This window comes from Gobius niger, assembly GCF_951799975.1.
Source record: "Gobius niger genome assembly, chromosome: 15".
In the NCBI taxonomy this organism is placed as follows: Eukaryota; Metazoa; Chordata; class Actinopteri; order Gobiiformes; family Gobiidae; genus Gobius; species Gobius niger.
Window position 1 is genome coordinate 6,193,794 of NC_136866.1, and position 117,172 is coordinate 6,310,965.

Sequence of the window (117,172 nt, forward strand, 5' to 3'; positions counted from 1 at the left end):
CAATTTCCCTTTTCAAAATCTTACTCTTGCTTTTTTTAATATGATCCCTTTTACCTTTTGCTCCCCTTTACAAATCACTCTCTCTCTCTCTCTCTCTCTGCTGTAAAACCCCACTTTGTTTACTCAGCCTTGTACGTAGAGACAAATGAGATGGGTGAAAACAGTATCAACATCACTGTGCTGCAAATGCCTGAGCTCATTCATGTGTCTTGTTTACCCGCCGTGTTGCTCCCGGCTGTGGATGAAAAAGCATAAAAATTGTTCATTGCTCTCTAACAAGCCTGGCCGTCTTTTCGTCATGTCTCCACTGTGAGAGGTTTGGATGGTACAGTATGGTTTGGAGATGATTTTGCTGTTTTAATGATAAACCAATACAGAAACCATAGATACACGCTCATGCACCGAAACACGCTTTGATTCCCAAATACAGTAGTCTTCATCTTTTCCGATCCACCGCAAAAACAGCTCTCGACAGAACACCCAACGTGGTAAACATCTCTGCGCTGTTCCCACCTGTTGCACCGTGTTAGACTAACAACATCCCACGCAAACCACCTGCTTCGCACATTGTCTCTCTCTCTCTCTCCCAGAGCACTTCACAAACATCCAATATTCATTCCAATAAAAGCTTCCGCCGATGCCGCGCTAACGGGGCGCCGGGCCATAACAAGCCTTTCCACGGCGGCGTCTTTTGGAAACATCACGACAGCTGCCTGTCACTGAGAGGAGAGTGAGCTGATTTAGGATTGCCGGATCTGTCCATGTCCTCGTCAAAATCCAGTTATACGTGCCGCCCTGATCCAATCCTGCCCCCACTGAGATGGCATCGATTCTCTCACAATACCTGTCTGAAGCCTAGGGTGGGCACAGTTAGGTCTGGGGTGTATCCAATCGGTAGAAACAGGTTAAAAACTGGCCACCCCTGGAATCTGATAGGTCATCCCATGTAGTGCCATCCCACTCAAAGGGGCTGGGGCTCAATAGCAAGTTCAGATCACTCTCCTGCAGCAATAACAATTCAGACTATAATATGTCTTATGTCTAAACTACAGAGTTATCGGGTTTTATAAAATGGGGATATTTCCCACGAGACTGTGCCTTTAAAGCAGTATTAAGCACATTGTTTACCTTAATAAATCCTTTTTGTATAGTCCCTATGGGGGTAATATAAGTGTTAAAGAGGGGGTATTATGTTTTTTTCAGTCACATAGCACCAGTCTAAATCACACTACAATGATGATGAAACCTTCTGAATAACTGCCTTGTATAAAATGGCTCTCTCAAAATGGCTGTAGTGAATGTCTTGAAATAGGCCTCTGTCCCTTTAAGAACCTCTGACCCTTTCCGACACGCCCCCTCCACACGCTGTCTGTGGCATCAGTGGGGAGGGGGTTCTGCTGAGGAGCAGTGGTTGGTTACTCGGCTGGTGACGAAAGCTCGGAGGCGTCTCCAGGAGGTGGGGGCGTTCCTAGGAGGACTCGGGCAAAGCTATCCCTAAAATGGCCGCCATCAGAGTTTTTACAGATTACTCCAAAATACGTGAATGTGCCAAGGCAACACTTCAGGCATGTTTTTAATGAGGGAGTGACATAATAACATGATGTAAAGCTTGAAAAAGTCGATTTTGCATAATACCCCCCCTTTAATAAATCCTTTTTGTCGTCCCTATGGGGGTAATACAAGTGTTAAGGGGATGGTGTCTCTGGCCAGAAAACCACAATTGCAACTTTCCCTGCACCGGGTCGGAGGAGCAATACACAGAATCACAAAGAAGAAGCAAACAGGCTAACGGGCAAAGCTAACTGCGGGCTAGCACCACTTAAACAGTATTTACAGTCAAGTTTGAATGATTTTTTTTTAATCTCCATTGTGTAATTGTATGTACAATATCCCTCTCTCCATTTGTCTTTTCTGTCAGCATCGTATTTATGCTCATGGACAATTAACGAGTAAAAAAAACACAATATTAAAGGAATAGGCCACTGTTTTTACATATTGAGATATATTCTTACCTTAGCTTATACGGGTTGATGCGTATCTGTCTGGTCTTTGTGTGTGCGCTCAGTCACGCAAATGTTGTTAGCATTTAGCTGCTCCCAGTGAAGGTATAGCTCAAACTGGGGTGAGCTAGAAGCTTCCAAGCTGGAGTACTTTGACGACATTACAGCGCGGATGTCTAAGTACTCCAGGTCTTATTACGCCTCACAATATAGTGCCCCTTTATATCCTCTAAGAAAATCGACATGTTTAATTTTGTGTAACTAGACTTGGATCATGTAAAGGCTCACGTAACTGTATTTAAATAGGGAGAACGTGGAACAGCTTGGTAGCTTCTAACGTCACCCCAGTTTGGAGCTATACCTTTACTGGGAGAGGAAAACTTCTGACAACACGGCACAAAGACCAAACAGGTACACATCAACTCGTGTAAACCAAGGTAAGAACATATCTCGATGTGTAATAAACAGTGGCCTATTCAAGGGGCATGAGCTACTTAGTTCTGCTTTAAATATATGATATATTTGCATGTTGGCAGGAAGCACTTTCATGCAAATTTTCCATCATAATGTTAAACGATGAATCACACTCTGTAACTAATAATAAAGCAGCCGTGTGCAAATGAGTTGATATATTTTGATTTGCCGGTGTTTACATACAGTAGGCGCTAATTGTTTCTAATGCGCTGCTTTTAGCAATGTGCTGAGTCATTCTGTTCATTTGTGAATAACCGGTTTTGAATATATGGATGGATAATACTTTTTTCTTTATAGCCTGTGAGTGACATTTATGCCTCGCAGCAACGATCTATCCACAAAACCCTCTTCTCCAACTGCCTGTCACCTTCCTTCTACATTTATAACATACTTTTACTAGGCCACTTGACAGGCAAAAGCGTGGGAGTAAAGTGATTATTCAGCCGTCATTTTGTTTGGGTTTCTCAACTGGAAATCCAAGAAAACACATAGTCATTTCTTCGCAAGCAAAGTGACACAATATGACTTTTTTTTTTAAAAGTTATTCTAGGCTATAGCGTAGTTACTGTGCTATATACTGTCATTTCACAGTTGATGCAGGACAAGTGGTTACAATACAGGCACTGGAACACAACACACGAATTGGAGTCGACCTCTGGAACACCTTAGAAGAGGATTTAAAAATGCATTCAACTGTAGTATTTAAAATAATGTACAGAAAGCAAAAACTGGAAAATGAATCATCTGTTCCGGAACTATGAATTGTCTTTGTTATTTTGATCCGATAATGAGAAGTATGTTATGAATCCGGATTTATTATGTGATGTCCAGAATGTGCACCTTCAACCTTTTGCAAGAGCAACACAAGAATGTTATGAACTAATGACTTTACTGTTTGGGATTTGCTAAGAGGAGCCGTTTGTTGATTTAATTCGCTACTAAGGCAATTCCTCAGACTGGAATTGCCGCATAGATCTCATGGTTAAAGCCTAAATATACATTAAAAATGATTGTGCCGTGAGCAGTAGTTTAAGTTGTGTAAGTCTGAAAGGAGGGGTAGGGCCTTATAAGTTAGAACTAACTTCTTCCTACTCCCTTTGAGCAGCACTAATACCTCTTATATTGTGAAAAAACTCTGTATGTTATATGTATACTATACCTCTAGCATCTGTTGCTCAAATAAACTAAACTAAACTAAACAATGAATGTCGTCATATTCTACTTTTGTTGCTGCAATAGCCTATTATGTATTGACTGTTATGGGTTTTAACATATTTACTCTCCTTCCAGTCTCTACTTTGCACAAATAGTGAGTTTTTACACCAAAAAACTTGCAGCTAGAGAGTAGGTTAAAGGAGTGAGGTGGAGAAACACTTCAGAAACAAAACAACTGCATCGTCTGTTAGCTTTAGACGAGCACACACTCAAATATAACATTTCCTTGTCTGATGTTTACTCCGGTTGTCCACATCTTAGAGCCTCTGCTTCTCACAAATGTCGTCAGCGTTCACACTGAGAACATACTGTACAGCTACCACAGGAGAGGTGATTACAAGGGTTTAGTGTGGTATAAAAATCTTGACAGAGAGAGAGAGAGAGAGAGAGATGGTGTAGCTACAGCTCGAGGCGATTGGTTTGATCATTGAGGTGTTTTCATCAAAGGAAAGTGGGGATCCTGAATAAAAAAAAACAAACCAGAGCAAATATCACACTTCAAAGAGGTTTGTTCTTCCTTTAACAATGTTTTACACCGAGGAGCTGCAGCAGAACAATGTCAAAATGCTGCAACGACGGCGCACCGGCAACGTCACATTAAACAAGTTCGGAACATTGAGAGTAAACGTGCGTTTCTTCTGTTTTATGGATTGATTTGATCTGCTTTCTTGTAATTTTTTGCAACTGTGAAGCACTTTGGATTGCCTTGTGTATGAATCGTGCTCTTGCACTAAACATAAAGTCATATACTCTCTAAATCAATCCGCTTTACTCACTTTATACAACACAATAACTATACCGTATTTAACTTACTGTGTGGAAATTTGGGGCTCAACCTGTAAAACGTATATACAGCCGCTGTTCATTCTACAAAAACGGGCTCTGAATGACAATACATAATGTTAGATATAGAGATCCATTGAATCCACTCTTTATTAAATGTAAGTTACTAAAATTTGAGGATATAGTTGACTATAATATCCTCCAGGTTTTGTATAAAGCAAATAGAAAAATATTGCCAGTGAACACCCAAGAAATGTTTGAGAAAAGAGAAAGTCACGATAATCTAAAAGGAACAGACGTCTTTAACAAACCCAGGTTCAATTCTAAAGCAATGGAACGAACTGTTACAGTGACAGGAATCAGTTTATGGAGTAAACTCCAGAAAGAAGTAAAAAAGTCAGAAACTCTCCTGGAGTTTAAAATACACATAAAAGCTACAATGTTAAAGAAGTATGAAGTACTTGGACATGAATAATGTGGGATATTTAATTTGAACAAACATGAATACGATGGTTTGTTTCTTTTTGACCATTTGTAAACATTCAAGAATACGAATATATATATATATATATATATATATATACATAAGACTGTAAATATATGTATGTAGACATAAATACATACCATTTTCCAAAGGACAACAGTGTGAAGTGTAAAGTGTGAAGTAACAAAAGGATATTAAGACTTGTTCTTCTCCTCTGCTCCGTTTCATTCATACTGTGTTGGCGGTTTTATTGTGATTGCATAACATCACTTTTGAATGAAATAAATAAAGAAAATGAAATGAAATGAAAAACTTGCCTGTCTTATTGGAAATGCATGTTATTATAAAGGACTGTGTCTTGTTTCTAAAATGTGTGTGTGTGGCTTGTTACTTCATATTATTTTATTACCATTATGTTTGTGCCTAACATAATAAAGTCAGTAGGTCGGTTGCCATGAGTGATGTCACGCTTAACAACTCTCAGGAGGGGGCATAGCATGTCTGTGGGGCAATGTGAACGATGTCACAACTTTTAACAGAGGTCTCACTCTGTTTGTGTTTCGTGAACCAAGAATAAACCAAACTTTTGAGTGTCTTTTTTAGTACCAATAGGCCTATAAGAATTGCTGGGTTGCAGGTTCTAGAATGTGATGATGTCACCGGACCCAGCGGGGGGCACGAGCCAGTTTTTCTTATTAACAGCATTACACTTTCACAAGCCGTAGCCAAAAAGAAATTGTATGAATTAAAAAAAAAATGTCATTAATATCAGTCACTGGGTCCATGATCTCTCTGTACAAGAGCAAAAATGTCCTCAAAAAACAAATATTTTTTCCTCTATATAATAGTATAGGCCTTTAGAACATTGTACTGTAGCCAAGATCCAATTGAAAAATGGACGGTGAATCTCCAAATCTTATAAATAAACAATTAACCTCTTATCTCCCACCTGAACATGTTTTCTCCTGTTCTCCAAGTTCTCCAAATCTGAAAGCTTCTTCAAAACAGCGATAAAAAAAGAAAAAAAGAAAATGAGGATGTAAACACAACAAAAAAGCGCTAAAAAGTGACCCAAAAAAGCGACAAAAATGACAAAAACTCGACAAAAAGGTGACAAAAGAGCAGCAAAAAAATGACAAAAATCCAGCAAAAAAGACAAAAAAATGACAAAAAAAATGACAAAAATCCAGCAAAAAAAAGACAAAAATCCAGCAGAAAAATGACAAAAATCCAGTAGAAAAGTGACAAAAATCCAGTAGAAAAAAAGACAAAAATCCAGTAGAAAAAAGACAAAAATCCAGCAAAAAAGTGACAAAAATCCAGCAAAAAAATGCAAAAAATCCAGCAAAAAAAAGACAAAAATCCAGTAGAAAAAATGACAAAAATCCAGTAGAAAAAAGACAAAAATCCAGTAGAAAAAAGACAAAAATCCAGTAGAAAAAAGACAAAAATCCAGCAAAAAAGTGACAAAATTCCAGCAAAAAAATGACAAAAATCCAGTAGAAAAAATGACAAAAATCCAGTAGAAAAAAGACAAAAATCCAGTAGAAAAAAAGACAAAAATCCAGCAAAAAAGTGACAAAAATCCAGCAAAAAAAGTGACAAAAACACATAAGGGAAATAAAAAGTGACGACAATGGAAAAGAGGAGAGAATGCATTTGGTTTTGGCGGGTGTTAAGAGGTTAAATAAATAAATAAATAAATACACCTTTTACGCCAAAGCATGATATAGCCAAGGCTGGAACTATTATGTATTTGGTTAAAATGCTAACCGGTTGTTGCAACAGCGTCACAGACAGGCCTATCTGTCTGGCCATTGCTATGCCCAATCCCGTCAGACCTTGGAAGCTAAGCAGGGAAGGGCCTGGTCGGTACTTGGATGGGAGACCGTTTAGTAACACCAGGAAGCCTAGCGAATGTAGTGAGTGAGTGAGTGGTTGGTGGTGGTCGGAGGGACCGATGGCGCAGACTGGTTGCCTCGCTTCCGTCAGTCTACCCCAGGGCAGCTGTGGCTACAATAGTAGCTTACCACCACCGAGTATGGAGTGAATGAATAATGCAATGTAAAGCGTCTTTGAGTGTCCAGAAAAGCGCTATATAAAACCGATGCATTATTATTATTATTATTATTATCTCATTCATAAGGTACACAATAATTGCACTAATTGTAAATCACAGAGGGAATAATCACGTGATGCATTTCAGTCTGGGAGGATAATTCAAGTATAGTGAATGTGACTTGCACACATATCTTACCGGTTATTAGCAGATGGACTTTCCCTCCCGCTGCAGACAGAGTGAGCCCTCTTGTCCACAGACGCTCTCCGTCGTCCGCCCAGGTGCGCGCGGCTCGCAGGTGCGCTCGTGCCACTGCCTGGTAACAGCTTCCAGGAAGAAAGATTTCTACTAACGATGTTGAGCTGGAACCTTCAGCGCGCCTTGTGAAACATGCGCTGTCCTCCCATTATGCTCTGCTTTTCAAAACTATTTTAGACACTTTTTTTTCCAAAAGGAATCCTTGAACCCGGGGCGAGACATGGGTAAAAGACAGAGCAAGGCGTCCCCGGAGGAGTGTGCGGAGCACGGTGAGACTCATCCACCTGCGGGTCACGTTCACGACACTGATGCTGAGGTTTTAACCCGAAATGTTGCTTTATTCTGAGTGTGGGTATAGCGGATTACATATAGCCTTTAGCTTTTATCAAATATATTACACTACTGCAGTTCTGGTATTACTTCAATGTAGACACCGATTTTTGACATGGGTTTGCCTCTTTTTTGGTTTGTTATTCCATGTCTATAACTAACTTACTCCATCATGTCTTAGACCTGTGGCCCTAGTTCAGTCCTGGTGAAGCTACATGTTGGTAAGGACTGAAAACTTGGCTGCAATGTACAATTTTAACAAGTATAATCCTTTTTGATGAGTAAATAAGTGTAGTTCGATTAGTAAGTATCATGTTTTACCTCATGTACTCCATCCTGCATCCTTGTTTACTTTCTGTTATGTGATACATTGATACTTGTCATGTGCTTATTGACTTTGTGGGCAGCTTTAAAAAGACTAAGACAACCTTTTCTCTTCAAACAACTTGGAAAAACACACAAGTACCGGAGAACGATGGTAAAGAGAGAATAAGGATGTGTATGAAATTTCATGTTTCAGTTTCCTGGTTGGTCAATGTGTCTGTGCGGATCTGTCCTGGTTGAAACAGAAGGAACGGGTGGTTTTGGTTTTGAAAGGTGTTTGTAACCTCTTTAGTTATGAAAGTTGTTGTTGACAGGTTATGTTCTGCAATATATTAACTACCTAATGCAGGGGTAGGCAACGTCAGGCCCGGGGGCCAAATCCGGCCCTCCAGCACAGAACCTCTGGCCCTCAAGATGATTTTGAGAAACATTATGACACAAATTAGAAAGTACTTCAACATTTTTAGGGTTAAATGGGAGAAATACTGTTAATACACCCAATTAGGTCATACCATGTACAGCTCTGGTATTTGTAGAAAGTGCACTGGAAAAATAATAATAATCTTAAGGAAGAAATGACAGAATCCTGCTTGGATTAAGAGATTCATCTAAAGTAGATTTGGTCTGGTCTTAGATCAGATAAAACATCTTTTCACCAATGGAACAAGTCATTATTCTCTTAATTCAGATTATATTGTATAATTTCAAGTGAAAAACAAATGTTTTTAAAAGTAAAAGTTATTTTGTCTGATTTCAAAGTGGGTTTTATGCTCGTTCCATTGGCATCAGCATTTGTGTCTTTATCTTACATTAGTCCAAATAGACTCAAATTCAACATAAAGAACCTTTATTCAAGCAATTTTAAGTCATTTATCTCATTCAAGATGGTCATTTTTCTTTGCTTTGGCCTAAAATTGGCGGCTTTGGCCCTCGGTCTTTTTACAATGAAAAAAACTGGCCCTCCGTTAAGAAAACTTGCCTACCCCTGACCTAATGTATAATTCAGTCAGCTCAGCAGAATCACACGATAATACCAGCCACTCTTTTCTAAACAGAACCGTTTAAATAACATGATACACACTTTGGAAAGTTGTTGGTGGTAAATTATATTCACTTTCCTGTTTGTGGTAGAAATACATTTGAAGGATTTTGTCACCTCTCTGACCTTTGTGGAAAAGGAAAAGCTTCTTAAATGTTCGAAGTAGTACAAGAATGATAGTAGTATCAGTGTACAGGCGAAACTCGGAAAATTAGAATATCGTGAAAAAGTTCATTTATTTCTGTAATACAACTTAAGATGTGAAACTAATATATGAGTCATGACCTCATACAAAGTGACATTTGTCAAGCCTTTGTTTTAATTTGGATGATTTTGACTTACAGCTTATAAAAAACACATTTCTGAAAATTCGAATATTCCATGAAATCAATGATAAAATGATTTTAAACAGAGAAATCAGTCGGCCCTTTGAAAACGATAATCTTGCGTAAGTAATTAGTACTTGGTTTGGGCCCTTTTACTTGAATGACTTCCTGAATGCGGCGTGGCCTGGACGCTCTCAGCCTGTGGCACTGCTGAGGTGTTGTGGAATATGACGTCTGAAGCCCATGTCCAGGATCCGTCTGTGTCATTCAAAAGTGTGGGGGACCTTGAGTCAGTGCATCAAGAGCCGCCACACAGACGGATCCTGGACATGGACTTCAAATGTCGTAATGCTCTTGTTGAAACATCCTGGTCTTCCAAAACACCTCAGCAGTGCCACAGGCTGTTAATATATGTTTTTTTTTATTGATTTCATGTCTATTAGCTTCACATTTTACATTTTCACAATTTTCTAGTTTTCCGAGTTGTATGTAGTTGTTGCTTCGTGAAAGGCTTGGCTAGTACGTTTTACTAATGAATGAATGACTGAAGGTTTATCCGGTTACAAAACATAGAACAAAATGCATGTACCGCCACATCAAGGTCAACGACTGGCCTCCCCACCCGTTATATTGTATTTGTCTTTTGCAATTCTCCCAAGTCGTTAAAACACCGACACGTCCCGCTCTCCGCCTCAGGTTCAAAGTTTTTCTGACTTTTTCCTGGTGTTTTTTTTTTTTACGAGAACATAAAAAAACTGTGTCATAGTGTCATAGTCTCTGAGCTCTAAGACAAAGAGGCAGTCATTTGACACCACGACACTTCAGAACTGGTTTTTGTCCCCTAATCCGTCGAACAACAGCAGAAGCTTTGATGAGCAAAATGTTGGATCTGTAACAACTATACTCCCTAAATAACTTAGCTGACACACGTTTAATTTGTGTGTCAGATTCGATTGTCTTTAATTGTCCAAGATAAAGTGTCGCTGCTCCTGCTTCCGTAAACTGTCATTTTATTGAATCCGAGCCACGGTGTGTGTCCTGTCAAACCTGTTGCATGGAGACTGATGCATTAGGAGGGCAGACCTGTTTACCTGAGCCATGTGTGTGTTTGGCTTTGTATTCCGTGTTCTGACAGCACTAGTTTGATATACTAACACAAATGATCAGGATGCATCATTTCTTTGCGTGTGAAATGAGTTGTTGAGATAGTTTCCCCGGAGTCTCGCGTTGCTCCGAGACCAGTGTGTTGATGTTCTGACTCCAATGCCCTGGTTTAGTCTGAAACTCTTCGAGGAAATAAAAGTGCAGCTCAGAGAGATGACTTGCTCCTTCTATAAAAGCCCATAATAAAACAACTTCACATCCTGGAAACTCAAAGGATCACCGATTAAGTCTGACGTCAAAGATCGTAACGCAACAAGTCGTTTTATTGTTAACTCAAGCTGATCTGTTCGGACCGAGAATTGAAGAGTAATCTTTTCTAACTCCCATGTCCTCTTTCACCATGTCATATCATCCTGAAGCTGCAGTTTTGGTCTTTCTCTAGGCCTCCTGCTCCTTCACATCTCCAACACCGTCATCCTACTCTACTCGAGTCTCTGTAGGAGCTGGTTTCTCTCATATTTGACCAAAACCTTATTATTGGCTTCCAGCACTGACACCAGAACAGTGTTCATTTTGACATATTTCGATTTGGTTTAAGTCTTGTCAGGATTTACTCAAATAATTCTCTTCAATTTTTGTCCAGTTTCAGTCGATTTAATTGCATGATATTTATTATAATCATATTTAATCACAGTTTTCTGCTTCCTGGAGCTTCTCCCACACGAACAAAGCACAGACCTGTTCCTTTAGCAGTGAATTGAAATGATATGCGGCTTTTTTAAACTGTATTTGGAAGTTTGGATGATTTTAGTCTCTGCTTTTCAGTGTTATTTAACCTCTCAACTCCCGAGAGGATCTTTTTCCTCACGTCATCAGATTTTTTTTTCCATCATTTTTTTGTTGGGTGTTTAACTTATTTTTGTAACTTTATTTGTCCTTTTTTTTTTTCATTTTTTTTTTTTTCACATTTTTGTCATTTTTTTCGTCCATTTTTTTGTAAATTTTTGTCAATTTTTTTCACATTTTTGTAATTTTTTCATCAATTTTAAATCAAATTTTTGTCATTCTTTTGTCACATTTTGGTCATTTTTTGTCAATTTCTCGTGACATTTTTGTGACATTTTTGCCTCTTTTTCATCAATTTTTCGTCACTTTTTTGTCACATTTCCATCATTGTTTTCGTCTCAGTTTTGTTGCCATTTTCACAGCTTTTTTTCCAGAAGCTTTTGCATTGGGGTAAAGCCAAACTGGAGAAAAAGGTGCTCGGTTCAGGTGGGAGTTAAGGGCTTCATCATACTTTAGACGACGACAAGATCTGACCATTTTAGTCGTGACTTTGACCAAAATGACTAAAGTAACACCGCACCAGAACTCATTTTTCTGTTCCTATGATACAATATTTAACAGATTAGAACACAAATACAGAGTGATAATGTTTGCAAGCTGAACATAGGGGTTGGTGGCGTGACTCGATACTTCAGCCTGATGCATTGTTTTTGTAATGGCTGAGGTTAGAGCTTGTAAACCCTTCTATTCCTCCCTTCCAGTCGATTTGCCTCTGTCTAATTTGAATTGACCAAACACACACAGACGAGGCTTCTCTTTCCATTCCTGTGACTATACTCTGCGGTGCGAGAGAAACACGAGATCAGCGCTGATGCAAACTTATAATGGGACTTATTAAAACAGAGGAAGTTTGAAAAATGATGTTCCCTTTTGTTCATGTGAAAAGAGCGTGTGTGTGTAATGGCCATCGATGGATGAAACGAAATGAAGGAAATTTGGCTGATCTATTAACCCCTTAAATCCCACCTGAACTGAGCACATTTTCTCCAGTTTGGCTTTACCCCAATCCAAAAGCTTCTGGGAGAAAAGGTGTGAAAATAGCGACAGAACTGAGATTAAAACAATGATGAACATGTGACAAAAAAGTGAGAAAACTTGACGAAAAAATGACAAAAATGACACAAAGAAATGTCAAAAAATCTACAAAAAAACGACGAAAAAAAGACCAAAAAATGACAAAAAAATTGACAAAAATGTGACAAAAAAGTGATGAAAAAAGGACACAAAAAGACACAAAAATTACAAAGAAAAGACAAAAAAAATGACAACAAATTTGACAAAAAAGTGACGACAAATGACAAAAAAATGACAAAAACTTTATTTAAAAAAATGACAAAAAAGTTACAAAATGAAGATGGAAACAAATCTGATGACAGGAGGAAAAAGATCCATTTAGATGAGCTTTGTAGATCTTAGCTTTCAAATGAGGTGTTACACTGGCCTACAGGATTTGGGTAAAACTGAACTGGAGAAAATGCTCTCGGTTCAGGCGGAAGTTAAGAGGTTAAAGCACTGAGACCATCATGTAATACTGACATGTTACTAGTTTTGAACAATATTTAAAGTAATGGTCCTTTCCTCTTGATGTCCCTCATTGCTCAGGTCGAGCTGGCACTTTTTAAATCCGGTCCTCCCCGAATAATTGGCCTTGTCATTGTTGTTAATGTTTTGATTTTTACTGTAGTTCTTTGGCCATATTATGTTAAGACGTTAAACTTTGAGCACTGTGGCTTTAGTGAAATATATATCGTAATGGAGCTCGCTATAACACCTGCTGTGTCCTCATTTCGAAGCTGCCAGCGAGTATACAGTGACTATTGTTTTCTTCCAGGAAACATGTTGGTAATTTGGTTCTCATACCTGTTGGATAACGCAGATAATGCTCTTACACATACAGTACTGGTAGTTTACTTTGGATTATTTGTTTATTTAACAATATGCAAAAACATTTCTTAACCTCTTTTTCCTCACGTCATTTTTTTTCCATCATTTTTTTGTTGGGTATTCAACTCATTTTTGTAACTTTTTTGTCCTTTTTTTTTTGTCCTTTTTTGTCACATTTTTGTCATTTTTTGTCACATTTTTGTCATTTTTTTGTCGCATTTTTTGTCACATTTTTGTCATTTTTTTGTCACATTTTTGTCATTTTTTGTCGCATTTTTTGTTGCATTTTTTGTCACATTTTTGTCATTTTTTTGTCACATTTTTGTCATTTTTTTGTCACATTTTTGTCATTTTTTGTCATTTTTGTCATTTTTTTCTCATTTTTTTGTTATTTTTTTGTCACATTTTTGTAATTTTTTTGTTATTTTTTGTCACATTTTTGTCATTTTTTTTCTTGTCAATTTCTTGTGACATTTTTGCCACTTTTTCATCAATGTTTTCTCACTTTTTTGTCACGTTTCCATCATAGTTTTCGTCTCAGTTTTGTTGCAATGTTCACACCTTTTTTCCAGAAGCTTTTGGACTGGGGTAAAGCCAAACTGGAGAAAATGTGCTCGGTTCAGGTGGGAGTTAAGGGGTTAAATATGGTTTTCCAATGGCACAGTCCTTTTTATTGTCCAAGAGAAATCCTTCAGGTCAGAGGAACAGTTTCAGACTTCCAGACTGCCATTCTCTAATACCTTTAGAATGGGAAGGCAAGGATCGGACGCTGATGATATCTTTTCATGTGTCACCAAGGTGTTAGTCGAGAACATTTCCCAAAGCTTTTCCAAATACCAAGATAATAAGCCTTCACCACGTGTTTGACTTAAGAAATATTATGATCACAAGTTGTAATGTACTCAGGCTCCTGATAGCTTATCTGCTCTGTACACACTGACACACTTATCATTAATGCCCCTTTAAAGAATGGTGAGCTAATGGCCCATTGTTGGTTAGATATGAAAATAGCTTGAGGCAAAATCTAATGCTTTGTGGTTTTTCCAGGGGAACCGCGGCAGTTTGATCCCAACTTCAATGGGCCGATATCGAAGAGGTGAATGCAATTTTAATTTTCATTACCTACAAAAAACACCCTTTATTTCTACTCATCTTTTTAGCCACATTGAACTTTACTTTCAGTTCATTTTTAAAGGATAACGGATTAAGACAATAATCTCTCTCGCGCTTCTACTGCAAAAGGTCTTAATGAGTGTTAGGTTAGACAGAAGTAACAGAAATCATTTAAGACACATTTTTAAACCATACATTCCCATATTGTAAATTCATTTTTCACTTCTCCTCAATCAGGGGCTGCACAGATATCATTTGCTGCATCCTGTTCATCCTGGTGATCCTTGGGTATCTGGCAGTGGGGATTTTAGGTAAGAGCCGATAGCAATTCATCTAACCATTTGTTCTCTACTTTTTTAGCATCTTTTAAGCCCTTGTCGAGGTTTTGTGTGTTTTTTCATGTTTGATTTTACGATTTGCTGCACATACTCTCGTTATTTTCCTGCTTAAGATGATTAATCCCAACTGGAGGCACAAGAGAGTGTCATGTTTCAACCGGGAGGAAAACTGGAATCAAAAACGTGCCACATTTTCGATGGTTTCCTCGCACAGTCACAACAGCTACAAAGCCAAGTCACCTGAAGATATAAGAGAGAGATACATTTCTCCTTCTAACTCTCTTTGCACAAACCCGGGCTGTATCTGCGACGTGTCTCCTCTACTTAGCTGCAGTCCACTCAGAGGTCACTGAACAGGGGCCACTCGGAACCAGGAAGTACAAAGGGCTTTTGTTCACGGCTCAATGGAGAAAATGTCCCGTCGGGAAAATCATTCACCACCTTTAAGTGTTTCTCAAACTGTCACGAGGAAGTAGTGAAATTCAGACATTGGAAAAGGAGTTTAGAGTTTTATACTTTGGTTTTACTACTAAGGATTAAAGGAATAGACCACCGTTTTTACATACTGAGATATGTTCTTACATTAGCTTTGACGAGTTCTTTAGGACCTGTCTGATCTTCATCCGTGCCTTCAGTCACGTAAACACAGCGCAGACGGCGTTAGCATTTAGCCTCTCCCTCTCTCCACTATAGCTCCAAAACTGGTCAAGATAGAAGCTACCAAGCTCTTCCACGTTTTCCCTATTTAAATATGGTTACGTGAAGTGTTCCACTACAAAGTATAATTACACAAAATTAAACAATGTGGATTTTCTAAGCGGATAAAAGGGGGGACTATATTGTAAGGCGTAATAATACCAGGAGTAGTTTGGCATCCGCACAGTAAAGTGAAGATTACTGCGCGGATTTCAAACTACTCCTGGTATTATTACGCCTATTCCTTTTAATATAAAAGATACAACCTCATAGTTTTGGGGGATTCTAGTGTTGCCACGATTTGACTTTCTTTAGTGCCAGCTTTGTCTTATTACTAATGGTTCCTGTTTCAAATATTTGCTTTGCCACGTTACCAAATAAAAGTCTTTGGTAAATGTTTGTTTTCTCAGCCTGGCTCTATGGTGATCCCAGACATGCCCTTTATCCTAAAAACTCTACTGGATCTTTCTGCGGCACGGGGCTAAACAAGTAAATCTTTTATACACTAAGAACTACAGTGTTTTATGAACATATGAACATGCTTGTATTCCTGCTGTTCTCAGGGACCGTCCAAACCTGTTTTATTTTGACATGATCAAATGTGCCACTTCATCATTCAATATTCTGGCGAACCCTGCCAATGGGTTTCAGTGTCCAACCATGCAGGTCTGTCGGCCCTCGGGTTTAATTCATTTTTATGTTCGGGGATTTGTTTGTTTAAATCTTTATGGCTCATGTTTTCCTTCCTTCTTCAGGTGTGTGTGAAAGAATGTCCCAGTACTTTCTGGGGAGTGACGCCTTTCGACCTAGTGAAAAAACCATCAGAGGTTTTTAATTCTGATTTCTGCGTGCCATCTCTAAACCTACAAACTACTAGGAAGGTGAGAAACGTTTCAGTGCCATGTTTAAAAGATTGGAGGTGACTATAAAGGATATTTTATGATCAGGCGTTTTCTTTCAAATCTACAAAACAAAGGAACAATGCAAATACTGGGTAACACTTTACATTACAGGTACTTACTGTGGTAATTCTAGATACTTATCGTGGTTCTTACGGTGGTACTTAGAGTGATCCAGTGGTAATTCTAGGTACTTGTCGTTGTACTTACAGTGGTACTTACGGTGGTACTTATGGTGGTACTTACAGTGATATTTACAGTGGAAATTCTAGGTACTTACAGTGGTACTTACAATGATACTTACAGTGATACTTACAATGGTACTTACAGTGATACTTACAATGGTACTTATGGTGGTACTTAAAATGGTACTTATGGTGGTACTTGCAGTGGTAAATTCTAGTAATAATAGTGGTACTTCTAGGTACTTATTGTGGTACTTAAAGGATACTATAGTGAGAATTACAAGGTATGTACTTCTAGATACAGGGGTAACTCTTAGTAGTATGAAGGTTGTACTTCTTGTTTTCCCTCATGCTGATTTATATTGTTTTATAGTCACAAAATCCTAGCAATTACTTCTGTATGTAGAAGTACCACATTTACTATCTATGAATTGCTGCTGTAGTATCCTTGAATTACCAATAAGTACCATAGATATATCACTGTAACTACTAGAAACTGTCAATCAAGTATCAAAGTAAATAGAAGTACAACCTTCATTACTAAGAGCATTAGCACTGTATCTCTTAGTAACGAGAGATACAGTGGTAACTCTGTGTCTCCCTAATCCTGACCCCTAAGCCTAATTACTAGTAAGTACCACAATAAGTACCACTGTAAGTACCACGGACTTACCGTAATGCCCGTAATGTAAAGTGTTACCCAATAATCTAGACATACTTTTATTGCTTTGCTTCAGAGCGTAAAAGAAATCACAGACGAAGAGCTGTGCCCATTCTTCCACATACCGCTGATTTCTGGTAAGTGAATGCGGATGTTGCTATAGAATAAGTGTATGTTTGTGGACGTACAGCGAGTCTCCTTCTGTAACTGACCCGTGTCTGTTTCAGTGCTCGGCCGCTGTTTGCCCGACGCCACCAAACTCGGTGAAATCCCTAATTGGTTTGATAACATCCCGGGTCTGCCCTCCTCCGTCAATGACACCCTGGAACAGATCAGAAATGGCACTGGGTAAGACTCTTCCTCAGGTTTACAATAACGGCACTTAATCACCAATTTACTTGAATATAAAATTGCAGTTCTTTTCCTCCCACAGCACACGGTCAGTGGTCGTGAGTTGATAGTTTGTAGACGCTGCTGCTTTAGTCAAACAGTATTTGTGTAGTGGATAATATAGATCAGTGGTTCTCAAATAGTATTAGACACTTTTATTCCCCTTTCCCTGTTTGAGTTTGGTGATCGTTACTATAGTTTGTTCTGTGAAAGGCAAGTATTTTTTTGAAAGCTTTGAGATTGACTAGATGGCTTTTAGTTTCGCAGTAGGCTTCTCTAGCTTGTTGTAGATTTTGGCAAACCTCACACTTTGAGACCGTTTAAGCCTGATTCTGTCCCGTGTTTTCATCAGTGAGTTGGTGAGCGGCTTCAACGCCAAAGACATCGGCATCCGGATCTTTGAGGACTTCGCTTCAGCTTGGCCCTGGATTCTTTTGTAAGTACAATACGTTTGTTAAGTGGTGACGTCACAGCGCTACTTCCGGGTCCGCGGATGTGCGAGAAACTACAAGAAAACTCTTTAATACAAAATCAATCTTTCTGAAACTCAACAGAAAGTTACTGAACATACTTACCGTAAATGCTCTAATATAGGCCGGGGCCTTTATTTACTCAAGGGCATCTAGGACCAGGCCTTTATTGGAACCAGGCCACAGTTAGAGACAGGCCTTTATTTCTGTTTGAGCAAAACGGACGACCAGGAAAATGAAGAAAAACAACATTTGTGTCCATTTGCACCTAAAATATTAGGTTTATTAATTAACATTTCAAACCCTGTCCCAGCGGCTGGAACATTGATGCCTTTTATTTTGTCGGGACAACAGGAAGTGTTTCGTTGCTGTTAGCGGAACATTGACATCAATGTCACTGCAGGTTTCTGTTTCGTTTTTACCGCGGACAGGATTATTTGTTGTATCTTGTGTAAAAGGCGAGTTTAGACGGAGCGTTTGAGTTTGTGATCGATCATAAAAGACCCGAGAGAAGACGAGACGCTCGCGCTGATCAGAGGAGTTATTTTGAGGCGTGGGACTGACCTGCACACGGAGCAGCTGGACGTGCTTTGAAGACGCGATGGGGACTTTGTTAAAACCCTGGAGGGTCACACAACATTTGTTGCCCTGTTTCCAAATATAGTCACTGGAGGTTTGAAAAGTGGCTAAATCTGTGTCAAAGTTACGCTCGGATCAGCTCCTCCGCAGCGTCCCCCCTCGGCCCGGGTTCCCGTTTGTTACTTCCTGCACGTGAGTTTTCATTTACACCAGTATGAGACAAATTCCTGGGGAATATTTCTACCGTTTCTAATAAAAGCCCCGGCCTGTTTTAGAGACCCGGCTTCTGTTAGAGAGGCCAGTATTAGAGAATTTACGGTATTTATCAGGCCCATTAGACAAAAATGCTGTACCTACTGCTATAAAGGTAATTTACCAAAATCAGTACAAGTAGTGACTTTAGTAAATATTACTTTTTTAGCAGTAGGCACAGCATTTTTGGCTAGTGAGTCTGAGAAATAAGTAGGTTCAGTAACTCTCCGTTGAGTTTCAGAAATATCGATGATTATTTTTAAGAGTTTTTTTTTTTTTTTTTTTTTTTCGCATATTTGCCAGAACCTGGAAGTAAAAGTCGTCACACTTAACATACGTATATATGGCTGTTTTTCCACGATTTTCAGTGAATGAAAGCAATATGAATGGAATTTGTTGAATGTGTAGTGCAGTCCTAATACAAAGTCTCATCTCTCGCTCAGAGGGTTGCTCATAGCGATGGTGACCAGCCTGCTGTTTCTGCTGCTGCTGAGGTTTCTCGCTCCGGTCATGGTTTGGGTCCTGATCGTCGGACTCCTGGGCGCCGGAGCTTACGGTAAACCATAAATACACAAGAACACGACTATAAATAAGTGATTACATTCCAGGTCAAGGTCTTATCACATAAACAGGCCATAAACACAGGCTTAAGTGGTGTGTGTTTTCCTTCAGGCATCTGGCACTGCTACTGGGAATACGACAACTACAAGAAAAAGTCGGCCTACATCTCGAACGTCGGGTTCAGCACCGACTTCAGTGTTTATCTGGAAGTTCAGGAGACGTGGCTGGCTTTCTGTGAGTCGGAAATGAATTGTGGACAAAACGAATCCCTGCTATAAATAACTGTCCTAATCAAATATATCCGATACATTTTATAGCAGCCCTTGACCGCGACGTCATAAATAAAAAAAAAGAGACGAGGTGTACGTGTGTGTTTAGGCGATAACGTGGTTTGTTCATGTGCTTCACAGTGATTATAATTTCGATCGGGGAGGCGATTCTGCTTCTGATCCTCATCTTTTTAAGGAAGAGGATTCTCATTGCCATCGCCCTCATCCAGGAGGCCAGCAGGTATGTGCAGGTTATAGCATGTAGCTGTCTGTACGCTACAAAATCAAACTTGCACCCACATGTGACCGGATGTGTGTTATATCTGATGGTTGTGTATGTGAAGATTTGCTTTTACTATTATGAACTTGGTCAATGTAAATGCCATTATCCATGTATGCATGATGTTTTTATGTATTTTACTATAACATCAGCCTGCCCAGGGACTACAGGTGGAAATTAGCACTTGAGCTATAACCTGGTACAATGCATCTCTCCCCTTGAGGTTAATGTTTATTGTACACTGTCTCTGTTTTTCTAAATAAATAAACTAAACTAAACTACAAAAAGGAAACATCTCAGAACAAGTGAAATCATCCAGGTCAAAACATAACTCAAATTTGGATTATTATGCTCACATTGAGGTATTTAAACTAATCTAGTCTTTTTGCATGTGAGGGGAGGATCATGGTGGAATGTTTACCTTTCAAGACAAATCATTTATTTGTTTTTTTGGGAAAGATAATTAGTTGACAAATCGCTGTTTGAAACCACTTAACCCCGACCTGAACTGAGCACATTATCTCCAGTTTGTCATTAACCAAATCTTCTTGAAAAAAGCACTAGAATAGAGACGAAAACAAGGATGAAAGTGCAACAAAAAAAAACATTAGAAACATGACAAAAAAGCCTTGGAAAAAGGGGCAAGAAATGTGTCAAAAACGCAACAAAAAAGTGATAGAAAAGCGTCAAAAAAACGACACAAAACGATGGAAAAATTACCAAAAAAGTTTAAAAACAAAGTGACAAAAACACAGCGACAATGCAAGAAAAAAATATCCAATTAGATCAGTTTTGTTGGTCTTTGCTTTCAATGCTCTCGGTTAAAGGCATTTTATTTTTTCCTCAGATAATATGGGCATGTTTTAAAAAAGGTTTAGCTTATTCTGCTGTGAAAAGGACCTTGTTTTTAGGCTTAAGAATATTATTGTAGACATGTTTGAACCAGTGTCCTTGACCTTGTAGCTTTGAAAAGTCTTTAAATATACAAACAGCTCATGTGAGATGTTTTGGAGCTGACGTCGGAGCGTCCAGATTGGGAGGGTTTACACGGATCGCACCGTTACTCTAACAATAAACACAGATGCGTGTTTGTCTCCACAGAGCAGTGAGTCACATGATGTCCGCCCTGGTCTATCCGGTGATCACCTTCATCATGCTGATCATCTGTGTGGCCTACTGGGCAGCCACTGCACTGTATCCTTTATGTTATTTTCATAGCACTCTGGCCATTTAGATGGAACGAAGCATTCAGTTTCCATCTTAACAAACTTGGTCCAGGTATTTGGCCACTTCTGGAGCTCCCATCTATAAAGTGGTGGCTTTGAACTCGACCAACGAGGAGTGTAAGAAGATCGACGCCTCAGAGACATGTGATCCGCTGGTAAAACGACTTATATTGTTCATACTCAGTCGAATGGTTAACTTTGAAAATAAAGAATGTTCATGTGCTTGATTTGTTTTCGTTCCACAGAACTTCACCTCGTCCAGTTACCCAGGATGCCCGTCCGCCAGCTGCATTTTCATCAAGTACAACGAAGAGGGCCAGTTTCAGCAGTTCCTGTTCCACCTGCAGATCTACAACGTCATTGCCTTTCTGTGGTGCGTGAACTTTGTCATCGCCCTGGGACAGTGCACTCTGGCCGGCGCCTTCGCCTCGTACTACTGGGCCTTCCACAAACCGGCCGACATCCCCATGTTCCCCGTCTGCGGCTCCTTCCTGCGGGCCCTCAGGTGCAGTAGCAATATTCATTCTCTGTTTTATCGCATGAATCAATCATTGAGGTATTTAAACTAATCTAGTCAAGTGCTTTTTGCATACGAGGGGAGGATCATGGTGGAATTTTGACCTTTTAAGACAAATCATTTATTTGTTTTTTGGGAAAGATAATTAGTTGACAAATCGCTGTTTAACCCCTTAACTCCCACCTGAACCAAGCACATTTTCTCCAGTTTGGCTTTACCCCAGTCCAAAAGCTTCTGGAAAAAAGGTGTGAAAATAGCAACAAAACCGAGACTAAAACAATGACCAAAATGTGACAAAAAATGACAAAAATGTGACAAAAAATGACAAAAATGTGATAAAAAATTGACTAAAAAATGACAAAAATGTAACAAAAAATGACAAAAATTTGATTAAAAAAGACAACAAAAAAAAGACAAAAAATTGACAAAAAAATTACAAAAAAGTGACGAAAAATTGATGAAAAAGTGGAAAAAATGTCACAAGAAATTGACAAAAAAATTACAAAAATGTGACAAAAAATGAATCAATGAATCAAATCAAATGTTCATTATATTATAAACTTAATCCATTTCTCTAGGTATCATGTGGGCTCATTGGCATTTGGAGCTCTGATTCTGACGCTAATACAGATTATTCGAATGATCCTGGAATACATTGACCATAAAACCAGCGGTAAGGATATTTCTGTCAATGCACTTATTGAAAGAAAAAAAAAAACTCTCGACCTGGTCTCATCGAGTGGTGTGTTTTTGTAGCGGCCCAAAACCGATGTGCGCGGTTCCTCCTGTGCTGCCTGAAGTGCTGCTTCTGGTGCCTCGAGAAGTTCATCAAGTTCCTCAACAGAAACGCCTACATCATGGTGAAACACACGGCCTTTTCTATTCTTACATCAATATGCATGTAAAGGTTTTCCAATAATGGCAAGTAGAGGAGAGCAGCAGTAGTAGAGGAGTAATAATCAAATCGCTTTCTACATGTCTTTACTCTTTCAAAGGTTTCTTCAGTTTTAAAACCTGTCTATGTTTTGTTTGTTTTGTACAGATCGCCATATATGGTAAAAACTTCTGCGTCTCGGCCAAAAACGCCTTCAGCTTGTTGATGAGAAATATCCTAAGGTTTGTGTCTGAAGTCGGGTGACCAGTGAGTGTGATGACTTCAAATACGCTGTGATTTGGCTTAAATTTCCAAACTACAAAGCTCTCTAAAAGCTTTAAGCACTTTTTGAAGCATTCACTCCCTCTAGTGGCCAGTGCTGAGACGTCTCTGTTTGCAGGGTGGTGGTGCTGGATAAAGTCACAGATTTGCTGCTGTTCTTTGGGAAGCTCCTGGTTGTTGGTGGAGTGGGTGAGGATCAGTAACAGAAGTTCATACAGTTTTAAGTATAATTTGGTCAACAATTTCTAAACCCTGATTCTTTTTTTTTAGGTGTGTTGTCGTTCTTTTTCTTCTCTGGAAGGATCCTTTTACCCAACAGAACCTTTCAATCTGAAACACTCAACTATTATTGGATGCCCATCATTGTGAGTTTGTAATCAAATGCCCAGTGATATTTATATTTTTGTGTTTGGTTTTGGGAAAAATACTTCAAGATTTTTTTTGGGGGGGTCACATGTTTAGATTGCTTCATAATTGCCAATAACAGAATCACTTAAGCTTTGCAAATGGAGAGTGCTTCATCTTCTCTCTTTGTATTGTAATGACTTTGCCCTTCAAGCTTAAAAGATCATCTTTTTTCTCATTTCTCATTTTCATTGTTCGTCTAATTGGACGTCTTTCAATGCAACTGCTGTATATTTCTGATTTCAGAGTTTGACTTAAGACCTGTTTGAAGTGATTGAGAGTCATTTCTTGTTTGTTTTTTTCCTAGACTGTGATGTTCGGGAGCTACCTCATCGCTCACGGCTTCTTCAGCGTCTACAACATGGCCGTCGACACGCTCTTCCTCTGCTTCTGTGAGTCACTATCAGTCACTGATAAACCACAATCATAATCTGTATTAAGGATAGGAAAAACAAAGGCGTTTGGACACACGAACAAGGATCTTTTACAACTAACAAACAGAGATACCAAATGATTTGATGGAGAATCCAATGTATAAACCTAATGTTAAACCAAATCAGTGAAATCTGCATGGAGATGAGGGGGTAATGTCCCGCTCCAAGCGAAGTTCTGAATTATATCTGAGGAGAGCTGAGCCGACTCACAGTAAAGATGCATATTTCATTTCAGAATGAAAGAAATTCTATTTATCAATGCTACACCCGCTGGCTTTAAAGAAAAGAACACAGCTTGTATTATGGGTGCTGTTGTGTGCTGACCTTAATACACAGTTAGGCACCACACTCTGAATTTAAACAAAACACAAACCGTATTCTATCACTTGCTTCAACATCCAGCTCATATGTCATCCCATACGGACGTAATCTGATATCAATACATGACTGGTGCCAATTTTGGAGCATTGTTTTTAGTATAAAGCATCACATGGGGTTTCTTACATTTCTGCCTAAATTGCTCATAAAATGTGGTCAGATCTTTATTAAAATAATTTGACTAGTGCGTGTTTGTCTGTATAAACCTGTCTAATTAGCTCATTGGGAGGTGTACTCACTTATTCCAGGCTGTCCTGTGAATGTTTACAGGTTATGTTCAATAAAAATATGATAAAATGTAAATGTTTGGGTGGTATTAGTTTAAGCAGACACCGTTTACTAGTTCTTGTGATTTTAATAAAGATCGGACCACATTTTGTGAAATAAAAGAAATTCCAAAAGGTGTGCTCGCTTTTTCCTCCCACTGTATCTATGGGTTTCAAGTGATGAAATAAGATAATTGATCATTCAAAACTAAATTATTATAAATGCGCAAAAAATCCTCCAAATTTTGTCTAAGAAGAAATTCATGTGACTAAAACCACAGACAGAGCACATTCAAACAGCCACTACTGCCACACAAAGACGATAAAAGAAGAACCGTGGGTGAAATGATCTCACATCTCCACAATGTTCACATGAATGCATCTCCATCCATGCCTCTACTTTGTTTTTTTTTACCCCTGTGTATTTGTAATACAAGAAACGCATGAACAAAGTTATAAAACACTGAGCTCGTGGTAATTTCATATTTTTCTGATTTCCGCGATCCAGTGGAGGACCTCGAGAGGAACGACGGCTCGGTTCAGAAGCCGTACTTCATGTCCAAAAAGCTGATGAAAATCCTCAACAAGAAAAACAAGTGAAGTGTTTTTTCCAAAGAAGCACTGGGCCAAACGATTTCACTCTGACTCATTTTATTTTATTCAAAGGACTTTTACACTTTTCAAATGCGTTTACTGAAAATATGGTTTGCTGATTTTGCACTTTTACCGTTATATTTTTGTTCGATATGTAATGAATTATAATGAAATGTATGAAAATGTGAAGCGCCTTGCGTTAAGAAGAATAGAGCGAATCTTTTTACATAGTTCTGTTTTCATTTGAATTTTTTACAGGCAAATGCTAGAATGTGATTACTTTGAATGTTGTACAGTCTTAGGCGGGTTAACTCATATTTAACATCCATAAGTTACAATTTAGAGGCGCCAAGTCACTTGTAATGCATGCCCGATTCCCGCCATTCAATGGGGAAAGTGGGGATTTGTGTTTGGTTGTTTTTGCAGGAATCAAACCCAGCCTCAACACTTTGCACTCCAAATTTTATAAGATTTATTTTTATATGGAAGGATCTTTGAAAAATGAGAATGCATGCCGAAACAAATATTCACCGCAAATAAAAATCTTAAGCATCAACAGCTTGAAATGTTTACACTATGTCTCACTTTGTTTTAGTCTTAGAAATGACAAGGTTGTCGCCTCTCGCAAAGGTTCTGCTAATGCGATGATATAAAAAGAGTGAAGCAGTCAACAGAACAAGGCTTCTCAAAGAGGCAACTGTCTTTAAAGGTAACAATGTACAAAGTTATGTACAGTTATAGGTCCTGAGTCGCTGTAAATTGTTCATCATTGACTGACAGTGATCGAATGCCACAAATGCACCCGGATGACAGCGTTTGAAAACCCCAACACTCAGAAGAAAGTTCAGTCTGTCCTCATGTGTCTGCCGTTGACTCAGAGGTGCACCTGTGTCTGTTTATCTCCCCCAAAACACCTGCGCCTGAGACACAACCGAGTCACACACAGGAACGTCAGCCACTATATCTCTGTCTCAAGGTCCAGTTATTCAGTGAGTAATGTCATGGAAGTAGCTGTGTTTCTTATAACTAAAGGTTTTCAGTTTGATTGCATAGGACACTGCTACTGCCATAGTATTGTGTATCTTTGAGTGTGAGAGAACAAGCACATTAATGGAGACTCTCTCTTACAGTCAGAGCTGAAGATGAGTTTATTAGCACGTTTCGCAATGTAGAGCAAAATGGACCTTTACTGTCGATAAAGCTAACAACAGCTAACTTACTAATTCATAGTCAATAAAAAATGGTGTTCCTTTTCAGAAATGTCTACTTTTATAATATAAAAAAGTACGAAAGTCTATTTCATTCCGCAATTTAAAAAAATATAGGGGAGTGATGACTCTGTTGCTGGTCCAACATTTGTTTGGGAATGTGTGTTTGTCAGTCTAGCTTTTATTGTTACAACACGTGTCATTATGGTATTTCTAGAGTGGTTCACTTTACGCCGTTGATTTCTCTGTCTCAGTTTACCCCCTCCTGGAACCATCACCTTAACGTGGTGGAGGGGTTTGAGCACCCGAATGATCCTAGGGCCATGTTGTTGGGGGCTTCATGCCCCTGGTAGGGTCTCCCATGGCAAACTGGTCCTAGGTGACGGGTCAGACAAAGAGCGGTTCAGAAGCCCCTTATGAGAGACCAACAGGCCCGGTTAAAATCGTGAGGACGTCCTTCTGTGGACCCACCACCTGCAGGAGGAGCCATAAGGGGCAGGTGCAATGTGATTTGGGCAGCTCCAACAGCTGCCCCCACGACCCAGAAACGGACAAGTGGAAGAAAATGGATAGATTGATGTCTCAGTTTACCCTGAGGGTGGGGTAAAGTGAGACACATGACCACTTTTTTAAGAACAATCATATTTTCTTTGCCCTTTGTCCTGAAGACATGCTAATCATTTCCATAGATGGGCAACATCCTGAATTAATGGTAAATGTGTTAATTTTACTGATGTATCATTTTGGCTCAGCTCGTGGGGAGCAAATGTAAAACCTGTATCACAATACCCTATATGGGCGGCACGGTAGCGCAGCGGTTAGCGCCTCCGCTTCACAGCTAGAAGGTCCCGGGTTCGACTCCCACCAAGGACGGGGCCTTTCTGTGTGGAGTTTGCAGTTCTCCCCGTGTCTGCGTAGATTTCCTCCGGGTACTCCGGTTTCCCCTACCACTAAAAACATGTGCAATAGCCAGGTTATTCTGACCATCAGCCTGGGTCCACATCATGGAGATGGGTCCCCGGGCGCGGCACTGCCGTTGACCACTGCTCCTTACGGGTCGCCCCAGCGGCATCGAAGGATGGGTTAAATGCATCCTAATGGGTTAAATGGGTTAAATGCATCCTAACTTTATTGTCCCCTACGGGGACAATAAAGTTAACAAACAAACAAACAAACAAAATATCAGTGGTTCTCAACCTGGGGGTCGCGAGACAATTTGGGGGGTCGTCAGATCATTTAGATAAAATAGCCATATTTTCATTAGCACATAATCTGATATTTTATTGTAGCATGTGTGTGCTATTTTACCAGAGTGCCATTATTTGTTTGTAGTTTGATGAATTTCATTTTAGCCATTTGTTTTTTGTCCGTTTGTTTTTTAAGAATTATGTAGGCTACTATTTTTTATTTCTCACAGTGTGACCCGGGCGGGGGGTCACGAATCCCTTTTACTGTTAAAATGGGGGTTGCGGCACCAAAAGGTTGAGAACCACTGCCCTATATTACCCCCACATTATTTTCCCCTATATTAGTAAATTCATATTAAAGCCACAATGCGTAACATTTTGGATTATGCTGTTTTACATCAATATAAACATGCTCCTAATGAACAGCTCGACACAGAAAATGCTTTTTTTTTTGCAATGTGTAATCAAAGAATGGACTTGGATGAGGATCTAACCCATTTAAAGCCCGAATTCTGCTGCCTTTAGTCGACCTCTCCATGGAGACGAGCTGGAGACGTACCCACTCATGGTAAAGTTAGTCATGTCTTAGTAGAGGTGATGATGAAAATATCACTAAGAAAATAAATGCTTGTATTTAAATTGCATTTATTGGGTAAAATCTTGCGCGGTGTGGCTCTAAAGTTGCGTCCCTGACTTATTTTCTTCTGGCACCAGAGTATTCATTTGTAACACCGCCAGCACCAGCACCACCGCTTTAATCATTTTTAGTATTTTGTTGCTAAGATGTTTTGTCTCGACACATTCCCATCTTCTCATTTCCCCATAATCACTTCCTCATTCTTCCTAATAGACATTGTGCCTCTGTGTGCAAAAGGGTTGGTCTAGCCAGTTATTCCTGTCATGTTTGTGTTACAATAAAGCTCCGGCTCCCCACTGCAAGTCATTGTTCCCCTCCCTCTCACTCTGCCCCTTCAATTTTTAAACATATTATTGTGATAATTACCGTCTCTCAGCCCACACTCGCCGGCAATTTGCTACTATTTTTATTCAATCATTATAACTCCGATGTCCTGGCATGGAAATGGAAAAGAAGTCCTTGAAGTTTCCGACCAAAGCCAGACATGAGAATTGTGTTTATGAAAGCAGATGGAGGGGGGGAAAAGCAAAGATTAAAATAGAAAAAAGAAGATTTTATATAATGAGCCAGGGGGAAGAAGCTATGAAGACTATTGAGAACATGGCCAAGAGCAGATTGTGCTCAAAATAAGGATCACATGAGTGTATCGTGACTGTGAATTAGGCTTAAAGTGATCATTCAGGCTGATGACAAATAACATGGACTGAGATTACGCTGCTCCGTAGTTTGTATCATTTGCATTTACCATGATCTTTGTGACTTTGCATTGGCTTCCCCTATATATATTGTCCCACAACATGCGCACAAAAATATACCCTCTGTATAGCAGCTCTGACCTCAGTATTTTCCTTCTTTTCCATCTTTCTGCATCTACATGTAGTGGGGTGGTTTCTTTTTCCTCTAGTCTCCGAAGTGCTCCCCCTGGCTCCGCCCTTTAGCCCACCCCCTAGTTAGGAAGGTTATTTAAGACACCTGGTTCCAATATGGTGCCCTCTTTAGCTGCTACTAGCTGGGTGTCTTCTGTTTGTCCCCACTCCTGGCATTGACGTATCAAAGCCCCTTTGTTTTTTTTCTTTGAAAGTAAAATGCTAATGTTATGCTAAAACTATTTCTCCTTGGTGCTGGCTCTAGCTCACAATAGTGCCGAGTTTGCAACGTGGTTCGAGTGGTGGCCATGAGTTCCTAATGATGAGGTGTTGAAAAGTCCCTGTTTAATCTGTCTGTTAAAAACTTAAACTAAATTAAATGGGGTTTGATTTACCCTCAGGGTCCTGTGAACCGTCATGGGTGGTAAGTTAGGGCACCATGACAACACTTTGGTCTGCTGAGCCTTTCTAACAACTAATCTCCTTTTTTTTGTTCCTTTTGATGCAGCGTATGGCTTTGTTTTTCCTTTTTCTTGGGAATTAGTTTTGACAGTTTTGGTTATAACGCAACTAGTTCGGGTTCTTCTTCTTCTGTGACTGTTAAACGGCAGATGCGAACTACCCTAGCGCATTACCGCCACCCACCAGCAAGATTGTGTATGATCACCACCATGGCTTACAACCTAAAAAAAATAAATAAATAGATTCTACCAATAAGTCCAGTGTTCTTTTAAAAATTCAATCAAATAATGTATTATCCTATGCCCTGAATTCTGAGCCAACACATGTCTACTAGTAACATTTTCCCCACATCCCTCTATTTTCCTCCTAATTAAATCCCTCTCTCTATTATATTTGTCACACATCATAAGCAAACTAGTTCGGGTTTTTGGTCACTTTGTTATATATATGATTATTTTTGACTTGTCCTAGTTAATCTTTGTTTTATTTTTTTTTAAACTATAGGAATATTCAAATTTTTGGTCATCTTAAATAAAATGAATGTGTAATTAAGCTTAGTTTTTGTAGATTAATAAATTCTTATTTTTCCCAATTTAGTGTCCTGCCTTAACTTATGTTGCTACCAATTATGATGAAGATTCTACTATAAATCATTTTTTAAATAAACTGCTTCGAATTGGTTTTTACCTTGTGTTCCTATCTGGTCATTTGCCCTCTCGGTATACCACATACAGAAAACAGTCCTTTGACATCACAGGCTGGTATGATGAAAGGAGGTGTCGCCTCAGAAATGGTGACAACATGTTGACCCCACACAGAGGTGCCATTGCTTTGTTGCTGCAGAGTTTACAGCCACTCGTCCAAGACTTGTCAGCCGCCATAAACATCGCACTCTGAAGATGCTATAGGTCAAGGTCCAGGCATGGTCGTGTCGTAAACAGACATGAACAGGCACTGAGCAGGTGTTTCAGACCACATTTGGAGCATTTTTATCCAGCAAATCAGATTTTTTTTTAGGTTTTTGCACGCCGTCTCCCTCTTCCACAGTCAAAACGCCAGCCCACACCCCGATAAACGTCTCACGGAGAAATCCACAACAAAAAACGCACCGTCTCTTCTGTCATTAATCAAATATTCAGACGTGATTGGCACAAGTGACAGTTTTCAGTCAGAGGAACAAGAGTAGAGGAACAGTGCTGCTTCGCTCGTGCGGAATATTCATGAGCTCATGTGAGCTGTGTGTGCATATGTGATGAGCGTGAATGAGGGCCTCGCAGTCCCCCCCCCGTCCCCCCCGTGGCCCCACCTGGGCGCCCTCTCTGTAGTCACTCAAGGACAAGGATGAAGGATGCAGACGCAGGAATAAATTATCGCTCCAAAAACCGTCTTGACTGTTGATGTGAGAACGTGTGTGTTTATGTTTTGTCTATCATAAACGCGGATGTTACAAAGGCAGGTGTGAAATGATGCCATCTGTGATTGGTTTTGTTTGTGTTGGATACTTATATCTCCAAAATCCTCAGGGCTTTACAAGTATAGAAGATTTAGAAGCAAAAAGTGCGGCGTCACAGTGATTTCAGTTTCCGTCTATCTGTAGCCTACGCTTTTATATTTGTAATCTTATCTTTTGTAAAGTGTCCTTGTGAAGGTCTCATAGTTAAAACGAAAAGCTTTGGGCTGTGGGTGGACATTAGGGCTAGGACAAAAAATCAAATCAGTTCACAATACTTTTTGCTGCAATACCAAGTATCGATACCTTATCAAGTATCGCAATACTTTCAATACTTGTGTTTGGAGGTATTTTATCATGGGCTCCTTTGTTTTCCAATAACAAAACTTGTTAAATGGCATTTGGTTTATAAACTTTGGACACATGACTTATCATAATTACTTGTATCGCAACACCCACGTATCGGATTGGCCCCTGAGTATCGTGATATCGTGGACAGCCTACCACTGATCCACAAAACAAATCGGTGTGGTTAAAAACATACAGGTGTATCCACACCATGCGTCCCTGTAGAGCTCGGTCGATTTTAAATATCAGTGTAATAAAAAATAAAGTTGTACGGGTTGGATTTGCAAAATGCAGCTTCACTACCAGAGTTGTCAACACACTCATTACAGCATCTTTAAAATGCACTTTAATGCCTCCTCCTTAGACACTTTCATGCTTGAATTATTGCCAGATTGGCATTGTGGGTTTTGTCCCTTCCTGCATGTCAGAGTATTGTCTCAAAATGAATCCATCTTTCGATCCATCCATCCATTTTCTTCCGCTTTATCTGGGGCCGGGTCGTGGGGGCAGCAGTCTCAGCAGAGATGCCCAAACTTCCCGATCCACTCACACCTCCTCCAGCTGTTCTGGGGGGACCCCGAGGCGACACCAGGCCAGCTCGGAGACATAGTCCCACCAGCGTGTCCTGGGTCTTCCACGAGGCCTTGTCCCAATAGGACAAGCCTGGAACACCTCCCGAGGGAGGCGACCAGGAGGCTTCTGAAACACATGCCCGAGCCACCTCAGCTGCTCCTTTTGATGTGAAGGAGCAGCGACTCTACTCCGAGCTCCTCAGGGGTAACTGAGCTCCTCACCCGATCTCGAAGGGTGCGCCCAGCCACCCTGTGAAGGAAACTCATTTGGGCCGCTTGTATTCGTAGTCTTGTGCTTTTGGTCATTACCCAAATCTCACGACCATAGGTGAGGGTGGGAACGTAGATCGATCTGTAAATCGAGAGCTCACATCCCTCTCATTATGAATGAACCTACAGCTAAATGTCAACCTGAAAACTCAACATCACCCTTCTCAATAACCCACAATAGCAGATGTTTCCAACAGCATGTCCGGGACATAAAGCTGCTCGTGTGAGTAACAGAATGTGTTTGCTGGTGGTCGTCCATCATTGGTTGGTCAGTGCTGTGTGTCACTGGTGGCCAAACCTGGACTAATTGCTCATATGTAGCTTTTACACACGTGACTCAGCACATTATCACAAAGGCCTTGCAGCACTTACATGTTGATAACAGCCCTGTGACCTTGTCTTACAAAGCACAATATACCATTCATTTCCTCATGGAGGCTGTTTGAGGTAATCTTGTTAGCAGAATAGTGTTTCAAGAGCCTCTCGTAAATACATTTACTCAGACCATGAGATCATTTATAGTCTGCTGGAGACATGTAAAATGATGCCAAAATGCACGAGGGGAAAAGCCGAGCCATCGCCATTGATCATGTGTCTCCTCGTGCGGGTGTTGGGCTGGTGTTGTTGAATTCCTATTGATTTATTTGGCAAACATAATCCCCACTCTCTATCCTCACTCTGCCATCTACAGCAAGGACGCTCCCGCTGAGGCCTCCTAGTCCATAAATCCTTCTATAGGCTTTCTGTCGTCTGAGCTCCACAGTGAGTCCATTGGGAAATACCTTTGAAGCAGCTCCACACTTTGAAAATCCTGGCAGAATATTATCAACAATTTATCTTCTGTGGAGTGGGATTAATGCAGCGTTTCTCTTTCTAGTTGTCTCCCTTGGTAGCGCCATCGGAAAATGGATTTTGTATCCACACAGACCACATCTGTATATAGCATCTTGATTGTTACTTATACGTCAAGGGGGCGATAGTGAACATGTCTCTACTCCCACCAGGCCATTCTCCTTGACTTCCTGTTTGAACCGTTTTATTAGCCCTAATAAATGAGGGCGTCGCCAATGAGGGGTTAAAATCAACTCAAATTATGCTAAGAGTTCGGCGGGCGCGGCAGGACTCGTGGAGCCAATCAGCCAAAGTGAATCACCTTGGTGCATTGGGACTTTGGCATTTCAAGTCGTCAAAGTCCAGCGCTCCTGATAAAAATAAAAGCTGATTAAAGATTCCAGTGGCAGATAAGTGGGGTGCCAGTGCGGTTTAAAGCAGCGGGCCCACGCAGTCGTGACAGAGGTTTCCATGAGGAGAATGAAGTCACCGGCAGAAGTGGCTGAGCGTGGGGGACAGGGCAGGTGATTAGCATGTTTAACGCTCTCATGGGCCGCAGTAAGTGGTGCTTCTAATGCTGTAAAGATGATTATTTCAGGTTGTGTTAACGGTTTGTCTCGGATATGTCTCACTGACGGTGTTCACCTACGAATGTCAATATTAGTCACGTATTAACCTGTTATCTGCCAGCTTAGGGTTAGGTTAAAGGTTAGAGTTATATATGCGGGGTCAGCCCTATAGAGTTCGGGAAAATCCACAGTTACCATGAAGATCCGCCATCTTTGCAGCTGTTAGCATGCATTTTTCATAGACTAACAATGGATAAAAACAGTATAAAAAGTGAAGAAAAAAGGCATGGAACAGCTCCGGTAGCTGCTGAGTTACTGCTGGTAAATACATCTAACTCACTGTGGTGTCCAAGTGTTATAATGTGAACAATAACTACACTATTTTAACTTTTAAAATCTCCATTAGTTTACAATTGCTGATAATTCCATAATGCTTAGCGATATGACATCACATTCCCGAACTCGTTCCCCCGTCAGTAGAAGTGGGGGAACATACAGTAGATACAGACGGCATCTCATCTAGAAGGGGGCGTGGCCTCGCCAAAGGGGGAAAAATAAAATCATTTGGAAACTCAATTTTCCACTCTTTTTAGCCATTTTGTGGTGGAATATGAACTTCTTTATCACATACAAATAAAGTCAATTCTAAATCGGGCCCATATGGATATTAGTGAAAAAACGGCAGTTGTAGCTTGCGCTAGCTAACCGTTAGCATTAGCCCGATGCTAACATGTAGCATCATGTTAGCATTCTCCGTTTTTTTTTATGTATTTATGGGCTGTTGAACTACTTTGCTCCTCTCCATGTGAGAAAGTTTCGATTTTTTCAAAATTGTTTTCCCCCTTTACTGTTTTCAAACATGACCATATATGGGCGATTCCAGATGTACTAAGATTAGGCACCAGCCCACTATCCTTAGGCTTGGTGGCTATAGGGCAGGGTCAGTGTTAAGCTGATTGATGTGTGTATGACGTTTCTCTCTCGGGACTTATGATTGGTTGATGTATCAACTCACCTACAAAAAAAAAATCGCACCCGGGGAACGTTGGACTCGGGGAACATGGGTACGCACCCCAGTTATGCCCAAATCTCAAAGCGTATTGACGAGTTTAAAGCCTACATGCCAGTTTGATATCTCATTTGAAAGCCAAGGCCTTCTTGTTTCTAAAACTGTGTGTAAGATCTGTGTGAGTGTAACACAACTTGCATCACATTAGCTGTTACTAACCCGGATCAAAACCCTAACCCTGAATCTCTGATCCCCATGTCAGTTTTGCCCCCACATTAGCTTACTGTATGCTTCAGGGTCACTAGGCAAATTGTTGTTTTGTTATACTTTTAGTTATACAAGTTATATATACATAATTTGTGCGACACATATTAAATAGAGACTCCAACGGTATCACTTTAGATTAAGGTGTGCTCAATAAGTATTAATAAGCATTAGTAATGATTTCAGTCTTAGAGGCTATGAATAAGCGTATTATTAATGGCCTATTAGTTTGTTAACAGATAAAAGTATAAAAAGCAGAGTGTGAAAACTTTACAAGAATATTATTAATGCTTATTAATACCTTATTAATACTTAACAAGCACACCTTAACTGAAAGGAGTGTGCCTTCAATCTTTTTTTTGGATGTTATGTTTCAACAAACTCAAAAACCCTATCCATAACTCACTTTCACATTAAAAATTCATATTAAAACCCAAATTACAACAAAATCACCAAGGAACACCATAGTAACCACGGCAACCATGCTCACTTGGACAACATTACATAGTTTTCGATGTTTCGTTTTACACAATAGTGGTTAGAACGATATGGTTGGAATTGTGTCATCTGAATGTAAAGCAAGCATGTAACAGCTTTCAAATTGCCCCCTGCAATAAACTCCTGTGAGCTGTGAGTGAGACACACATGCAAAGTTCATCTCGCACAGACCTGAGGCAGATAAGGATATTGACTTGGAAACTCATATCCGGTTTTATTGTTCAAATATGGCAGATACAGCACAGTACTAACAGCACACCCAGCCGTCAGGGGATATACACACAGTACACGGGCCTAATGGAAACACAAACATTTGACAGACGCACGCCACGCAGCAGGTCCGAGCCGCTCTCAGGAACCTCCAGAGTGATCGGCGATCAAACAAGCCACGGGCAAACATTCACACCGACGTGGAAACAGGACGAACGGCGCGTATTAAAGGGGGTCTGGAGGAGCTTAAGGATCCGGTGACAATAAAAGAAAACGATAACAACTTAAAATAATCAAAGTCCACCTGAAGACAGCATCGCTCGCTATTTTATTTGACAAGTCTCCCAAGTGAATCGGAGGTGAGAATGGAGTGTGTTTTCAGTTTTATACGAGTTAATGCTGTTGGCAAAGAAATACATGGCTGAAATCTGGAAAAGTCTCAGCACAGATGTAGTGTTTGTGTACGAGTAACGGAAATGAGGTCAATTGACTGTGCATAACTTCAAATCACAACGATGTCGTCCAAGAAATGACTTCCTGTTTCGATCCAGCACGCCAAAATAAAAGCACACAGCTCGTCTCATTGATTAGTTCAGCAGGTACATTACAAGAACATAATTAAATGCACACATTTTAAGTGTTTTGTCTGTTAATAGGCTACAGGAAGTCATCAGAAGTTATGCACAGAGTCTGTTTTACGATGGATTGATTTCAAACAGACCATGCACAGTGTCAATCCAAACAGAATGTAATGTTTTGCAAATCTAAAAGCTAAGTTCCTCTTCTTATAAACTACTGAGGGGCTGCACAATGCATCACCAATTTACCGTTATTTTTTTTGTGGTAAGATCATACAAAATATAAGATTCGCAAACAATGACATTCTGTTTTTCTGATCAGTTTCCTGCGTCTCAACAGATTCGCACATCGTCTCCCATTCCTCCTAATGTCAGTTTTGCTTTTTTTAGAGACTGTGGCAAATATATGCGATTTTTTTTTTTTGCATCACACCATCACTCCAAACTGTGACAAAATCAAAAACAACAAATCAACAACATCTGTCTTTTCTTTTTTTTTTTTACAAATTCTGTGTGTATATCTTTAAGCGCTTCTTCCAAATCAACAAAACCGTGACTGCGTGAAGGCCACATTCTTTGAACAGAGGTGATTCAACGGCGTCTACGATTACCTGCTTTAAAACAAAACAAAAATTGAAATAAAAGGACAGTTATAAAACCAAACATTGTGCTTTTTCTCTCTCTCTATATATAATATTAGTAAAAACAAGTTAAAACATAAGCTTAATGTGAGGGTCGGCTGCACGATCCTCCTACTTTTTCTTCGGCGGATTTCGAAGCACTTAGCAGCCAAATACAAAACAGAAAGGATGAACTGGAAGGGCGACCCTGGAATGAAAAGCGCTCGGGGGTATCGTTTTGATTTAACCTCCGTAACATTAGCGTTCCCATGTGAATTGAACTGGCTCCTGCGCGCTTGGCATCCGCCCACGCGCCGCACCACTTAGATCCAGATGCATTATAAATTAATTTGCGAAAACAAAAGTGTGCGATTTTTAATTGACTTGCCCATAAATCATACGATACGAGGACTATTTTGTCTTATAGAAGGCCTTTGTTGGAGCAAAAAAACAAAAAAAAAAGCCTGCGAGGACTTGGCATAACGGCAACTTTCTTGGCAGCTCATAGTGTTTTGGAGGACGTGCTTAGTATCGCTTGCTGATTTAGTGTCTACCGCCTCCTTCGCTTTCGTCAAAATAGTAAGTGATATTTTTATCGAGAAAGTGGCCGCGGAAAGGGCCGTGAATCTCGCCGTGATTGTCAGATCGACGAGCGAAACTGCAAAGAGTTTCCATCGCGAGAGCGGAAAAAGATATCGTGAATGAACTTAACCTCTTAACTCCCGCCTGAACCGAGAGCATTTTCTCCAGCTTTACCAAAAACCCCGTAGGCCAGTGTAACACCTCATTTGAAAGCTAAGGCCTACAAAACTAAATTGATCTTTTTCCTCACATCAGCAGATTTTTTTTCATCACTTTTTTTGCTAGGCAGTCGTTTCATTTTTGTCAAATTTCGTGACTTTTTTGTCCCTTTTTCAGGAAATCATTTGCATTTTTTTTTGGTCAAATTCTTATCACTTTTTCATCAATTTTTTCTCACTTTTTCGTCAAATTTTTCTAACTTTTTTGTCAAATCTTTGTCCGTTTTTGTCATTTTTTGGTCACTTTTTCGTCAATTTTTGCCTCAATTTTTCGTCTCAATTTTTCGTCAATTTTTTCTCACTTTTTGTCATTTTTTTTCTCACTTTTTTGTCAAATTGTTGTCCATTTTTGTCAATTTTTTGTCAATTTTTTGTCAATTTTTTGTCAAATTTTTGTCAAATTTTTGTCAAATTTTTGTCCATTTTTTGTCAAATTTTTGTCCATTTTTGTCACATTTTCATCCTTGTTTTCGGCTCAGTTTTGTCGCTATTTTCACACCTTTTTTCCAGGAGCTTTTATGATTGGGGTAAAGCTGGAGAAAATGTGCTCGGTTCAGGTGGGAGTTAAGGGGTTAAATAAGCCAGCGCGGGTCTCGAAGTCTGAATCACAGTCACATCTTCCGTTCGTATCAAGTCATGAGCGGGGAAAAAAAAAAACAAGCGCGATGTTGAAAATATCCTTAGAAAGTCTTAGAAAGTTGTAGATTGTTTTTATTCTAGGAGGGCAGTGAGTGAGAGACGGGTCACAGTGAACCATTGACGGGCGTCGGGATCTTGGGAGTGCTTTGAGAGTCGCACGAGCCAAAGTGCACATAGTACTGGAGGGGAACATCTCGCTGTCAGACGTATGGGTTTGCCGTGTCACCTGGCGTTGATTTCAAGCTACACTTTGATTACTAGCGCTGTTTCAAGCTAGTGGTAGCGCCGTAGATTAGCCTTAGTGATGTGGCTATAGCTAGGTTATCCGGTCAGCGACGTGGAGCTGACGGTGTGAGAGCTGGCCCGAGGGCGTTTCTGCCTCGTCTCCAGCTGCGGTCGCGTCGGGGCGCGGCTGATCGCTCAGTCTCTGTCCCTCGATGCGCTGATGATGTCACTTCCTGTGATCGGCGGCGAAGTTCGGCGTAGTGTCCGTTTTTGTGTCCCCCCCCGCGTTCCCCGGGGGCTGCGCGGCGTTAGGTCCGCCCCCGTTCTGGAGCGTTTCCTGCTTGTACTGTTGCAAGGCGCGGTTGACGGCATCGTCCACCAGCCGCTTGCTGACCTTCAGGAGCTCCGCCTCGTCCGGCTCAGACCGGCGCCCGCCTGAAACAGACAGAAGCGCGTACGTTAGACGAATACGGTCCTTCCACATGGAACAATCGATTATCCGGATTTCCCTCCCAATAGATCACAAAAAAAAGGGAAAAAAAACAGCCAGAACAACCAGCACTTTTCACAATTTCCACAAAAGCAAAGCAGAACTTTATTGTCATGGTAACGCCAACAGCAACATCTCGCCTGCTAGTTTGCGATAGATAAAAATGCTTTACATTTAGACGCACAATCTATAGATACAGACGGCATCTCGTCATAGAAGGGGGCGTGGCTTCGCCGAGGGGGAAAATAGAATCTTCAGAGAAACACAATTTTTCACTCTTTTAAGCCATTTTCTGGTAGAACATGTACTTATTTATTACACATAAATAAAGTCAAGTGTAAATCGGGCCCATATGGATATTTTCTCACAGCACATTGTTCAGTAGAAGTGAAAAAAACGGCAGTTGTAGCTCGCTCTAGCTAACTGTTAGCACTAGCCCGATGCAGCATCAAGTTAGCATTATCCGTTTTTTAATGTATTTATGGGCTGTTGAACCACTGTGCTCCTCTCCATGTCTTTGCTTCTTTCTTTAGTAGAAAACTATATTTATAATTCAGCGTTTGTTAAAGCAGTTTTTGAATAATTAGAGAAAGTTTAGATTTTTCTCCAAATTGTTTTCCCCCTTAACTGTTTTCAAACCATATATGGGCTATTCCAGAGATGCCGTCTGTATCTATATTCAGAAAATGCTTTTACATAAAGGAAGACAGACGAAAAGACATCAATCAAAATGTATATAGATATTCCCTGCTAAGATTTGCTTCTTTATAGTATGAGCAAAGCAAATCCCTGGCATGTGCCTAGTCTAATTATCACTAGAAACAGCCGTGTATACTGTAGTCGCCTCAGTTTAAACTCCTAAAGCCTACATAAAAGGATTATGACAGCCCGCTAATGATGTTAACTCAACCTTTGTTCTTCTACACGCAGACATAGCATCAAAGATTAATCTGCAGCCTGCTGTGACAGAGCTGCATTACCATTAGTCAGTGTTGCTTCTTATGGCTATGCTCCGCTGCAGACAAGATGGCAGAAATCGAAGAAGATTTGACGGAGAAGGAGGAAAGAAAAGGGATGAAGATGCTCGTTGTGGATGCTTAATAATTCAGGGGTGAAAGAGGCGGCGGGGGGCGGGCGCTGAGATGGACAGAACTGTAATGCAGAATCATCGAAGCGTCCCTGTCTGTCTGTCTGCACATCAGAGGCGCGCCGCAGTCACCTCAGCCTTTGATTAGAAAGGCCACGCATTAAAAAGACTCCCTCACCACAGCAACCAATCCGCAGCCCTATTTAGGTTTGTTTGCTCCTATTTCTTAGAGCATCTAGCAGGGCTCGAAGAGCAATGAATCCTTCTCTCCATCTCCATTATTTATCAAAGAGGTTTTCAAGCTGCAAGTGCTGTTTCAGAAAATATTGGGCTTTCCAGGAGCTGCCTTATGCAACTTTTTTTTATGTGGAAAGCCAAATTGTATATTACAGTAGTGCGTATTTGACCTTGCAGGGACGCAGTGGCTGTGTGAGTGGTCAGCATGGTGCCTTTACTTTCCATCACTGTGGTCTGTAGGACGCGCCAGGATCAATTGTTTGGAAGGTTTTCACCGCTGATGGACCCTCTCACCAGAAAACCAACAAAACAATTGATCCCGGAGCGTTGCAGAGACCACCGTGATCGAAAGTAAACGCACAATGCTGACCACTCATACAGCTGCAGGGTCTTTTTTTTTTTTCCGCAGAAGAGGTTGCATAATGCACCTTTAAAAACAACAAGCACGAACTAGCCAAATGAAGGGAAACTGTGGCTCAGTGGCAATTAGCTTTCTTACCCCACAGTGATTAATACCTGGGCTCTAAATCCGGGCTGGATGGGGCTTGGGAGTTTGCATTCGTAACCTACCTCAAGCTCATCTCAGCACAGCAGTCAGCCACAAACCTAACCGCATGATTAACCCATAAACGCACAAAGACATTTTTATATTCCAAGATTCAAGAACACCACTGCTAGGAATGCACAAAAAAAGCAATTATTCTGCTTTCACACACAATAAGACCCCGTGGAGACAGCAGGGTACTTTGCTGTTTTCAAATATTGTGCGGTCTCAAATGGTCTAACTACTACAAAGCAAATTTAACACCGCAGGACTCCAGAAACCAGCCGTCGAGAGCTACTCTGTATTTCCCACCATCTCCACCCGCTATAAGCTGCCATATGGGTTTACGATGTGCAAATTACTCACACAGCAGTCTGACTGTTGGCACATGCTGTCAGTGGTAGTAACGCCTTAACTGAGTTCTGTCCCGCAGGTGTTTTGGCTGGTCCCACATGGCGGAGGAATGCATTAAACCCAATGAGAAACCCCAGGGCACACGCGCTACCCCCGACAGCCATTGTTGACACGCTGTATCCCAAGGATTTGGGTAATTTATGCCAATTATTCAGCAGGATGTGCCAAAGCTGCCAGCGGTACCAGGCAAGTCCCCTGGTCTCATTACAGCCTCTGTGTCCTTGAATGCTGCACCGACGGGCAAGATTTTCTTTGTGTCCAATTTGGTCATTTTTTCCGTCTCGATTTTCTACATCTAAGGTGAAGGCATCATTTTTTGTGACTTATTATTAACATGTCATGAACTTTTCTACACTGACATTTTTGACAAAAGGGCTATTAAAGGGGCTAGATGCAAGTTGGCCATTTTATACTCACTACTGCCACCTCAGGTCTTACACGTAACTGCACCTTCTATATTAAAGGGGGGGTATTATGCAAAATCGACTTTTTCAAGCTTTACATCATGTTATTATGTCATTCCCTCATTAAAAACATGCCTGAAGTGTTGCCTTGGCACTAGGGCTGTCACGGTATGAAAATCTTACCTCACGGTTATTGTGACCAAAATTATCACGTTTTTCGGTATTATCGCGGTATTTTTTTTAAATGTGTGTTAATATGTTCAGAAAGCATTGATAGTCCTACACAAACTGAAATCGTTTCAAATAGTTGTTGATCGTTTCGAGGGTATTACATGTACTATTTATAGCGTCAGAAACGAAGATAAACCGTCTTTATCAGGAACATTTTTGTTGTCCTTCCAGTGAGCTTTCGCTTTGCAGATTTGGGAAAATGCCATCATTATTAAATTCATAATACTGCGGCGAGAGTGAATCTATTGCAATTTGCCACCGGGAGCACAATGGTGCGGAGGTATCCGGACACGGCTTATGCTGGCAGTGGCGCTGCAGCCGCACTATGGGGCGACTCGTTACATTCTCCCGCAACCCAAAGTCCCACATCAGCATTTCAGCTAAAACGCTAACGTTAGCTTACTGCTATAGAGCTGTGGGGGACGGTCACGCAGGAGAGTCCTGAGGTTCGAAGTATTGCTGCTTTAGAGACACTTTTTCCTGCACGCTCCGTAAACAGGAAAACTGTCAACTGTCCCTCGGCTTTCTTAAAATACCCAAAATATGTCCAGACTTCAGGCTTGGTCTCTGAGGCTGATGGATCCTGCGTGCTGTTGTGTCTCATTTTGCCTAAACCGCGGGCGCGGTAATCCACTGCGGTACAATATTTTTTCAAAAACAAGACGGTAATTATTATTGTCAACATTTTTACCGGGGTTTATCGCTACACCGGTAACCGTGACATCCCTACTTGGCACATTCACGTATTTTTGAGTAATCTGTAAAAACTCTGATGGCAGCCATTTTAGGGATAGGTTTGCCTGAGTCCTCCTAGGAACGCCCCCAACCTTTTGAGAGACAGTGCAGTATTTTAGAGGCCGTTGTGGTGAATAGGTCTGAGCTCATTCTACTCATTAGGACATTACTGGAACATGTAGGGGGAGGAACATGCATAATTTTAACATAAACCCGTTTAAATATAGTGTAACCACACAAAAGGGAGGATTATCTAACACGCGCGGGGGTAAAGTTGGTTTGTAGCACTAAGAATAATGGCTAATTTTAAAGATTTGAGAGCATTGTCAGCGGGGTTGCCAGGTATCACAAAGCCGAGGAAACTCAATTCTGCAGGATTACGACGGACATGGCGAGGCAGGATCTGAGCCGCGGTGTTCCCGGTCTGCGGAACTCAATAATATCCGTGAAAATTGCTCCAGGAAAGGGACAGAGGTGAACCAGTGCACAAACACTCGCCTCACGCTGTGTCTGCTGCTGCGCTGATTTGAGATTGGCTGCGGTCTGCCTGTCACTTTGATTGACTCGCACCTTTGACTGGTCTTTGATAAGGTATTTTCACCCTCGGGATGGCAGCTCACTAAACGCGCCAACGACATGTCCCTCCTGTTTAACTGTACGCTCCACTTTCAATCCGTATAGTGTTAAGAACTTTATGTATTGTGACATGGAGCTGGACAGTTCGAAAGGCTGTCACTGTTATGGCAGCTCATGATAGATGGCAGTTGCCTGTAGTAAAAACAATGTTATAGCTGTCTCTAATGGCCCCACAGCTTAGCTTTTTATAGATTATAGTCAGGGCTCGACAACAACACCTTTAAACACCGGCAAACTTTTGCTTTGGCTAGTTACTCATTTACACTGATGAGCCACTTGGCCCCAGCGCTCATTGTGCCACGTGTGTCTTACTCATACTCATCATATGTTGTAGCAATTCATCATAATCACACACAAAAACAACAACCCCAAAAGGCACATACAAACCCTGATGTTATAGACATATAGGCACGTACAGGTTTGAGGTACGCAAAGACTGCAGTCCGGTTGACAATATAACGAGACTTATTCCAAATAGTTCACCAGACCAGACACTAATCATGAGCTAGTCTTGTAAATGAGACTTGCAAAATTAAGTTAATTGTGCTTTCTAGACATTTCAACCTTTCAAACAACTCGCCCTGGTCCCCTCACTCCTCCACTATGCAGAAGCGGAGGTTCCCCTAATGGAAAAATAATGGTATTGGAGTTTTCCATCTCAAATGTGTGTGCGTGTGAAGAAGAAATAAAGAATGGTAGCCTAAACAAAGCAAAAAGTCCATGTCTGTATGTGTGCCAGAAAAACAAAGAATAAATGCTGCCAGTGCTACATGACGGATTAGATATTAATTGATGAGGAGGCTGGTTATACTATTGCTTTACTTTTAATATATTTTATCTGTTTATTAGTTTATTTTTTGGGGAGCCCAATCTTGCCTCGGGCACCAAATTAGCCCTGTGTGAGAAATCCAATGAGCAGACTTTCATAAAAGAAACACATGTTCAGATCTGGTAAGATAAATATTGGTCACATCTTGTTCATAACAGTGACTCAATTGGATGGTATGTTTAGTTGGAAAAGTGTGTTTAAAGACTGTTTTAAAGGGGCTGGATGCAAGTTAGCCATTTTATGCTCACGACTGCCACCTCAGGTCATACGTGTAACTGCACCTTCTATATAAAGCTCACTTCGGACCCGAATTAACACCTTTTTGAGTGACAGTGCAGGATTTTAGTTGTGGTAAATATGTCTGGGCTCATTCTCTACCTTCGGACATTGTTGAAACATGTAGGGGGAGGAAAATATTTCATTTTAAAGGAATAGGCCACCGTTTTTACATACGGAGATATGTTCTTACCTCACTTTAGTCTAGTTAATATATCCCCGTCTGGTCTTTGTCCGTGCGCTCTGCCAGGCAAACGGAGCACATACGCAGCCTCTCCCACATGTCACATAGCTCCAAAAAAGCTCACGATAGAAGCTACCAAGCTCTTCCACGTGTTCCCTATTTAAATAAAGTTACGTGAAGTGTTTTCATGCGAAGTATATTTACACAGAAATGTAGCATGTCGATTTTATAAGCAAATAAAAAGGGGGACTATATTGTGAGGCGTAATGATACGAGGAGTAAAACGTCCGCGCAGTAACTCCTAAAGGTTATTGACGGAAGTGAGCGGGGGAAGTCTTTAGGAGTTACTGCGCGGACATTTTACTCCTCGTATCATTACGCCTCACAATATAGTTCCCCTTTTTATTTGCTTATAAAATCGACATGCTACATTTCTGTGTAAATATACTTCGCATGAAAACACTTCACGTAACTTTATTTAAATAGGGAACACGTGGAAGAGCTTGGTAGCTTCTATCATGAGCTTTTTTGGAGCTATGTGACATGTGGGAGAGGCTGCGTATGTGCTCCGTTTGCCTGACAGAGCGCACGGACAAAGACCATACGGGGATATATTAACTAGACTAAAGTGAGGTAAGAGCATATCTCCGTATGTAAAAACGGTGGCCTATTCCTTTAACATTTTTAAATGCTGTATAGTCCCTTTAAGGCACACAATTACAAAGACAAGCAAAGCCTCAGACACAGCGCATTTAAAGAGGGGGTATTATGCTTTTTTCAATCACATAGCACCAGTCTATATCACACTACAATGATGACGAAACCTTCTGTTGGTCTGTAAATGCAGTAAATTAGAATAACTGCCTTGTATAAAATTGCTCTCTCAAAATGGCTGTAGTGAATGTCTTGAAATAGGCCTCTGTCTCTTTAAGAACCTCTGACCCTTTCCGACACGCCCCCTCCACACGCTGTCTGTGGCATCAGTGGGAAGGGGGTTCTGCTGAGGGGCAGTGGTTGGTTACTCGGCTGGTGACGAAAGCTCGGAGGCGTCTCCAGGAGGTGGGGGCGTTCCTAGGAGGACTCAGGCAAACCTATCCCTAAAATGGCTGCCATCAGAGTTTTTACAGATTACTCAAAAATTCGTGAATGTGCCAAGGCAACACTTCAGGCATGTTTTTAATGAGGGAGTGACACAATAACATGATGTAAAGCTTGAAAAAGTCGATTTTGCATAATACCCCCCCTTTAAAGGATATTTACACTTAGAGATATCTCAATATTGATTATAGAAGCAATTTCATATAGGCTACTACTGGAATAAAACACTGTGCACAAACCCGAGACTGAAGCAAATGTATTGATCTTGGTTGGTTGTTATGGTGAATAATGGACACTATACAGTAGCTGCCATTGGCTGCAAACACAGCTCTATAAAAGCAGAGAGAGCGAGAGAATGGGCAATGTCTCTAATAACTTCCTGCAATTAACCAGGCAGAGCGGATCATTTGTATAATGACATGATGTGGAAGCGGGAACCGAGATGTGCAAAAACAGTAACTAAATTGACTAGTTGCTCGAAATCATTCATTAGTTTTTGTGCAGAAAAGGAAATGAATCAAAGTGAAATTGTGGTCAGGCACAATGGGAAAGGATTAAATGAGGGGTCTTGCACATTGACTCATGGATCAAAGATTATTGCGTAGCTTTTCAGTGTGCAAAATCACTGCACTCAATCACACGGCATGAAGATTAGGTCTGATCAGTAACAGGATCAATAGGAGGGATTGCATGGGGGAATGTTTCCATATAATCAGATATGGATTCAGTAAAATGAATCGTCCCAGCTCTGATTATAGTGCACATACTTGAGCGTTTGTTATGCCGCGGACGCTGAGTCAAATCTGTAACACAAAGAAATCAAACAAAATTATAAATAATGGAATGTAAGACGGCACGGATAAAAAACATCAATACCAAAAGAGAAAGATACAATTTTACAGCACAATAAAAGCATTATATTAGGACAGAAAGATAACGGGGGCCTGAAGCGCCCTCTGAAGGCAGTAGTGGGAATGACATCTTATAAAACCGCTTAAAGCAGACGCAAGTCACTTTTTTACCTGAATAAATCTTAGTCCCTCTGAGGGTAATACAAGTGTTAATGGGATGATTTCATCTCCCCCTGGTGTCTCTGGCCAGAAAACCACACATGCAACTTTCCCTGCCCCCGACCCGGCAGCCCCAATGCAGTACACACGAATGGAAAACTTCTCCCCTCGTCGTCTACTAAATCACTTTCGGCTCGCATTTCTGAGGTTTATGACATAGCTGACAACATTTTGCAAAACGCTGTTACTCGGTTTATCACAATCAGAAGAAGCTAACAGGCTAACGGGCAAAGCTAACTGTGGGCTAGCGCCACTTTAGCAGTATTTACAACCAAGTATGAGCTTTTCTCAGCATAGTATTTACTCTCACGGATAATAATGAGTATAATGTATAATATAAGTACAATAATACGGAATAAAGACTAAAAAAACATAACGACACCTGCAGTGGCACTTAGGGGCCACTAGGGGCAAAAAGTAACTTAGTTATCCTTTAACCCCTTAACCCCCGGTCGAACAGATTCCCGTTCAACCCCTTAAAGGAATAGGCCACGTTTTTACATACTGAGATATGTTCTTACCTTAGCTTTGACGAGTTCTTGACGAGCGTAATAATACTAGGAGTAATTTGGCATCCGCACAGTAAAGTGAAGATTACTGCGCAGTAAAGTGAAGATTACAATATAGTTCCCCCTTTTATCCGCTTAGAAAATCCACATTGTTTAATTTTGTGTAATTATACTTTGTAGTGGAACACTTCACGTAACCATATTTAAATAGGGAAAACGTGGAAGAGCTTGGTAGCTTCTATCATGACCTGTTTTGGAGCTATAGAGGAGAGAGGGAGAGGCTAAATGCTAAGGCCGTCTGCGCTGTGTTTACGTGACTGAAGGCACGGGTGAAGATCAGACAGGTCCTAAAGAACTCGTCAAAGCTAAGGTAAGAACATATCTCAGTATGTAAAAACGGTGGCCTATTCCTTTAACCCCCGGGAAAAAGGGAAGCAGTTCGACCGGGGGTTAGGGGGTTAAAACAAGCTTTCAGCAAACAGAATTATTAGCAAATTATTGGTGGAGTGATGAACATACAGCCTGATTTACTAAGCCAGGCAATAATTGACATGTACAACATAAAACTAGCTCGAGGTGAGGGCACGTTGCACCTGATATATCACCCTATAAATTAGATATAGAAAGGAGTTTAAGCAGTGGCCTCTTCATGTTTATGAGAGGAGCTGCATCCCTTTTAAGCACATGCTAAATACGTCTCCTTTATTTGCTGTCTTTGTCCCTACTTATGTAAAATGTGTTTCAATCATAAAATACAAAATGAGTAGCCCATGTTTGTCCATTTAACAGGTGGCATGGTGTTTATATTCCACTGAGTGAGTGTGTTTGGTAATCACTGCGTTCCGTTTTACACAATGTTTCAACGTTGTGCCGTTGGGGTTGTCATTTTCTGTCCGTTATAAAACAGTGCAGTCATAACTTGAGCTTCCTTGTCTGTTTGCATAAGAAAAAACAGATCTGGTGGTAGACAGCTGTGATGGGGAGATAATGTTCAGCCCCCTGGCGCTGCATGAAAAACAAAAAGCTCCAAAAATGATATATATAAAAGAAAAGGAAAATGTTATTCAAGGTTCTGGAATTTCTGAAAGCTTTGCAGGTGCAGAAGGATTTATAACACCGAGTAAGAATCCACCGAAAAGTCCACTCTCCCAGCCTGTAAATCAAGATTTATGTGACGTTTTAAAGCCGTGTCCGGTAAATATTAACTTGCATAAACACTGCTCATCCCCGTGTGCTTTCAGTGCAGTGGGAAAGTTGTTCCATCTCACTATTAGATCTTGCTCTGGACAAACAGAAGCCTTTAAAGTGGTTGAAATTCTGCTGGTACACTGCACAATCTGATACAGCCCAGCCGGGAAGTCACAAGGATATCTCAACTTATCTCGTACACAATAGGCTTATGCTGCACCACCGCTAAAGTCGACAATCGCCAAATGGAGTTAGTCAGAGAGATAGTTTATTTCTAGAGCACAGTTCGTACAAAAATCTATTCCAAAATGCTTTACCAAACAACAAGACAGACAAATAACCCATAAAAAAACAAAACACAAAATCAATAAAAAGTGGTTTGGAAGTTGAATTTAGGCCGGTCACGATAACAAATTTGAAGTCCGATATATTGAGGCAGGAAAGTATCGCGATAAACGATATTATTGACTCAAATGATACTAGATACTGACCACTCTCAGGCATAAAAATGACAGTAAACCTTTGTTCTAAAAGTGCATCATCACTTTTAAAACCTTTATCGTTATTTATTGAACGGTAAGTCGATATAGTAATTATCGTGGCAGCTCCAGTTGAATTAAAAGCAAGGATAAAATATTTGAATAAAGTTTTACTAAAATTTTAAAGCCATTTTTAAGCTGCCACACGTTCTAGTTTCAGGCTGGTTTTGTAAAAATGCATAAATCTCTGTCAGATGGAAGACCTCTGTGGTTTTACAGTACGTGTTGTGCCTTCCAGTTAAGCCGGTCATGATAACACATTTGAAGTTCGATATATTGAGGCAGAAAAGTATCGCGATAAACGATATTATTGACTCTAATGATACTAGATACTGACAACTCTCAGGCATGAAAATGAAACATAAAATACAATGTAACTCAAGTTAGGAATCAATGTTTCACAAAGAAAAAAATAGGGGTGAATGCTAATAAATGTAGAGACGACAAACATCGAGCCCAAAAACATATCGTTTAACTGATAAGTCGATAATGTAATTATCGTGACAGTCCTACTTCCAGTGATATGGACATTGCGTCGCCCACATGCGCAGCCCTAGCAGATAAGATTAGTTGAGTAGTTTTCATAAAAGCATAAAACCCAGCCTTGAAGCTGTTGCTGCAGATTCCATCGCACGACTCCTAGCACCTCCTCACTCGAGCCTCGCACGCGAAGCCGTACTGAACGTTGAGGCAGCAGCCGAAAGCAGCCAATTGTGCCTTTTGTGTGTGATGCTTTTCCCAGATTTCATCCTTGGTCATTACTTTACACCTCACCTGCTTTCTTTTCTCTGTCCTTACTCTTGCTGGGGTTGTCATGGTGACGTGATGAGAGCCCGACAGGCACTTCAACTTTTAACAACAAAAAAAAGGAGCTCGCGCTATTCTCTTTGGCAGCTTTCTCTGTCTCTCGTCAATGCCATCCTCATGTTGTTTGACTTCTTCTCTTGCTTTCATAGAAGGTTTCGAGCACATTCCTTTCCCGGTGTTGCTTTGCTGGTGCAGTGTTTGTGTTGGATCTGAACACCCCGGTCTTTTTTTTCCCCCTTTTGTCATACTTTTGTCTTTAATTCCTGTCGTACAACTGAAAAGAATCCCAGAAAATGCCCGCGTGTGTTTATTTTCAACTAAAGATGTGAACTCACAAGTCCTCCCTGACCCTCTGCTCACCCGGAAACCCAACGCTTCACCAGCACCGCCCTGCTCTTAGCACATACCGCTACACCTCCATCTACTCCACACATGCATGTTTCTTTTTTCAACTGCATGTTCTGTGTTCCAACAAGAGCAGGAAAGTAAGCTTTAATTCCCAAAGAGTCCACCAAGGACAGTGATGTTTATAGTGATTCTACATCTGCTATTACATTGTTACATCACAATACAGTGGTGTACAGTGATGACTCTAAATGTCAGTGAAACAATGTGTACTGAGATTAAAAGTCAGATTTGCCGCTCTGTCGCTCTCTGGGGGTCCCATGCGGCCCCGGCAGGCAGCTCTGACATGACTGGTATTGACAGCAGGGGGACTTGATGTACCTCGAGTCTCCGGGGGGAAGAGACAGGTCGCACTGCAGCACTGGGACGCTACAATGTGCTTTGTTCAGCGACACACAGCAGCACATACAGCAAAAACATACAGTGTAGGCTGGTGACTCTTTTAATGTTGATACAAAATACGTGCGGCATTTAAGTGAAGGACTTGGCTAGATTTCCTCTCCTACAATCAAGTCACAATGCTACAACTAACACACTGTTGTTACTTAAAGCTGCACTACTCGAATTACCCCCAAACCGAAAGTCGTAGGCAGTTCAGTAAAATCTCTCAGCTCTCGCATAAATGTGGTTCTTGCTCTTAAAGAACCTCCCGCACATCCTGATTGTTCACTTCAGTGAATTAGTAGAAGCAGAAGTTAATAGCGAGACAGACACTTAATTAATTTATCCACTGACTTCATGATTTGAGGAAAATGCGCTCTATTTAGAAGGGGTGCAGCTAACGATTATTTTGGTAATCGATTATTTTCAGATTTTTACTACATAAAGCTAAAGTAGTTCTGCTTTCTGATTGGAGGAGACGCACATTTGTGGAATTTCAATGTACAAAACACTATATATACTAAATTAAAAAAACAAAGTGGTCTTTCCATCAAAAAATAAATAATCATTAAATACAAAATGAGTAGCCCATGTTTGTCCATTTAACAGGTGGCATGGTGTTTATATTCCACTGTGTGAGTGTGTTTGGTAATCATTGCGTTCCGTTTTACACAATGTCTCAACGTTGTGCCGTTGGGGTTGTCATTTTCTGTCCGTTGTAAAACAGTGCAGTCACAACTTGAGCTTCCTTGTCTGTTTGCATAAGAAAAAAGCAGATCCGGTGACAGACACTGTGAAAATACAATTTTTTGCTCTATTTGAGTCTGTGTAAACCAGAAAACGATTCATCAATTAGTCAAATTGTTGAGTAATTCAATAATCAATTAGCTGTTGTATAATTGATCAGTTGTTTCAGCACTAATATAGACTCACATGTCGTGTTCACAATGAAGATCTATGGTGCTAAATGAACATAACTCTACTTCTACTACAAGAAAATCATTTGATCACCACATCTTTAACCACCTCAAACACACATTTGCGAACTGACATATTGACTCACAGCGAGTTAAACATAACCTCCACATCATGAATAACAACACAATATTGTGATACTTTTCTAATCAAAAGTTTGAGAACAAGGATAGCAAGAAGAGAAAATCATGATTTTAAGACAGTGCATTTGAGTCGTCTACCGGGGCTCCGACAAAAACACCCGAATTGTCACACAGCCGCACTAATTACCTTTGACTTTCACATCCCTGAACTGACAGACCCTGCCACTTTCACATTAGCAAGTCATTGTTTGTAACAGCCTAACAGCAAATTAGTGCTAATTAGACTTAACAGGGACTACAGGGACGGTGTTACTTTAGAAAAATACACTCATACTTTATTCCTCTTCAAACTGTCTGCATTGATGCACATTGCAGATACAAGGATCATACCTCTGTACCTTTTGTTGGGGCAAAAATCATGCACTTTCTCTTGGAGGCTTGAGCTGAGGCAGTGCTGATGTTCTTCTGAGGTTTGGCAGGACACAGACAATCTCAATACTTCCCCTGATGGAGCATGTCATTTCTCTGCTGTACATGAGCGTTAAAAAGACAGCCACTGGAATCCTATTAAAATATTAATCATGTTCCAAGCTATAGCTGCCTCCGTAAATGTGTACACATGCTGTGACCAAACTTCAAACGAGGGGAAATATAGACGGGAGGATTACATGAAGAGGGGGTAATGGGCACATGCTGCGAGAGGGAGAGCATGTGCGCTTTTATATGGAGATCCAGAGAGAGGTAGGATTGAACATTTATCAAGTCTAGCCCAGTGCCCTACACTGCAGCACTGTTGGTAAGTAGCTAAAAATATCAGCGGGTTATGTTTCAAACCAAAAGAAATCGAGGATCTATGAGTGTGTACTCGTGCGCCGAACTACTGGAATGCATCAATTGGTTTCACTTGGATAACTAGGATGTGATTTGAGGGCCAGATCAATAAGGATTACTGATTTGGTTGAGAAATGAAAATTGAAATGTTGCTGAACAGTGTTAATTTCGTCGACAAATATATTGAGTCTTAATTTTAGTCAAAGTGATATTTTTGACGACTAAAATTGGACTAAAACTAAATTAAAAGTTTTTCATGAGACTAAAACTGTGACTAAAATGTCCTGATATTTTAGTCGACTAAAATAAGACTAAATAAAAATGAAAAGAAGAGATTAAAATCATCCAAACTTCTATTGACCGTCTGAAAGAGCCTCAGATCATGTAAATTCACTGTCAAAGGATCAGCTCTGAGCTTTAATCATGTGGAGCAGAAACATGAAGCAGAGGAACAAGATTTAATATGATTATAATGAATATTATCAATGCAAAGTTTAGTCGACTAAATTTACTTGCAATTTTAGTCGACTAAAACTAGACTAAAATTGAAGAAATTTTTTTGACTAAATCTCGACTAAAATCGAATTACATTTTCGTCAAAAGACTAAGACTAAAACTAAATTAAAATATGTTGTCAAAATTAACAATGTTGCTGAAAAACAACAAACTTTGTCACTCATTCACAAGAAAGCCTAAAAAAAAAAGACTCAAACCAAATTCAACGCTTCAATCAGAATGAGCTCATTTCTAAAGGTGTAGAAGGACAAAAGACACACTGTGATAGACATGGGATGACTAACAGGTGGATATACTTCAACTTTCCCGAGGCAATACCAAAGATAGATCCCATCCACAATCCTTCAATACATTAACTATACATAGCTTCGAGGCTCAACCGCGGACTTTAATCCGGCTAATTAAATGTCCAGCTAAAAGGCTGATCAATAAAGCAGAAGCGAGGCAGGAAACTGTGCCTGTGGCCTGTACTTAGACAAGGCAATAAGAGAGCTAATGGTGAGAGCTTCAAGACAAATAATGAGCTGGCTTTTACAACATGCCGTCCCGGAAGCCTTCGCGGCGTCAATCTGTACACTTTGCACAAATCAACAATTTCACAGATGACAAATCCCCCACCCCCGCCGTTACCCACTCCCTTTCTAAAACGCTATGGATAAGGAGATAGCAAAAAGAAAAGGCTTAAACACCCATTACACTAGCAGAGTTGGTCATCCGTACAGTACAGCCAGACTTTGGAGAGGCTGACGGGAACATGACAAAGCCGCTAAAGCTACAAGACAATGGTTTGTGTAAAAGAACAGTTCTTTGGTGAGATACATGGGTCTTTTTTTTTGACAAAGACATATTGCTCCCAGGCTACCTTGGTATAAAAATAGGCGGCATACAGTAATGGGTGAGGAGAGGGCGAGAGCATCAGATATTTTATTGACTAACACCTAAAATAGTCTGGACCTCTATATGTCCGATGACTCATGAGCCAGATGTAGCGTCCTTTTACTGGCTTTGTCCACAATCTCACTGAAAATGTGTCAACTTGCAACATGGCCCGTTATCATGGTCACGAAAGGTTGATGAATCCATTTGCTGAATTTCTTAATTGGTCCAAAATGATTTACGAAGCCTGAGCTAAGAGAAGTTGTGCCATGTGACGTACATGTGAGGTCCACATGACGCAAACACCCACAAGCTATGTAAACAGCACAGCAAAGTCTTATCTACTGCATGGTTGCTTTAAAGAACGCTGGGAACCTTTGCAGCATTTTGACCTGAACGATACTTTTTGATGTCAATGTTGAAATATAATTGAGAAGATAATAATGTGCATTTTATAGAAGGCTCTATTTGAGCTGGGGCAACCATCTTTTCTTCTTTTTAAAGGGGGGGTATTATGCAAAATCGACTTTTTCAAGCTTTACATCATGTTATTACGTCATTTCCTCATTAAAAACATGCCTGAAGTGTTGCCTTGGCACATTCATGTATTTTTGAGTAGTCTGTAAAAACTCTGATGGCGGCCATTTTAGGGATAGGTTTGCATGAGTCCTCCTAGGAACGCCCCCACCTCCTGGAGACGCCTCCGAGCTTTCGTCACCAGCCGAGTAACCAACCACTGCTCCTCAGCAGAACCCCCTCCCCACTGATGCCACAGACAGCGTGCGGAGGGGGCGTGTCGGAAAGGCTCAGAGGTTCTTAAAGAGACAGAGGCCTATTTCAAGACATTCGCTACAGCCATTTTGAGAGAGAAATTTTATACAAGGCAAGTTATTCTAATTTACTGCATTTACAGACCAACAGAAGGTTTCGTCATCATTGTAGTGTGCTATAGACTGGTGCTATGTGATTGAAAAAAGCATAATACCCCCTCTTTAACTCAAGCATACTCTCTTTTTACTCACCACAGGGTCACAGCATTTTACACACCAGTGGCCTTGTTTATTTTCCCACAGCTGCGTGAATTCAGTATGGTTGTAAGGATCACACAGACACCACAAAGCATCTGCTCAAACACTCTTAACAGCAGTTTTGCGGGGCTCCGGGTGAGAGCATTTCAACTCAATGCAGGACCTCGGCTCAAACGGCGCCTCGTCTTTCCTCCCGCGAATCAGCAACAGGACGGGAACATGATTTGACATCTTGGGGGATTTGAGTGTCACGGCGGGGATGGATGCCGGCCCAGTGTGTTAACATCATTATAACAGTGTAACAGGCAGCGACGGTCTCCGAGGGCTCGGGCTGAAGGAGGCCGTGGTCGTGCGAGCCGTGAAATCACCATGTCCGTCTCCTAATGACTCTAACACAAGGAGACACGTCACTGGGGCCGGGGTAAACAACTTTATCACAGGATCAAATTTGTCTCTGTCCGCGGGGATAAAAGAGACTTTAGGAAAATAATGGGCGTCCCAACGGCAGCTGTGTGTGTGCAAACAAAATTATCTTGGAGATGGAATGAGCTTTGAGTGCCCAATGGAGATGGAAAAGCGCTATCTTGAGGACCATTTGTCATTTACCAAATCTGTTGTGGACTTAAAACTAGATCTTTCTGTCTCAATTGATCAAGTTGATTGTTTTGCAAGATATTTTCTTGAATGAATGACCTAGCTGTTGAGTTCATGTTGGTAAAGATTTTGAGCAACCAACTCAAAATTGCATGCAAAAATTCACATTGCAATAGTTTGACTGCTTTCCGGTTAGGCCATTTTCTACGTTGATTGTCGAAAGTTAAAGGAACAGGTCACCGTCTTTCCATACTGAGATATGTTCTTACCTGAGTTTAGACGTGTTTATACGTCTGGTCTTTGTGCGTGGCCTCTGTCACGCAAAAAGACCAAAGATGTTGTTAGCATTTGGCCTCCCCCAGTATATTCCTATAGCTCCAAACGGGGTGAAGTTAGAAGCGACCAAGCTCTTCCACGGGCAAAGACCAGACAAGTATGTATCAACTCGTCTAAGCTCAGGTAAGAACATACAACACATAACTAGGGCCGATACCACATGCTTGTACTCATACTCGTACTCATTCATGAGGTCCCGATACCAGAAACCGATACCATTTGACGTGCGGCCAGCGCAGCTACGAGGCGCAGCTCTCAGCTGAGGAGAGAAGAAGCAACAAACTGGAGAATTCTTTAGTGTAAATACAATAATCCACATAGAGCTGACTTTATTACAGACTGCGCTCCCTAAATCAGAGTCTGAGCTGGATTTAACCAGAGCTTAATGTTGTTAGTGCTGCAGCGTCTGCAGTGTTTACAACATACAGGCTAACGCTGCTAACTCGCGGCTAGCAGTTTTGGCCATTCTGACGCCGTTTTATGCCCAGGGGTTTATTCATCTGAAAAACTAGCCCAGCGACTAAAAAGCCCTCAGAAAATCCAAAATAAAGAGGTACAGCATGTTTATATTGAGCGAAAATGAGCTGCAGCAGAACAATGAAAACGCTGTAGCTACTCGCTAAGTTGCTACAAACACACGAGAAAATCCACACGGAGCTGAAGTAAAGACGAAAAGAGACCATTTAAGTAACATCTCAATACTATTGTTAAATAAAAACACATAAATGAATAAAGCACAGGCATTGCAGAGCTTTTGGACATGGGCTTTTCTGTCTATGATGGACAGTGCAATAAAAAATAAAAAAATATATTGAATGAAAATAAAATAAATAAATAAATGGCATCAGCACAATTCTAATATAACTGCTCTTAAATGTGTCGCCTACTTTACTTAAGGAAATGTACATGAGTAAATTAACTAATTACAAACCAATCTGCTGTGAAAAAAGTAAGAATGTTAAAGAAAATGCCTTGTACTCGTATCGGTATTCGGTATCGGCAAGTACTGAAATCCAGGTACTCGTATCGGTTTCAGAAAAAGTGGTATCGGTGCATCCCTACACATAACATAGTATGGAAAGACTGTGGCCTGTTCCTTTAAAGGTGACAATCAACTTTTAAGCTGGTTATTCCTGTGTAGTTATGGTACTTGTGGTTTTATGAGCGTTTCACACATGTCCAAGGAATCCTGCACTGCATTGCCTTTCTGTGTTCAGTGCTGCACCTATCTAATGTCCCCGTCCCCACCATTCGTTACCCAGGAAGAGCACAAATTTGCTCTCAAGCCGCTCACTCAAGAAAACAAACACACTTGAAGCTGGCGGCAGGGATACACGGCGATAACTTTTCTCCACTGCAGTTGTGCAAACATTCCTTTTGGATTTTTAAACTGTCTCCGTGAGAAAAAGGTTTCTTTGGATGTCAAGAAAAAGCTTCATTTTCAAGTTTCTAAGCGATGGCACAAGGGGAGATAAGTCAGTTTGTTTATCCATTTAAGTTGACACAAAAAGCCAGAAACCATAAAACTCTCCTCTAAAGAAAGCGTTGAGACTGGCCATACAAATATTTCCACAAGGTTTTATCTGAGTGTTTTTTTAGCCTTCACCTGACTCTGCTTCTTGGTCATGTGAAAAGTAAATACTGTGCAGCACAAACGTATACCTGGCTGGAACATTGCAATTCAAGCAGAAATATACAAACCATCCAGTCTTTGCACTGGACAATGAGCTCGGGAGTGTGAACATATTGGTAATAGACTGGCCTAAAATAGTAATAATGGGACTGAATAAGGGCTAAACTGTTCTGAACCCACAGTATACTCAATGACAGTTACATAACATCATAACACGCAACCACCAATACAAAATGCTGCTCCTCTCAGCGCCTCTCGTCAACACAGTGGGGCTTGTGCAGCTGTAACAACTTCCCTCAAGAGTTGGCAAAGGACATCGCTCTTTGGCTGCGAACCAGAGACTGTCTACCACCAGGAAACGTACAAAGTGGACAAAGAATCGATCACATCTACAAAAGCAGCCGCTCTCTGGCATTGTGCAGCGGTGCCAAGATCTCTGTTCCCCCTGGACAAGCTGACGTGTCCCGGAGTAAGCCGAGTGTAAGTCTCGCTGTATCTGCCTGTACGAGTGAGAGGAGTGTGGTTAGCATCGGAGTGCAGACTGGAGGTGACCTCTCCTGCTCACTGACCCGCCACACTGGAGCTGTCACTGGCTCTCGGCATCACACTTGCATAAAAACTTCTGCAACTTTAGGAGTTGTTTTAAAACTGCATAACCCAAAAGCAGCAGCAGCTAGAGATGTCAGTACCGATACTTGGGTTTGTGAGTATTTACTGATACCAGAGGCTAGAAACAATGTGAACATACTTGTGAGGGACTGACAAAAAGCGGAGGTTACTCTGACTGCAGTGAAGAAAACAAAACAAGGTAATGGCGGACTAAAAGCTAGATGGCCACAGCCAGGAACCAGTTTGCAAAGGAGAGCTTGAACAACATGCTGCCGGGAGAGGCTTGTCAACGGTGCAGTTAGGCATCCAGGCCCAGGTAGTTGCCAATACGAGCGATCGCAATGTCGTCACATCCGTAGGCCGTGGTAGGCATTTTACATTTTCATATTTGATAAACATTTTATTAAAATCCTATAATCAGCAAAAACAATGTCCATAAACAGTGCATTGCTTCTCTTGCGCTGTAACAGATCTATCATTTTATAAAACCGAGTTAGAGGCCTGTATGCATCAGCTGTTGCCGACCATTCACCAAAACATCCGGTGAAAATTGCGGAAGTAAACAATAACAGCGATCGCTCGTATGGTGCGACTTATATATGTGGTTTCTTCTTCATTATGCACTTTTTGGCTGGTGCGACTTATATTCCGGAGTGACTTATAGTTTGGAAAATAAGGTTCCACAAATGTACCAAAACACCTGAAACAGAGCATCTGCTTCAGAGGTGAATACTTTATCAGCCCCCAGAGTTGATTTTATATTGTAACATGAGCGCTCAATTCAGATCACGATGCTAAAGAAATGTCAAGAAGAAATCGTGTGTGCACTGGATTGAAACTAAATACAGGCCCCAAAATGTCCTTCTATTAAAATGTGTTTTTATTGTGGGTGTATGCAGTTTCCTTGTTTGCAAGAAATAACAAGTTCTATCCTTCTAAAATAAAAAATAAAAAAGGAAGGCGTACCGCAGATGGAAAACACGAACTCCAGCTGCACTAAAAGGGAAAATGTGATGAATTAAGCAGCTTCTAACTCTCTCCTCTTCTTTGACCTGCAGATCTGCCTTCCCCACATGTGGTTCTTTCTTTTGCTCCTAATGTTTGTCTTTGTCTGCTCTGTTCTGATTCCCTGCATCGTCAAATAAATAAGTGAAACTCTTCCACGTTTTATTAAGTATTCATGGACGAACCCGGCGGAGAGAAAGCGTGTCCGATCGAGGTCACCCCGCTCTGGGCTGGGGGTGCAAATGTAGGTGAACAGCTCAAGCCGTGGCCAGGCAGCGGTTGTGAACTCTGGATGTATAGTGTCCTAGATCAGGAGGAAGAAGCCGTCTTTCTTAACGCTTTGCAAGGAAATTAGTGCTATAGAGCAAAAGGCTGTGTGCATTAAGTATTCCAAAGGGACCCTAAGCCACGCTGCATCCAGGGCTTTAGGTATGTTAATAGGTTTACTGCCATAAAAAGACGACAGCAGAAGGAAATGAAAAAAGTCCCTATAGAAAGTAGTTTTGTATGTTATCTGTAATAGAAACGTTGTTGCATATGCCATAGTGTATAGGTGTGGAATGACAATGAGGCTATTGCAGATAATAACAATAAGGATGCACAATTTGGGGGAATGTAGTGTAATTTTGTGTTCATGAGCAGATTGGTGATCCAGCTCAGAGTTGGCATTTTAAAACATATCCAGGGGGCATTAACATTTGAGAGAAGACAAAAAAATGAACTGCTAAGCCCCTACAAGGATCGCATGTTTTATTATATGACCTACATTACCGCTGTCTTAGGGATTTGCTCATTTTGACGCGCCAGCTCAAAATCAACATTACTGATGGTTCGAAGCAGCAACAATGTAAAATAGAACCCAGTAATCAAGTATAATACCGAGAAGACAGTCCCCAGGGGGTCAGTATGTGAGGGATTAGAGCTATTTAAGCAACATTATATGCTTGCAGTTCAGATTGATTTTAGATTACCCAGACCACTGACTTGTACATGACTAATGCTCATCATTGCTCTCGTAATCCACCTCACCAAAATGGATGAATCGATGGCCAGGCTCCACGGCAGACTTGTGTTCGCCGTGCTGCGAGAATTTCAATCTTCTCCTGCGGAGCGTACAACACTCTGGCACCTTGTTACTGTGGTCATAGCCCAGTTCACACACAGCACACGATTGGTCTCGCTGCGCGGTCACCACATCACAGTAGGGAAGCTAGTAGGGCTTCACGTGATGTACATTTCTCGCCGAATGGTCACTGTGGCTAGTCCTTTTCAGATATATTTCAAAGCCACAATTACATTAGTTCTCACATCTGTGTTTAATGCTTTACAAAAACGGCTGATGATTATAAAGGATATTTTGATGGTTTTAAGTAGAGAGGTCTATCAAATATAAAAAGCATAATGGAAACCCCAGCCAAGAGCCTATAAGTGCTTCACTACACTTCCTAGTTGCATAGATAAGACATACACTAACGCAGAACAAATACATTCAAGTATACTCAGCCTGTTAAGCTCCATTTGCCAAAGTGGCTAAAATGGTTTCAAGCCAAAAAAAGCGACGTGTCAGTGTTGTAACCTTTCCCTTCAGACACATGATGCGACCACTGTCTGCTGCAGCGCTTTTCAGTACCCCTCGTAGCCCCTCATTAGATCGCATGGCGCTGTCCCCTTCTCTCCCTCCTCTCAGAACTAGGGCACAGCGGCTCCACTGTTTATGGTGATGCAGCTGGGAGCAGGAGCAGGGAGAGAAAGGGCCATGCAGATGATGTATGTAGAGACAAACCAGTTCATTGTCAATGGATTACAAACATGACAACCTATTAGTCAATGGAGAAAGAATAGCGCTTTAGCCGCGAATAGGAATTTGTGACAGTGATTACAAATGTGTATTCGGGAAATAAACAAGGTCAATTAAAGGCAACTGTTTCAAGTAGAGGAATGAAATTTGTTTTGTCCTTTGAGTGTGTTTACATGTGCTCAAGTATTCAGGTTGTTGGCAAGGATTTAAAGTTTCCTGGTTTTGTTTCTGTCCCTGTAAACGCAGTATCCTAATGTCAGTTTCCTGGATAAGCTGATATCCAGATTATTAGAAACCAGGATACTCTCACAAGGAATTTTCCCACAGTTTCCAGGATACTGTGCCATGTAAATACAGTATCCTGTTTTCTCACTGCTCCGGACGCACTGAGCATGTGCAAACTTTCCAAACAGATACAGCAGCGATTGTAGCTCGTCCCCGGGCTTTTTATCTTATAGTAAAACAAAAAAACAAAACAAAAAATCACACACACACACAACTACTACAAACAACCTCCAGTTTTAAGTGTTTTCCGGGAAAGTTTGTCTCTATATGTTTAGAGAAATGTCCAAAAAAGCCGTGTAAGCAACATCGCTAAAGTTTTTAGAATCTTACAGTATTTGTCATTAGCCTCTGGAGCCTCAATATCCAGGACACTGTAGTTGCTCATGTAAACAGGGATTTGAGTGTCCTGGTTTCTTGGCAGCATGTAAACATCATATCCAGAATATTGTTATAACCGGGATATGATTAATAACCGGGATACTGGAGAGCATGTAAACACACTTAGTTTAGCGTAAAAGTCGAGATTGAAACCTAAATAGAACCTTTGTGTGATGATATAGAGCATTAAGAATTAGCAGGCTTGATTCTTAGCATAACCGCCCGTGGCTGTAAAAGTCCTCTTTGCTTTCAAAAGTTGTGAAACGGGTTTATAAACCATGAAGAATTGGGAAAGCTCATGAGGTAAGGTAGGTAGTAAAGTCATCTGCAATAGTGAGTCTTTGGTAGTAGTTTGTCCACACAACATTTACATAAAAAATGAGTGGGTTTGAAATGAACTGTGTGTGTATTTGTTGAATTATAATGAGCATGATGTCTATAACCACTATTGTTTGGGAAAAGTGTGAGGATCTTTTGATTTACAAGGGATTTGCTGGACTTTGAGAAGTGCTGGTCATGATTAATGAAACTATATCGTCTCCTGTCGATGTCACCTGCTTCACTGTCTCTGTCAAACCCAGCCCTGGTTCCACTGGCCTAACAGATTCACGCTGCCACATCAATAATTACTTGATTTCACAGAGAGAAGGCAATTTGACTGAATATTTTTCCAGCGACAGGTAAGCGAAAATCAATGGGAAATGGCCCCACACCGCATCCCCAATTGAAACAGCTTGTGCTACGGTTCATGTTTTTTCCTCGTACCGTTGCAGCCTTTGTGACCACTTTTACCCGTATGCCTCACCGCTCGCCTGCGCCCACACCGACTATTTTCAGCCTGTGTCAAAGTCTGCTTTTATGACGGGATGATGCGAACCACTGGTTTCCTACAGAGACAATGTCCAAAACAAACACAGCGAATATTAAATGCCCAGGGTTCAGCCATACACGACTGGCTACCAAAGCCTGCTTAGCGTTTCAATTACCCGCCAAAACAAAATCTCATCACTCACAATCACAGCTTACCTTGAACCAGTTTTTCTTGGACTTTTTTCCGAGACTAGCATTTGATAATTAAAATAAAATAAAATAATTATACTGAGACTCAATTCAACAGCTACTATAGGAGTATAACAACAGTAATCGAAACACTTCACTGGACTGCAACATGAATTGTCTCGCAATATTGACTTCAACCTTTCCTTTGATAAGACAAATCTATAGTCTTCTCTGCACAGACTTTGCACATACACCCAAGGCCTTTATAGCTACTTTGATCGTTGAGGTTTGATACATGAGCTTTTTTTCCTGTTGAGTAGGGCACTAAAACCGCAGTGTAGTTTCAAAATCCAGTCACGTTTTGGCTGTAATAAATCCCAAGTGCCTCAATTAGTATGTTTAAGACAGCAGGTGGCAGCAATGAATTAAAAAATATCTTTAAGTACAACATAAAACCTCTACTATCCCACAGGACCAATGTCTATAACGCTGTGAGATTAAGTCAAATTCTCAAAGGGAAAAATCTTGGCTGAAGAAATTGGCTCCGCTGAACCTCATTAGCATTTAGTGTGAGAAAAGTCCAGTTTCGCAGCGGATATATTGAAACAGATTTAACATTTTTGAATTCCAAATACAAAACACTGCCTGGCAAACTTTAGCCGTTTCTCAAAAGGAAATTCTCTGCCTACGTTGGAGATGTATTCATGAATTCTGATGCATTTTCGCTTAGAACAACTTTAATCTGGGGCCGTTTGTTCTGCTTCCTCGAAATCCAACTCCGAGCCAGAGACTAGAGTACTGCTGCATTCTAAAACGAGAACGAATTTGCATGACTAGAAGACACACTATGCCAGAAGCGATCGTCTTCCAGTTCCAGTACGTGTCGGGAAATAATAAATCACTTGGGCTGTCACTTTAAGAGGAGAACAAGAATTTTGACTCGGGCTATCCCGAAATCTTGCAAAATCACTGAGGTTCATTCAGACTGAGATTTACACGTCCTTTGTCTAGCACAGTCGTAAAAAACTTATGTAGTTCCATTTTAGCCTTGCCTTGGCCCTGATTTAGTATTTTTCAGCCTCATTTTGCCACCATATAAATGAAGTTGACGTATGGTGTGCGGGATTCCCTTTGAGACTGATGTTTGGGTTTAGCCTCCATCCTACGCACCCGTCTGCATTTTCTTGTTTTTCTACAAGCCTAATTTGGCGAGTTCATTAAAAAAACAAACTGCTTACAACTTTTTATTCCAATTATTGGGACACACTGTGCTGACATTGTGTTTGTATTGTAATATCAGGATTGCAATGATGAGAGAGAGTTATTGAATAGCTTCTTTTTCTCACATAATGCACCCCTGATTTTGATTACAATTGTTATTTAACTTGAATAGCCACAAAGACAGCATTATGACTACTAGTACCAGACATATTTTAAGTGTCTGTCAGGTCACTCCTTGCATAATGAAGCCTCCGTCAGCCTAACCCTAACCCAGACCCAAATGGAGTCAAACTCCATCTGCTACGGAACAGCAGAGACTGGAAGCAGTAATTAACGCAGCATCCGTTATTACCCACTAGAGTTCACGTGAGCGCAGCTGACTTCCACTGTACCAGTGCGTGTGTGTGTGTGTGTGTGTGTGTGTGTGTGTGTGTGTGTGCGCCCTTTACACCGATCCCTGCACCTGCCCACAGGCTATGGGTCAGACCATCCACATGAATTGGGGAGATACAGACCTCGCATGCTAATCTATGCCACATGGTCACGAAGGGCAATGCAAAAGGATACTATATGACATGATGGAATTTAACGGTTGAAAAGCAATACAAAGAAAAGAGACACTTCAGACTCTCCGATATTTGTCAAAGCTCGGGATGTGTTTTATTATTATTTGGTGGGGACGGTACAAAGATGCACTCTCGAAAACACACAACGCAACTGTAGCCATTGGCGAATTCGCAACACCCCGCCAGCACATTCACAAACACGCTCTCATTCATACAGTGCACTACGCAGAAGTGTCTTGCCCAATTACACAATGACCATATGCACTAAGTCAGGGCTGGATTATTCCAGCTGATTATTCCGAGACTGAACCAGAATTACAGTGTGCGCTCCATTTACAATGACAACAGGGCTGAAACTCTGGTGTCATTGCTTGGATGTGTCGGCTGCACAGATTGAAGGCTCTGTTTTGTGGGGATAAAATTTCAAAGGGACATTTTGAATAATTGAGAATTAGGTACTGTATACTGTGTAGTAAATAGGATAGCTGATAATAAATATGCTTTCATATACTGCCATTTCTAATCTTGTACCACTTAAAAGCACAACCACGGAGAAATAGTACTATTTAACTGCTTCGTAACAGCTGGTCTTTGAAGATGAAGGGCTGAAGTAACTAATGTCAAACACACATGAAGAAACAGAACTTCCACCAGCCAACAGGGTTAAAGCAACACTGGGAACTTGTTCTACTGCAAAGAAATCTAAACCAAAGATAAACAAGGACAGGTCAAGGAAGACTGAATGAGAATAAACATCGGATGAAATTAAAAACTGTCGGTGAAGAAAAACCTTTTAACCTAAGCAGCATTTTCTCATTTGCTGGCACACCGTTTTGCATAGGTCAGGAGGACAGATGCTTTCATTTGAAGGGCAACTCCTGACGGGGGCAAAGTGATGCACAAGGACAACTCAACGCAAACCCTCACTTCTCATCCCCACAACAACGAGCGCACAGCCTCTCACACAAAGCAGAAAGAGCTGTGGCCGCGTCTCCCCACGATGACAGCCACACAGCCCATCCATGCACACGGTCCCTTTCCCCAGATTATCTTCCTGCTCCCCCCACCCACCCACACGCTGGCACGCGCACACTTACTGATTTTCTCCTCCGTTTGGGAAAAAGGGAAGCAGCACAGTTGACCCATGGCGCCACCTTGCCTCCCCCTCTTCTGCTAGACCCCACCGATTTCACGCGCAATCCCGGCGTCTTCCGCCCCGCTGTCACTTTGCCCGTCTGTTAATCCGCTTGAGAAAGGCAGGGATGGAAATGATAAGCGGGAGAGTGAGGGAGAGAGTGAGGGAGGGAGGTTTCCCCCCTTTTTGCTCTTTGCCTGTGTGCAGCTTGAGGGAGTGAATGCACAGAGCAGAGCAGACGATTTGAGGGAGAGAAAAAAAGGACTCCCTCTCCCTCTCTCTCTCTCTCTAACTCTACTTTGCACCGACGTCGGGAGGAGGAGTGTGTGAGTGTGTGCGCTCGGCAAAGAATAGTGTGGAGGAAGACAACGTACACACACACACACACACAAAAAAAGAGTGTAATTTTTTGTTTTGTGTGAAGTGGCCATCGCGGAGGAGGGAAGGACTACAACGCGTGTGATTGGCTGCGACGGCGTGAGATATATAGGACGATTTCAGAATGGGAAGAGTGGGAATACAAACGGACAGCAGCGCACGGTTTATGCATTTAAGCGGAGTGGACAGAGGCTTCAGGCCACGCCCCCCCGCCTTGTCACTGCAGCTTGGAAAATGGGAGTTGAATAGCCAGAAGCTTTTCCATAGTCGCACAGCACCATCTATCTGGGCGACTTACGAGATGATTAATGTTTGCAGCAGGTGCCAAATCAGGTCTAGTGGAATGTACGTGGAAACTATTTTACATTCACTGTAAAGATTTAGGTCAGTGCGTAATGAGGGGTGAAAAATGGTCTACGGTGAGGGTGGGTCACATGGGGCTTTCTCAAACTATTGCATAAGAAAACAATGGGGATTCTAATTTCTTTGACCAATGCATACAGGCTCTTTAAAGTGATAGTCTGCAAGCTTAAATGTTTTACAAATGTATCCATGCTGCTGTGTGCGCTCGAATCATTTTGAACTGCACAACAGCCGAAATTTTCGCATGGATTTGGGGACCAATCACAGAGTGAGGAGGGACGGCAAGACGATGACGCGCTATTCGATATACGGAAGCTTGTAGTTTATTTACAGATTTTAAAAAAAGTTTATTTACGGATCCAACATGACAGCAGCAGACACGATGGTATTTTTCGATCAAGCTTTAGACCTTGTTCTAAATAATTTAGCTCAAAAGTTTACAGCGGGTACGTCAAACGTCATCTCATACGATGATACGATTGGCTATGGCTACGTGCAGACGCAGGATAGACTTTTTTTTCTTTTTCGTATCGCCCAATAAACGACTATGGACGATCGTAAACCACACCTCTCCTACGAGAAAATGAATTGGTGGTCCCCAGACTAAATATCACTTGTGATTTTAGTCTGGTGTTAGCCAGGCTGCTAGATTGTGTGTAATTGACCTAAAATTTGACGGAACAAAAGTAATATTAAAAAAAAAAATTCTAAAGTACCCCCCTTTGCCGATTTCAGCAAGTAATCAGAATCCCCGGGATGCCACTTTGACCAATGAGAGGAGCTTTTGCCTGTGAACCGGCCAGTCGGGTCCAATCAGGAGAGAAGTGGGAGGAGCTTAATCGTTACCATTTGAAAATTCTGTTCCTGCTCTCCTCATTTTGCAATGGAGGAGTGGCTTTTTGGTATTAAACGTCACTCTCTTCACTTACAGACTATCACTTTAAAATGTGCACCTTCCTCGTGGCTAAAAGAACAAATGCCACGTCTATAAATAATGATGGAACATTAGTTTATCATCCATACATTTTCACGACAATAATCAGTCTCTCCAAACTCAATGTGGACTGACATGTTCTTGCAAATGCGACTGTTGAACACAGTGTTTATAAAGAATAAATAATAAAGTCATGAGGTGAGAGAGAAAGACATTTTTTGAATAGAAAAAAGCCATATAGCTGAAGCATATAAAGTAATGCTAAAATACACTTACTCACAGGCCATATTACATGAAGGCAAATATTTCCCCATACAGTAGAAACGCATTTGCACCCGAGCAGCAAATCGGTTATGGCGTTCCAGCCCGCAGGGTTCAAGCTCCAAACGTTACTAAAATTTGACACTGATGTCGTTTGGGGATCCATTTCCACATATCAGATGGAGACCGCTGAGCTCTGCGTTGCTGCATTTCCAAGAATCCCCGGGTCCTCGACACAGCGACACATTCATGCTGTGATTGCGGTCATGAGCTGCCACTTATCTGATCACCAACACACCTCAAGCCTCCACTAAGCCCAATGAAAACACACGACCGTTGGATATTTCGTGCCATTCTCCCGTCGTTTTGTGTCTAGGAGATCAGGGAGGATATAGTATGTGGCAAATTGATTTGGAGTAACTAATGAGTCCTTGGTCGGGGCTGCTCTCAAAAACCCCTAAGGAACTGTGCTCAGTGAGTCCTTGAATGAAACAACCGCTTTCTCATCAGCTTCAGCATCCTTTTATTCTGATAACAAGACTTCAGAGCTGATGTGGGAACCAGAGGAGATCTGAGCTGCCAGTTTACACACCGTCGCTGGCTGCTGCGCAAATGCACATCCGCGTGTTAATCGGGGAGAATGCCTTTAATTACAGGGCTCTATTCCCGTCGTCGATGGGAGCGGACTGGATTTGAACATCTGGCAAATCAAGAGACATGTTGACAACACATCGCACGCATAGACAATCGCAGGTGAATTGTGCTTTTTGCGGGAGTCATGGCAACATAAACAACACGGGGGATTTTTCAAGCTGTGAAATAGGTCAAGCATTACACTTACTAATATGAGGTGAGCAGCATTTCAAATAGCATAGCAAATCACAATAGACTGTACGGCTCTGCGGCCCGGTTTAATATACGTATGTTTTTAAAGGGACTATAGGGAGTTTAAAAATGTTAAAATGATGTATTTTCCTCCCCCTACATGTTCCTCCATGTCCTAATGTGTAGAATGAGCTCAGACCTGTTCACCACAACTGCCTCTAAAATCCTGCACTGTCACTCAGAAAGGTGTCACTTCGGGTCCGAATTGCCGTCATGCACGAGCTTAATATAGAGGGTGCAGTTACATGTATGACCTGAGGTGGCAGTAGTGAGTATAAAATGGCCAACTTGCATCTAGCCCCTTTAAGTGTTGACCCAACAATAGGTTGTGTTCATGTAACATCTTAACTACTACTATAACAATTGTAGAGCATGGAGGCTGGTTATTGCTATCACAGAAAAAGGGTCACGGGTTGGATTCCTTGAATGTGTGGGGCTTTCTGTGTGGAGTTTGCATGTTCTCCCTGTGTCTGGGTGGGTTTCCTCTGGGTGTTCTGGTTTCCTGCATCCACCCAGTACATGCATTACAGTCTAAGATAACGTAGTTGTCACCCAAGACCACTGCACTCCTCACCCACGGCTCCTGACAGGTTGGCATTTTTATCTTCAAAGACATTAAAGTTCACCTTCACCTCAGATGCTATTATGTACATTGACATGTTTCTGTTGATGCACAACAAAGAGCGCTAACCTTTTCAAAGTCTTACCATCATAATAACAGGAGCACAGCCGCGGATAAACAGCAACAATGTTGACTTTGTTCGGCGAAGGTCGGCTCACGTTGCCTTATAGTCACAAGACGCAGCCGTGCCGTGCGCCCAAAGCAAAAATAAAAGCCACTGATGAGACTAACTCAAGGCAGCTCATTCAATATTCAAAGTCTTGCTGAGTTTAAAGCTCATAATTAGAATAAGCACAAAGTTAGCTGGAGGGAGGCGGTATTCATACTGTGATACACTGACCAAACGGCGCCTATGGCTGGATACACTGTCCACGACGTCAAAAATAATTGTGACTTCGAGGCCAACTCAGAAACCCCACTGGGTACTGAATATCTAATCGCGAATACACACAAAATGAAACCAAGATTTTCAATTATCACTTCATTCACAATGCGGAGTAGGAATAATCTGCATGTGCTAAAGCAATTTGAAAAGTAAGGGTCATGAAATCTTACCAAGAGCGGTTGCTGCTGCTGCTTCCATTTTGCCTGCTATGAAAAAGTGTTTATCAAGAAGAGCAAGCTCAAGGCTGCTATTTAGCTAGGCTTTTATGTTACATTTCGCCGAAGCTAAACCCCCTAACATCTGATTTATCTACCGTGAACGTTGTATCTGTGAGATCGATACAAAACCATTTCTCTCAGCAAATTCCATATCGTGCCTATTTCTTATTTCTAACCTCGGCCTTGGGAGCTATGGACACTGAATTAATCATGAATGTCTCTCATGCATCCTCTCATAAAGGCATTTTTTGTCCGTGGCTGCATTTCCTGCATACATGCAAGCTCCACTGAACAAACAGCCCATTTACGCTACCGGAGTATTTGTCGTTTCATTATTCACGCGATCCTATCACGACTAAATCCATCTGTTATGGCGTCTGCAGGGAAAATGTGCTTTTCTCCTTATATGATGAGCAGAAATGTGTTTGGAGGGAAAGTGGGCAGACTCTTATTGCATCTGACACACGGATAACCTCGGGACAATTCGTTTCTTCATCTTGATCCAATTGTGTGGTTTCCTCGCTCTTGTTCCTCTGCGGTACGTCGTCTGGCTCCTTCTGTGCCTGACCTCTCGCCTCGTTTGGTAAAAGCCTTCCATTCTCCCCTGTGCAATGTCACCTTCGCTCATTCTCATGTCTCTAGCAGTTCCCAATTGTTCGTGTGATGACGTAACATTCGAAAAGCCAATTAATGAAACGAAATGATGAATTTGGGTAAACGTTGAACATTTCTTTCACAGAACGTGCTTCCCATCTAGCGCTTTTCCACCATATAATCTAGAATCGAAACTATACAAACCCAGCCTATTCAATCATCAGACTCTGTGATCCAGCTGATTGTCCTTTCAGCCCCTCTCTTCACTGCTCCGTCTTCTTACAATCCTGCTGCTGAGCCCCTGACCACCGTCTCCTTTGCCCTGGGCCTATAATCTCGCGCTGACCCTCGCTCTGCAGTCCAGATCCTCTTAGCCGCGGGCTCGCTTACACAGGAGCTGCAAATACACCAGCTCTTCATGTGCGACTGACACTAATCTGTGGCAGACCCAACAACAGACCATTGTTTGTTTATGCCCACAGACATTTGGAGGATTCTTAAAAATACATAGTGACAAGTCAAGTGAAAAGCGAGACAGTCAGTGCACTGTTCAGTAGCTTTCCATATAAAGTGCACACACATTTGTAAGCCATAATCAGTACTAGAGGACGCCAATATATGGGGATTTTACAATATTGGCTATCGGCTGATCTTGTGCCGACAAAAGATGATATTTCCGGGACCGAAAGTGAGTCATGGCTTTAAAACGAGTCCTCCCACAACTCCCTAGGCCTCAGGGGAACAGAGAAACATTGCAAGGAAAATTAGTTAGCTACAAGTTTGTTGAATACAAGTTTCACTAAACCTCCGTCAATATGGACATACTACATGTAATTTTGAACCTGGAGAACCTGGAGCAACAGCATGCTCATGGTAATGCAAAGGGCAACTAACCAAAGCTGGGACAGAAACTATGACTGAATCACTTAAAGAAATAAAGCAAAATCAGCCACTACTGGAGTGACCAAGATTTTTCAAACAGGATTATATATACAGTGCCTCTCGAAAGTATTCATACACCTTGAACTTTTGCACATTTTGTCATGTTTACAACCCTAAACATAAAGATTTTATTTTGATTTTCTTACTGAACGTTCACACACAAGTAACAGACAACTGTGAAGTGAAAGCAAAATGATTCATGATTCTGTTATTTTTCAAAAAATAGAAAACCGAAAAGAGGGGCGTGCATTAGTATTCATACAGCATGAGTGAATACTTTGTGGAGCCCCCTTTTGCTGTAATATCAGCAAGTCTTTTGGGTATGACTCTACAAGATTTGCACATGTAGAGACAGACATTTTAGCCCATTCCTCTTTACAAAACAACTCAAGCTCTTCTACAAACTTCAAACGGGATTTTTTATGGCCTCCTTTCAATAATGGCTTTGTTCTTCCACTCGTTCATGAAGGCCAGATTTGTGTAGAGTCCGACTTATAGTTGTCCCATGTACAGATTCCTCCAGCTCAGCGGCAGGACTTCACAGCTCCTCCAGAGTTAACTTGGGGCACTTGGTTGCATTTCTTACCAGTGCTCTCCTTGTTCGATCTGTTAGTTTAGGTGGACGACCGTGTCTTGGTAAGGTCTCAGTGATGTTATACTCTTTCCATTTCTGAATGATGGATTGAACAGTGCTCCGGGAGATGTTTAAATCTTGGGAAATCTTTGTGTAACTTAACGCTCCTTTAAACTTCTCCACAGCTTTACCCCTGACCTCTCTGGTGCTCCTTGGCCTTCATGATGTTGTTTAGTGACCAATACACTCCGACCACAATTCTGAGGGCCTAAAAGAACAGCTGAAATTATACTGAGAGTAGATTACACACAGGTGGCCTCTATTTAATGGTTAGGCCAAGGTGTGAACATTCTGGAGTCATTAGGAATGTTATAAAGGCAATTTAATGCACTCAGAAAATGCTGTATGAATACTTATGCACGCCCCACTTTTCACTTTTCTATTTTTTGAAAAATAACAGAATCATGTATCATTTTGCTTTCACTTCACAGTTGTCTGTCACTTGTGTGTGAACGTTCAGTAAAAAAATCTAAATAAAATCTTTATGTTTAGCGTTGTAAACATGACAAAATGTGCAAAAGTTCAAGGTGTATGAATACTTTCGAGAGGCACTGGATATATCGCATCGGCCTTAGAAAAACCCATAGGCTATCGGTCGACCTCTATTCAGTACTTGGTCGTTTAAGCCTCTTCTATAGATATTAAACAACTTAAATACAATCCAAGGACGTGAACACTGTTGATGAAGAAGCTCATCCATATTTATTTCTAAATATTAGATTGCGTTAAAGGAAAATCTAAACAAGGCCAGCCCATAGAAACAAAAGATACAGCTTTTGTGTAAGCAATCACCAGCACCTCTCTCCTTCTTTTTTTTTCCTTACTATGCGCCTTGTCCATGGGCAGTTAATTAAACATAGGAACCCCCCAGTGGACACTTCTATTCACTTTAATCATTCTTCTCTAAGCTCTTAGGGTCAAGCCCAACGAGAAAACCCAGAGAAACGCAGATTTACCGTATACAAAGGCTGGCAAAAAGGAGGACCATTTCAAGCCATTTCGATGAAAGAGCAAATGGATTATCTTTACATCCATTTGTTTTTGTGGGCGTGCGTGCGCTGGTCGGTAACTGCTTCTAACGACTTGTATTAGATTCCAAAATGTCACGGTTCAGCAGTGTCTCTGTGTCTGTGTGTGTGCATAAGCTTTAAGTGCATATACCCCGCCTATTGTCCGTAAATATCAAAAGGTCAGGAGCCTTTCAATCACTTTGACAATTTTATCTCTAATGTGCAGCGCAACTGGAAATGTCGCTGTATTAAAAATGCTGTATATTCTTGAAGGAAATTACAGTCTGAAAGCACTTAATCCCGGCGCAATACGAGAGAGGGCCAGACGCCAGAGCAAGACTGTTGCTTACATTCCTGGCACACAAGCGGTGAGTAGTTAGTGGAAAAACGGCGATGATACAAAGCGTTTGTTTTCAGCAACCTGCTTTTTTGACTCTTAACTCCTGCCACAAGTCTAAGCACACGCGGACAGGGCATAAATCTCAAAATGAATCCCAAATACCGTGGGTGGCAAATGCAGCCTCGAGTGCGTAGGACCGTTGTTATGGATTATGTTGTACACCGGATTACACTGGATTAAAACAATGACAGAGATCAGAAAGTGGCCACTGTGCGCCGCCAGGATGAACCCAGCAAGAACCAGATGAGCCAGCTGCCAACACACAGCACTGCACAAACGGCACATGACAAGACAATATGTCCCCCATAATGTGTCTTTGCATGTTTATTCTTAGAATGGATATCGAGCATACAGTTGGAAGAATCACTGAGCAACAAAAAAATGAAACAGATTTGTTTCAATGTTGTTCACCCAACCCTGGGGATGGCCTATTATTATGCAACATAAAAGCATGTGATTCTTGGGTGGAGCAGATAGAGAACTTTATCAATTCTGTAATAAATAAATTCTTTACACAGGCAGACCATTCATTGCGTCTCTCTTAGAAAAGAAGATCTGGAACTCTTCTCAGTCACATCATCTTATTATCCTATTATCATCCAGTAATCACTGTAATTGTGTAGATATCTACTTGTTGCTGCTAAATACATCATTTCCATGTTCTGATGTTGTTTATTCTGCATCATAATGGTAAACTACTGAATAAACAGAACAATAGAGGATAATTTATGAAACAAAGCAGGTTGCCAGGATACAATTCAAGGCCCACTTTGTTAGTTATGTTTTTTTGTAGTTTTGTATTTCAGATGTTACACAAACGCAGGCTGTTGAAGGATTCTGTGTTTACACCATAGGACGCTGCGCATGATGTTTACCTCGGCGTATCACTCTCATCTGTTTGAATGTGAAAAAATACTTGTCAAAAACACCAGCTTTCTGATGGTGACAAGTGAGAGGAAAACATGCCTCTGATGAGTCTCCCTCCCACACACCACTGTCAGTCTTTGTCTGTGCACACAGCTCACTGATGCACAGCACACAGCGGCGACAGCCTGGCTCCACATACAGCAGTCATTATTAGACTAATGACATGGGGGGACGCAGTCTAATATATTTTTACATCGAGGCAACATCGAATATGAATATTAAAGGAACAGGTCACCGTTTATCCAAACTGGATTATGTTCTTACCTGCAGTGTCGGGGAGAATACTTAGAAATTGCCTTATGTATTTAGTAACGTATTCCATTACTTTGGCCAGTCAGAGTAATGCATTCTGAATACTTAGATTACAATCACATTGATTTGCATAATATTCATGCATAAAAGCAGGGTATGATTAAAAACATGCAGCTACACTTGTTGCACAGCCTGTTACGAACTTATGTGCCACTAATTCAAAATGCATCAAAGCACTTTGCAAACGCCCACAGCCCAAAATAACATAGAGCTATCTAATTATGAATATGAAACTGGGATTGAATAATTTATTAACTGCCTTTGATACTAGGAAAGTAACTGTAAACTGTTCTAAATACCCTAAAATGAGAGAGTTCCTTTACCAGAATACAGTTACTCAAAATTAGTATTTTTAAATACATGTATTCATAATAATAATAATAATAATAATAATAATAATAATAATAATAATAATAATGCATTGGTTTTATATAGTGCTTTTCTGGACACTCAAAGACGCTTTACATTGCACTATTCTTTCACTTCATACTCGGTGGTGGTAAGCTACTAGTGTAGCCACAGCTCCACTCACTAATTCACTACATTCACCAGGCTTCCTGGTTTTCCCAAATGGTCTCCTATCCAAGTACCGACCAGTCTCTTCCCTGCTTAGCTTCCAAGGTCTGACGGGATTGGGCATTGCTAAGGCGGTATGGCCACAGTTGCTCCCCTACAATGCTTATGTGCCACAACTCGTACCTGAGCTTAGACGAGATGATGCATTCCTGTCTGGTCTTTGTGCATGCGCTCAGTCACGCAAAAAAAAAAAGATATTGTTAGCATTTAGGCTCTCCTCTATGGGGCCAAACAGGGGTGAAGTTAGAGGCGACCAAGCTCTTCCACATTTCCCCTATTTAAATACGGTTACGTGAGTAGTTACACGATCCAAGTATAGTAACACAAAATGAAACATGTCGATTTTCCAAGCGGATAACAAGGGGTACTATATTGTAGGAGCACTTCGACGTCCGCACAGTAATACCTTCACTTTACTGCTTAACTACTCACGTAATTGTATTTAAACAGGGGAAACGTGGAAGACCTTGATCGCTTCTAACTTCACCCCCGTTTGGCCCCATAGAGGAGAGGAGGAGAGGCTAAATGCTAACAACATGTCTGGTCTTTTTGCGTGACTGAGCGCACACACAAAGACCAGACAGGTACGCATCAACTCGTCTAAGCTCAGGTTAAAACATATCTCAGTATGGAAAAACATTGGCCTGTTCCTTTAAGACATACGTTGTTGGCCCATTAGGGAAGTTTGCCCTCTTTATTTGACCCATTCAGTAACACTAGGACAACCTATGAACGATCAGTTGCCGACCAAAATGCAGCGGCCGGAGACCTGTGTCCAGATCTTGAAACGAGTACTACCAGGCACCCAGATGAAACACACACACACAAGAGAAGCAAAGGATGTGTGCAGAAGACTTCTGTTGGGAAACCCTGCATGATTTGGCTGATTGTGATCCCCTGTAGTGCAGCTAGGTGAAGATCCTTTTAGCCCAAACCATTAATTACTGTGTAGAGCAATTAACATCCTCAGAACAAACAAAAGGCCTGTTAAACGTAGGCGGATGCTGGAGTTTAATGATTATTTCACAACTTGAATGGAACGTTGTGCATAATGGAACCAAAAGCTCAATTTTCACACACCCCACACTGTGAAGCTGAGCGAAATTTGCCATCATGAATTCCTATTTAATGCAGTTCAACATAATAAAAGCATCTCCCTGTGATTGCTTTAACTAACCATCAAGGGAGCATTTTTCTGACCCAATTACTGCATCTCGAGGCGTCTTAGCACCGTGTCCACTCGGCTGCGGATAGGGCTATTTGCAGCTCAAATTGGCAGAGTGGAAGTTTCTCAGTGGGCAGTGATGTCCTAAATGCTAATGAGCTCCGAGCATCCCCTGGCGCTTGATTAGGCCCAGTTTTGCTTCTCTCTTTCCCAAACACATAGAGGCCGCTAGGCAGAGTCAGAGACGTGAGCAAACAAGAGCAACGCAGGCAGCCAGCAGCAAATTAAACCACACTTTGCAGAGAGATTATGAATGAAAGCTGCTCCTCTGGCGTATTTGACCAGACATCCACACATCCCAATCTGTGGATATACAACTCCCTCTAGTGGCTAAACGGGGACTGTACAGTACAGCACAAGCTCAAACGCTGCATGTGTCACTGACCGAGGTGTAGCGACGACTCCGTGTGGTAGTATCCGTCCTGCCGCTTCTTTTTCAACATTGAACAGAGGTCCACTCTCTCAACGGGCTGGTCTCCAAAAAATCTGCAAGATACACACACATTCATAGATTAAAAGGAAAGAGAAAAACACAAAAAAAATGAGTGAAATGTGTCCTTACCGGTCTGTGTAGTCGGAGTACAGTGAAGGCTCAACGCGTTTGATACCCTAGGAAAGGAATGCAAATTGCTTTTACAAATATGGACTCTCTAATCTAACACATTTACTTTTAGCACGCAGTGACTCTGTAGTTCTAATGAATGAAACAAGTGGCCATTGTTTTATGAACTTTTGATCCAGCAGGGCAAGGACTGGCTGGGAATTGTCAAATGGCATAAACACTTTTGCTACGCCTCTACTCTACATTTGCGCTTCCTCCGTTCCACCTCAAAATTAATGACAGCGCTGCCCTTTCGCTTGTTTTCATGAACTATGAAACTCAACGCTCCAGGGGTTCCTTGACATTTTTAAATAGAGGATGCCGTCACCTCTACATGATTGTTCTTTTAACACGCACCGTCTAGACACAATAAATCAATTGTTCACATTCGTGGCCTTTTTTTGTGTCTTTATCTGCGGTGCAGCCGGTGGAGTGGAGACAGGAAGGGAAGATGGGAGCGACGTCGTTCAGAGGTCACCGTCGCAGCCGCTCGGTGGGAGCTAAAATAGACTGATGGCACCGTATGAGTGTGTCTGTGTGTGTGTATTGTGTGTGTGCTGAGAGGGGCGTGTACCTGAGATCTCAGTTTGGGTGCTCGGGACAGCTTCATAATGGTGAGGTGAGGCTCGAACCCACGGGAGTCTCCCTGAAGAAGACCCTGCTCCTCGAAGCGGCAGCGTAACAGCTCTGCAACAAGAAAACCTACAAGTTATTGTCAACATCTACCACCTCCAATTAGGCAGAATGATAAAAGGGTGTGCCATTCATGAGGCACTGTCAAACAGATACAACTGGAGGGCACCGATAAAAAGATGAAAGTGAATCAAACACACCGTGACTAATGATAAAAAAAAAATGCTTTAATGCTATTTTAGCCCACTAGCCACTACATTAATCAGAATAATCAGATCAGACATTCTGTCCAATAACTATCTTCATAACCTAAACCAGAAGTTTCTCTCCAGCTTTTCCCAGCTTTCTACAATTCATATGCATCAAGTTACAGATGCATTTTCTATTATTCGTATTAACTAAAGTCCCAAGCAGTTTTCTGCCGATTATGTTTTGTGAAAGTTGGAGGGACCTTCTAGCTGTGAAGCACGAGCACGACCGCGCCGTTTAGGTCAGGGGTCGGCACGGTGGCGCAGTGGTTAGCGCTCGTGCTTCACAGCTAGAAGGACCCAGGTTCGCTTCCCACCAGGATGGGGCCTTTCTATGTGGAGTTTGTATGTTCTCCCGTGTCTGCGTAGGTTTCCTCCGGGTACTCCGGTTTCTCCTACCTCCGTGCATATGACTGAATGTATTTTATCTACACTCTTGCCTTTTACTGTAATTGATTAATTTTATGTTGATGTCCAGAGGAGAGAGAGGGACAAAACAGAGGTTAGGTAACTTTGTGTGAACGAGCAAGAAAAAATAGTGCTCAAGACAGAGCGAGTCCAAACGAGACTTAAAAATGCATATAACTGAAAGTATTTTATCTACACTCTTGCCTCCTACTGTAATTGATTAATTCTATGTTAATGTTTTTATTGATTGTATTTGTTTTCTTATATTTATGCAACTGTGAAGCACTTTGAATTGCCTTGTGTATGAATTGTGCTCTACAAATAAACTTGCCTTGCCTAAAAACATGTACAATAGGCCAGGATGAATGAGAGTGTGTTTGAGAGTGCACATGGGGGACGACGGATGGAAATAAGCCCAAGGCTACAATCCGGCGCGGCGTGTTTACATGACAGTGCATGTATGTTCATTAACATGCACTGTCCCGACCAAATAAACCAATAAATAAAAACAAAACAAAAAAAATGTACGAGGCAAATACTTCAAAATTACATTTGAAATAACAAAATAATCTATGGATGGTGGCATTTGCACATAAAAACAATATAGCTTTAAACTAGACAAATCTAAAGGTCAAAAATCCTTTGAATTTCACAATACGATTAACAATATTAACATGCGCAACACAAAATCAGTTTTGTGAGGAAAAAAAATGGCTCAAAGGAACCAATTTCCGTCTGTCCTGATTCGCAGAAAACCGTCCACATAAATACACAGGTAGCCTTCAGCAGAACTCAAGGAATCAAACAAAACATTTGACAGTCTTGAATGCGTTTGCCTGGGCTGTCGGCATGAAATATCTAAATGGAAAATATCTAACAATACAGCGTTCAACAGGATTATTCATATTTTCCTTAATATTATTTATACATGCCATATATTAACACAATCGTACCAGGCCAATTAAAATAGACACACTCACTTTCCCCATCTTCATGTAACACCCTTAATTACGCTTAGCACAGTCTCCAGAAACACCATATTGTTGAGTGAGTGCATAAGGATATGATGACGGGGCAGTGGATGGAGGAGAAAACCGGGAAGATTCCCGTTAATGGGGTCTGGGACTAAAAACCCCACAGTGATTAATGACTTTAGTCACGCACACACATGCAGTACATACGGCTACACACACCTAAGTACACTGCAAAAGCCAGCCAGCATTAGAGGGGAAAACCACAGTGGTATTTTTAGCCCCAAAGAGAAAGGTTAGAAAATAATCAATACGAATGGTGAAGGAGAGGAGACTCGGGCTCATGGCCTTATCCTGACTTTGCCCCTCAGGCCACAACAAAAATAGGAACCTTCCATTCTCCCAGCACTGTCTCAACTATCACAACAACAAACTTTTGGAGCTAAGAGGGCAAAATTCATGAGTTTCTTGCGAGAAGTTGGTAGAATACATCTTTACCTTGAAAGAAATCTCCAGTAATTAAGTAGGAAGAAAGGCCCAGTGGCTGTCTAGCTTAAGAGTTTATTGCATTTCACATTAATTCAAGCTCCAAGATAAAACACCATTTGGAATTTGCTCGGCTGTCACGTGAATGCCAAGCGATTTTAATACACTGTAGCTTTGACTTAGAAATCCAAATTAGTGTCAAATCAAACAGGCTGCTGACAGTAATGTTGAGACATGTTTTATGCTTCCAGAACCAACCAAGATAATCGGTTAGCTCTGAAGACGATAGATTTGAAACATCCTAATTTGGCTGATTGTGGGAAGAGAGTACTACCAGGGGTGGCGATAAAGTATTAGGTAAATGTGCTTATTTTTTTCCCCCCTGCGCGTTGTGAAAGTAACGAGCGCAAATCCTCTTAAAAATGTGGGCTTAATGTTTTCGCCAAAAGGCACAACACGCAATCGCACGCACAAATCTTTCGACGCACGCGGGCGCAATGGCCTAACGCACTTGTGTTTGGGAAATGTACTCTCGCGATGCACATGGTAAGAAATGAAGCACTCAAACAGCCCATTACTGAGGCAAATGCACTCGTGACAGAAGGCGTGGTGGTGCCAGTATTCTCAAACAGTGCCTGCTTTTAAAACGTGTGCCCTTTATGCTTCTAACTTCAAACGTGAGAAGTAATAACAGACTATAAAGGAGTGGGCCGCACAAAGCTTAGCGATAGAAAGCCCTGCCTTTTCTCCCTAAGGCTATCTAATCTAGTGAAAAGCTTATAAGATAAAAGCATGTATCCATCCACTAAGGGAAATTGCGCCCTTAGAAGCGTCTCCTCAGATGGCCCCTGTGTTGACCCCTCCATCTTCCGGGACATCACAAGTGTCCCGTTACATTATCACTCTACATGCACTTAAAAAACACCAAAACATGTCCTGAATATAAACAAGTCAAAACAGAAAAACAATTCCATTTACTAGAGAAATGAATCCTGTCACTGACCTGCCAAGCTGTCCAGCGTGTGCCTGTGTTCTCCAGGGGCCAGCCCAATAAACACCACCTCTTTCCTGAAATGACCGATGCCAGAGAAGGGCAGCACCAGGCCCCGCCCACCCAGCAGCTCGGCCAATGGCGGCTCCACCCCGGCCAGCACGGTCGCCGCCCTAAAAGGAAGTATAGACAGATATAATGTGTTCCCTTCCACATCATAATCCGGTCTTCCTTCCCTCTCACGTTACATAACAGGCGCCTCGAGTGATTAGTGATGTGCAAAATCTTCTGCTTGATGTAGATTACGTATTATGTATCAGCAGATTCAGCCGCATAGCACACCGGTCATGTTCCAGAGATTATCCAGTCGTGTCGATAAATCTGAATGATCCCAGGGATTTAGGGAAAGTACCATTTATGAAATATACATGGACTTATAATGCAGCAGATATGATGTATCTGGGCAGAGGCAAACAGTACATCTCTCTCCATTTTTGCTTCACAGAACTGTATAATGACAAGTTTTTGACACAGGTTTGGAAAAAAAAACTTCTTCTCGGTCTAATTAATACCATCTGATTACACAACAAGCATATAACAACAAATAAAGCATGTCCAATTATTTTAAAACTAAATGGGTTTTATATTTTTGGAACAGTGTGTTAAGGGCTTAAGATAACAATTCAGTGCATTTATTGCTTTCATTACACTGTATAGCGAAAAATGTAACACAAGTAAATTGCACCCTCGAGGAGCTGGAAGAAAGAGAATAAACAACTTCAGCTTGATTGGACTCATTAGTGATCGCAGATTTGCATAAAGCACAGACACAGAAGTTCGGCTAGATTTTTCAATGTTAGTTTCACTGCTGAAATCACAACATAATTTGTGCATTATTATTATTATTAAGGCGATTTGTGTAAATGTCAGAGTGCACTCACTGGTCGACTTGTTCCTGGTTGGCGAGGTGAGTGACTAATAATGTTATGTGAAGAGTTGGGACCGGGATCATAGCTTTGGACAGTTTTGGCTCCTGTTGAAGCATGGCCTGCTGGACCTCGGCCACCGCAGAGCTTATCTGCCATTAGAGAGACACGACATCCATCAGATGCTACAGTAGCACTTCGGCTTCTTAACTCAAATGACACAAGCGAGAGAGGGAGGGAGACATTATGCGAAGTAAAAAAGAGGTTATCAATAAATAATGATTAAAAAATCAATGACCAATGAAAGAAGCTCCATGGGCAATGTTCATTTGCCTTTTACCATCTGACAGCTTCAGGTAATTGATCATCAGGGACGTTTGTTTTTCAGCGCAGAATTGATAGTGACCTGAACGATTCAATGTCACTAAGTCAACTCATTAAAAATCTTGTCCCTGTTTACTTTAATCCACATAATTTACCAACTGTATGAATAAAGTATCATCTAATATAAACAGGATATGATGTGAAATAGTTTTTCTTTTGCATGTGTGATTAAAGTGACTGTGTATGGCTCCTGTTGAATAAACTAACAAAATTAAAAATATTCTTATATTTAACTGTGGATGCTGTGTATATTACTCATCTTTTGTGACTTGTGTGGGTTTCATGAACACATTTTTTTTTCCTGTTGTTCTTTTTAGGACTTTGTTGCCATGGTTCAGAATATAGAATATTTTTTTACTTGCTATAATAGTCCCCCTTTCATATGACTGTGAAACCATTCCATAGGCCGCTCACCTGTTGGTTAGTGATGGGGATGGAGACAAAGTAGTTTGGCCTTTTACTTTCCTTCTTTTTCTTCTTTTTGCCAACGTCTTCCTCACTGTCGCCTCGGCCCCCAATTTCTCCCCTCTTTCTTTTCTTTTGTTTTGTGCCTGTGTTAGTGACTGGAAAAATATGACATAATCATTTGGAACTCTTGTCTTAAGTTAACCTTACAAGGAAGCAGTGGAGACTTACATCCTAAGTCCTTCCACGAGGTGGGGCTCGTCAAAGCGAATGGAAGCTCAGACATTAAAGTGTCCAGTGGTTCATCATCGGACTTCATATTTTTCTTCATCAGCTTTTTCTTTTCCCTCCTCTTCCACCTGCTTGTCTTCTTCTCCTTTAACCCTGACACAAAGCACAAAACACAAACCCTGTTTGCTTTCATGTTTCAAATCCTAAGTCTCTCTGACATGGGCAATTACTGGACTGACCCATGTTACATTATGCAATATTATTTCATTGTCATTTTGATTTTTAGTTACAAGCTTCCTCCCCCATTTTCCACAGCAGCAGCTCAACCAAGAGCCTCTCCATGTTTCCTCTATCAAATCTCCCATTCTCTCCTTGCATCACATCACTGACATCTTTAACTGCTGGATCTATGAGTGTTAGTAGATCCATTCAATAAATTTGGTCAAACTTCACTCATTGGCTGTGCTTAGTTTGTTGCCAAGTTTCTCCTGGTTACATACCTTTAGTGTGACATTTCTGGCCAATAACAACCTCATCTCCTCCACCATCATCAGCATCATCTTCCTCCTCCTCTGCTGGAAGCGCAGTGGCGTCTTTTCTCACAGTGACACTTGCAGGCAACATGTTCATAACAGATGGACAGGGCCAATGCTGTAAGAGAAGCATAAACCTATGATTTAAAATGCTTTCAACTTACGCAACAAGGCTAGTTATCGTCTTAACTTCCATTTCAAAAACAATTCACGCAAATAATTACCTCGGGTGCAAACCGCGGTGCTGTCAAGTTGTCTTCAGACAGATTGAGGCGATTGCACCAACTCGTAGCAGCAAAACGGGGAATCCTCAAAGGAGATAGCTCATAAAGTGTAGTTATCCTCGCGAAACTCTTGACATTGGTCCAGGTATTGCTCAACCATGCGCGACACAGAAACAGCATGACACCAAATCTACAAAAGAGCAGCTAAACACGTCACCCCCCCTCCCCGCTGACAGCTGGAGCGGCTCCGTGTCACCTGTTGAAATGAATCAGATCGACGCACCGTTAAGAGCTAGCTGTGTTAGCCGGGATTAGTTATCTTTTCTCTTTAATGGACAGACAAAAAGTCGTGTCAAGCTGAACACCGCGTAGCAAAAAATATAACTAAAGTATTGTCTATAAAAATGAGCAACCACGCAGTCCATCATGCGGCTGCATATGGTTTGTGCAGCCTACGAAAGGTGCATCGTGTTTGTAAACAAAGTCGCACTTCCGGTTTGGTGTCTTCTTCGTGGGTATATTTAGAACTGCGCGGGGTGATGCTGCCACCTAATGTCTACTCAGGAAAACAACTTCTCAAGCAACTGCTGTGAATGAAGTTGGGAAAATAAAGACTGAGAAAATAGTGACAACAAATTTCAATTACTTTATTCTTAAGACGGTAACCCATTCCCAATAGTGTGAGGTCATTTGTCAATAATTCAAGCAGACAGGCATACATTATGACCGGTTTTGGATAACAGAGTAATAAATATCAAGCAGGTATTTTTTCAAACATTTCTCGTGCTAAACAAATGTAGTTTGGTTTGAATCGAGACTATGGCCTCATCGTTTTGCTGACACTTCAGTAAACCCGGTACAGTCTCGTGAAAGAAAATATTGACCAACAGCATGATATTGTGTTTGAGTGGTTTTACACTTGGACGATTGTGGGGTTTATGGCTGTGGTGCATCATCACAAGAATGACTGGTTTGGCCTCTGAAAATATAACAATATCTGAGATAAATACAAACATTATACTAGTATTCTCAACTCATATTATACATGATTATATTTGAGAATAAAACAAGTTTATGCACAACTACTTATTTCCTGTACTCTCCAAATATTACTAAAATGACTTCTGAAAAATAATGCTACCTGAAACATCCTGCAGGGCATTCTCCACATCTGTCCCCGCTCGTGAGACGACTGGACAGAAGATGATGATGACCTGGCTGCCTTCATCATGTTGAGTCTCTTGCAGATTCAAAGAACCATCATTTTTGAGCTTTTCCATCACCTCCAAATGACGGTTCAGAGCGTTTCCACTGACCACCATCTTATATGTTACAGGGGCTACAAGGCAAATTGAATGAGACAAATGAAAATAACAGGCACATTGGGGTATTTAGAAGTTAACTACCTATTTGTGCTCTTCTTTGGGTCTCAAAATGATAGGGACCATCATATAAACGTGAGAAAGAGGAAGCTGTAACAGACAGGGAAAGGGCACTTAGACCAAGCCCAGCAGTTTATTCAATATAAGGACTGCTTGCCTTGAGCCGTTTGTGAAGAGAAGCGATGCTCATTATGATTGGTATCCGGAGACTTTTGTGAATTGAATTGATCCATGTGCTCCATATGTTTGGTGTTGGTGCCAGTAGGCCGAGCTGAAGATGCAGCAGGCGGGGTTACTGAAGGCACCAACGCTCCATCTGTGAAGTGTCACAACATGTACAGTTATTTAAATCTTCATAAAGACTTATACAGAGTACTTCACTGTCCACAAACCTTTATTTGATTTTGTGTCTTGGTTTTGTTCATATTTCTCCAGGAGATCAATGTGAGCATCAAGAAACTCCTGAACATGAGTCATTTCAACTTTTAGCTCTTTAAGCATCGTCAGGTATTTGTGAAGTGGCCCATTGTTGCTGAGAGCATCTGAAAGGCAAAATAATAAGTTAAAACTGTATGAAATCACAGATTAATATGAAGTTAAAAGAATGACTCTTGTTTACCTGTTAGAAACTCATCTGGAACAAAACTTTTGAGTTCATTCAGGAGGACGTGGATTGGACACTGAAAAAGACAATACCAACTTGCTTTATGAGACTACTGAGGTATTTAATGGCATTTCTCTTACCTTTTTATGTATGGTTTCATAGATTTTCCTTCTTAGTTTAAAGTTAGAAAGTCCAGGCAGCAGCTCTTGTAGGTCATGTTGGGTGAGAGTGCAGATGTCTGAGTCTGTGCAACAATCAGCTCCTAGTCATTTCAGAGGAGTCATGAGTTTGTTTATGTAGCATAAAGCATGCAAACATACAAACAAAGCAGGACTTTAGCTCTAGGAGCTATAGGAGCTTGTAGCTCAGTATCTAAACAGTGCACTTACTCTCCAGTACAGTGGCTGCTTCCTGGCTGATTCCTCTGATCATCTCCAGTAGCGTCATGGTGTTACTGTAAATAAAACTAATATTTTACTATATCTCAGTTTTCAAGCCCATCAAAGTACTGGGATGGACTGAGGCAGCATTAAATGCTAGCAAAGCTGGCACTCACTTCTGTACCAACGTAAGCGCTGCTTGTATTCAAGAAATGAAAGTGAAAGTTAGATACAATGAGGCGCTTTCTGATTGGTGGCGTCCATTGCGTAACAAACATACGTCCCACGCTCTTTAAATCTTACTTTAAAAATGTAATTTTATGGATAATTTCCATTAAAATTTTACTTTCAGACACACTAAAACACAAGTGGGCGACATTAAAATCTTGATCTAACTAAAAACTCCAGACTCTCCTGAAAAAGAGGTCCTGGTTAAAGGCAGAGCTGACACTCAAATACTGTGTCAACAACACACACAGTAGATCACATTTTCATCAATCTCACATCAGTAAATCCTGTTGTAAATCACTTGCCTTTAAAATCAATTATGATGGAACAAAGTTGAATAGACAGTAAAAAATACAAAGAAGTTTGGCCGTTTGTAGCTTTATCCTAGTTTCAGTTGGTGAAAGATTAATGTCAGAGTCAGGGGAAAAAATCTATACCACAACACGGTAAGTCCCCAGTTTCAAAGCATAAGAAGGTGTTAATCAGATTTTAAAGAAGTGTTGTTGTTGATTGGTAATTGTATATTTCACAGAAGAATATGTAATGGTGCCAGTTTTTTCCTTGTCAGAAAATGGAGGGCCAGTCTTCACCAGGGACCCCAAGTCTGGAGTGCCAAGTCCTTTGTCACGTGCAATCAACTTTGTCCTTATCATCGCGGGATCTGGTGGATATATGCTGCGGTGCCTTATTTGGCCCCGTATCCCTTGCTCTACAGGTACAACGGTGATGAGGCAAAAGAAATTACCCAGTCTCTGCTTTGAAAGAGAAAGTAAGAAGGGCTGGCAGGCTCGAGTGCTTATACATCATCATGGATTCATGGACTTTTTCTTAGTGCTGATTTCATATAGCTTTGTTTTCATCTCATCTATGGCCGCATGATTTTCTGGACAGTTAAGAAGACCCCTGGACTCGTGGAAGAAAACATTAACACCAAGCTCCAGACTGAAGTTTGCTCTTAGGGGTAGTTGGGTTGTTGGAGTGTGCAAGTGGTGCATCGCAACAACAATGACTGGTTTGTCACCTAAAGAAAAGCAAAGGTTAATGAAAGTTAGAGAAATGTAACATGTTCTTCTACTGCTCACACATGGGTTCAAAGAACGGAATTATAAATTATTCCTACATGAAATGCATTGAAGGGCTGCTTCAACATCTGTCCCCGCTCGTGAGACGACTGGACAGAAGATGATGATGACCTGGCTGTCTTCATCATGTTGAGTCTCTTGCAGATTCAAAGAACCTCTGACATCATTTTTTAGCTTTTCCATCACCTCCAAATGACTGTTCAGAGTGTTTCCACTGACCACCATCTTATACGTTACGGTGGCTACAAGGCAAATTGAATCAGACAAATGACAATAACAGGCACATTGGGGTATTTAGAAGTAAGTTTACTTCTAAATACCCCAATGTGCCTGTTATTGTCATTTGTCAAATACCTTGTATTTTTGCTCTTCTTTGGGCTTCAAAATTATAGGGACCACCATAAATAGGTGGGAAAGAGGAAGCTGTAACAGACAGGGAAAGGGCACTTAGACCAAGCCCAGCAGTTTATTCAATATAAGGACTGCTTGCCTTGAGCCGTGTGTGAAGAGAAGCGATGCTCATTATGATTGGTATCCGGAGACTTTTGTGAATTGAACTGATCCATGTGCTCCATATGTTTGGTGTTGGTGCCAGTAGGCCGAGCTGAAGATGCAGCAGGCGGGGTCACTGAAGGCACCAACGCTCCATCTGTGAAGTGTCACAATATGTACAGTTATTTAAATCTTCATAAAGACTTATACAGAGTACTTCACTGTCCACAAACCGTTATTTGGTTTTGTGTCTTGGTTTTGTTCATATTTCTCCAGGAGATCAATGTGAGCATCAAGAAACTCCTGAACATGTGTCATTTCAACTTTTAGCTCTTTAAGCATCGTCAGGTATTTGTGAAGTGGCCCATTGTTGCTGAGAGCATCTGAAAGGCAAAGTAATAAGTTAAAACTGTATGAAATCACAGATTAATATGAAGTTAAAAGAATGACTCTTGTTTACCTGTTAGAAACTCATCTGGAACAAAACCCTTGAGTTCATTCAGGAGGACGTGGATTGGACACTGAAAAAGACAATACCCAACTTGCTTTATGAGACTACTGAGGTATTTAAGGGCATTTCTCTTACCTTTTTATGTATGGTTTCATGGATTTTCCTTCTTATTTTAAAGTTAGGAAGTCCAGGCAGCAGCTCTTGTAGGTCATGTTGGGTGAGAGTGCAGATGTCTGAGTCTGTGCAACAATCAGCTCCTAGTCATTTCAGAGGAGTCATGAGTTTGTTTATGTAGCATAAAGCATAAAGCATAAAGCAAACATACAAACAAAGCAGGACTTTAGCTCTAGGAGCTATAGGAGCTTGTACCTCAGTAGCTCAGTATCTAAACAGTGCACTTACTCTCCAGTGTAGAGGCTGCTTCCCGGCTGATTCCTCTGATCATCTCCAGTAGCGTCATGGTGTTACTGTAAATAAAACTAATATTTTACTATATCTCAATTTTCATGCCCATCAAAGAATTAGGATGGATCAAGGCAGCATTTAAAGCTAGCAAAGCTAACACTCACTTCTGTACCAATGGAAGGGCTGCATTTAACAAATGAAAGTGAAAGTGAGATACAATGAGGTGCTTTATGATTGGTGGCTTCCTTTGAGTGACAGACATATGTCCCACCCTCCTTAGAACAAAAGAAAGGTACGTCTATGTATGACACAAATCAACAGAACTGATTTCGACTTGCGTAATCAAATCAAATTTTTATTTATTTATTTATTTTTCATACACACCATAACACAAGTGGGCGACATTAAAATCTTGATTCAACTAAAAGACTCTCCTGAAAAAGAGGTCCTGGTTAAAGGCAGAGCCCACACCCAATACGGCTTCAACAACACACACAGTAGATCACATTTTCATCAATCTCACACCTGTTTTAAATCACTTACCTTTAAAATCAATTGTGATAGAACAAAGTTTAATAGTAAAAACAAAAAAAATCCTGTAACATAGAAAGAAGTTTGGCCCTTTGTAGCTTTATCCTAATTTCAGTTGGTGAAAGAGTCATGTCAGAGTCAGGGGGAAAAATCTATACCACAACACGGTAAGTCCCCAGTTTCAAAGCAAGAAGGTGTTAATCAGATTTTAAAGAAGTGTTGTTGTTGATTGTTAAATGTATATTTCACAGAAGAATATGTAATGGTGCCAGTTTTTTCCCTGTCAGAAAATGGAGGGCCAGTCTTCCCCAGGAACCTGGAGTGCAAAGTCCTTTGTCACGTGCAATCAACTTTGTCCATATCATCGCGGGATCTGCTGGGGTGTCTTATTTGGCCCCGTATCCCTTGCATATACATCATTGTGGATTCACTTACAGAACTTTTTCTTAGTGCTGATTTCATACAGCTTTGATTTCATCTCATCTATGGCCGCATCATTTTCTGGACAGTTAAGAAGACCCTTTGTCTCGTAGAAGAAAACATTAACACCAAGCTCCAGAATGAAGTTTGCTCTTGGGGGTAGTTGGGCTGTTGGAGTGTGCAAGTGGTGCATCGCAACAACAATGACTGGTTTGTCACCTAAAGAAAAGCAAAAGTTAATGAAAGTTAGAGAAATCTAGCATGTTCTTCTACTACTGCTCACGCATGGGTTCAACTATAAATTATTCCTACGTGAAATGCGTTGAAGGGCTGCATCAACATCTGTCTCCGCTCGTGACACGATGGGACAGAAGACAATGGTGACCTGGCTCTCCTCGTCACGTTGGGTTTCTTTCAGCTGAAGATGCTCTGAGCGTCCTGGAACTGGACCATTCAACCATTGCATCACGTCCACATGCGTGTCCATTGTTTTACCGCTGACAACCATCTTGTACATGACAGTGGCTGACAAAGAACATGCATGTACAAAATGAACTAGATTAATAGGCCCACAGAAATGTCAGCGTAGGTACTGTATGTGAATTTACCCTTGATGAGTCCCTTGAGTGGACAGGGCCGAACATAATTAGCACTGGCTGAAGTTGTTGGGGTAGTCGAGTCTGTAATGGTGAAAAATATTCACTTTTTGTCCAAAAAAATCTATATTTAGTCCACATTTGTATGTTTCCAACCTTGTCTTCCCTGAGAAAGGTAGCTCAGTATATTACGACCAAAATAACGACCAATTCTTGCGACTTTATATTCATCAGCACTTGTCTCTGAAACTGGAGCTGAATGACATGCAGTAACAACAGAATAATAATTAATTTGATCAACTGTAGCAATTATGTATGAAATTATTATTGATGAAAACACTGTAATTGATGTACCTGAATCTGTAGAAGACATACATACATCTCCACTTGGTTCCACGGCGGGTCTTGCTTTGTTTTTCTCCAGTAAATCAATCAGGCTGCGAGTAAATGTGTTCAGGATCTGCAGGTACTCAAGAAGTGGCCCGTTGTCAATGAGTGCCTCTGAAAGTAAGAATGCAGGTAAATAGGCAGTGTCGATAGCATGATTGCCGTATTAAGGCAAATACCTGCATCAGAGCAGCCGGATGGAAATAGTCGCTTTATTTCTTCAAGCATTGTTTCAATTGATTTCTAAAATCAGTCAAATAAATGCATGAATCCATTTTTATTTACACATGAAAGGGAGGGTTACTGTATGTGTACCTTATGACTTTGTTGATGTAATCCACAGATAAATTCATATATTTTCTTCCGCACCCTCAGTTTGTCTTTTCCAGGAAGTAGTTCATACAAATCTTGTCTGTCGAGAGACCTTATGTCGGAGTCTGTTTCATATCCTGCATCTGACAAACACAAACACACACACACACCAGGGTTAATTTCGTCGACTATTTAGTCTTAATTTTAGTCAAAGTGTTATTTTTGACGACTAAAATTGGAGTAAAACTAAATTAAAAGTTTCTCATGAGACTAAAACTATGACTAGAATGTCCAGATATTTTAGTCGACTAAATAAAAATGAAAGGGAGAGACTAAAATCATCCAAACTTCTATTGCCCGTCTGAAAGAGCCTCAGATCATGTAAATTCTCTGCCAAAGGATCAGCTCTGAGCTTTGTTCATGTGGAGCAGCTCCATGAAGCAGAGGAACCAGATTGAATATGATTATAATGAATATTATCAATGCAAAGTCGACTATATTTACTTGCAATTTTAGTCGACTAAAACTAGACTAAAATCGAATTACATTTTCGTCAAAAGACTAAGACTAAAACTAAATTAAAATATGTTGTCAAAATTAACACACACACACACACAGGCTATGTTTGTCTATTCAATTACGCGATATATAGAACTCACCTTTAAGTTCATGGGCCGCTTGGAAGTTGATTTTTCTGATCTGATCCAGTAATGTTGACATGATTTCCACCTCAAGCTTGCTTCATTTGTCTTGAACACTCCAGCTGCCAGTGCCACAAGACAAAAAAAAAATCATACCCAAGATACCACACAACATGTGACATTTCTTCTCTCTTGCTGAGTCATCAAATGCAGGAATAGCATAGTTCTAGAAATCCACCAAAAACAAAGACTATACTTATACAATGTTTTTAGTTATAATATACACTCAGTTTCACAAATATCGGATTTATTCACAGACATGTCCTCACTAAAGAGCAGCACTTGTTTTCTCAAGCGAATATCAAAATGTGCTGAATTGACATAGGCTAAACCAGCCAGCTTGAATAACTTGACCAAAAAATACTGCATTTACTTACCGTGGTTGAAGAGTAAAGTTCAACGCAATGGAAAGTGAAAGTAAAATGATATTGCATGTACGTCATAACCTGAACCCTCTGTCAAATAGACTACATTTGGACTAGGCCTATCAATGGTGCCACCAGTAGAGGGCAGCCCTTTACTACTTTCCATGGCAAATGAACGGTCATTCTCTGTAGGTATTTTATTTTATTTTTTATTTTTTGTATCTTTTTTACAGCCTATTTACGCATAAGTATAGCCCATACAGACTGTTTTACATCTTTGATTTCTGTCCATCCCCTGTATCCAGATGATGTCATATGCAGTACAGAATGTATTGCATATGACTGGGTGCTAGCATAATGTCCCTGTAGCCTCTTCATTTCAACCCACAGAAAATGACTTGCATTGTTCAACAAATATTTGGCATAATAAAATGCCATTTAAAAAAAAAAAAAAAAAAGAAAGAAAACTATACCTATCATGGCACCAGATCATTCAATCAAGTGAACCAAGCAACATAATAGATCACTGCAACAAAGCATTTCCAAAATTGTGACGGAACTAAAACTTCAGTTGAAAAGGTTTTAAAATGAGTTGCCATGCCTTTTGTGCCACTGTAGATCTGGGCCTACAAGACAAACCTGTCCAAAACTGGAGCAGGAACAGTTTCAAATGAAAAGCCAGATGGTCATAATGTTTTGCCTCATTCATTGGTGTATCCCTGTTTGTTTACCTGCCACAGTCTGACATTATAACAACACAATCGGTGCAGCTATGAATGGATTTAAAAAAAAAAAAAAACTTGGCTCGTGTCTCGGTCCCACTCCTTTCCCTGGCGTGAAGGGCTACAGATAAACAACAAAATCGGCCTTAGCCACAAGCAGCCATCCAGGTGTTGGAAAGCGTGCCTCTTTTTCTTCATTCACTCTTGGCAGACGGTGTATAGGTGAAGTGTTTTTGCCTCCTCCATGTCAGGCCGTCCGTCTGCAGGGGGTGAGACGGCTCCTGGTGGCTCGGCTTAGTCTGCCTCGTGTTTTTTTTGCTGCACAAGAAGAAAGACAGTTTTGCAGGGCTGCTTGGGTAACTGAGAGTTCAAGATGTTCAAAGTGCTCCACAAACTGTAGGAACTTTGCTGAAGTGCAGAGGCTTACACGCGGTTGGAGAGATGCTGCCGTGTACGATGGAGGTGCGTTTCCACTCAAGAGTTATGAAAGCAGAAGTTTACATTTTCTCCAGCTGTTGCGAAGCGTGTTCTTGAAGGAGTTGTTATAAAATTGAATAAGTTGAATAAGTAAACAAGCAGCAACCTCGGTCTCTCTTGGTACAGCTGCTTCTTTTTTTTTCTTTTTTTTTGCCTTTTTCTGCATTTGTGGCTTCTGTGTTACACATAATTTTACTGGATACTTTTGTACATCTTTGCCGTGTTTTTGTGGGCTCCATAGAGTCCATAATGGTCCTGAAGAAAGCAGCTTTTTAAATGTAAACAAACAGCTAGCGTATGAGCTATGAGACATTTGAGACTTACAAATGTCTTCTTCTGAAGCACTGAAGGGGCACCAAGACCCCCCCTCACCTGCAGCACAGTGGAGGTGTCACAAGAGGCGCTACAGGAATAAAAAAAAAAAGGGACAAACAAGGTGGTATCCGGGCAAGACTCGCGCTAAGTCACACATGCCTTCTGTCCCTATAGTGTTCTGGCTAATGGATGTTCACTGGAGAATAAGACTAAGATTGTATTCATCTGAAACTCTCGTCCCAGAAGATGGTGAAAGACTGTTGTGGAGCGGAGGGAGCTGCGCAGGAGGAAGAGGTAGCTGGAGCTGACCAGTGCAGGACACCACGCTCTGAAACAGGGACAAACCCAGGAAGTGCTGCATCGTTTCAGAGGATCAGAGGAGCACTGAAGGCAGTCAGCCAGGTTTATTCCGGGTGCTATTACCCCAACCTTCAAAAAACATGCTGGTGAGGTTGACCCACAGTGGTGGTGCGGCTCAGTCGCAGCGGCTCAGGACTAACACCAGAACGCAATTCGTTGTACAGTGGTGCAATGACAAATAAAGCACTTACTCACTTAAAACTACTGATATACAGTATTAAGGCCACTGTCCCAACAATATAGATGATGTCCCACTTTTTAACCTCTTACCTTCCACCTGAACAGAGCACTTTCTCTCCAGTTTGGTTTTACCCAAATGTAAAAGCTTATTGGAAAAAGTGTAAAGCGACAAAAATGTGGCAAAAAATGATAAAAATTTGACAAAAAAATAAATGAAAAATTGACAAAAAATAATAAAAATGTGGCATAAAAAACAAAAAAAATGTGACAAAAAAACAATAATAATGTGACAAAAATATAACAAAAAAATGTGACAAAAATAAAATAAAAATGTGACAAAAAATAAATATAAATGTGACAAAAAACCCAACAAAAATATGACAAAAAATTATAAAAAATTGACAAAAAATAAATGAAAAATTGACAAAAAATAATAAAAATGTGACATAAAAAACAAAAAAATGTGACAAAAAACAATAAAAATGTGACAAAAATATAACTAAAAAATGTGACAAAAAACCCAACAAAAATATGACAAAAAATTATAAAAAATTGACAAAAAATAAATGAAAAATAAATGAAAAAATGACAAAAAATAATAAAAATGTGACAAAAAACAACCAAAATGTGTCAAACTCTGGCAAATATGAGATGAAAAAGAATGTGAAAAAGTGACAACAACGAGACAGCAATGTGAGGAAAAGAATCTGTTTTGTATGTCTTGACTATGAGGCGTTGCTCTGGCCAATATGCTGTAAGCGCCAGGTGAGAACTTGCTAGATTTGGGTAAAGTCGAACTGGAGAAACTGCGCTCGGTTAAGGCGGAAGGTAAGAGGTTCATAAGTGTCCTGTGAAATTGTTACATAAATAATTCTGATGTTTAAAGTATACGGTACATTTTTGGCTCTTTGCTGTCTTTTGCCGTCTCACTAGACATCATAATTCACTAAAAAAGAGTGTGCTTTGGGAAGACGTTGTCGGTAAAATGGAATGCAGGGCCTATAACAGCCTTTAAATGAGATATTCTGAGATTTACTTGCTCAAATCTGCACCATGCCTCACCAAATTGCTCAGCTGGTCCCACAAAATCAAACTTTATTCTCTCCAATTCATACACCAACACTCCGGATCGGTCTTCAGCGGATAATGGTAGCCTAATCCGGTGTCTGATGGATGCAGAAAAGTTGTAGCAGAAGTTCTCAGGACATTTTGGCTTCCAGCCCGAGTTCAAGTCCATGCCAAGTCTGCTCCGTCTGCATCAGCAACTTTCAGCTCTGAGCCAACACTGAGCGCTGGCACATGTTTTTCTGGGGCTCTTACTTAATGCAATCACATACAGTATTCAGATCCTTTCAAACACTGACTTTGGATTGGCAAACAATGGTAAACAAAGCCCTGTTTGCTGCAGTGCTGCCTTTGTCACTTTATGACAGCGACACGGGGCTGCATTAGAGGTGACTGACAGAAATGATATGGTGGGACAAATTGAACAGGTTTAGCTTTCACTTCACTTCAAGCGTTTAAAGAGGGGGTATTATGCTTTTTTCAATCACATAGCACCAGTCTATATCACACTACAATGATGAGCAAACCTTCTGTTGGTCTGTAAATGCAGTAAATTAGAATAACTGCCTTGTATAAAATGTCTCTCTCTCAAAATGGCTGTAGTGAATGTCTTGAAATAGGCCTCTGTCTCTTTAAGAACCTCTGACCCTTTCCGACACGCCCCCTCCACACGCTGCCTGTGGCATCAGTGGGGAGGGGGCTCTGCTGAGGGGCATTGGTTGGTTACTCGGCTGGTGACGAAAGCTCGGAGGCGTCTCCAGGAGGTGGGGGCGTTCCTAGGAGGACTCAGGCAAACCTATCCCTAAAATGGCCGCCAGAGCCAGATCAGAGTTTTTACAGATTACTCAAAAATACGTGAATGTGCCAAGGCAACACTTCAGGCATGTTTTTAATGAGGGAGTGACATAATAACATGATGTAAAGCTTGAAAAAGTCGATTTTGCATAATACGCCCCCTTTAAAAAGAAATAAGGTACAGTGTAATTAAAAACAACAAACAATATGTTTCGCCAAGAGCTGGGATCGAATCACCAACCCCTGAGCCACTGTTGCCCCCGGTCCCTGAATGATGCTCAAAAACTACAATGGTATAATAATAATAAAATCTTTGACTTGGCTCTTTTTTGCAGTGCGACTAAAAACAGCGACATTTGGTTAATTTAATTTGTAATTCACTAAGCACTTCTGATGCCGCACTTTGTTTGAAGCATCATTGGCTTCCGATGATGGCCTGATGCATTCTTTGGGCACCATCCGAGAACCTTGGCGCGGACTTTACTCTTTTTTTTTTTTTTTTGTGGAACTTTTTCCCTCCTGGCAGTGTCTTTCAAGTTCATCCAGGTTGGATCAGCTCGACTCTTTCAGAAATCCGTCCGCTTCTGACACATCATGGCATTCACACACTTTTCCCCTGTTTTTTTTTTTTTTTTTAACTTAACTCCCAGTGTCATTGTATGTCACCCTAATCCACCGTTGCAGATTTGGGGCTTTTCACTCATCATTGTGCGACGCATCCCAGCTCTTGGTCTTTGTCATGGTAGAAATCCTCACAGTTTGAGTCCAGACACCAGCTGCATGTGTCTCAGTGCAGAGTTGCTGATAATGAGATGATGCTTTGGTCGGCTCCCCCTAAAACACCGCCGGGACTTGTAACCAAATGCATATGAGAAAATAACATGTGTTTGATCTCCACATGGCTCCGATCTACTGTATGCTACAAGTCTCATTTCACTGGAGGGATTATGGCTAAGGCTGTGTGTCTGTTTGCAAAAGTAGACAAGGAATAAGGGAAAAAAAAACATTAATCAAAAGGAAAATCAGTCCAGGCTCCAGGTTACAATGGCTTCTTTCTGTAGGTTGGGGAGTCCGGGGGTGTTGGTCACACGGGTCAGTTGTCACATTGCTTTGTATACGTGTGTTTCCAATGACATCTATGAACCTTTAGGAAATACTACAGTACCAGCTCTGACCTCTGTCACATGTATCCAAGGCTAGATGCTTGTGGTTCAGGGCTTTCTCTTGGAGAGGTCAGAGCTGCGCTGTTGAAGCTAAATGCTAACCAGTAGCATGCTAACGTCTTAAGCACTGACTCACTGGTTTCTTCACATAAACGTGCGTCTCTGGGGCCGCGTTTTCTTCTTGAGCAAAGATTAGGAGTTCATAAAAATGCCACTGTCAATCAGTTGTCGTTCATTTATATCCTGAGTAGGGATTACATGTTGTAGTACTGGATAATTCTAGTTCGGTATTCAAAATGGCCGCCATAACAACAAAGGTCACATGACTGAAAAGCATGTATAACCACAATAGTGGGTGCTGTGACTTGGTAACGTTATTGAACATCAAGTTGAACATCATGATTCTCCAGCTGTACTGGTTTTATTCACTCAAACAATATTGAAATGAGGAGAGGGTTTGTCTTTTTGGATTTGGACACTGTCTGATATTTTTGTTTTAAAAGCTTGTCGGTGATTCGTTTATGAAAAACCAATATCTAGCGAAAAGCTTAAGATCATAGCTTTGAAGTGGATTTAGCTTTCAAGCTAATGCCATGTGAAAGCTAGTTCCAACTTTCCATCAGTTGGTAAGTTGGGGCTGGTTGTCCCAGGGGTTGGTTGTCACTTGGGGTAACAATGAGAGAATTTCTTGCACATATTGAAATGGGTGATTTCCTGCATTTTCAGCTCATTGGTTTCTTTAAATTAGTGGTAAAGATACTTTATGCATTGTTTAGTGAGCATTTTGTCTTTTATCTCAAGAAACAAAAAAGTAAATAACAATAGTGACAACCAACCCCACTCATTATGACAGTCTACCCCCTCACATGGGGCACATTGTCAGTCGATTTTCCTGTCTTTGAGGGTTATGACTATTCAATGAAATACGATTTTATAAAGGAAGCCAACTTCAAATCAAGGGTTTAAGCCAGACCTGGGCAAATTACGGCCACATCCGGCCCGCGAGATAATTGAATCTGGCCCACGACTTGTAGGGCATAAATTCCTGAGTATGTAAAAAAAAAAAAAGTAAGTCTCTAGCCCATTCCGTTGCAGAAAATAATAGTCCTGTTAAACACCAGTATCAGATATTCAAAATACACAATTGAATGTAATTTACCATAGGATAAAGTTGCAGAATAAGTTTGAGTTATTGTTGGTGCGGCCCTCGGACTCAATTCAGGCTTCTTATGTGGCCCCTTATGAAAACTAATTGCCCACCCCTGGTTTGAGCTTTCGTGAGACATATGACAACCAGCCCCAGTCTCCCCAACTGTGTGTAATTTCTCATCAGATTGAATTAATCAATCAATGGTTTTGTATAGCCCTCCTGGAACCGCCACCTTCACGTGGTGGAAGGGTTTGAGCGCCTGAATGATCCTGGGGCTCTGTTGTCGGGGGCGTCGTGCCCCTGGTCGGGTCTTCCAGGGCAAACAGGTCCTATAGGTGACGGGTCAGACAAAGAGCGGTTCAGAAGCCCCTTATGAGAGAGGCCCGGTTAGAACCATGAGGCCGTCCTTCTGTGGAGCCACCACCTGCAGGAGGAGCCATAAGGGGCTGGTGCAATGTGATTTGGGCAGCTCCAACAGCTGGCAACGGAAAAGTGGAAGAAAATGGATGGATGGATGGTTTTGTATAGCCCAATGTCGCAACAGGACTTTGGTTCAGATGTGTTTGTTTCTATTTCTATAATTGTCAAGTCTGGTGTTTCCAGAGGACAATGCTGAGGTGCCATATTTGCCTCTCAAATTTATACACTGGATGTTTCCTTCTCCTTTGCCAATTAAAGTTCTTGCACCGTCATCCGTACTCTGTAGTTAAAGTTTCGCCGATCTCATCCAAGAAGCTTCGTCAAGACACCGATAATATCTGGCAGCAGGGGTACGGTTTTAACTTGTACTAGCACTACCCATGTTTGTTCTAAAATACACTCACGAACCGAGTTTCAGTATCAACAACTCGTGTCTTAAGACGATGGTAGCTGATGAGGTGCACGGTAAAACAGATGGGACGCGCACACTGCAGAGACTGCGGGTCTGCCGGGGTGAAGTGTGCCAACGGGAGGGGTATCAGTGATTCTGCCGCGGACTCCCAGAATACAGTCTGCATTACCGACAGCGATGTAAACAACAAACAAATGACTCTCTTGTATTTGTTCGGAGCAGCAATCAGAGTGAGCAGACCCCCTCGTCCTGTGTAGTTATTGTTTGGAGATAGAAGGATTACCGCCCGCATCTCCCGACTCTGCCTTTCCCCAGATCCGCCGCAGTAAAAGACGAACCGCTAAAGAGTCTCGGCAAATAGTGCAACAGGTGTGCTTATTGTGCGTGCGACTTTTCATTGATGCAAACAATGCTGCCAGTCTTCTTCTTCTATTTTTTTTTTTTTCTTGGCACAACCTCAGTGACGAGACAAAGAGATAGACAGAGAGAGAGAGAGACAAATGTTTAGGCCATTCCTTCTGGGAGGCAGTGAGTTGTATGACAGAAGAACAAAAAGAGGACAACACAAAACAAAATGGAAAAAGGCATTGAACCGTAGCCAGATTTGTAAGCGGCACTTCACTTCTGCGGCTCCCGAGACTCGAGACGTGCGTGTAAGGAAACTTTCATATTGTAGGAAGTTGACAAGAACATAATTAGAATGTATATGTGGTGTGCTCTTCATTCAGGGGTTGACAATAACAACATTGCATCGATACAAGTGAACAAAAGTAGGATGAGGTCAAGCGGGGAGAGAGGTTTATGGGCCACAATCCTCCATTTTGTTGGTAAAAGGCATTATTAGCCAAAGCAACATGAACAAAGTAAATAAAGCAGCAGCTATAATAGTCAGCAAATAGTATAAAATCTTCTAGAAAGTTTCAATGTTCTAAATTCACCGTTATCATACAAATCGGACATGTTTTTAGAAACTTGCAAACATTAATCACAGACTTTAGCTAAAATAAATAATACAAAAGTTGATAAAACAGCTCCGTTTGCTGCCAAGTCTCGACTGATGAATTAATCTAACACGCTGCAGTGTCCAAATGCTTTAAAGTGAGCGATAACTAATATTTTACATTTTAAAATCTCCATTCGTTTGTGAATATATAGAATGTGCCAGGAAGCTGACACATCTTAGCTGTCTGAGTATTTTACATTTAAAATATCTTCATTGCCAGGCTCAGTCAATGCAGTAGCAGCAGTTTCCTGGGCAATATGGCCGCCTTCTACAATCCACAGGGATCCTGGTGTTTTGACTGACATGGAGTTGAAAATAATTAAGCCTAAATGATTCACTTTAGTGCGACACGTCGGTGTTCTGATCTGTGAAAACATTTGACTTCAAAATGGTTTTGCGAATGTAATTAATTCAACAGTGGATATTGGTTCTTTTTTGAAATGTCGCTCTACAAATACATGCAAAGTACTATCCTGCAAATGTAAACTCTTCTACTATTACTTCAGTGTAATATTTCTAAAGGCGTCTTTAAACAAACAATACAAGCACAAACTAATGATTCTTTGTTTGGACGATTAGCACAATTACTCACCAAATGAAACTGTCTGTGTGTCAAGAGCCACAGACACAGTCCGTCTAAACAAGTCGCCGAGGAAGCTGATGAAAAGTCAACATGTTTCTGAAACCCGCTCATGTTCATAAATAATAAACACTCAAACCCAGAGTGGGGCTGCAGAAGTAGCGCGGGGACATCCCTAGACAATAAATAGTTTGTCCAGTGTATAGCAGCAACTTGAAATTACTTAATAAAACTTTCCCTGTTTGCAAACCGCACACTGTGAGGCCATTACATTTCTGCAAACTTCAACCTATTTTTCTGCGCTTTGAAAAATGGGATTAGAGCAGTAGAATATATTACGGCAAATTATTGTTATTTTGATGTTGTGACATGTTTTGTTACAGGACGTGTTGGCGCAAAGATCTTCGTTAAAGCAGTACTAAGTAACTCATGCCCCTAGAGGCCATAAGTGCCACTGCAGGTGTCGTAGCATGTTGTGTTTTTTCACTCAATAATTGTCCGTGAGAGTTAATACTACGCTGACAGAAAAGACAAACGGACAGAGGGATATTGTACATCCAGTTACACAATGGATATTTTTTCACTCAAACTTGGGTGTGAATACTGTTTAAGTGGTGCTAGCATCTTCTCCATGATAACATTAGTGTGTATTGGTGACTCCGACCCAGAGGCAGCAAAGTTGAAATTGTGGTGCAGAGTTGCTGATCATGAGATGATGCTTTGGTTGGCTCCCCCTAAAACACCGCCGAGACTTGTAACCATATGAGAAAATAACATGTGTTTGATCTCCACATGGCTCCGATCTACTGTATGCTACAAGTCTCATTTCACTGGAGGGATTATGGCTAAGGCTGTGTGTCTGTTTGCAAAAGTAGAATAAGGAAAAAAAAACATTAATCAAAAGGAGGCTCATTTTTACAATGGCTTCTTTCTGTAGGTTGAGGAGTTGTTGGTCACACGGGTTGGTTGTCACATTGCTTTTTATTGCCACACTAGGGGGTGCGGTGACTTGGTAACGTCATTGAACATCAAGTTGAACATCAATATCTAGCAAAAAGCTTAAGATCATAGCTTTGAAGTGGATTTAGCTTTCAAGCTAATGCCATGTGAAAGCTAGCTCCAACTTTCCATCAGCTGGTAAGTTGGGGCTGGTTGTCCTGGGGGTTGGTTGTCACTTGGGTTAACAATGAGAGAATTTCTTGCACATATTGAAATGGGTGATTTCCTGCATTTTCAGCTCATTGGTTTCTATAAATTAGTGGAAAAGAAATGTTATGCATTGTTTAGTGAGCATTTTGTCTTTTATATAAATAACAATAGTGACAACCAACCCCACTCATTATGACAGTCTACCCCTCACATGGGATACATGATAACATTAGTGTGTGTTAGTGACTCCGACCCGGAGGCAGCAAAGTTGAAATTGTGGTTTTCTGGCCAGAGACACCAGGGGTAGATGAAACACCCCCCAATCATCCCATTAACACTTGTATTACCCCCAGGGGGAAAACGAAAAGGATTTATTAAGGTAAACAAGTTACTGCTTTAACGAAGTTCTTTGCACCAACACATTCTATGACAAAACACATGACAATTTTAGTTCTAGTTTGTTTGTGCCAGTCTTAGCCCTGTTTTTCATGAAAAAACAAATGCTTACTTTTTGATTAGATTTAACAGAGCATTCAGTGTTGTAATTGTTTAGTGAAATATTGCAGTAATATCATTATTGACCTGATGTTTTAGTCTTTTCTTCCCTTATATTGCCCAACTGGGAACAAAAAACCAAATGAATCGTCTGTGTGCTCTTAGAACTAACTGCCCCATTGGATAAGTTCAGGTACACTATATAACCAGAAATGGGAAACCAAAATTTCATCCATTTACACCCAGATCTTATTACTTTTTGTAGCAAAATCCAACCTCTGCCTCTGACTGAATGAAGGAGCTCAAATGTAGCTTGAAATTATTGGTATCTGGAGAAGCTCGTACTTTCTGCAGAAAGAGGCAATGACTTTTACACTTGTAGCCGGGGGCTCAACTCTGTGCATTTTCCTTATCACAAATATCAGATATGAAAAGGTCAATTTCACTCGCTCACAAACCACTTGGATCAAACCTCTCGAAATTACACGGCCGATGAAAAGACAAAGTCAAGTGGATTAGCAGCACCCCCCGCTGTAGATCAGCTCCCTTTCAAATGAATGCCAATGAGATAAGAAGCGCCGCGAAAACCGGAAGGCGCAGTGAGTGACGCAAGCAGTCCAGGATCTCTCCTCTTAACATACTCCGTTACCACACGCACACCGGCTCATCCATGCACAACAACATGTCCTATCAAAACGCTATGGTTCTGCATGAACACACTGTCGGCCATGTTGGAAGTTATTACGTGCCCATATATCAGAGGGTTGCCGTACGAATTAATCCAGAATGATGGCGGATGCAAATGTGACAGCTTTATTAGAAAACTAGATTGCGTGGATTTGTCTGAATTAATGTGACACCTTTTTGATTAAGTAGCCCCTCCTCTGTCGGCGGTTATGGGAAGGCAACAGTGGGGTATATACACACAGCCGTAGTTTACTCCCTGCCAATCTGGCCCCCATAGTTATCCAACGCACTGCAGCGGCAATACTTTTAAATCATTCCAAAGTGCATTCAGACTGATTCAATTTGGAACGAATGGTTTTTTGGCTCGGACTGTATATGAGCGAGAGAGAGAGAAATGTACTTTTTCATATTGACATTGGAGATTTAAAGCCGGGCTGATGTCTGCATTAAATCAGTTATATGGACAACGCACTTAGCGGGATGATGACAGTGTTGCGAGCAATGACAGCTAATAATACGGTATGCACGGCAGAAATTGATGACCTATAAAACATATATTTGACATGTATTAATGTTGACATTTCATTGGTATTAGCTGGTTGTTTTGGTAGTTTTTGTGAAGTAATTTGTTAGCATTGCTGCAGGTGAAGAGGGAAACTTTTTAAATTTGCAGATATCAATTTGAAACTTTTGCTGTAGTTTACTGGCATAAATATGAGGAAGAAATGTGTTGCAAGTTTTCAGTCATTTCATGTTTTCATATAAAAATAAGGCGATTTCTGCCTAAAAATGCCCCAACTTTCCCAAATCTGAAAAACAGATTCAAATGTATGTTTTTATTTTGTTGACATATGAGTTACAAAGACAAAGGGGATTTGGGCGTCTTCTTAACTTCTTAACCCGCACCTGAATCGAGCAAATTATCTGCAGTTCGACTTTAACTGAATCTAAAAGCTTCTTTAAAGACGTGTCAAAATTACAACAAAAACAGGACGAAAATGAGGATGAAAAATTTACAAAAAACACAAAAAAGCGTTGAAAATGCAACAGTAAAGCAAAAAAAAGGGACAAAATTGTTATGAAAAAATGACAAAAAAGTGATGAAAAAAGCAATGAAACAAAATGTCCTAAAAGTGACAACGCGGCAACAATGCGAGGAAAAAGATACAGTTTTGTAGGTCTTAGCTTTCAAGCTAAGGCTGTGACCTTTTAGATTTAGGCAAACCTGAACATGAGAAAATGCACTTGGTTAAAATAAGGTGTTTTTTAGTGGAAACATCTGTTAAAATCGATTTTTATAGACATTTCCAAGGGGAAAATGGAAATTTCACCTTGTGTTTTAAAATTTAAAATCCAGGCTAGGAATTAGATATAAAAAAATCCTTCTGAAAAAAATCTTTAAAATGGAAAGAGAGCTCCTGAAGTGGAGATATCATCGCACCAATGTGAGAAAAATGCATTTTGTTAAAACGGTTCTTGATATTGTGCTGCCCTATATACATTTATGGAGAAACATTGAATCAATGCAATATTTAAACATGTTATTTTGATGGTATATTTTTTGGGCAACACTTTATTTGACACTACCTTCGATACATTGTACATAACTAAATTTAGTACAATGTAATGTTCTCTGTAAGAATGTGTAATAACTTGTACATATGGCTTAGATACACAATGGAATAATATGCATTTGTTGTTTGTAGGTACAAACTACAAACTTCACTCTTACCCTAAAACTAATCATAAGCCCTTACCCTAAGGATCTCGTGTCCTATTACATAATGTACCTACAAAGTACTAATACAAGTTATTCCATTGTGTATGTAACCCATATAGGTTATTACACATTGTTACAGAGCACATTACATTGTACTAAATGAAGTTAGGTACAATGTATCAAGACACTGTAAAATAAAGTGATACCGTTCTTTTTTTCCAGGTGAAAGTTTTTATACACAGTTTGCACAGAGACCAATTTGGCCCAAAACCCCCCAAAAAAAGTAGTTTTGCCTGTAGTGTTTCCCCTGAAGTTATTTGCAGGACACCTCACCTACACCAACGTAGCATGTGTTGCGAAGTAACTGGCGATAGTTGAAGCCGTTGGAACAGATTGGCGCCATAAAACTGTAAAGCATCTGCAAAAATATGAGACCAGGGTGCTAAAACCTAGACATCTTCCAAACTGCTCTGCATAAACACAAGGTGGCCATGCTAATCATCTCACAAAGTGTAAAAACTCCTACATCATTTAGTGGAAGCGGCTTGTTTGCGTAAGCGGTCGTTTTCCGTCGTAGGAAAAAGTTGTGATTCTTACACCTCTTGGAGCAGATGAAATCTCAGATGTCTTAACATTGTGGAACGGTGACTTCACAGCATAGTAGCACATCCGTCTATCATGAACCTGTGGAAGTGAAGCCGATAAAGCAGGTTGGACGGTCCAGCTTACAAACTACACAAACCAGCCACAGATGGGCCAACACTTTTCTGGATTTATGTGGAAAATACTGGAATGACTTTGCTGACGTGTCCCGCGAGAGTGTGAAGTTTGCGAAGGGGGGAGGGGGTGCGAGACGAGGGGACACAGCGATAACCAGCTTGCCGCAGGGAGAGCAAAGAGTCTAAGTGGCAGGTAGCGGCGGAATGCAGATCAGAGCCGGGGACGCTGTGAGGTGGCGCTTTGGTATTCCGCGCACCCGTCCCACCGGAGCCAAGGCCACGGGACAACTCTCTGTGCGCGTGTGTTCATGTATCTGCTCTGGAAGCTGGAAGAGAAACAGGGACAGGTTTTATTCCAAAAGAAGAAGAAGGGAGGTCATTCTGGGGAGCGAGAACATTAGCCCGAGCCGCACTGGTGAAAATGGCTTTTTAATGCTTTAAGGAGATTTACTTTGGGTTACAATTACATTAGTCAGAGTTAAGGCTTTCTTTTTTAAAGTCTCCCTTTCGCAGGCCCTTTCTAAAGTTCTGGGGGAGGACTGCAATTTCCGCATAAGCTAACATATTTACTTACTTTTATATATGACCTGAGATCAGGGGCGGACTGGGACTGAAAAACAGCCCTGGACTCTGGCCAGCCTGGCCCAAATTAGCGTAAATGCGACACTTCCACAAATACATATGTTCACCTCTTACCCCCCGCCTTAACCGAGAGCATTTTCTCCAGTTCGGCTTTACCCAAATCCAAAGGCTTCTTGACTGGAGAGCAACACTGTAACGCCTCATTTGAAAGCTAAAATCTAGAAAAGTGATGGTAGCTTTTTGTCACGTTGTCGCTTCATTTTTGTTTGTTTTTGTTGCTTTTTGCTGCTTTTTCATTACTTTTTTGTGGCTTTTCTTCTCTTGTTTTTCGGGGGGTTTTTTGTCATGTTTTTGTTGTTTTTTTCACAGCTTTTTCCATTGCTTTGTCATCACGTTTTTTTGTCACATTTTGTTGTGCTTTTGTCACTTTTTTGTTGCTTTTCCAGCACATTTTTATTTTTGGATGCTTTTCTTTTAAGCTTTTAGATTTGGGTAAAGCTCGGTTTCGCCCGGGGGTAAGGGTAAGGTTAAGTGAGGGGCCAGACCGGTGGCCCTAGAGCCAGTGGCCCTTCTGTGCTCTTCCAGAATGGACATATGGCCAGTCCGCCCCTGCCTGAGATGGACCTTCTTCTTGTTGGGCAAGGAAAAAAGCCACTGTCTTTGTGACAATGTGTTTCCATAGGGAATCCGGTAGAGCTCAGGCTGCGTCTGAAACCATCAAATTGTAGCCTCTAAGCACTAACACTAGCAGCTAACTCCTTAACCTTTCATGGGGTCGACTGTTAGATCTGTGCAGTTAGGGAACTAGAGCTTCAGCAGCATTTGCACAATCCGTTCATCCTTAAACAGGGGAAAGGGAAGTGACATCACCAACAGCTGCTTTTCTTCTTCTTTAAAGGTATTGGTGGAGTGCAGCGCATGTCGCCCCCTACTGTACAGTGTCCAACAATAACATAGTGTCCAAACAAAGACATTTAAGGAGAAAATATATCCAAATGATCCAAACATTTCCCTTTAGTCTTATTTTATTTCAGCAGCTGTTTCTTAAAGCTACATTATGCAAATGATCCATGAGGCTTAAGTTTCTACTAAATGAAAACAAAAGCATTTAATCCGTTTCCTCTTTAACACTGACATGTGACTGAGCTGTGGGGACGACAACATGGATTTTGTCACTTTTATAAAGTTTGGCTTGTGCAGAATCTTATTTTTTAATTATTATTATTTTTATTATTAAATGTGCTCCTGTCAATCAACAGTGGTTGCGCATGAATCACTCGAGGGTGGGGGCGAGGGGGGTGGGGTGGTTTTGGCGCAGTGGCTCATGGGATGGCACATAGCTCCTAATCACTGGTTAGTTAGCATCAGAGGTCCCTATGCTAAAGTGGCTATGATAGTTAGCATCGAGGCTCCTTTTCCTAACTCCTTCCTAACTGACAGACCAATTCGGATGCATCTTATCATGGCGGACGCTGATCCGGTTTGGCGTAAGAGCTCTTAGCAATCTGCTCGTTTCGGATGCAGCCTCAGTGTTTGTCACAAGGACAGTATAATCTCTCAAGGATACACTCACTCCATCATCGTACATCGCTCTTCATCAATTCACTCGTTCCACTTACACATGCATTTTGGAGAGGAAGCGCAGACTCCACTCAAGAGAAACATTTCGACTTGATGTGGCGAGAGCTCTGACTTACGACCTCTTTGTTTTTTTTCCCTCTGATGAGTTGTCTGTCCAGCTGCACTCATTTGTCTGTAGTGTCTTGCCCTTTTGAAAATCCAGCCAGAATCTATAGGGACCTGGCTAATTTAGACCAGTATTGGATTGGCTGTCCAGATGACCACTGCCTTTCGCTCAATTGATTCCAGTGACTCTCCTGACTGCGTGTTACCTCTGTGCCACCAGCTGTCCTTCAGATTGCTTTGCGTCTTACTTTCTTTGAAGAACTTACTTTTGTGATACTTTAAAACAACCTCATAATGTTGTCCTCAAAAAGAAATGTGTAATTCTGTATCTTTCTCAAGAGCTTGTGGTTTTGTTTTCATCATTTCACCTCTCAAATTGCTACTGCAGCTCTGTTGAAGCAGTGGACCAATCCAGGTACTTTGTATTGTGTCTTAAAGAAATACTAAGTAGCTTGTTTACCTTAATAAATCCTTCCCGTAGTCCCTCTGGGGGTAATACAAGTGTTAATGAGATGATTGGGGGGGTCTTTCATCTCCTCCTGGTGTCTCTGACCAGAAAACCACAATTGCAACTTCCCCTGCACCGGGTCGGAGGCCACAACACACACTCATAATATCACGAAGAAGAAGCGAACAGGCTAAAGGGCAAAGCTAACTGCGGGCTAGCGCCACTTAAACAGTATTTACAGCCAAGTTTGAGTGAACAAAATGATCTCCATTGTGTAATTGGATGTACAATATCCCTCTCTCCCTTTGTCTTTTCTGTCAGTGTAGTATTTACTCTCACGGACAATTAATATGTATAAAACTGCAACTTGCTACAACACCTGCAGTGGCTCTTTGGGCTAATTTTATTCCTAAAAATCTTTGTTGTTTTGTCAAAGTAAAAGATATTGATTTTGTGTTCAAATTCCATCCATTTTCTTCCACTTTATCCGGGGCTGGGTCACAGGGACAGCAGTGTCAGCAGAGATGCCCAGACTTCCCAATCCACGCACACCAGCTGTTCTGGGGGGACCCCGAGGCGACACCAGGCCAGCGTAGTGACATAATCCCACCAGCGGGGCCCGGGCCTTCCATGGGGCCTCCTTCCAAAAGGACATACCTGGAACACCTCCCGAGGGAGGCGACCAGGTGTTTAGATTCCTATGATTAAAACATACTGTAAAATGATCAACATGAGGTCTCCATTCACAAAAACATGGCAAGGTACTCCTAAAACGTTTCGGGGAACCAACTTAATACAGTGGTGAGGGAGGAGGGAGGGGCCATTTTTACAACTTTAATTTATTTAATTTATCTTAATTAATTTATCTAAAATTTAAGTTGGTTCAACCCCTCCATGAAAGTGCGTGACTTTAAAGGAATCATGTCGCTCCAGATCAAGATCCTTTATTTTATTCATTCGAGCCACTGCAACATTTCTTTCAGTGCATCAACACCTGCACAACATCTCTACTTTACGCCTACAAACACTACATTATTCAGTCTTGTACTTCACAATAGTTTGACGTTCTTCAAGGAGGATTTTTCGATATCTAAACTCTGAGCCTGATGAGCCCACACTTAATAAAGAAATAAACAAACAAGTCTGCTCGGAACAAATCAGTGTATGAAGACATTAAATGAGAACAAAAACTTATGATACGTTTTTTTTCTCAAATGTATAACTCCTCATCTCGCCTTAAGTCAACACAGTGCTAGGGCTTAAGTGTCCAAACTGTTTGTATAGGCTCTCAGTGGTTCAGGACGTATCCATCCCAGTGAAGCTTAAGTCGTCGACTGGACTGGGTTTGGTTGGTGATTCATTTCTATTCACAGAAGCTTCTTCTTAGCTCTTGTGGTCCGAATGTGACGACTGAAGCTTCACTGCGAAGGTGTCCAGAGGTTTATTGAAAGCCTGAAACATGCCTTTAAGGGGCATATGTCTAACTGTGCTGCGCCATGTGTGTGCAGATGTGCAGCCAGTCGATGGTGTTGGGAGCTGAGCCAGGAGGGTTGGTGCCGCAGCCCAGTGGAGACGACTAAAGCATGAAAGTCAAGTCCCACATCAGGAGGGGAGCCCGCTGTGTCGCATCATACTCCACAATGTCAGCCGCTCCATACTCGTGTACAATGGTCTTGTCACAGAAAAGGGAATAATAAGTTTCCAAAGCGAGGCGATATGCAGTTGAGTTTGCAAACGCCTCCTCAGTGACTAAAACCTTCGCTGAATATATCCCAGCAGTGTTTGTTGTGCAAGCATTGTGTTTGCTGAGGTGAGTGGCAGTGAGATGCAACACATGAGGAGAGAATGACAAGGAGTATCAGACACTGTTGAGTTCATAAATTCTTACATTGAAATATTTGAAGTACATTGAAGTCCATAAAACTACGACATCATGAGAAAAGGTGCAGAAAAATCATACATGTCGCCAAAAAGTCACCACCTCGATGTCAATGCGAGGATTCTTTGGGCTCACTTGGTAAAACAGTGGTTCAAAGATTGTCCACTGAGTGTGCTGTTTAAATCTGCACAGATCAATGTAATTGCAGTAATGTCTCATACTACATAGGGCAGGGGTAGGCAACGTCAGGCCCGAGGGCCAAATCTGGTCCTTCTGCTAAGAACCCATGGCCTTGAGGATGTTTTTAATGATTTTGAAGATGATATTTTGAAACAAATGAGACATCAAAGGCCTGTGAATACTCTAAAAATGGGTGAAATACAGTCGATTCTTTATAAAATCTTCAAACAGAACCTGAATGATACTTTTTTCTATACCTTTACTAAAATATTTGTCGTTTAGAAACAGAAAACAGAACTAGAATGTTTGGAAGATTTGCAAATTTAGAATATCGGGTTCATCTCCAATGGTAAGAAGTATGTGAAAAATGGGGATTAATTTGGGGGGAAATGTGGCTCAAAATAAGGAAAAAATGTGTGAAGAAATGGGACAAAAAATAATGGGGAATACATTGGGGAAATATAGAAAATATTGTAATAAAAAATTGGGCAAACATTGGAGAAGAAATCGAAAAAAAGAAAAAAAAAAGGGAAAACAAATCATTTTATTTGAGCTAAAACCACCAAGTCACTTCCTTTAATGCTGTCCCTTGACCAAGAACATCAAATCAGTATTTTTTCCCACCCGGTAGCTACATTTAGATACCAGTAGAACCTAGACCTTTTTCCCGATACCAGACAGGTATCGTTTAATGTTAGCCCTAATCGTGCTTGGACTTTTTACAATGAAGAAAATCAGCCCTCCACCAAGCAAACTGTTCTACCCCTGACACTGGGTATGACGCAATAGTACGGAGTTTGCATCTTTTTCTTGTGTCCTGGTGGGTTTCCTCTGGTTTAAGCTTTTCTGTAAAATACACACGACTCTTGAGGGCTGTTCTAGAGATGAGAAATGGACTCATCAACAACAAAACGTGTCAAATTTGCATGACAAGAATAATAGGAAAGGTGCACCAGACTCCAATGAAACCAGTTTGATTGTTAGTGTCTTGGAGGAAGCGGCAGCAGGCTGGAGCTTGCAGATTGGAATAGGTTGAGGCTCTTCACTGCAGTCGACAGAAGACAGCTCATGTTTTGTCACGTCTGTTGACGTTTTTACACCGCGGCCTCCACTGAATCAGTGACTAAAAGCTTCCCACCTTCTCCAAGCATTTCACTGTCATGTATTGTGTAATGTTATGTACGCGCAGCTTGATCTAAATTCAAAAATAATCTTTAAGTGTTACAATCTCCCCCTAGTAAACACCTCACAGCGCCATTTAAGACGTGGGCCGGCATCAAAACATTGTATTTTCTGTCTGTAAAGGCGTGGGAGCCCTGCGCTGATCACTTAACTCTGTAGCTCGATTCTCCCCAGTTATGTGTGTCCATTCTTACAGTGCCCTCCTTCGTTGCGGGTGCCAAGCTTCTTAAAGGGAGTACACACGACATCAGTCGGCAGGCAGATTTGCTTTGTGTGCTGCATGACAGTAAGTCTCGCCTTGCATGCCGCTGGAAGGGGGCTCTGCGTGGGCCGTTGTTGCCGGATAGTGCCTTTGATCACCACGGAGCCATGGAGAAGCAGATTACCTTTCAGTGCGGCTGTGACAGGGGAGAAGAAGAAGAAGGAAACAGGTCCACAAACAGTAAATTTAACATCCGCCAGTACAGGGTTCAGGAAGTTACAGCAGTCATGTTTGATTTGTGAGGGAATATGATATTGTTGATGTCGGTTCATTTGGGAAGAGCAGTGGTTTACAGTTGTAGATAGGGCTGAAATAATTTGGAAAAATATCTAATCGCGAGTTAAATTTTGAAATAAGAATTCTGGTTATAGTGTACATTTTATTTACGATGATACAGCTTTACTTTTTGGAAGAAGATTGTCATATTCACTGCTTATAATATGACCAACTCATATAAGATACACACATATTACAATTTAACACTCCTTGGAAACAGGATGTTTTCAGTTTTCAGAATTTGTTCCTCAATTGCAAGAACCTATTACAGTGGGAGGAAAAAGTGAGTACACTGTTCACATTTCTGTCTAAATTGGTCACTAAATGTGGTCTGATTGTTACTAAAATCACAAGAATGATTAAACAGTGTCTGCTTGAACTAATACCACCCAAACATTTACATGTTATCATATTTTTATTGGCCATAACATGTAAACATTCACAGGACAGGGAGGAGTAAGTGAGTACACCCCTGAATCTCGCTGAACTGCAGCAGTTTTGTAAAGAGGAATGGTCCAAGATTCATCCTGATCGTTGTGAGCGTCTAACTACAGAAAAGCAGCTATTGCTGCAAAAGAAGGATCAGCAGCTATTTAATACAAGGGTGTACTCACTTTTTCACATACTGTTGTGAATGTTTCAGGTCTTTCTGCAACATATCTTGATAAACTTGTGAATTCATTTTTCCATAGACGCTCACAACGATCAGGATGAATCTTGGAAAATTTACAAAACTGCTGCAGTTCAGCGAGATTCAGGGGTGTACTCATTTATTCCTCCCTCTCCTGTGAATGTTTACATGTTATGGCCAATAAAAATATGGTAAAATGTAAATGTTTTGGTGGTATTAGTTTAAGCAGACACAGTTTACTCATTTTTATGATTTTAATAAAGATCACACCACATTTTATGATCAATTTAGGCAGAAATGTGAGAAATTCCAAACGGTGTACTCACTTTTTCCTCCCACTGTAAATGCATAGAATGACGTCCATATTCATATAAAGATTAAATCAGACTGTACAGTGAAATTCAGCTACAATTCTGTGGGCTATATTGCTCGTCATTGATCAGAATCACATGGAGACAGTAATTCTGGAGGATTTGACTAATCCTCCTTTGAACTACAAATGCATTCCTGACAAAAGGCTCATTATAACCAATGGGTACATTTTGATATTTCAGATATGTTATCAAACTAAGTATGTCCTACTTTATTCACTGCAGTTATTTAAAGAGCACTTTGAAAGGCTGTCATCTCTAGATAATGCACAACAGTGACTGGGGAGTGTGTTTGGACACAGAACATCATAAAGTATGTTTGAAAGAACAAACAGCTTCAGAGTAAGAAACTGGAACAAAGCTTCACTTCAACAACTCGCCCCGAAAGAAGATGAAAGATTTCCATGAGCTGCGGCTACAAACTGTAACCTTTATTTCCTCCTCCTTTAAAATCTCCCCCAAACACCTGCTGAGACTGGAATAATGGACTACTGTGATAGACGGCACTGAAAATATAATCTTTGCTGCTGTATAGGCTCTATACTCTCTGTGCTTAGTCAACCACTTGTGCTCCGAATGCCGGGGCTCTATTCATAAGCGTAAACATGTGCAAACACGGAGGACATGAAAGCCGCACCGCTCGCAGTGATCTGTGCTCGAAGGCGGCTGGAGGAGTGTGTCTTCAGAGGGGCTGCTGTCTCCAACTCAGTGAATTAAACATCCACGCAGTAGGCTGCAGCGCCGCTGATGGGCCACACAAGCGTGCGCGCATTACTCGGAGCATCAGATCTCAATATGAAAGCCACACTGTGTGCAGCTTCTTTTTTCTTGCGTCACCACTGCAGTTTTTTTTTTTGCCAAATCTCACTTCACTTCACACAACAACGACTGATCACTGGGTTTGAAAATGCCATTTTTATTTCTTCATCTTTTTTGTCGCCCCCGTGTCGTCCCCTGGAAAAGTCGCTACATCTTCTCATAGCAGCGCGGGGAGTGGCAAGCGGTGGGCGAGCGCACAGTTGGGGCCTATTTTGGATCCTGGCGGCTGGCATAACCCGACCTGCTGAACGATTTATGTGGTTTACACCGTCGAAAGGCTCTCTGGGTACTGTGTGTAAAATTCCCATTCAAAATTCCCATTTAACTTTTGAAGAATGCTACAAACCGAGAGTCGCTTGCTGACCACGGTGCACACAGGGAGAAAAATACACCAAACTGCTTTAATAACTGTGCTCACGTTATAAAGTTTCCGATATTCAAACTTAAACGCTGACAGAAAAGACAAAGGGAGAGAGGGATATTGTGCGTCCAATTATACAATGGAGATCATTTTATTTCACACAAACCTGCCTGTAAATACTGCTAAAGTGGTGCTAGCCCGCAGTTAGCTTTGCCCGTTAGCCTCTTCTTCGTGATTCAATTACACAAGGCAAGGCAAGGCAAGTTTATTTGTAGAGCACAATTCATACACAAGGTAATTCAAAGTGCTTCACAGTTGCATAAATACAAGAAAGCAAATAGAATCAATAAAAACATCAACATAAAATTAATCAATTACAGTAAAAGGCGAGAGTGCGGATGAAATACTTTCAGGCATATGCATCAGCAAAAATAACTGTTTTCAGCCTGGATTTGAACATTAATGATAATAATACATAGGTCTTATATAGCGCTTTTCAGGAGACACAAAGACGCTTTACAAGTGAGACAGACAAACAAAGATGGCAGAGCTATTGTTGGTTGTAGGTGAGCTGAAACAGGTGGGTTTTGAGCAGTTTTTTGTAAGTGGCCAGTGAGTCTGAGTTTCTGATGTGGATGGGGAGTGAGTTCCAGAGGGTGGGGGCGGCGATGGCGAAGGCTCGGTCCCCCAGGGTTCGGTGCTTTGATTTGGTGATGGGTTTGAGGAGGTTTAAGTCGGCAGAGCGGAGGCGACGGGATGGGCGGTGGCGTTGTAGGAGGTCTGTGAGGTATGGGGGGGGGTCAGGTTGTTGAGGGCTTTGTAGGTGATGAGCAGAACTTTGTAGTGGATGCGCTGTTGTACGGGGAGCCAGTGAAGCTGTTGGAGGACGGGGGTGATGTGGTCTCTGGAGCGGGTGTGGGTGAGGAGGCGGGCGGCAGAGTTTTGAACATATTGCAGCTTTTGTAAATCAGAGGAGGGGAGACCGTACAGGAGGCTATTGCAGTAGTCGAGTCTTGATGTAATAAATGCATGGATCAAAGTTTCAGCAGCAGATGTGGAGAGGGTGGGGCGGAGGCGAGAAATGTTACGGAGGTGGAAAAAGGCCGATTGTCAGAGTTGAAGCCTGTCTCACATCCACATGAAGACTGTTCCAGATTGTAGCTGCATGAAACTGAAACGCAGCCTCACCGTGTTTACTATTGACTCTGTGAACCACCAGGAGGCCCCTCCCTGAGGTTCTCAGGGCCTGCGATGGTTTATACGGCTGTAACATGTCAGAGATGGGCTTCGGTGCTAAACCATGAAAAGACTTGTACACAAGCACAGCTGTTTTAAATTCTATTCTCAGTGATAGGAAGCCAGTGCAGAGACCGGAGCACTGGACTAATATGGTCATATTTCCTGTACTCTGTATTGTGCAGGTAATGTTGCAATTGGGGTTGTCATACCAGAGAAATTCAGCTCCCACAGCGGGTCGCGGGCCAAATATAATGTAAAAAGGAAAATACTATAATTTTTCCAATAAATGAATAATAATAATAAGCTGTGATTTGGTCAAAGCCCAATCTTGACTGTAGCCGAATCAATAACAACGGCTTACACTTGCATTGCACTTCACAAGCCTGTGTCACAAGTTTCTCAAAGTGCGACACATTGACTTCACACTCGGTGGTACGCTGTTGTTGAAGCCACTGCCACCCTGGGGCAGACTGACCGTTTACCACGTGGCTATAATGTATTGTTTATATCCTGATCTCTTATCCTGTCAGTGCCCTCTGCTGGACACGTGTGAAATCATTAAGCTGCCCCCTAGAGGCTGGAGTGAGCATTCTGGTTATTCTTTAAAAATTCATAATTCATCAAAGGAATGGGCGAGTAGAGGCTTGCTTTTTTTTGTTTTTACATGCTCTGGAATTTATGCACTACAGGGGTCGGATTAAATGGGCTGACACCCCTGCCCAGGAGGGACTACGAAAAGGATTTATTAAGGCAAACAAGTTACTTAGTTCGTCTTTTAATTGTGCGTTTAATGGTTATGAGTTACCACATGCTATAAAACTCCAGATTTGTTGTTTTATTTAATTTTACTGTGGGCACGACGGTCGAGCTCCAGTTTACAGCTTCCTTTGGAGAACTAAATGCAACGCAAAACCACTCAACTGTTTTCCATCACTGAAAGTATAAGTGTTCTACGTGGAAAATGAAAAACAAGCATCGAGTAGGAAGAAACAGCTTGTTAGGAGGCTGTCCGTTACACCATCACTGCATATTTATCGGTTTCCTTTGTCACCATGTGAGAAAACCACACTGGTATTTGCATAAGAACATGGGAAGAGAAAGAAATGTCGCTTTAGAATCTACTGTGTCTCCAGCTGATGTCTCGCTGTCAGTGCCAGTCCGCAAGTGCTCGCCGTGCATCTCGCCGTGCCCTCACCCCTGTGCGGTCCTCCTTGCCCCAGGGCCGAGGTTGCCAGGTTGTGTAAATAAATTAAAGCAACAAATTATGTTTAAAAGCTTCCTCCCCAGGCTAAGAAAAACGACAATGCATTATTCATGGCTTTTATTGCCGGGAATGTCGACCCAGGTATGTGTGCGCTCGAGTCAGGTTTTTCCTTTGCCAATTATTCAAAGATTAAGCGCACTCCTCAATCGCATTAGGCTCCTGATGAATCTGAATGCCATTTCCATTTTAAGCGCTAATGAAATCAACAACAATGGAGGCTGCTTGAACAGTGTTTTGAAACGGGGGGAGATTGAAACTGTAAGTACATATAGGCCTTGAAAATACCACAAATTAATTAATTTTCACCCTTGATTTTCAATGATTACTTACTTACTTACAACCTTTTTGCAGAACATGATTTCTCCCATGATTTTTCAGTTTGTATATATGATATGTTTGAGCAAAATGTTATAACACTTCAATTCTATGTACTTGAATTGGTGCTAAAAAGGCTCAGATAGTCACCCACCTTACAGCTGACCCCTGAGTGAAGCAGGGGTAGGCAACGTCCGGCCCTCCAGCATAGAACCCCAAGAAGATTTTGAGATTTTATTAAATAGGGATATCAGAGCTGATACTGGAAAAAATATGATATTAGGTATCGGCTTCAAATATCCAATACTGAACCAATACCTGTTTTGGCACTCGACATTTAAAAAAAACACAACTTTCACCAATTAAATCTTAGTGACATGCTGTACCTCAAAAGCTTATGAACCAGGAGAATGTAATGGCCAAGTTAGTTTGAACCTTTGCAAATAATCGCTACGCAACTCAGTGTGCTAGCAACAGCATGCTAATGCTAACGTCAACTATTTAAAGGGAGGGTATTATGCAAAATCGACTTTTTCAAGCTTTACATCATGTTATTATGTCATTCCCTCATTAAAAACATGCCTGCAGTGTTGCCTTGGCACATTCATGTATTTTTGAGTAATCTGTAAAAACTCTGATGGCGGCCATTTTAGGGATAGGTTTGCCTGAACCCCTCTTTAAAGCTGGACAGAAACTAGGATTTTTTTTAACAACCTAATAATATTTAAAAAAAAAACACTGCTGGGGCAGCCAAGTGGAGCAGGTGTGTTTTAGTTTATGAAAAGCTGCTGATCCAACACATTTATGCACAAACTGTAATGATCAGATCACTATGAGTTGTTTACATGAATGCAACCTAAAGCCTGTCATATACCCAAGGATATAGTGTAGAAAAGTCCAGTAATGTGTGTGCAATGTTTAGTAGATAATTGAAACATCTCCATAAGACTTTATTGAGCTCACAATGGAGAAACAAAGACCATTTTAACGTCACTCACAGCAGCCACAAACAACAAAGTCTCTTGTTATCGGTTAATATCGGATATCGGCATACCTCCAGCATCGGTATCTGATTGGTGTATCTCTATTATTAAACCAATCAGGAATAAAATGCTTCTTTAGTTCTGAAACTACTAGAAAATGTGGAAAATACTGTAAACTATTTTCCAGGAAAAACAGTCCATTAGGTCATATATGATTTACAGCTCTGGCATGTGTAGAAGTGATGCTTCACTAGGGGCTACAGGTAAGA

At 41.1% G+C, this 117,172-nt stretch overlaps 5 protein-coding genes and 1 long non-coding RNA gene across 7 annotated transcripts; 1 reads left to right on the forward strand and 5 right to left on the reverse strand.

The window, feature by feature from the left end:
- Positions 1-7,462: 7,462 nt before the first annotated feature.
- Positions 7,463-24,851, forward strand: LOC306975046 (choline transporter-like protein 4). Its single transcript, XM_079572466.1, has 20 exons — positions 7,463-7,542; positions 14,174-14,222; positions 14,477-14,550; positions 15,684-15,762; positions 15,837-15,841; positions 17,246-17,366; positions 17,761-17,844; positions 19,153-19,265; positions 19,382-19,504; positions 19,681-19,780; positions 20,921-21,013; positions 21,098-21,200; positions 21,291-21,550; positions 22,141-22,235; positions 22,319-22,422; positions 22,605-22,678; positions 22,837-22,907; positions 22,989-23,083; positions 23,431-23,515; positions 24,710-24,851. The coding sequence occupies exons 1-20, from the start codon at positions 7,494-7,496 to the stop codon at positions 24,799-24,801; spliced, it is 1,869 nt and encodes a 622-aa protein (XP_079428592.1). The 5' UTR covers positions 7,463-7,493; the 3' UTR covers positions 24,802-24,851.
- Positions 24,852-37,761: 12,910 nt separating this feature from the next.
- On the reverse strand, positions 37,762-83,069 carry akap7 (A-kinase anchoring protein 7). Of its 2 annotated transcripts, XM_079571825.1 has the most exons (11): positions 82,678-83,069; positions 82,421-82,571; positions 81,921-82,073; positions 81,699-81,847; positions 80,916-81,052; positions 79,987-80,147; positions 76,812-76,924; positions 76,199-76,245; positions 76,022-76,122; positions 45,971-46,006; positions 37,762-38,473 (listed from the first exon to the last, which is right to left on the reverse strand). In XM_079571825.1, the coding sequence occupies exons 1-11, from the start codon at positions 82,855-82,857 to the stop codon at positions 38,265-38,267; spliced, it is 1,437 nt and encodes a 478-aa protein (XP_079427951.1). In that variant the 5' UTR covers positions 82,858-83,069; the 3' UTR covers positions 37,762-38,264. The 2 variants fall into 2 exon arrangements, with proteins under 2 accessions (XP_079427951.1, XP_079427952.1); XM_079571826.1 differs by lacking the exon at positions 45,971-46,006.
- Positions 83,070-84,196: 1,127 nt separating this feature from the next.
- On the reverse strand, positions 84,197-85,219 carry LOC306975047 (uncharacterized protein; the record flags this gene model as incomplete). Its single annotated transcript, XM_079572467.1, has 5 exons — positions 85,053-85,219; positions 84,804-84,925; positions 84,679-84,739; positions 84,452-84,601; positions 84,197-84,375 (listed from the first exon to the last, which is right to left on the reverse strand). Exons 1-5 carry the CDS (start codon positions 85,108-85,110, stop codon positions 84,197-84,199), a joined length of 570 nt encoding a protein of 189 aa, XP_079428593.1. The 5' UTR covers positions 85,111-85,219.
- Positions 85,220-86,070: 851 nt separating this feature from the next.
- On the reverse strand, positions 86,071-86,778 carry LOC306974566. Its single transcript, XR_013793647.1, has 3 exons — positions 86,708-86,778; positions 86,392-86,595; positions 86,071-86,292 (listed from the first exon to the last, which is right to left on the reverse strand). It is a non-coding gene; the product is annotated as an uncharacterized lncRNA (long non-coding RNA).
- A 45-nt stretch (positions 86,779-86,823) lies between these two features.
- On the reverse strand, positions 86,824-87,855 carry LOC306975048 (uncharacterized protein; the record flags this gene model as incomplete). Its single annotated transcript, XM_079572468.1, has 5 exons — positions 87,699-87,855; positions 87,432-87,553; positions 87,306-87,366; positions 87,079-87,228; positions 86,824-87,002 (listed from the first exon to the last, which is right to left on the reverse strand). The coding sequence occupies exons 1-5, from the start codon at positions 87,754-87,756 to the stop codon at positions 86,824-86,826; spliced, it is 570 nt and encodes a 189-aa protein (XP_079428594.1). The 5' UTR covers positions 87,757-87,855.
- A 628-nt stretch (positions 87,856-88,483) lies between these two features.
- Positions 88,484-91,046, reverse strand: LOC306974774 (uncharacterized protein). The gene is made up of 9 exons (XM_079572161.1): positions 91,026-91,046; positions 90,607-90,710; positions 89,951-90,090; positions 89,815-89,878; positions 89,603-89,749; positions 89,405-89,503; positions 89,261-89,332; positions 88,965-89,177; positions 88,484-88,871 (listed from the first exon to the last, which is right to left on the reverse strand). Exons 2-9 carry the CDS (start codon positions 90,665-90,667, stop codon positions 88,660-88,662), a joined length of 1,008 nt encoding a protein of 335 aa, XP_079428287.1. The 5' UTR covers positions 90,668-90,710; positions 91,026-91,046; the 3' UTR covers positions 88,484-88,659.
- Between the last annotated feature and the right edge of the window lie 26,126 nt (positions 91,047-117,172).

Excerpts from the sequence above, each read along its gene's own strand:
- LOC306975046 (XM_079572466.1), top strand. The coding sequence starts at position 7,494 with ATGGGTAAAAGACAGAGCAAGGCGTCCCCGGAGGAGTGTGCGGAGCAC. Across the intron at positions 14,223-14,476 it reads AATGGGCCGATATCGAAGAG|GGGCTGCACAGATATCATTT; the intron begins GTGAATGCAATT and ends CTCCTCAATCAG. Across the intron at positions 21,014-21,097 it reads TACTGGGCAGCCACTGCACT|GTATTTGGCCACTTCTGGAG; the intron begins GTATCCTTTATG and ends AACTTGGTCCAG.
- akap7 (XM_079571825.1), bottom strand. The coding sequence starts at position 82,857 with ATGCTGTTTCTGTGTCGCGCATGGTTGAGCAATACCTGGACCAATGTC. Across the intron at positions 76,925-79,986 it reads CACGCTGGACAGCTTGGCAG|AGCTGTTACGCTGCCGCTTC; the intron begins GTCAGTGACAGG and ends TTCTTGTTGCAG. Across the intron at positions 76,246-76,811 it reads CACCCAAACTGAGATCTCAG|GGTATCAAACGCGTTGAGCC; the intron begins GTACACGCCCCT and ends TTCCTTTCCTAG.
- LOC306974774 (XM_079572161.1), bottom strand. The coding sequence starts at position 90,667 with ATGTCAACATTACTGGATCAGATCAGAAAAATCAACTTCCAAGCGGCC. Across the intron at positions 89,750-89,814 it reads ATCCGGCTGCTCTGATGCAG|AGGCACTCATTGACAACGGG; the intron begins GTATTTGCCTTA and ends TCTTACTTTCAG. Across the intron at positions 88,872-88,964 it reads AGCCCTTCAACGCATTTCAC|GTGACAAACCAGTCATTGTT; the intron begins GTAGGAATAATT and ends GCTTTTCTTTAG.